At 48.6% G+C, this 106,706-nt stretch overlaps 2 protein-coding genes and 2 non-coding genes across 8 annotated transcripts; all 4 read left to right on the top strand.

The window, feature by feature from the left end:
- Positions 1–17,285: 17,285 nt before the first annotated feature.
- Positions 17,286–61,310, top strand: ATG16L1 (autophagy related 16 like 1). 5 transcript variants are annotated; one of them, XM_068966778.1, is made up of 19 exons: positions 17,286–17,528; positions 21,445–21,538; positions 26,596–26,701; positions 27,421–27,494; positions 28,307–28,558; positions 31,660–31,725; positions 34,257–34,343; positions 35,002–35,058; positions 35,286–35,333; positions 35,963–36,065; positions 38,656–38,761; positions 46,458–46,528; positions 47,172–47,243; positions 55,570–55,690; positions 55,960–56,065; positions 57,948–58,097; positions 58,196–58,243; positions 59,033–59,134; positions 59,864–61,310. In XM_068966778.1, the coding sequence occupies exons 1-19, from the start codon at positions 17,414–17,416 to the stop codon at positions 59,955–59,957; spliced, it is 1,872 nt and encodes a 623-aa protein (XP_068822879.1). In that variant the 5' UTR covers positions 17,286–17,413; the 3' UTR covers positions 59,958–61,310. The 5 variants fall into 5 exon arrangements, 4 of the variants coding, with proteins under 4 accessions (XP_068822879.1, XP_068822880.1, XP_068822881.1 ...); XM_068966779.1 differs by lacking the exon at positions 35,286–35,333; XM_068966780.1 differs by lacking the exons at positions 35,002–35,058; positions 35,286–35,333.
- Positions 36,991–37,268, top strand: LOC138074763 (small Cajal body-specific RNA 6). Its single transcript, XR_011144575.1, has one exon. It is a non-coding gene; the product is annotated as a small Cajal body-specific RNA 6 (non-coding RNA).
- LOC138074765 (small Cajal body-specific RNA 6) lies at positions 53,753–54,006 on the top strand. The gene has a single exon (XR_011144576.1). It is a non-coding gene; the product is annotated as a small Cajal body-specific RNA 6 (non-coding RNA).
- Positions 61,311–73,042: 11,732 nt separating the features above from the next.
- Positions 73,043–102,955, top strand: SAG (S-antigen visual arrestin). The gene is made up of 15 exons (XM_068964939.1): positions 73,043–73,108; positions 77,512–77,572; positions 79,975–80,019; positions 82,196–82,389; positions 83,655–83,714; positions 85,383–85,459; positions 86,514–86,649; positions 87,579–87,663; positions 89,820–89,892; positions 92,246–92,383; positions 94,464–94,541; positions 97,271–97,294; positions 99,134–99,189; positions 101,807–101,822; positions 102,847–102,955. The coding sequence occupies exons 1-15, from the start codon at positions 73,046–73,048 to the stop codon at positions 102,953–102,955; spliced, it is 1,215 nt and encodes a 404-aa protein (XP_068821040.1). The 5' UTR covers positions 73,043–73,045.
- Positions 102,956–106,706: the final 3,751 nt, after the last annotated feature.

Consider the following 106,706-nt stretch of genomic DNA (forward strand, 5'->3'; position numbering starts at 1 on the left):
TGAATACTGCTTGTTATGGGGAATAAATTTAAGCTGCAAATTGCTCTAAGCAAGCCATTCAAAACATTTGTTTGTCACTTAGGTGAAGAATCTACAGTCACCTGTTAATGACTGTAAAATCTGATGTAGTTCTACTGGACGTTCAAACTCAGGTGTGCATAAGAATCATCTGAGGTGCTGTTTAAAAATACAGATTCTGTTACGGTTGCAGGGGCTGTGGCGGGGTGGGGGGGAGGATGGATAGAAAGGATAGTTAGGGAGTTTGGGATGGACATGTGCATACTGCTATATTTCAAATGGATAACCACCAAGGACCTCCTGTAGAGCACAGGGAACTCTGCTCAACGTTATGTGGCAGCCTGGAGGGGAGCGGGGTTTAGGGGAGAAGGGATACGTGGATATGTATGGCTGGGTCCATTTATTTGCTGGTCCATGTATTTGCTGTCCACCTGTAACTATCACAACATTATTAACTGGCTATACCCCAACACAAAATGAAAAAGTTTCTAAAAAATAAACATACAGGTTCTGGGGCCACCTACAGAGAAGTTGCCTCTATAGCTCTGAGGATAGGGGAGAGGTAAGCCCAGGAATGTGCATTTAAAACATCTCTTGCCCAGGTAAGGCTGGTGTAGCTAGTTGGGAACTAAAGCAAAGTAAAGTAGTCGCTCAGTCATGTTCGACTCTTGGCAACCCCATGGACTGTAGCCTACCAGGCTCCTCTGTCCATGGGATTTCCCAGGCAAGGGACTGGAACTAACTAGTCCATTTTTCCTAAAGACCCTCCTCCCTCCTCTGTTCCTGCCCAGGGCCACTCCCAACCCAGGTATCCTTTTCAGCACTGGCCTGGAGGCAGGTGTATATCTAGGATCATGGACTGTTCTTTCAGAGCTCCAACTCTTGGCTTGCCTGCATGACACTCTAATCACTAACAAGGTAAATTCACACAGATCCAGCAGGTTACCCACGGAGAATGCTCAAAGAAGTTCTAATACTGGATGCCTTCTGGCCAAAGGAAAAAATGCAGTATCACATGCGTTCATTTTTTGATCCTCATTACTCTGCAGGGTGGGTCTTATTTGTACTTTACAGAGGAAGAAATTGAGGTTCAGAGAGGTTCAGGGTACTTGGCAAAGCTCACACAAGAAAAGTGGAGAATCATGAGCCATGCGGCAGGCTCCAAATTGGTGCTTACCTTGTCAAGAGCTTGGTTATGTTGCCAGGATATGTGGAGGTGGGTTAAGCACTTTACATCAAAAAATAAACCAATTACCTCTCAGAATTAATTTTCTGTACAAGAGGAGATTACTGTGTATTTACAGAACAGCAGCTACACAGGAAATTATTAAAATTCTAAGAAATGTCTCCCTCAGTCTCTAGCTTCAGACCTTTTACAATGCTTCCATCTTATGGTTAGGTGTGAAAATAGAAAATTAAGTCCTGGTTTGCCTCCCATTTGTAAACCCTCCATCAGTGGCCCAAGGACATCCTGGCTTGGGGGAGGGGCATTGCAGGAACTGTCTCCCAACAGGATCACAAAAGTGATCTTCACAAACGTAAGGCTGGAGTTTTCAAAGCTGATGTTTGTGGTGCTGATGGTTTTGCAGTTTGGATGGTCTGCTCAGACTCCATAACAAAATACCATATTATTTAGCTGCTGGTGAGAGACTCCTTCCTGGTTCACCTGGTTCACAGATGGCTATTTTCTCAGAGTCTTCACAGCAGAGAGAAAGAGAATTCTCTGTCCCTTCTTCTTATAAAGCCATTGATCTTATTGGATTAGGGCCCCACCCTTACGACCTCATCAAGCTTTATCTCCTGAAAGCTCTTTGTCCACCTTGAGTTTAGGGATTCAAAATATGAATTTTGTGGGGGATACCATTCAGTTCATAGCAGATGGATTCTGTAATCTTCTAGGAAAGCAACTTTGGAAAGATGCAAATAGGCAGCTTCTCCTAACTGAAGACAGAAAGTTCTGTCTGAGAAGGTACCCTTCCCAAACTTAGGTGAAGGAATGGATGGTATAAAGGGGCTTCCCCCATGGCTCAGCAGGTGAAGAAGCCGTGTGTGATGAAGGAGCCGTGTGTGATGAAGGAGATCCCTGGGTTGGAAAGATGCCCTGGAGGAGGAAATGGCTACCCACTCCAGTGTTCTTGCCTGAGAAATCCCATGGACAGAGGAGCCTGGAGGGCTACAGTCTGAAGGGTCGCAAAGGGTCAAACATGGCTGAGTGACTAATCATGCATGCACGGACGGTGTATCAGGAAGTCAACCTGTGGGGCTACCAGCCCTCAGGCAGGAACCCTGAAAGATGCCTTGACTGCTGAATCCAGTTCCATAGTGTCCAAGGCAGAATTGTATGCAAATGTGTTTGAATGCGTACATTCCTCTGGGAGGTGTGTTCTAGCTCCAGTGGCTTCCCTGCTGGTTTTTGGACATTTGAGACATGCTCTGGTTTTGGGGTTGTCTTAGGCCAGACTCCCTAGAAGCAGAGCGTGAGACTGGGCTTCTTGTGCCTGGCAATTTATCAACAAAATACTCTCACTCCAGGCAGCAGGACAGGCACTGAGGGAAGCAAGATAGATCAGGGGAAGAAGTTAGGCAGAATTTAGAGAAGTCTATCTTCAGTCTGTCCTTGGCGCGCTCCGGAACACACACTGCATCTCAGAGGCAAGGACACCGGGCACCTGTGCCCGCTCCCATCGGCTAGTCACTGACCACCGCTCAGGCATCTCATGGAGGGCAGATGGCTCTGGTCAGCCAAGGGCAGCCCTCCAGGGACGGGGACAGCCTTCAGCTTAACACTCACTTCAACACAAGGCGGAGTGCACTGGCTGCTGCGGAGGACCAGGCGGGCTCCTGACGCGCCTGCTACCGAGCCTGGTCTAGCTGAGCCCTCTGCCTGGCTGCTCTTCCCCCAGATAACCTCTTACCTGATTCCCTCCCCTCTTTGGGGTCTTTACTAAAACCTCACCTTCTCGATGAACTCCACCACGCTGGCCATCCTGGCCACTCTACTGATGGACAAACTGCGCCCCCACCCCTCACCATCGCCCACACTCTGCTCCACCCTCTCTTTTTGTCCACAGCTCTCATCACCCTCAGACATACATAACTTACTCCATTAATATGTTCAGTTTTCACATCTCCCATTAGAATGGAAGCTCTTTAAGGGCAGAAATTACTGCTCTAGCCTTAGTCCCGAGAGTAGTGTTTCACATACACGAGGAACTTAATAAGTGTTTGTTGAGTTCATTATTTAAGTCACAAAGGGACCCAGACCCAAAGAAGAAAAGAGATCAAGACTCTAAAGAAAAGATAGTCTAAAAAGCACACCAGCCAATCCAGTAGGTCCTACAGGAGAGGCACCACCACCTCCATCCTTGGGTCCAAATGAATCCAAAGCAGCCATCATCGTGTCCTCTGTGGACCACTCAGAGCTGTCTCCCCAACACGGCTGCCACGGTGGAGGACTTACTAGACTATTGCATGTCCTTAAATGGATTTGTCTAATTCTCCCTCAGAAGACCACCCTGATAATACCACCTTAGCAGAAATTATCATCCAAAGATCCAGAAATGCTGTGCTGTGCTTAGTCACTCAGTCTTGTCTGACTCTTTGCAACCTCCTCTTGTCCATGGGGATTCTCCAGGCAAGAATACTGGAGTGGGTTGCCATGCCCTCCTCCAGGGGATCTTCCCGACCCAAGGATCAAACCCAGGTGTTTTGCATTACAGGAAGATTCTTTACCATCTGAGCCACCAGGTGCCGCGGCCAGCACAAGCAAGAGTCGCACCTGCAAGGGGAGAGAAACGGAGCGTCCCCGCGTGGAAAAATAAGAGAGAAAGAAAAGATGGGGTTGAGAGGATCAGACCCACTATGTCTGATGCCTTCCTTTATTAGGCCACGGTATTTATAGGGTAAAGTACGTGACTTAAGACATGTATAGGAATATTCTTTAATCTCAAAATACAATCACCAGACCCCTATAAGTAATCTATCTTTTAAGACATGTTGCAAGAGCTAGACCTCCTGGAGCAAGACGGCCTGGAGCCTTAAGGGCTGTAAAAATTCCTGAGGGTGGCGGGACAGGGAGCTTAGGTCAACGCCTAAGGCTCCGCATACCTGCGGAGCAGCTCCCAGGATTTAACCCTTCACGGGTCGTCCCCCGCACCAGGGAAGCCCAAGAATACTGGAGTGGGTAGCCTATCCCTTCTCCAGGGGATCTTCCTGACTCAGGAATAGAACTGGGGTCTCCTGCATTGCAGGCGGATTCTTTACCTGCTGAGCTACCAGGGAGGCCCACAGAAATGCTAAGCTATGGAAACACTCAGATATGACAACACTTCAAAAAAATTAAATTCCAAGTGAGGAACTTTCACAACTTCCTTAGAAGATGTTTGTTAATGTGCACACTCTCATTGGTTCAGCAACCAGTTTGACCACATCCTATCTGCCTTATAAAGAAAGGATCTGGACAAATTGTGAAAAAAAAATTATCTTATTGATCATGTCTTCCTGGCCTTCCCCCCAAGCAATTCACAGGAAATTGTCTATTTCTTGACTAGACAAAATGAGCAAAAGATTCAGATAGAGATCACCCCAAAGAGAATGAATGATGAATAAACTAATAGATGGGAAAATGTTCAGTTTTACCAAATTAAAGCGATAGTCAGGTACAATTGTCATCTGTCAAACAGCAAAGATTTTTTTTTGTTAATTGTACTACCAAAACTGGCAAAGAAGTGATTCTACACATGGATGGAAGTTTAAAGTGGTAAAAATGTTTGGAAAGTTACATGGCCAGATGTATTTAGACTTCTCTGTTTTTATAACCGACTCGAGTCAGAACCTTGGTGGAACCCAGTCCTACCAAAATGATCAGATATTCAGGGAGAGAAGAGCCTTTTAAAACCAGCCTTAGAGGGACCTCCCTGGTAGTCCAATGGTTAAGACTTTGCCTTCCAACGCAGGGGGTGTGTGTTTGACCCCTGGTCAGTGAGTTAAAATCCTACATACATCGAGGCCAAAAAAACCCAAAACATAAAGCAGAAGCATATTGCAACAAATTCAATAAAGACTTTAAAAATGGTTCGCATCAAAAATCAATAAATAAACGAAACCAGCCGTAAGTGTTTTCATCGGGACTAAAATACCAGCAAGAGAGAAGGCGAGAAGTAAAAAGCGCTGACAGATTCCTTCAACATTTCTCTTGGTTTAACTTTCCATCGCTAGGACACATGTTTCAAAAAACAAATCTGTCAATAAAAAGTGCTTCTGATCACAAGTGTGTTTCCAGGTCCCTAAGACATTTTATAAATCCCCAGATAATTGTGTGATGAAAGGTCATTTGCTCTGTCAAAAACAAATCCTATTAACTCAGGCTGAAATGTCACTTGTTTGCATTTTCTGCATTTAACTTGACTCTGCCCATGAGTTGGATAATGGATCTGAAGCCAGCGTCAGAATACGCAAATCACTCCACCTGGGATACAGATGTCAAATACGCAGAGACAGACTCCAGAAAACATCTCGCGTGTGTGTGTGTGTGTGTGTGTGTGTGTGTGTGTGCTCAAGGACAGCTTTTGGCACATTTACCCTGTGGCCCAGCAAGTACACCACTGATACTTAGTTTCAGAGTTGGATCGCTGCTCTTACATGCTCTTGACAGCTGCACATTTCCAACAGTCCCCAAAACCTCCCCTGCGAGTGACTCTTACTAACCTGGCGCCATGTCGACAACTTTTTTCAAAATTCAAAAATTTAGAATTCAAAACAGCCACTTAAAAAAATTCTGAATTTTCTTGATATTTTCTCTTTGAACCTCACTTACTAAATATCAGCCGAAATTATAGAGGTAGGTTTGTTTATTTGTTTGTTTAATCTCAGCCAGAATAGACTCAACAATGGATATTTTATCTTTCAGTAAAGGAAGTCATTTTTTGTTTTTGTTTTTTTAAGTAGCATCAGCCCATAAAACAAGCGCTCACCCACAATGGGATTTAAGTTTTTGTTTCTTAATTTTTAGCAGAAAAGCTGCTTGAAAAGTTCCTAACAGGTCCCGGTTTCTGGACGTGGAACCTCTGTAGCAGAGGCATTCCCTGATTTTTTTTCCTTTAAAAGATCTGCCCAGACTGCATTTACTTTGGAAGAACTCAGAGAAATGGGCTATTTAGTTATCCAGAGGTAAAGCAAATTCACATCCCTGGATCTTAGAGATGCTGTGACTCCTGACAGACCAGAAGTGCAGGATTGCTGGGGAGGAGTGGAGGAGACCCCATTCGCCCCCTTCTTGCCCTGCAGGGGACTGCCTTCTTAGCCCTCATCTGAGAGGTCACTCTGGGACCTGGCAGGCAGGGTAGCAGGACCCCCCGCAAGTGGTAGCATGAGAAGCTGTCACCTCCCCAATTATGAACTCGGACCTGGGAAAGGACTCCGTGAGGCCATCCTCCCCTGCTAGGAGCCCCCTACTCCAGACCCAGGAGCTGAAGCTGCACTTGGTTCATTTCCTCTGATCCTGGCAAAGGAAGGCCGGACAGGGAGGGAACTCCCTGCTTTGAGTCTCTGCCATAAAGCTATGTTTAAGGGGCTTTCCAGCTGCAAAGTTCTAGATTTCCATTTTAGTCAAGGCTCTCTGCTTACAAGGAAGAGAAATGAACTACAGGTGGAGATGTGGCAGCGAGAGGTGGGGAAGTGCTGACTCGCAGGCTCCAGCACGTGGCAAGGAGAGCGGGGCTCCTCCCTGACCCTGGTCTTCCCTGGACTTTTCCTCTGCCCGTGTTCCTTGCTCTTGTTCACAGTCGGCTCCCCTCTCACTCCTGGTCTCTCTGGCTTTGCCCTGGCTCCACCTAGCTGCTCCAACCCTGAAGTCCAGCTCCCCATGCCTGGATCCCTGGAGGAATCTGGCCCATCTTGGGTCAAGAGTCCATGGCTGCTCCAAAGAGCAATGGGTCAGAAAGGTCTAGTCCTGCCTGTGATGGAAACATAGGCCCCCAGACCCATGATGTTGTTAGAGGGAAAGAGAATGGACTTGGGAGGCACGACCCCCAAAAATGTCTATAGCAGGGCTGGCAGCTCCTTCCTCTCCCATGGTACTTGGGTTTCATCACCATCTCCTCTGCTTCCCTGAGAAGCACATGTCAAGGCAGGATTAGATGCAACAGATTTGCACAGGGAGACGCCTGGGAGGAAAGCAGGGAGACGGGGGTCACCGGATGAGGCTGGGGGAGCTGTCAGGCCACTTGCGGGCCAGACCCCAGGAGGGAGAGAAGGAGGATCGGAAGTTACAGAGGAAGGCTCGCAGCCCGCACCGAGTTCTAGTGACGCTTCAGCCAGATGACATCATGCGAGCATCTAGCACCAAACACGGCCGGGGCGTCTGTCTTCATCAGCTCTGGCTGCTCAAAGAGGACACCACAGCCCGAGGGGTTAAATAAAGATATTTATTTTTCACAGTCTGGAGGTCAGGAAGTCCAAGATACAGGTGCCAGAAGTTTTTATATCCAAAGAGTGCTCTCTTCCAGGTTTGCAAACAGCCCCGAAGAGAGAGGTCATCTGTCAGATGGTCTCTTCCTAGGGGGCACTCATCCCAGGCAGGGCACTAGTTCCATTCAGTGGGGCTCCACCCTCCTGATCTAATCACCTCCCAAAGGCCCCGCCTCCTTGGTTGAGCTTCCATCAGAAGCATATGTATGTATGTTAGTTGCTCAGTCATGTCCGATTCTTTGCAATCCTATGGACTATAACCCCAGGCTCCTCTGTCCATGGGGTTCTCCAGGCAAGAATACTGGAGTGGGTTGCCATTTCCTTCTCCAGGGGATCTTCCTGACCTAGGGATCAAACCCTGTCTCCTGTATTGCAGGCAGATTCTTTACTGTCTAAGCCACCAGGGAAGCCCAAGGAAGGGAAGTCCAGGGAAGGCTTATTGCCCATGGTGGAGTCAGAGAGAAGCATGAAGGGCTGTCAGTCAATTTGACTGCCCAGTAGGAGATCTAAGGGACATAAGCTCAAGGCCAATACTCAGACCTTCTTTATTTTAAAAATGCAAAAACTCTCCTTAGTCTGAAGCCTACACAAAAGCAAATGGACTGGATTTGAGCTATTGACTGTATTTTGCTAACCCCCTGGTTTAAATTACAAGTTAAAGATTTCTGTTTGCAGCTGAAATCCTCCTAACTTCCACAAGGGGTGAGTACTGCTAACATTAGGAATGCTGACTTCAGTCTGCTCGCCATTCTAATTCCCCTAGTAAATTAGTCCACCCACACTCAGACTTACCACATCTTACTTAAGTTCTTGCTTGAGTGAGACAATGAGTGGTTTTTCTTTTTCTCCTGTCCACTCCTCACACCTCTTGAAGCAGGAAATGTTTAAAGTTTCGGTAATGGGTGTGGGGTAGGTGCAGGGTTTCCGTAAACAGAAGTCAAGACCTGAGAAGAGAAAAATGATCTTAGGCTTTTTTTTTTCCATTTTGGCCATGATGCCTGACACACAGGATCTTAGCTCTCTGACCAGGGATCAAACCTGTGCCCCCTGCAGGGGTCCTAACCACTGGATTCCTAACCACTGGCCCACCAGGGAAGTCCCATTAAGCTTACAGTTTAATAAGGCACTAGAGAGCCACTAGCAGGAATCCAAGATCTGATTGTCTTCTAGATACATCCTACCACCCCCCTTCCCAACCAGAGCAGAAAAGTCATTCACCCTTGCCTCCCTGGCTGGCCAGCTCCACTTCCCTTTCTCCGCATCTTCTCTGCCAGTTTTTAAAAATAGCTACACACTAACATTCTGGGATTGAGAGGAACATTTTTTTTTTTTTAACATTTGGTAACTAAAATAGGCTATCAGTTCTATATTGTTAGTATTTCTTGAGGCATATATTTAATTTTCTTAAACTCCCTTTAAACTTAGTTTTATGTTTTTATTTCTGGTTATAAACATTAATATCTGCAGCAGCAAGTTCTGTTTTGCCAGTTGTTTTACTTTCATGTAATCAACTAACATTGTCTATGGGTTTCAACGTGAAGTATGCATTTTACTTTATGTGTGTTTAATCATGAAATTTAATTTTGCACACTTTTTGTAATTTTTTTTAAACAAAAGGGACTAATTTTGTTGGAAACAAACACACATACAAATACACACACACACACACACACACACACACACACATCCCTAACTGGGATGCATCAGAGAATAGCTGAAAAACTTCCAGGTGGCAGTCGTGGTAAAGAACACACCCGCCAATGCAGGAGATGCAAAAGATGCAGGTTCCATCCCCGGGTGAGGAGGGTCCCCTGGAGGAGGCATGGCAGCCCACTCCAGCATTCTTGCCTGGAGAATCCCATGCAGAGGTGCCTGGAGGGCTACAAAATAGGGTTGCAAAGAGTCAGACATGACTGAAGCGACTGAGGCATCTGGATTTGTAGAGACAGTTCAACACATTGCTGCCTCCGTTGTTGGCCTTCTGAAAGACAAAATGTCAACTTGTTATCTTGACAAAGAACCCCATCTCCTGATAGGCAATATTTATTTAGTTTGTTGTTTAATCAAACACCTATTCTGAGGCTGGGTGCTTTCTATTAATCAGGATTCTTGGGTGGCAAGAGAAAATCAAAGCCCAGAGTAAAGAAGCCTTAGTGAAACACGGGGACACACCAGCTCGGGTAGCCAGACTGGGAAGATGGGGCTGGGCTGCCCTCAGGAATGGTGGAACCTGGAACTCTAATGCCGTCAGGGTCTTGGTTTCTTGTCTCCTCTTCTCCCCATGTGCTTACTCCATTTTTTTCAGGCTAACCTTTCCATGAGATCTGGGAGGGGACATGGCCACTAGCAGGTCCCCAAGCATAGCCTCACTTCCTAACCAAAGGAGAAAAAGTGCTCTCTCGCAGATCCAGTTTCAAACTTCCTGTGGAGGACAGTGACAGGCAAGGACTCCTGTGCTTACCCCTGGGACCAGTTTGTTGCTTGAAAGGTCAGGGGGAAAACAGGACTATAGCCAGGAGCCTGCGTGCATGCTTGGTCGTGTCTGACTCTTTGTGGCCCCATGGACTGTAGCCCGCCAGGCTTCTCTGTCCACAGGATTTTCCAGGTGTCATGGGAGTATGTAATTTCCTCGGTTCTGTCTCATCACAACAAAAATTTGAGGCAACAGACCAACGTTAAAGCCCTTGGACAGACCATGTCACAGCTCTGGGACAGATCAGTGTTACAACTCCGTGTTACAGCTCAGTTTTATTTAGAAAATAAAGGAAAATATACCCTCGAGGCATGAGGGCATGCCGACCCAAAAGATGTGAAGAGAAGAGAGAGAGAGCGAGCAGAAGAGAGAGAGCAAGAGCGAGCCCCGGCCCTTTGGCCCCTCTTTTTGTATGTTTCTCCCCCTGGGCCTGCCCTATGTAAACTGGGCTAGCCAGGAGTGCTGTTTGCTCACTCCAGTCCTCAGACCTTCCTTTGTTCTATTTTCACGGGCTTTTCCCTTCCTTGTCTTTTAGCCACCGCCATTCTGGACTCCTTTTTCCTATTCTAAATACCTAACACAGGCAAGAATACTGGAGTGGGTTGCCATTTCTTTCTTCAGGGGATCTTCCCGACCCAAGCATCGAAACTGCACTAGCAGATGGATTCTTTCATCACTGAGCCCCCTGGGATGCCCGCAGCCAGGAGGGCGGATTGTTAATAAAAGAATGGGGGTGTGGAGCTGGGCAGTCTGAACAGTTGTGTCCTACACTTCCCTTCTCCTGGGAAATGTCCCTTCCCCGCCATCGGAGGGAAGACTGACCCTGCCTCTTTGCCACATGGATCGCTGGACAGGCACCGGCAAGTCCAGCAGCCTCTCCTCCCAGGAATTTAGACCTGGAACTCGGAGATGCCAACTTGGTCTACTGCTTGCTTGTACTGTGGAGATGCTGGAGGCACCATTACCCCACCACCAGGGAAACGAAAAGAGCTGGACCACAAGATGAAGGGTGCAGCAACTGACAGAGGGAGACAGAGGCAAGGAGGCAGGATCTGCCTCCAGGCTCCAGTCCAGCCACATCCCCCTGCCAGCCTGATGCTACACCCACACTTTCCCTTAAGGGAGTGCGAATCACTTGTCTGTTGCCTGCGATCTGAAGCATTCTCACTGATTCTCTATCTCATCCTGAAAAACCCCAGCCGGAACCCTGACGCCGACACACAGCACAGACACGTATGGTTAAACGGCTGGGTTCTGGCAGAGAGCTTCCTCCACTGAATCCAAGCTCTGCCTCTTAATGATGTAACATCAGACAAGCTATTTGACCTCTGCGTGTCAATTCCCTCACCTGGAAGAGGAAATACTGACAGTACCTACATGGTAGTGTTGTGAGCATCAGATAAGCTAATCCACGTACAACAAAGTGCCTGGCATGAAGTATCACTCAATTAGGTATTATTTACCTAATTTGCCAAACAATACTCAAGTTGGTATTATTTATATTGGGCTTCCCAGGTGGCTCAGATGGTACAGAATCTGCAACATGGGAGACCCAGGTTCAATCCAGTGGGAGAGGGCAGTAGTTCTGGGAGAAATTTTATCATGTCTTCAAAGCGTAAAGAGGCAAATCAAGCGGGAAAATTCCCAGAGACACACACCCTCTCTAGCCGTTGTCCCAGCTGGTTAGATGTGCCATCTTGAATCCTCCAGCCACCATTCCAGACACTTGGCTATTAATTTATGGAAGGGATAACAAGGACTTTCTCTTAAAAAGTTAAACTTTACTATAATGCTTGCACTGGGGTATAACAGTACCGCCTGTCAGATAACACCCATGTCAGATAGTCATTTTTAAACTATGAAATCTACATGTCAATATATATATGGAGTGGATGAGGAGGATGGCATGGGGTTTAGTCCATGGGCACCCAGAGTCTTTATAATGAAAATGTCCTGTAGTATTTACTTGTATGTAAATGCAAAGACAATAACAAACGCAATAACTCTAAGGAAAGGGAAACAAGGAAAAGCCAAGGGGCAAAAATGTTGAGCGACACATGCCTGAAAGGGAACATCATTATCATCCAGAAAGTGACATCTGGAGGAGTCATCAGCATGTCTGAACACCCATGTCAGCTGGAGTCTTGGCTATCCTTGGTTCACTCTGGCAATCACTAGGTTTACTAGGCTACAATGGACAGTTAACACAGGAACATGGTTAACTTACCTTGTGTGTGAGCGTGCTAAGTTGCTTCAGCTGTGTCCAACTCTTTGCGATCCCATGGACAGTAGCCTGCCAGACTCCTCTGTCCATGGGATTCTCCAGGCAGGAAGCTTGGAGTGGGATGCCATTTCCTTCTGCATTACTTGGCTTACTTTCACTTGAAGTGATCTACTTTTGAGAAGAGCTAAAAAGGAGTGGAAATAGAGAATAAAAATCAAGAGCCATAGTTTTTTAAAAACCAGGAAGTTATATTTTTAAAAAAGAATAAAAAAGAACAGAAGAGAATCAAAACCCCTGGTCACTGCCTTCCGGCTGGCTCTTTTTTTACTTTGTAAGTCCTTATATTTCTAATCACATTCAGATTCTCCTTCTTGCACAGTGAGCTCCTTGAGGTCAGGATCCAAGCCTGGACCATCTTTATTTCCAGGCAGAGCTAAACCTATGCCTGACCCACATTAGGACCCAACTGTTTGACCACTTGCTGACTGAAAGTTAAAGGAAAGCAAGAGGACCAAAAGGGAAAGGACTGGAGTCAATAGGCCTATCTTTGGAAGGTTGGACTTGAGTTCCTCAGAACCAGAGCATCATTTCACATTTATCATACATCCACTCCAGACTGTCAGAATCCATTTCATAGATATTGCTACTGCTAAGTCACGTCAGTCGTGTCTGACTCTGTGAGACCCCATAGACGGCAGCCCACCAGTCTCCTCCATCCCTGGGATTCTCCATGCAAGAGCACTGGAGTGGGTTGCCATTTCCTTCTCCAATGCATGAAAGTGGAAAGTGAAAGGGAAGTCGCTCAGTCGTGTCCGACTCCTAGCGACCCCATGGACTGCAGCCTACCAGGCTTCTCCGTCCATGGGATTTTCCAGGCAAAAGTACTGGATTGGGGTGCCATTGCCTTCTCCGCATGCTCTCCAAAAAGGCATGCTGAATCCTTTAGACACTATTTACCAGAAAAACAACACAAACCACTCTTAAGATCCATAATTTGTTTCTGGAATATTCAGACAAGCCACTTCCCCTCTCCCCTTCCTAATACTCATCCCCCTCCGGCCATTCCCCTCAGGGCCCTGGGAACACACCAGCTCCTCGCCAGGATACCCTCCCTTTTGGGCACTGATTTAAAATCATTTCAAATTATTCTTGGTTTTAAGTATTCTGGAGCCAAACTGCAATGTCAGCTGGCTCAGAGATTGCACAATGGAGTGCAGTAGTTTGGGCACAGAGGCTAAGGTCAAACTGCCTGCATTTGAACCCAGGTGTGCCCAGATCAGTGACTCAACTCCCGCATGCCTCAGATTCTTCATAAGTAAATAAGGCTAAAGATGCTAACAGTAGCCAATAACAACCTTACTGAGCATGATTGTTGAGAGAGTTAAAAGAATTACAATACATGAAATTTTCAGAAAAGTGCAAGGCCCATAATATTGTAGAAGGGTTCCTGCTTATTAGTTATCTCCCACAGAGCTGAAGAAATGATTTTATCAATAAATTTATGTTCATTTCTGATGCTAGGAAAGACCCTGATGCTAGGAAAGATTGAGGGCAACAAGGGAAGGGGGTGACAGAAGATGAGGTAGTTGGATGGTATCACCAACTCGATGAACATGAGCTTGAGCCAACTCTGGGAGATGGTGAAGGACAGGGAAGCCTGGCATGCTGCAGTCCATAGGGCCGCAAAGAGTGGGACAAGACTTGGTGATTGAACAATTGCAACGTTTGTTCCTATAACTTTTTCTTGCCTATTTAGTACATGTATGTTGTTCAGTCAATAAGTCATGTCCAACTCTTTGCAACCCCATGCAAAGGACAGGTGTCCCTGTCCTTCACTATCTCCCGGAGTTTGCTCAAGCTCATGTCCATTGAGTCAGTGATGCCATCCAACCATCTCATACTCTGCCGCCCCTATGTACATGTATAATGCACAACAATTAGGAAATGCATATAAAATATAGAAAATACACACAACAAAACACCAGCAATGCTATTGCCCAAATATTTTTTTATATTCCACTCATTGTTTAAACAACATTTACTGAGCACTTAATATATGAAAGGCTTCAAGGGAATTCCCTGGCAGTCCAACGGTTAAGACTCTGTGTTTTCACTGCCAAGGGTCCCAGTTTGATCCTTGGTGGGGGAGTTAAGATGCCACAAGCCATGCCGCAAGGCCAAGGTGGGAAAAAAAAAGAAACACTTCACACTCTCACTGGAGATAAAGTGATGAACAAGGACAGACGCAGCTCTTGCCATGGAGGTTACAGTCTGGTGGGGGTGGGGAGACACGCCTAAGCAAGGAATGAATGATCAAATACATGTAAAGCTGCAACTGTGTTAAGCGCTAGAATGGAGAGGCACATGTGTCATGGGGAGATCTGACCTAGATGTGAAGGTCTGTTTTTTGAAGGTTGTGAGGAAAAGACTACCGAGCTGAGAATTAACCCATAGGAATCAACTCAGAGAAGTCAGATGGGAAGAGTTTGCCCAACAGAGGCACAATAAATCCAAAGGTGATACAGCGAGAGGGAGCAGAAGAGAGGAGGCGCTGCCACTGAGGCTGCAGTGCGCACTAGACAGCTGGTTAGGGAGAGGGCAGACCTGCAGAACTTTATAACCTTAACTTAAACATTGCATTCTCTATTCATTCAACAGACGTTGCCTATGAGGATCCAGGGACATTTACATCAATTCGATTTATATCATACACCGTAAGTCCCCTACGTACAGACAAGTTCCATTTCAAGAGTGGGTTCGTGAGTCCAATTTGGTCGTAAGTCCAACAAAGTTATAATAACGCTATCAGCTATATAGTACTATACTGTAATAGCCTTATAATACACTTCACACAAATAGTACTTAAAAAACAAACACAAAAATAAATAAAATATTTTTAATCTTACAGTAACATAAAAAGTACGGTAGTACAGTACAACAGCTGGCATACGGGGGGTGGCATCGAGTGACCAGGCGAGAGTTACTGACTGGAGGAGGGAAGATGGTAGAACTGAAGGGTCACCAGCAACAGGAGGTGGAAGGCAAGCTGCAGCGTCACTCACGTCTGACGTTGATGGAACACACATTCGCATCTTTGAAAGTTCAAAATGTGGCGGTTTGTATGTAGGGAACTTATTAATGCTTTTATTATAAACTTTTTTTGAACAATAAATATACAGTAATTTTACTCTCATTGGTGGAAATTAGGACTTCCCTGGTGGCTCAGGTGGTAAAGCGTCTGCCTACAATGTGGGAGACCTGGGTTTGATTCCTGGGTTGGGAAGATTCCCTGGAGAAGGAAATGGCAACCCACTCCAGTACTCCTGCCTGGAAAATCCTATGGATGGAGGAGCGTGGTAGGCTACAGTCCACGGGGTCGCAAAGAGTTGGACACAACTGAGCAACTTCACTTTCTTTCTTTCTTTCTGGTGGAAATACAGGTTTTTTTCCCCCCAACTTTCCATTCTTATTAACAATGCTGATGGCTTCCTCTTTGTGGTCATTTGTCCAAGCATCTGTTGGATACATTCCTGTAAGGGGAATTGCTGTTCCTGCAAATTCGTTAACCTGTTTTAATCACAATCTTGTGTGTTGGGGGGTGGGGGCGGGGTGGAAATCAGCATACTCAGCTGTCTAGAGCTGAGACTAGGCTCTTTTGAGATTGGTACCACTGTTACACATAGAGGCATTTTCGGTGACTTTCAGAACCTGCTTCTTCATTTGCTTCAGTGTTAGGAAGTCCCTGCTATTTCTGATCCCCATGGGTTTTTCCCACTCAGTACTGGCTGCCAACGAAATATCTTTGTGGCTCTAGAACTTTAACTGCCCTACTCCTGAGCGCCACGGGAGATCAAAGGCTTTTTTATCTGCTTGTGAAGGATCTTCCTCTGAACTTTAGACAGAGAAAGAGAAGGCAGTTTCTGACATTCCTTTCCTCTCCGCTGCCTCCTACTTTGTCCAGTTCCAGTCCAGGCAATAAATTCACTGACTTGCTAAAGGCAGATGGAGCTCAGGTTTCTACTACAGACTAGGTATTCCATTCTACTTAGCTGACACATACCATATTCCCCTGAGACTTCCATCTCCCATTTTTGTCTAAAGGCAAATCGTCTTTTTTTCTTTCAAAATCCTGCTTGTATCCCCACCCTTAAAATACCTTCTAACGACCCATTTACTTTTAGGTCGCAGACAATTTCTAGGCTTCTAACGATTATTCACGTTTTCTTTACTTGTTCTTTGCAATCCATTTCTTCATTGCAAAAAAAAAAAAAGTCTTTTTCAAGACTAATGCGATGCTCTTGCTAAAGCAACCAAACTTTGATTAAGACTTAGAAAGAAACGGAGTATCTAGGTAAAGTTAAGCTTACCATGCACAGGCAGTGTGAACTGCATTATATCGGTACTACTTTTAATCCTCACGGCAATCCTGTGAGGTAGGTATCATTCCTTCCCCGTTTAGGGGCCGTCCCCATTTCACCTGGGCTTCTCACGTGGCGCTAGTGGTAAAGAACCCGCCTGCCAATGCAGCAGATTTAAGAGAGGCAGGTTTGATCCCTGGGTTGGGAAGATGCCCTGGAGGAGGAAATGGCAACCCACTCCAGTATTCTTGCCTGGAGAATCCCATCGACAGAGGAGCCTGGCGGGCTATAGTCCATAGGGTCGCCGAGACTGTAACGCAACTGAAGAGCTTTAGAGCGCGCGCAATTTTACAGATTAGGAAGCTGAGGCTTAGGAAGGTTGTCACTTATCCTTGATCACACAGTTACCATGTGGGGAGTTTACTTATGCTCAGTAAACTGACCTGAAGAAAACAGGAAAAGCAAGCAAAGGGGACAGCAGGTGGGCGGAAGCCGCCCTTTCACCGCTTCCTTCCCCAACCCCTGGACCAAACCTCCAAAGTGGCCCTCACGCCTCCCAGCGGCCACAATTCTGCCACAGGCACTTCCGGTATCGGGATGATGTCATCAGCCAGCGCCTCAAGTCGGCGCCAGACGCCGGCGTGCGCGTGGCGCGAGACGTCGGATGAGAAGGCGGGCTTTCCGGCTCAGTTCAAAGCTATTTCCGTCAGGAGCCGGAAGTCCGTCCCGGATGGCTTCGGGGGTAGCCTCTGCGTGGAGCTGATCGCAGGGGCCGCTGGCCTTCCCGCGCACGCTGGTTCCCTCATGGTGCGGGCCGCGGCCGCCAGTCTGCGTTCGGATCGGCGGCGCTGACGCGCCGGGGCAGCACGCGACATGTCGTCGGGCCTCCGCGCCGCCGTCTTCCCGCGTTGGAAGCGCCACATCTCGGAGGAGCTGCGGCGCCGGGACCGGCTGCAGAGGCAGGCGTTCGAGGAGATCATCCTGCAGTGTGAGCGGCGGGCGGGCCCGGAGGGCGGGCAGGCCCCGGGGGCGGGCGGGCGGACCCCGCCGAGGCACGCGGGGCCGCCAACAGGAACCCCAGGCCGAGCCCCGGCGCCTCTCGCGCGCCTCGCTGCCGCCCCGGGTTCCCAACGCCTGGCACAGCCCCATGCCTTTTGTATCTTTTCCTCTTTTCCGTTTATCCTTGGGTGTGACTGTGGAGGGTTTCCCTGCAAGCTTTGGATTTCCTTCATGGGCAGGCGCCGTGCACGTTTGTATGTGTAAATCCCAGCTGCTCCGCACACAATGCTTGTGTAATTAAATAGGCAGCTTCCAGAAACGGGCTATTTCGGGCATCGCGTTACTGACACGGGCACTGACTTGAAGCATTAGCGTAGTGTTCTGAGTATCACGAAGTGTTTGCCTTTCATTTCTCAAGACCTGTCCTCACACTCCGCCTTGGTGTTCTCTGTGACACATCCTGAGTCTTAACTCACTTTTTAGTTGGGACTTAGTAGGCTTTACTGTTACTGAAAACTTGGATATGAAAAAGGTGGCCCACACCCACCGCCACCGCAGCAATTTGAGTACAAAAATGTTTGTGCCCTTCAGTTCAGCTCATTCATGTCCTACTCTGTGACCCCATAGACTGCAGCTTCCCTGTCCATCACCATCTCGCGGAGCTTGCTCAAACTCATGTCCACTGAGTCAGTGATGCCATCCAACCATCTCATCCTCTCTCCTCCTTCTCCTGCCTTCAATCTTTCCCAGCATCAGGGTCTTTTCCAGTGAGTCAGTTCTTTGCATCAGGTGGCCAAAGTGGAGTTTCAGCTTCAGCATCAGCACTTCCAATGAATATTCAGGACTGATTTCCTTTAGGATGGACTGGTTGTGCCCTTAGATGCCTTCTAATGAGCATTTGCTTACCTCGCCCCCCATTTTACCCTAACTGATGACAAATCTGGGGGGAGAAACGGGCACTCTTGGAACCTCTGGTTCCAGGTCTGCCCCTTGAAATATGCCTTTTAGGTCTCAAATTCTGTTGATGACGAGATTCAATGTAGTAGTAGTTAATATCCTTCATTGAGTTCTGATCATGCTAAATTTGTGGTTCCTACACGTATGTGCAGGTTAGAATCAGATGGGGATCTTTTGAAAAATTAGAAAGTCCAGGCCATACCCCAGACCAACTAAACCACAGGAATGGGGTGGGACACAGGGGTCAGTATTTCTTGGTGCTCCCCAAGTAATTCTGATGTATAGACAAGCTTGAGTGCTGCAGTATTTGGCGTGTATTGTTTCACTTTCTTTCTGAAAATTCCCTGAAACAGGTCTTGTTGCCCTTTATACAAATGAGGAATCTGAGACCGAGAGAGGTTAGGTAATTTCTCCGGGTAGCACGGCAGAGTAGATAGGGTCTGGATTAGGACCCAGACTTGATGGCTCCTAACTTTTTTGCATTTTTTTGCTTTTCTCACATGGTTCCCCAAGAAATAGTCCTAGCTGAGCTCATCCTCTTAACTAAAATGGAAGGAAAGGGAGATGATGGGTGTGCCACTGTTGCGCTAATGCTTTACACTCTTAAGAGACTGGCAGCCTGGTGCTATTTCAGAAAGCCAGAAGCACAGGAAACTCCTTATTCAAACGTGACTCCTCACAGGTTACATAAATTCAAGTCACCAGGTATTTCATCACATGCTTATTCTTTAAAAGCTGATACACACCAAAAGTCACATTGAGTTGGCGGTCTCACCACAGTCCCCTTACCAGCCTCACCTACTTGCATCTATAAAATCGGGGTGAAGCTTGCCTTGCCTGCTTCATAAATGCAGTGCCGGGCATATAAGTGCTTTGAAAGCCATCTACGTAATTGCCTATAAATGGAAGGTGCTTGCTTGTCATCGCATTGACACAATTGAATGTTTTTCTGCACTTTGAAAATGGACATCTTGAAAGGGGGTGGAAGATGTCAAAGGCTAGTCAGAAAGTCAGGTCAGTCCTGTCTTAAGAGGGAACAGGTCTTAAAACAGCCTAGTGAGGAGTATAAGCCCAGGGCGGGGGAGCGGTCGGAGAGGAGACCAGGGTGAGGAGCAGTAGGGCGCAGCTTCCCTGGCCTGTGCAGATCTGCGGTTTAGGCAGGGGTTCACATTTGGGAGATCACCTCTGGTTTGACTATGAAACGGTCCCACTCTTCATTGCCCCGCTTCTCAAAGAGAGGGACAGAGTTTGCTGTCAGTCCTGCCTCTGGGCCTGAAGAGAAAGATGAGAAGAGGCCGTGGGGACTGTGGGCGACTCCCCTCCCTCTCCATCCTTCTCTTGAGTGAGAGGAGCTTTTAGGAAGGATCCCTCTTGAATACCTCCTCCTTTGAAAGACCCAATATCGCCAGGCATCCCTCTATAACATTTTTTAAGATCTTTACCAGGGCCCTTTGACACAGGGGAACATTCAAGGTTGGAATCCCTTCCCTCTTTTGAGCTAGTTTATTAAATTAATATTGATGAAGACAGTGTTTCTGTTTCTGCCCAGGCTTTCCGTCTTCAGAGATCAAAAAAGTGGGGCTCAACTCTTTCAGAGGAAAGACAAGCGCTTCTAACAGGAATGGTCACTGGCGTTAATCCTATGGCATTTTTGTCCTGAAGCAGCTGCCATCTCAGGCGTGTGGGGTCAGTGAAAGCCCACATCACGTGTGGGTTTTCTGTAAGTTTCCCAGGGTCACTTTCTTGTTCTGCTTAGTGCACCCCCTTGCACTTCTGATCTCACTGGCCCCCTGCGTGCATGTCATTTCTAGCCTTGATTTGACTTTCAACTTCCTTTATTGTGCTCCCTGTCACATTTATTATGGTTCGAGAACTCCCTTTTTTGAACTCTCTCCTCCTGTATTCTTCAGCATGTTAGGATCTTGCACCTAGTTGGTCAAGCAGGGAACCTCAGGATAACCTTTGACTTCTTACTGATTACTGTCTGTTAATGTCACTTGTTGAGTTGCTAAGTCATGTCCGACTCTTTGCAACCCACAGACTACAGCACACCAGACTTCCCTGTCCTTCACTATCTCCTGGAGTTTGCTCAAGTTCATGTCCATTGAGTCGGTGATGCTAGCCAACCATCTCATCCTCTGCCGCTCCCTTCTTTTGCCGTCAATCGTTGCCAGCATCAGGGTCTTTTCCAATGAGTTGGCTCTTCGCATCAGGTGGCCAAAGGATTGGAGCTTCAGCATCAGTCCTTCCAGTTACTACTTGCTTTTAAAATCTGTTGTTTTACCATTGCCAGTAAGAAGAGGTCTGAATTTTCTCATCCTGCTCTCTCATGTGTTGGAGTGACTTTTATTTCTAGCCACCTGCTAGGTACCTCTAGACCTTCTGCCTGGACTGTCTGTCTTTTTCTCCTGTGAAACCATCTGAGAAAATGAGTAAAAACTCACTTTTTCTCTTCCTTTTTATACTTGACCTTCCCCCCCCCCCGCCAATATATGTTTTAGCTCCTGGTGGTCAGGGACTCTGGTTTGTATTTGTATCCCTAGTGCCCTGATCTGAATTTAAGATAGAGTTCCCTCTTTCACTTAGTGGTGCATAGCACTTCATTTTCCCATTGTGTTTTGGTATGTCGTTTGTTTCTTCTTCCCCAGGTAGGAAGCTATGGGAGTAGAAAGAATGGAGAGGGGAATGTTTTTGGAGGGCGTTTTCAGATTCCTTTGTCAGGCTGCCGGTGCTTAGGCCAGGAAGCATCTAAGGTGTGTATGTTCCTGAAGTTTGGACGACTGCTACAGTTAGTGACAAAGTGCAGTATACCTAGTACTTTGATACCTCATAAAAGTGAAGCCAGCCCCGTCATCTTCTGATTATTTTTTTTTTGGTCCAGATCTTTATAAGACATTAAGTAGTAACTAAGTGTACATAGGTTATATTAACTTTTTTTTCTTTGATAGATAACAAGTTGCTGGAAAAGTCAGATCTTCATTCAGTGCTGGCCCATAAGCTACAAGCCGAAAAGCATGACGTACCAAACAGGCATGAGATAAGGTATTTGGAAACTATCCTCTGTTATTTATGTCCCCCTTTTAATTGAAATTTGTCTCAGTTCAATTGTCACTTCCCTAATTTTGAAGCAAACCGAGTCCTGTGTTTGTGCTCCAGTTTTGTTTGGGCCCCCTTGTCGCTCAGCTGGTAAAGAATCCACTTGGTGCGGGGAACCTGGGTTCCATTGCTGGGTTGGAAAGATTCCCTGGAGAAGGGAAAGGCTACCCACTCCAGTATCCTGGCCTGGAGAATTCCATGGACTGTATAGTCCATGCAGTCGCAAAGAGTCAGACACAGCTGAGCAACTTTCAGTTTACAGTTTTTCGTTTTTGTCAGTTCCTTTCAAATCGAAGCTTCTGAAGGCACATAGCTAAAATCTTTTTTTTTTTTTTGAAGGCATGTAGGTACTTCCCCACCTAGAAGGCTCATCATCCGTACGATGTGAGCTTGAGAAACTGCTTCAGACGAGCGGCCAGGCCAGCTTCTCCTCTAGCCTACGAAGCCTCACTTTTTCTAAATAATAAGGTATAAGTACTTTTGAACAGATTTGCATAGATCTTGCTGGTACAGGATTGAAAGGCCTGTAAACAGAAGCGATACAGGTCTGTTTAATCTTTTTTAGTTCAGTGTGTTGCAGTATGTTTTAGTATATGGCCATACTAGTGAGTTTCAAAAAGCCTCTTTTTTTTTTTTTTAAAGAAAGACTAGGGGGAAATCTGCATTTTAATAGGAAGGGTAAGTATTGCTTCGTTAAATGTGTGAGTGTATGTTCATGTTAGGGAGTTTGATATGTTTACTTGGGTTATTCACTCTCTCTTTCTGAGGATCCTAAGTAGCTTAAATGGAATCATTCTAGAGTCTTACTGTCCTCCTTTTCCATTTGTTCATCATGTTTGCTCGATAGCTCAGTGGGTGAAGAATTCAACTGCAGTGTAGGAGATGCAGATTGAATCCCTGGGTTGGGAAGATCCCCGGAGGAGGAAATGGCACCCACTTCTTGCCTAACCAATGACATGCACAGAGTAGCTTGTCAGGCTACAGTCCAAAGGGTTGCAAAGGGTCAGATATGACTATGCATGCATACAACTAAATGGTAACCATACCCATTCTTGCTCTAAAATCCACATGTTTTTTGGTATGTCAGTTACATTTTACCCATTGTTAAAGCAAAGTTGATGGTAACTTGGGGTTTTAGAAGAAAAACAGAAATGCTTGGTGTAGCTTATTTCCTTTATTCCGGTCACCATATCTGCTCAGTACCTGCCATCCATGTTTCCTTATCTGGCGAGATGGTCTCCGGATGGACTAGCGTGGAGAGAGGGACGGATGGCCCAGCCTCTGCTCCGTTTCTACCTAAGAACAATTCAGGAGATGGTGCCTAAGCTGTGGCCCTGGGAGGCCTTCTCAGTATTTAAAATAGTAGTTGCTGTGTTCTGATCAGTTTAGGTGTAGAGAAGCCACGTGACCTTTTTTCATCTAAATTCAGTCAGGTGAAATCCTGAAACATTTTATTTCTATTTGGTTAGACTCTTGGTGGCCAAGGTAATGGAGCTTCAGCATTAGTCCTTCAAATGAATATTCAGGCCCCTATACTTGATGCAAAGATCCAACTCACTGAAAAAGACCCTGATGCTCGGGAAAATTGAAGGCAGGAGGAGAAGGGGGTGGCAGAAGATGAGATGGTTGGGTGGCATCACTGACTCAATGAACATGAGTTTGAACAAGCTCCGGGAGATAGTGAACAATAGGGAAGCCTGGTGTGCTGCAGTCCATGGGATCGAAAAGAGTCAGACACGACTGAGCAACTGAACAGCAAGACTCTTGGTGACTACAGTCCTGCTTCTTTTATCTATCAGCCAAACTCATTTGCTTGGAAAGGTACTATAAATAAATATACAACATTCTTTTAACTGAGTATCACTGGGCTGGTTGGGCTTCCCGGATAGCTCAGCTGGTAAAGAATCTGCCTGCAATGCAGGAGACCCCGGTTTGATTCCTGGGTCAGGATGTTCCCCTGGAGAAGAGATAGGCTACCCACTCCAGTATTCTTGTCTGGGAAATCCATGGACAGAGGAGCCTGGCGGGCTACAGTCCATGGGGTTGCAAAAGAGTCAGGCACGACTGAGCGGTTAAGCACAGCACTGGGGGGTAATGTAAATGGAGGTCCTTGCTTTCCTGCAAACTTGTGTTCCTAACCAGGCCTCCTCCTGACTGCCTCATTCCTATCCTTATTTTCCACAAGTCAGCTATGGTTCCTTTTTCCCTCAGTGTCCCGCCCCTCCCCCTCTGCAGTCGCCAGGCCAGTTGATCTTTGCCCACAGCATCCTTTGCGGCTGTCCCTTGGTTTGCACTTGTGTGCCGCCCCCTTCCTTGCTTACCTGTGCTTCCGTTCCTGAACTGTGGCAGGGGTCTCGTTCACTGAGACACCTTGTGACTGCAGTGTGGGTCAGGCGCTGGGATATGAAGATGAACAAGCCAGAGTCCTTGTTCTCAGGGACCTGAGCCAAGTAGGGAAACCAACTCAAAGAGGTGTGTGCTGGCAGGTGTTCCCATAGACGGGGTCTGATTGGTTGCGTTCTCTGTTTTCCCGGCTGTCCTTAAGTCCTGCCCTGCTCATCCCATTCTAGTTAATTCTAAAACACACTGTGCTTAAAAAGCTTTCTCTCATCAATTATCTGGCTCCCCTCTTCAGTGTTCTAATCCCTTTGCTAACAGAAGAGATTAAAGTGAAACTCTTACCTGGGATGTAATTGACTCCAACCGTTTTCTCAGTACGCTCCCTGGACTGCAGCCTCAGAAATTTGTTAGAAATGCGGAATGTTGGGCCTCACCCCAGACCTCCTGTTTGAGAAACTCTCAGGGTGGGGCCCAGTAGTCTTGTTTCAGGAAACCTTTTAGGTGATTCTGATGGCCTCTAACATTTAGGAACCAGTGGCCGCTCAGTCCTTGTGAGCCATCCGAAGGTCCCGAGAGCGTGTTAGGGACACAGACTGTCAACACAGGTTATCAGCCCTTTTCTTGGACCTGATGAGTCCATCTGGGATGAGGCCCAAGAATCTCTTAAAACCTGCTGTCTGGATGATTTCTTTCTCTCTGCCTAGTGGAGCCCTGGGCTTTTATGAGAAGTTTGACTGTTTTGGTGAGTAAAGTTGGAAGCAGTGAGAAGGCTTTGAACAGAGGAACGAGTGCCCTGGGTCCTTGCCTTTGTCTCAGGGGTCTTTTCTCTACAATACCGGATTTTTGGAAGGAGAGACTAGTTTGATGCTTTGCATATTTCGCTTTGCTTTGTGTTACAATGAGAATTTGCAGCAGTTATTTCTTATCTTCCTAATTCTCATACAGAGTCAGTTACCCAGGCCTGTGGCTTCTATTGCCTCATTTAGGGTGGTTTCTTATAAGGCATGTGCCACTTTCTAGTTTCCAGACTTTGACCTCTTGGGCCAAGATTGAGGAAGTACTGTTGCTCAGAGAACGCAGCATTAAGGTATCTTAGCACCTGTTATAAAAACACTTCTAGAGACGGAGGGAGCATCACTCTGCTCCCCTTTCCCTCTTTATCTCTTTCTAGTCACTGGGAGGAGATGGTCCCCCCATGCACCTTTCAGGTGGGGATACCCTAGGTTGCCAGCCGTCTTTCCCCTGGGTGGTGGTTTCAGCTGCTCACTACGGTCTGATGATTTTCATCTGTAGCTCCAGCCGAGACCCATTTCCTGAATCACCCATCCACAGTCTGGTCACCTACTTCTGGTTCTGAGGTAGTGTGCGCACACCTGCAGACTCCCAAACTCTCGAGGTGGCCTGAGCTCAGTCTGTAGCTTCAGATGCATTTGTCTGCTGACAGCGTCTCTGTGTCAGCCTCCAGCTGGGACCTTTTTACTTGAATTCAGGCTCTAATAAATGTGCCGTTTCCACTCGGCGTGACGTCATAGGTGTCTGAGGTGACCTCGTTCTTCAGCCACACCCCCCAGCCCCTACAGCCCTTTCTCCTGAGGTGGTGACCTCTGCCTGTGATCAGCCACTCAGGCCAAAAGCCTTGAAGTCATCCCCAACTTTGTTGTTCCCCACATCCAGTTCAGAGGCACATCCTGCAGTCTCTGTCTGCAGTGGACCTAGCTCGGATCTGACCTCGTTTTACCACATCCCCTGCTGCTGCCCTGTCCTGATCTGCACTTCCTCGAGTCCAGACTGTAAAATAACTTGCTAACCGATCTCCCTGTTTCTGCCCTTGCCCCACTGCAGTCCGCTCTGCACCCAGCCGCTATAGCGATCCTTTGAAACGTAAGTCATTCCTCTGCTCAACACCCTCAGTGGCTTCCTGTCACGCAGAGGAAAAGCCACAGCCCTCGGGGGTCTGGGAGACTCTGCATGGCCTCCCTGCTCCTCCCTGACCCCCTGAACCCTTGCCCTGGGGGTGCAGGCACACTTAGCCCTGCGAAGCCCGCCTCCAGCCTCTGCGACACTTGCTGTTCCCTCCGCTCACAGAGCCCCGTCCCCAGGCCGCATGACTAGTTCTTCACTGCTGTCGCGTCTCCAGTCTTGCGTCACCTCTCGGGCTGCCTTTGGTTACTCCACGTGGCACAGGAGCCCTATCGTCCTGTTCCCCTTCTTTATTTACACTGCTAAGTTTTTCTTCACAGTACATCTGACCGCCAGCCTCCGTCCATCCTCTCACTTGTGGTCTGTGCTCTTGGCCGGCTCAGAGCTGGCTCTCAGATACTTGTCGACTGAGGGCATTGCGTGGTCTGCTCCCCGTCCACCTGAACTTCATCCCAGAAGCCGTCTTTTACTCCTGGCACGGCTGGTGGTTTGGGCTGTGACTGGTTGGTTTCACCTGTGTCTCAGGGGCCCTACCTCCTGCTTTGGGTTTGTGGTGACTTACGACCCCACTGGCCTGGAGAGCTGAGCTGCTCTATTGGCTGTGTTGCCATGCACAGGCTTCAGGTTCCACAGTGACTATCCCAGTGTCTGATTGAAGGAGAATAAAGTCTGATTTTTTCTTTTTTTTCTTTTTCTCCCTCTTTTTTGCATGTTCTCTTCGTCTGCCTGGTTGGGGCATTTAGTCCCGGACATGATGGTTCGTGGAATGATAGTCAGCTGCAAGAAATGGCCCAGCTGAGAATTAAACACCAAGAAGAACTGACTGAATTGCACAAGAAACGTGGGGAGGTAAAGAAAGATAGCCCTTCTCATCTCTCCCTGAGGGTGGGGGCGGCGGGGGACAGGCACTTCCACTGGCATTTGCAGCCATCCAGACTACACACAGCATTGCCAGCTCTATCTGGGAATGAAACAACAGGAAAGGTGAGGCCCACCCCCCCCGCCGCCCCACATCAGCAGCCCTCGAGAAAACTCCCAGGTGTCATGGAAGGTACAAGTGGAGAAAATGTAGAAAGAACCCTGCTCCTCAGTCGACTGAATGTTTTACTGATAACCATCATGAAGTGTGAACCCTGCAGTTTCAGAAAAATTCATTAGGACAAAGCACCTTCTGGGCTCTGTTTGCCCTGGATGGTGGTCTAATGGCAAGTTATAAAGATCTTCAGCTGCGTTGATGGTTTCATCAGCTAAAGAATCCGGAAAGGTAGCCGGGGTGGAGGAGTAGACAGATGCTCTCAGCAGGAGCCTGGCCGGCAACCTGGAGCATCACGGGTCTGTCCCAGGCTGCCTGCAACAGGGGAGGCACACACTGAGCTTGCAAGCCTTCCCATCGGCCCTTCTCTCTTCCACCAGCTTGTTTCTTATTCCTGCCTTGGCCCAACCCCACAAGCACAGGCACCTGGGTTTTTTTTTTGTTTTGTTTCCTTTAAAATAAGTTACTATTACTAATTTCCAACTGAGGTCCTAAACTCTCTTGTTAATGATGAACATGTTCTTTACCCCCCCAGTTAGCCCAGTTGGTGATTGACCTGAATAACCAAATGCAGCAGAAGGACAAGGAGATGCAGATGAACGAAGCCAAGTGAGTAGAGACCAGGCCTCCTTCAGGACCGGGCGTGGGGTCTCACTTGCTGTTCTGCCGCCCTCTTGTGCGTGGGGCCCGCAGCCCCCACACTGGACTCAGCGCCAGCTTCATTTCTGTGCACTCATAGCACCGGGTCCTTTTCTCCCCTCTGAGATGTGAAAGGCAAGAACAGTGCCCCCAGGCCTCTGGCATCCCAGCACCCACACACCCCCCTGAGATGTAAGCCTGCCTCTGGGAAGCAAACACGAGGCAGTGCCAGCTCTCCCCACGGCCACTGCTGCCTGTGGGAGTGGCGTCTCCTGTGGTGGGCGCGGGACCGAGAAGGGGCTTGGGAACAGGGGTGCGCTTATGAACAGGTTATCCTGCATCTGGGAGAAGCCTGCCAGATGAAATAAACAGAGCCTCCAGAGCTGGGACCTTCGAGCTGGAGGGGAGCCTGGGTTTCCTCTGGGCCTGTTCTCCGAGTCTGCTGCAAGGGCTCTCTGGAGGCTTAGAGAGAAAGGTGGGAAGCTTGCTCAGCCTCAGTGAGGGAGCACGGATCCTTGGCCTCCTGCTGAGCTCCCATCATCACTCTTGTTCAGCATCAGAAGCTCCCTCTTTCTTCCCACCCTGTTTCTCTGAACAGTGCCTTAGCTTGTCATTCAGAGTCTGGTGAACTTTGCCCGAGGTGTTGCCTCTGCTAATGGGATTGTCCCTAAGCCACCAGGGCTGGGTTTGGCCGGGTGAGGCGCCCACGCTGGTGGCTGAGGTCACTGCAGGGCCCAGGCTCACGCAGCTCTATGGTTTCGCTCCTCTCCTCGTGCTTTCAGAATTGCAGAATACCTGCAGACCATCTCTGACCTGGAGACTGAGTGTCAGGAGCTGCGCACTAAGCTTCAGGACCTTGAAAGAGCCAACCAGACCCTGAAGGATGAATACGACGCCCTGCAGATCACTTTCACCGCCCTCGAGGAGAAGCTGCGGAAAACTTCCGAGGAGAACCAGGAGCTGGTCACCCGGTGGATGGCGGAGAAAGCGCAGGAGGCCAACCGCCTAAACGCGGAGAATGAAAAGGACTCAAGGTGGGAGATGAACCCGCAGTCAGTGAGTCTCAGTGTTGGTACAGTAACCTAGCAAAACAAGGTACACCTGGCAGCTCTGACCACAGGGAGGGGGCGTCAGGGCACACCGCCGGAAGGAGCGGGGGCGGTAGAGGGCATAAAAGAGACTTGCGTTTATGAGGACACTTTTATAGCTGAGCCAAGGATTACCTCCCTGAAGGGCTTTGGCACATTACTGTATTTGCCAGTGAATTCTTTCCATGTTTCAAGAAGAAAAGCTAATTCTTGAACATTATAAATTAAACCAGAATTAGAAAAAGATTAAAATACTCCCCCTCATTTTATAAAATTGATCCAACCAAAAATTCTGATCTTGCCAGTGTACAGAATGACTATGGGCCAACGTCACTAGTAATAAGAGTCTAAAAGATTTAGAACATTTGATTTTAAATCCGCACGTCAATGATTTAGAATTTGAAAAGATTATCATAGTTAAAATCTAAAAGAAGGAATACATGGAATAGGAAAGAACCTTAATAACGATGAGCCCTAGTCCTACCAAATAGTATACGCAGAAAGATTTTGAAATCTGTGTGAAAACAGAAAGCAAAAGGTAAAAGGAAGAAATGTTATTCTCTGTTGTTTTGTGAAAAGTTCCTATATAGGAGTATTGGGAGACTTTATAGACATGAAAGGTAATGGTAATAAAAAATGAACTGTATAAAAATCGTAGGTTTCTTAACATTGAAGAACACTGTAAACCAACCGAGGGTATGCAGCTATAAAGTGTATGTCCTTAGTATAGTCTGTTAAGAAACAGGTGAGCGTTCAGACGGATGGATGTAAAGCAGAGATGTAAAAGAAGCGGATGGGCTCCGTGGATTTGGTTAGAAGGGTTGTTGGGAGGAAGGAAGGTGGGACGTTTCTGATTTGGGGCAGGCTGTTTTTCCAACCCCCTGGAGGGCTCTGGAGATGGCGGGCGTCTGCAAAGCGTTCTTCTTGTTGGAATTTATCCTGCGTCATGAGACTGGCTCACAAATACGATTCCGTGATCATCCGGTTTTCACAGAAGTGGTCTCTACTTTGTGAGGAAAAGAAACTGTAATATTTTCGTACAGTGGGATTTTATGAAGTCATTTAAAAACAGACATACTTAAGTTAATATTAAGAAAAAGTGAGCTATCCTTTTCATATTCTTTCTGTCTCAGGTTTACAAGTTAAATTGTGTGGCTTGTAAGGGCTTCCCTGGTAGCTCAGCTGGGAAAGAATCCTCCTGCAACGCAGGAGACCCCAGTGTGATTCCTGGGTCGGGAAGATCCGCTGGAGAAGGGAACAGCTGCCCCCTCCAGTGCTCTTGGGCTTCCCCATGTGGCTCATATGTGGAGCTCTTAGGCAGCTGGGGAGTGGAGAGGACGCGGGGGTTTCCCTGGACGTTGGTGCGCTGCGGGTGAGAACCTGCCTGACGTCAGAGAGGCTGGCATGCAGCTATGCAGAGGGAGAGAGCTGGAACGTCGGGCGGACGAGAACAGCCCGGGCTTTCTGGTGACAGCGGGGCGTGAGGCGGGTGGCACACCAGCCCCAGGTGCGCCCCGTGAAACGTTTTCCTGGGAGTGTGCCCTTGCGCGAATCACCCTCTGGCTGCGCCTGTGGGGCCTGGCCGTTCTTTTCATCACATGATACAGCTAGTTCCTCCTTCTCAGAAGCCTCTCCCCTCCCTCTCTTCCTACCAGTTTCCCAGATTATACCTAATAATATACCTTCCCCTTCTAGCAGCTTCTGTTTACCTGGGTCGCAGTGGCGCGCTCTTTTGAAATAGCTACTCGTCTCCCTTGCTCATCTGGGTGTGTCCCTGCAGGCTGGCACAGTGGCCGCTGTGTGGGACGCTCCTGGGGAAGCTGTCAGCTCTCAGAAGGTTTCCTGTTGGCCTTTCTGATGAAAGCCGGGCTGTGGCCGTTTTCTTCTCCCCGTGCCTCGAGCTGTGTGCTATACCCGCCCCTGCCAGGCGGCTGCCTCTCCTGTAGGGGAGCGTTACACACCCCACGCTGAGACTGCTTTTCCCTTAGAGATGGTTTAGAGGTCACCTCTTAATTCCACCTATGAAAAATCTGTTGTGTTTTTTGTCACTTATCCTGTAAACTAAAACTGACTTTTCATATTCCAGGTCAGGCATGGGATTGAGAGTGTAAAGCATTTTCTTAAGCGACAGCCTTGTCCTGTCCCAAATTCTGCTGTGTCGTGTGCAGGACCTTGCCCTATTTGAAAGTTCCCACTATGGTAGAAGCATTTTACAAAAAAATTTCCGGCAGAGTTCTTGACCTGAGTTCAGGAGCAGAGCTGGAGTTGTAGGTTGGGGGGTCCCTCCACCTCAAAGGTAAAACCACAGATAGAAGTGAAATTGCCATGGAAATGCAAGGGAAGCCAAGGCTTAAAGGCTAAGAAGCTCCTGAATTTAGGACTTGGGAAGGAAAGCCAAAAATGGTTCTGAGAGGTGGAAGAGAGTGGAAGCAACTGCGGACCGTGTGAAACTTCTGCCACAGCCCAGACTTGGGTGTTCAGCCCTAGTAAGTCGAAGCTGCATACATTTTGACAGCTGAAGAATCTCACTCTACCTCAGCTTCCACGTCTGTAAAATGAGAATCATAGTATTCACCTTCAAAGCTTGTTATAAGTGTTAAATGAGTTAAAAACCTATAAAATAATAAAACCGTGCCAGGGATACGTACATTTTTATGATTATCTGTGCTCTTGGTAAGTTAGTGTGAGACTGTTTACTGCAGAAAACTACGTCTCCGTCATAACTAACCCTGGATGAACCTGGTGCACGCTTCTGTCCTGAGAGGCCCTGGGTCCCAATGGACAGGCTTCTCTGCTGGTTCATTGCTTTCTCTAGTCGCATAATCCCTCCTGGGGCTCTGTTCTGAAATCCATTATAATGGGGTCTTTTCTGATGCTAAAAGTGTGGGTTTGGGCCTCTGGGTATGTTTGCCAAGGGCAGTAGTTACTTGAATATTCAGTGCACTTAAAATATATTATTAAAGCCAGTAGTTGTGAGAGCCAAAACCCCTTGTTTGCTTTAAGTAGACATAAATAGTGGGCTTTTTTTTTTTTTTTTTTTTTAATAGGAGGCGGCAAGCCCGGCTGCAGAAGGAGCTCGCAGAAGCCGCGAAGGAGCCTCTGCCAGTTGAGCAGTGAGTAGAGAAGCGCACATTAAAACTGTGCTCTTAGCCATTTGGTTTGCTTTTCTGAAATAGCTTTACAGTGTTTTATTTCTGTGAAACCAGTTTATAGATTGTAGAAAGAAAAGTAAAAGACTTAGAGAAAATAAAAAACACTCATTACTTTCCAGGAAGTTGTTGGCTTCCAGGAAGGGTGAGTTCTGACTCCCTTCGCCCTTAACCAGCGACAGCCTCGCTGTCTTCCTGTTGACACCCTGACCCATTTTCTACCTCTAGTTGGAGCCGTGGCAGTGTGACACTGGGCTCGGGTTGCGTCTCCTGCTCTCTGCTTGGTTTGTGACTTCATATGGAGTTTGGGCAAACCTTTGAAGCCTGAGTAAAAACGGATCTCCTGGAACACAAGGAATTGAATCAAGATGGAGTTTTTCCTAATCTGGAGTCAGGTGGAGGCTCTTCCCTGAGATTTGAGGCTTTGTTTTGAGAGTGGTGGATATTTTAGTGACTAAATTCCCTTTGCTCTGGTTCAGGATTTGTTTCCCACCCCCTGCCCATTGAAATAGATCATGAAATACAGTATTATGGTTATGAGCCTTTCTTTTAAAATGTTGGTTGCTTCCTGATAAAGGGAGGGGAGTGGTTTCATTTCATCTAGGAGTCATCGGCCAGAGGTCTTGATCTGTGAGATAACAAACCTCACGCCAAGGCCTTTTAGATGGAGCATATGTGTCTGTCTGCTGCTTTCCCACATGGGGAAGGTGAATGTCAGGCATTTTTGCCGAGAGCTGCAAAGTAGATAGTTGATCTAGAAATGAGATTTGGTTCTCCTTAAAAGTAACAGCTGATGAAAGCATCATTTGTCTTGCCTGCTATTGGCCAATGTGAGGTGAGTAGGTGTAGAAAGGTCAAGTGTCCTGCCCCAAACACAGAGCAGGTGGCAGGGGCAGGCTGGAAACCTCAGGGTGTCTGACTGTAAAGGCCTGTTCTTACTCTCCTGTGCTTCCCTAATTGTAGGGTTTCTTCCATCTTTGAAGGGTTTCGATAAGTTACCAGATGCTGGTATTTTCTCGTGGTTCTAGGTCTTTGTGCAGTTTCAAGCCTGCAGCTATACAGTTCTGTCTTAAACCATTTACGTAGGTTCGGCTCGTGTGTATCACTCTTGCCATCTCTGCTGTTCTGTTGTTACCCTCTGTGAACACAGATGACTCTCCCAAACCACCAGTGAGAGGAGAAGAAAGCCCAGCCTGTTCTCTGTCTTCAGGCCCGCCTTTGTTCTCCTCTCAGCCCTGGCTAAGATGGGGGTCAGTTACACGGGATCCTGGAATCAGTAGCCAAGGAAAATAAATATACTTGAACTTGGTTTGACTTGCTTGGTAACAGGTTCTGAAGTATAGATTATATTTACATAATCCAGATAGTTAATCACGGGAGAATCTCTTCTAAGTTCCTGTGAATCCAAACATTTGATAATAAAGTCTTAGGTTATTAGCTTTTATCAGTTTACTTCTCCATGAAGATTGCAACTTAGTAGGAGGTCGTTAAGACCAAACTAATTACTTGCCTTTCCTCCAACCAGGAAAATGGGGAGGAAGGGGAATTCCAGAGGGGCTTTGCATCCGGTGGGATAAACAGCAGAGGAGCACTTTTTTTTTTCTTTTAAATTTGGCCGTGTCAAGTTGCGGCATGCAAGATCTTTGTCCTTTGCTGTGGCCTGTGGGATCTTTAGTTGAGAAACTCTTAACTGCAGCACACGAGATCAAGTTCCCTGTCCAGGGATCAAACCCAGGCTCCCAACATTGGGAACACAGAGTTTTAGCCACTGACCCACCAGGGGAGGCCCCAGGAGCACATTCTTGTGACTTATTTCACATGTAATGTGATGAACTCACCAAATGTCAGAAACACTAGGTACTTAAACATAAGCATCGAACAGCCAGAGTCAAAGATGACATGTGTTTAGATCCCGCTTTCCTGTCTTTTATTCTTAAAGTGGTGCTCAGAGCCGGGTTGTTTACACGCCCGTTGATCTCCCTGCCCTTTTAGCAGTCCATTTTCTTACCGCCCTGGGCGGCCCCCTTGTCCTGGCCTTCTCCTGCACACCGCAGCTGCCCCTTGCTGTCCTCCACATGTTGCTGAGCCCTGGGAACTGTTTCTTGCTGAGTGCTGCAGTCTGGTGGTTGGCGTGCAGGAGACTTCTGAAGAGAAAAGTCTTTCTTGCTCCTGGTTATGTGGTTAGGGACTTAATAAGCCATTATTTCAGTACTTTTCAAGTGGGAGCTGTCTTTAGACTTGAAGAGATCCAAAGCTCCCTTCTTGGGTTATTTTCAGCTGGAGCTCTGGATCCGACTTAGATTGTTTCTTTTCATGTTGCTCTGATGGCAGTTCCTTTTTCTCCAGAGAAGCTGAAACCGGCTCTGTCCCAGCCAAGACTCCTGGGCCGTGTGTGATTAGGAAGTGGTGTTGCCTGTTGGCCTTAGCAGAGCAGGCCCATCACAGAGCTTCTGTTCAGCAGAAGCAAAGACTCGGCCTCTCGCCCTTCTTTCCAGGGATGATGACATTGAAGTCCTCGCGGATGAAACCTCTGAGCACCCTGAGGAGACCTCTCCCGTGCGAGCCATCAGCAGAGCGGCCACGTAAGTAGACGGGTTGTGCCAGGAATGGGGCGCTTGGGGGGCACCCTGGCAGCCACCGTGGGCAGGACCAGAGAGCAGTGCAGGGCCCCCGGCTGAGCGTGCAGCCTCCCTCACTCGACCGTGGCGGGTATGGGCTCCAGAGCGTCCCCATCTTTCTCCGGTTGTGCCTCCTTAACTAGGAGGGAGCCATCCCTCAGTGGTGCCTCCAGCCGTGAAGAGAAGCAGAAAGAAGTGGTAGTGACTTCCTGAAAGAGGGACCTTGTTAGGCTGGGTGATTGTTTAGAGCATACTGTTTAATTCTTAGCAGGCTCCAGGATTTTTTTTTTTTTTAACTTGCCAGAGCAGGACCAAAAGGATGGGGTTTGTCCTTAACCATACTAGAAGTTGTTAGGTCAGTTAGTTTATTGTCCAAAGCATCATTTCTAGGGAAGTTAATTTAAGGCTAGGGAATCTTACTCCTTTTGAGATTTCAAGGCTGGGTGTTCCCATTTATCTTCCCTCTGTTTTCTGGTGGTTCAGTCCCTAGAGGGTTTTCTCTGCTGGAGTTTGGGCACTTGGTGGGAAACATACTCCCAGGAACTTACTATTTTGGAGACTGTTTTTGATTGTTTGGGTAGAATGTTTCTAAGGTTTAAACCTATCCTCCCCTCCTCTTTAGTAAGCGACTCTCGCAGCCTGCTGGAGGCCTTCTGGATTCTATCACTAATATCTTTGGGTAGGTTAGAAAACCTTCACCTTTCCTTGTGTGTATATATATGTGTGTATAAATATACCTAAGTACATGTATAGGATTTGTTAGTGTTTTTTAAACGTGCACCAAAATCTCAGTGCAGAGTATATGCAGATGCCTTAATTTCAGCTTTTCATTTAGCTTCTTCCTTTTTCCCCCAACTTCCTCTCTCTCAATCCCGCTGCGTGCTGACCTCTGGCCTTACCCTTTAGTCTGTCCGAGTCTCCCCTTTTGGGACATCACTCTTCTGATGCTGCCAGGTGAAAACATTATCCTCTCCTAGCCCAGCATGCAAGTGTGGGTCGCTGATAACCACATTCATCACCGCTTCACTGCCCCAGCCATCACACCTCTGTGTGCCAGTAACCGGGACGCTTTGCATGCGCCTAGGCACGCCGTCTGCCCTCTGAGCGGGGCAGATAGGTTGAGCTCTTTGTACCGTTAACTCAAGCTCTGGCCGCTCTTCCTTTTGGCATGTGTTCAGCTCCACCCTGACCACAAGTGTACCCCGAGGATGATGGTAACCAGGCATAGGATCATCTTGAGATAGTTTTGTGAAAATACCCACGCGCCCCTCAGAGCTCGTGGTCACTTTAAGCTGAGGATGTGTCTAGCGGTTTACTTGACGGGGGCAGCAGTTGTTCAGGCTTGCTTTTCAGTGTTGTGTTTTGGAGTACGTGAGTTAGCGAGAAGGAGAGTGAAGGTAAGTGCTGTCTTTCCAGTTGTTACTGCGTCAGGGGGCTTCTGATTCGGGGGGCTCATTCTTTGGTTTGGAGGGTCTTGAAGGGAAAAGAAGCTACTGATAAAAGGCGTCTTTGAGTCCCTGCTGAGAGGTGGGCGGACAGTGAGCCCACACGGTCCTAATACTGTCCTTTATGTTACTTCTTAGGAGGCGCTCTGTCTCTTCCTTTCCAGTTCCCCAGGATAACGTGGATCCTCTTCCCAGTGCTGGTAAAGAAGTGCGAGTGCCGACGACTGCAGTGTCTGTCTTTGTAAGTGTGGTTTACTATCCCCAAGCCTCGCCAAGCTTCTCACAGAAACAGAGCCTGACCACTGAAGGATCCTTTTTCCTGCTGCAGCTAAGCTTTCTATTCTTGTTTTATTTACATGAAGCTTTTACAGCTGTTGGTTCTCTGATAGAAAGGATTGATAATATTTTGATAAAGCAAGATTGCTTTGTTAAAATAAGCAAAATACATTAATTTTCCTCCTCTTCCGAGAACAGAATTGATGTCCAGCCACCCTCTGTGATGTATAGGACTGGCTGGGAGAAAGGATGGGGTGGATGAGACACGGGAACACTGACTTGGGACAGTAAGACCTGAGAGAATGACTCTTGTCATTTGTTGTCATCGGTTGGCTTCAGCGTAGAGTCTTTAGTCAGCGATCTGTTCTGAAGGTTGGTTGGGCGGCTCTTGGCTTCGTTAATTATGCCCACGTCCATATGACTTCTAACCATCAGGAGCACCTGGTTGGAAGCAGGAGACAGGCCTGGGCGCAGCTGCTGTGATGCCACGGCCGACACTGGTGTCCGAAGCTGGGTCCTAGAACTAAAGGCTGATCCAGGTCCCTGCTGGTGTGGCTGAGCAGGCGTGAGACTCGCCCAGGGAAACAGTCCCTGGCTCCGGGCCAGCAGAGGGAGTCGGGGGTCGGGGGGAGCAGAGCCCACTTAGTCGGGCTGATGCTTGGATCACACAAGGAGAGCCAGCTTTGGGGAGAGAGACGTGCTGGTAAAGTGGGGTGGAGTCTACATGGCAGGAGCTTTCAGTTTCAGGCATAATGGGGAACTGGCTGACTGAGCGGCCACCTTGGTCACTGTGAAGAGAGACCTGCTGTGGGGGAGGAGCTGGAGCGGGCACTAGCACAGCCCCTCCCACTCTGCTCCTGTGATTCTCTTACCGGGCCGGGCCCCTCGGAGGTCAGTGATGATTGGTAAAAGGTCTGATTGCACGTAAGGTCGCAGTCCCTGCCCTGCCCTCCGCTCCCAGCAGCCCATTTTTTTCCCTCCCATCACATTTAAGTCATGTGTATGGGGTAATGGAGCAGCTGACAACATGGGATTCTGTCAGTGTGTGTTTCTGAAGAGTCAACAGTGCACAGCAGACCAGTATCCAACAAAACCAGCTACGCAGGAGCTTGATGAGCGGCAGCCATGGGTGTGATGGTGCATGATCTCAAGTTTTCAATCTGAGACCTCCAAGGTGAAAGGGAGCACTGGAAAGAGAACGGAGTCGTATGGAGGTGGGAGTTGGAGCGCCTGTCAGATGGCTTTTCAGCACTGGGACTCGAGAGGATGGCGAGAAGGCAAAGCAATCATAAGTGCTGTTTATATTCCAGTCAGCTTTACGAGTCACATTCTCAGCAGTTGAGGCACCTTTTTCAGTGCCAAGCAAAGGCGAAGATGAGATTTTGTGTTCCTAAAGTGACCTTTTTAGGCAAGTGATTGACCTGTTTAGTGATTTAATATTTATGATCCATGTGTTGCAGCCTTCCCCTCCCCCTGCCTTGTTATAATGAAAATTTTCAAATATAAGCAGAAATAGAGATTAAAAACTGCTGTTGGGCAGCTTCAGTTAGTCACATTAGCCAATCTTATGACCACATACATACACAAACATTTGCTGCAGTAATTAAAAGCAGATCTCATAGTGTTTTTACTCATGAATATTTTGAAATCCATAGTCTTTTCAGAGAGGAGATGATAGTGGCGTCCACTATTCTCTCACCCCATTCTAGGCTGGGGAGCTTCCTGTCTGGTTTCCCTTCTCAGCTTGAACACAGATGCCATCTTTTCAGACGTGTCCCGTGCGGATGCCAGTCTCAAGACATTTCTCCTGTGAAGAATTAAGTTCTCCCAAAATAACACCTGTTACTTTTATTGAAGGCCTAGTCATGGTCGGATGCAGTCTGAGCTCACAGGACCTGCAGAAGTCTTTATTTTATAGATGAGCAGTCTAAGGCTCCAGGAAGTTAAGAAACTTGGCAGAGGTGCCGCTGCTGCCGACAGTGCACGTTGGTGCCGTATAGTCTGCAGCGTGAGCTCCGGAGCCCCTCTGATACTGGCTTGTCAGAGGGCAGGACCGGCACCTGCTCTTGTTAGGACTCTGCGTGGTAGGGTGCACTTTCACTGGGACAACCAAAATGAAAGGCTTTTTTAAAAGGAAAAGGATTTTTTTCACTAATTTGATATGTAGTTTCATACGTGTTACTAATGCAGTCTGGACCAGAAGAGAGGCAGTTAATCACAGACTGACTTTTAAGCTGTGAAGACCATAGTATAGATTGACATTACTTTATTCTTAGAAGAAATAAAATTAACTCAAAGGCAAACTTTAGGCAGTTAGTCTCTACAGGTTTTGAATGCTTTTCAAGAAGATTGCACAGTATTTAAATAAATGGAAAAAGAACTGTGAGAGTTTAATGATAATAGAATCTTTGGAGACTCTGGGCTAGAAACCCAAGATTATGACTTTAATGACCAGTGTTTAACGTGTGGTTAAGCGTCCAGAGTGTTCATCTGTATTAGCCCCGTTCTTGGGAGTGACAGTTAACCCAGGTTGAAACTGGGCATTTGTCTTGCAGGACGCACATGACGGGGAGGTCAACGCTGTGCAGTTCAGCCCAGGTTCCCGGCTCCTGGCCACAGGAGGCATGGATCGGAGGGTGAAGCTCTGGGAAGTGTTCGGAGGTAAGGTCTCGCCAGAGTGAGGAACAGAAAGAAGCGTGTTGGGGATGTCTGGTTGGCAGTCTGAACTGTTCATCTTCTTGAAACATGCAGTATTTTGTGTCAGGAATCATCTGACCAGAGCATTGTTGCTCTCAGTTACCCTTTACAGCTGACACAACCGAGTCTGTTTCTGCTCTGGGTTTCCAAGTAGGGACCAGAGAATGCTCTAAATTCCAGATACTTTAGCGTTTGTGTTTTCTCAAGTGTATACCAATGAGAGCATCTTCTAAGATAGGGCAGGTTTAAAAGTCTTAGTCACGGACTAGTAAAATTGCACATAAAAATAAATAATAAAATTACACGTCAAGCTGTGTATTTAATGCCAATGGCCATTGCCTAGGAAAAAAATGACATTGTATCTAAGCTTGAGACTAAAGAGACAAGTATGGAACTTGCCTGGTTGTCCAGTGGTTAAAGATCTGGCCAGTGCAGGTGACATAGGTTCGATCCTTGGTCCAGGAAGATCCCACAGGCCGAGGAGCAGCTAAGCCTGTGCGCTGCAGCTGCTGAAGCCTGCTCACCCTCGAGCCCGTGCTTGACAACTAGAGAAAGTCTGAGCACTGCAGTGAAGACCCAGCACAACCATTAATTAATTTAAAAGGAGGGTGTATCATCTTGCTGCTGTTGTTGTTCAGTGGCTAAGTCACGTCCGACTCTTTGCGACCCCATGGATTGCAGCACACCAGGCTCCTCTGTCCTTACTGTCTCCCAGATTTTGCTCAAGTTCACGTCTGCTGGAGTTGGTGATGCCATCCAGCCATCTCAGCTTCTGCTGCCCTTTCTCCTTTGGCCCCCGTCAGTGGTGGTGGTTTAGTTGCTAAGTTGTGTCCAGCTCTTATGACCCCGTGGACTGTAGTCTGCCAGGTTCCTCTGTTGATGGGATTCTCCAGGCATGAAAACTGCAGTGGGTTGCCATTTCCTTCTCCAGCCTTCATCAGGGACATTTCCAAATGAGCAGGCTCTTTGCATCAAGTGGCCAAAGTATTGAAGCTTCAGCATCAGTCCTCTCAGTGAATATTCAGGGTTAATTTCCTTTAGGATGGACTGGTTTGGTCTCCTTGCTGTCCCAGGGACTCTCAGGAGTTTTCCAGCACCATAATTCAAAAGCATCAATTCTTCAGTGTTAGCCTTCTTTCTGATCCAGCTCTCACATCCATATATGACTAGAAGAACCATAGTTTAGAGCAGACAGACCTTTGTCAGCAAAGTGATGTCTCTGCTTTTTAATGTGCTGTCTAGGTTTGTCATAGTTTTCCTTCCAAGGAGCAAGTGTCTTTTAATTTCATGACTGCAGTCGCCATCCACAGTGATTTTGGAACCCAAGAAAATAAAATCTGTCACTATTTCCACTTTTCCCCTCATCTGTTTGCTGTGAAGTGATGGGACTGGATGCCATGATCTTAGCTTTCTGAATGTTGATTTTTAAGCCATCCTCTTTCACCCTCATCAAGAGGCTCTTGTTCCTCTTCACCTTCTGCCAGTAGAGTGGTATCATCTGCATATCTGCGGTTGTTTATATTTCTCCTGGCAATCTTGATTTCAGCTTGTGATTCATCCAGCCCAGCATTTTGCATGATGTACTTACTCTGCATAGAAATTAAATAAGCAAAGTAACAATATACAGCCTTGTATTACTCCTTTCCCAGTTTTGAACCAGTCAGTTGTTCCATGTCTAGTTCTAACTATTGCTTCTTGGCCTGCATAAAGATTTCTCAGGAGGCATGTAAGTATTCCCATCTCTTTAAAGGTCTTTAGTGGTCTGGTATTCCCCTCTCTTTACAATTTTCCACAGTTTTTTGTGATCCAGACAAAGACTTTCACGTAGTCGATGAAGCAGAAGTAGATGTTTTTCTGGAATTCCTTTGCCTTCTCTAGGATCCAGTAAATTGTCAATTTGATCTCTGGTTCCTCTGCCTTTTCTAAATCCAGCTTGTACATCTGGAAATTCTCGGTTCACATACTGCTGAAACCTAGTTTGAAGGATTTTGAGCATTACCTTGCTAACGTGTGAGATGAGTGCAAATGTCTGGTAGTTTGAACAGTCTTTGGCATTGTCCTTCTTTGGAATTGGAATGAAAACTGACCTTTTCCAATCCTGTGGCCACTGCTGAGTTTCCCACATTTCCTGACACATTGAGTGCAGCACTTTAGTAGCATCATCTTTTAGGATTTGAAATAGCTCAGCTGAAATTCCATCACCTCCACTAGCTTTGTTTGTAGTAATGCTTCCTAAGACCCACTTGACTTCACACTCCAGGGCTGTCTGGCTCTAGGTGAGTGACCACACCATCATGGGTTTGGTCATTAGGACCTTCTTTGTATTCTTGCCACCTCTTCTTAATCTCTTCTGCTTCTCTTAGGTTGTTACTGTTTCTGTCCTTTATCGTCCCCATCCTCACACAAAACGTTCTCTTCATGTCTCCAGTTTTCTTGAAGAGATCTCTGTCTTTCTCATTCTGTGGTTTTCCTTTGTTTCTTTGCAGTGTTTACTTAGGAAGGCCTCATGTCTCCTTGCTATTCCCTGGAACTTTACGTTCATTTGGATATATCTTTCCTTTTCTCCCTTGCCTTTTGCTTCTCTTTTCTCAGCTATTTGAAAGGCCTCCTCAGACAATCACTGTGCCTTCTTGCATTTCTTTTTGGGATGATTTTGGTCATTGCCTCCTGTAGAGTGTTGCAAACCTCTGTCCATAGTTCTTCAGGCACTCTGTCTACCAGATCTAATCCCTTGAATCTGTTCATCACCTCCACTGTAAATTCATAAGGAATTTGATTTAGGTCATATCTGAACGACCTAGTGGTTTTCCCTACTTTCTTCAATTTAAGCCTGAGTTTTGCAATGAGGAGTTCATGATCTGAGCCACAGTCAGGTCCCAGTCTTGTTTTTGCTGACTGTATAGAGATTGTCTATCTTTGGCTGCAGAGAATATAATCAGTCTGATTTCGGTATTGACCATCTGGTGATGTCCGCGTGTAGTCTTCTCATGTTGTTGGAAAGAGGGTGTTTGCTATGACCAGTGCGTTCCCTTGGCAAAACCCTGTTAGCCTTTGTCCTGCCTCATTTTATACTCCAAGGTCATCTTGCCTGTTACTCCAGGTATCCTCTTGACTTCCTTCTTTTGCATCCTAGTCCCCTATGATGAAAAGAACATCTCTTTTTGGTGTTAGTTCTAGAAGGTCTTGGAGGTCTTTGTAGAACCATTCAACTTCAGGTTCTTTGGCATACGGTTGGGAGATAGACTTGGATTACTGTGATACTGAATGGTTTGCCTTGGAAATGAACTTGAGTTCATTCTGTCGTTTTTGAGATTGCACCCAAGTATTGCATTTCAGACTCTTGTTGACTATCGGGCTATTGCATTTCTTCTAACATATTCTTGCCCACAGTAGTAGATATAATGGTCATCTGAATTAAATTCACCCATTCCCATCCATTTTAGTTCACTGATTCATAAAAATGTTGATGTTCACTCTTGCCATCTCCTGCTTGACGACTTCCAATTGACCTTGGTTCATTGACCTGACATTCCAGGTTCCTATGCAATGATGTTCTTTAGAACATCGGACTTTACTTTCACCACCAGACCCATCCAGAACTGAGCGTCATTTCCACTTTGGTCCAGCCACGTCATTCTTTCTGGAGCTATTGGTAATTGCCCTCTACTCTTCTGCAGTAGCATATTGGACACCTTCCTACCTGGGAGACTCATTCTTCTAAGATCAAGACTGAGTCTCTTTGATTTCATTTTATTTTAGGAATGACCTCAGAGTACTCAAAATGGGATGGCATTGAAACAGGAGAGGGGAGTTGGTGAACCCTCTCCCAGATGTCTGAACTGAGGCATAGCCCACTCTCCACATTTTGATACTCAGTTCAGTATACATGTACTTTTAACAAGACATGGTCAGAGAACAGGCTGTAGGGCTCTGTAGGGAGCACGTTGCCAGGCTTCCTGAGTTGGGGCCCTGTGTGCTCGTTGCCCAGCAGAGGCAGCACTGTCCCACCGTGTCTGCTTCATTTCCGCTGAGCTGCGCCACAGCCCTGTGCTGTTAGGCAGCCAGGCATCACCCCTGTTTGAGAGATGGAAACTCAAAGACGCTTCTTGATCTGTGTGGCTGATTTACGTGGACAGAGTGGTGATCTAGGACCTGAGCTTGGGTGAATTGCTGAAACTTAACAGTAAATGATAAGGATAGAGATTTGGTGATTTAAAAAAAGTATCTACACAGATACTCTATTTCGATTATACCTTGCAAATAAATACAAATAGCTCTAGAAATACTTTTGTTTTACTCCTTGGTCAGTAAAAATACCTATAAGAAAATTAGAGATACCAGCCACTAGTAGAAAGAAGTATTACCTCTTTGCTGTCGAAGAGGAAGTGAACACTAATCAGAATTAATACTGACATAATTTGTGCCGGAGCATAAATTGTGTTAGTAAAATGAAAAGTTTCTACTAAATCTACAGAAATAACATAGAGTATCTGGCAGCATTTTTTTTTTTAATAGTTTTCAGTAACAAATGTCAGTCATGTTCTAACTAATTATAAGACCTTTCCTCCACAGATAGCTTACTTGGTGTATAATTTTCTCCCTCTTGGCTAATATTTACTGAATCTTGGAAGAGACCAAGTCCAAAACACCTTTCATGAAATAAGACGATCTTTGGTCTTTTGAGTTCCATCTCTTGTGTAGACTAACACTTAGTGATCATTTCTGAGGTTTTGGCTCTTTGTCACCCGCCAGACAGAGCAATGTTTTAGGCATGAGCCACGGAGATGTTTTTTAGAATTTGCAGTAATATTTTTGTCTGTAAAGTTCTAATCTAAATAAAGTCTTTAATTAGTGGGTGTTGACCTTTTTTAGACTCATGAAAATCTAATGAAACCTAGGATCCAGGAAAAGGCATTAAATGTGCTATATTTTGCAAATTAATTCAGGGATTTACTCACCAGCTTAATAGTGCTGGCTCTAAATGTATTTGACAGCTCCAAATCCACATTTATATCATTTTTATTAGCATTCAGAAGTCCTGAAAGAAAAGGCTGTCCATTGAAACGTATACTATTCTGTGCTCCTGTCTTATGAATTTGATTTGAATGGTTCCCTAACTATTTCCCTAACTTCTCTATCTAGGTTATCCTTCAGTTCAGTTCAGTTCAGTCTCTCAGTCGTGTCCGACTCTTTGCCACCCCATGAATTGCAGCACGCCAGGCCTCCCTGTCCATCACCAACTCCCGGAGTTCACTCAGACTCACATCCATCGAGTTGGTGATGCCATCCAGCCATCTCATCCTCTGTCGTCCCCTTCTCCTCCTGCCCCCAATCCCTCCCAGCATCAGAGTCTTTTCCAATGAGTTAACTCTTCGCATAAGGTGGCCAAAGTATTGGAGTTTCAGCTTTAGCATCATTCCTTCCAAAGAAATCCCAGGGATGATCGCCTTCAGAATGGATTGGTTGGATCTCCTTGCAGTCCAAGGGACTCTCAAAAGTCTTCTCCAACACCATAGTTCAGAAGCATCAATTCTTTGGTGCTCAGCCTTCTTCACAGTCCAACTCTCACATCCATACATGACCACAGGACAAACCATAGCCTTGACTAGACGGACCTTAGTCTGCAAAGTAATATCTCTGCTTTTGAATATGCTATCTAGGTTGGTCATAACTTTTCTTCCAAGGAATAAGTGTCTTTTAATTTCATGGCTGCAATCACCATCTGCAGTGATTTTGGAGCCCCCCAAAATAAAGTCTGACACTGTTTCCACTGTTTCCCCATCTATTTCCCATGCAGTGATGGGATTGGATGCCATAATCTTCGTTTTCTGAATGTTGAGCTTTAAGCCAACTTTTTCACTCTCCACTTTCACTTTCATCAAGAGGCTTTTTAGTTCCTCTTCACTTTCTGCCATAAGGGTGGTGTCATCTGCATATCTGAGGTTATTGATCTTTCTCCTGGCAATCTTGATTCCAGCTTGTGTTTCTTCCAGTCCAGCGTTTCTCATGATGTACTCTGCACGTAAGTTAAATTAGCAGGGTGACAATATACAGCCTTGACGTACTCCTTTTCCTATTTGGAACCAGTCTGTTGTTCCATGTCCAGTTCTTTTTTTTTTTTTTCCATGTCCAGTTCTAACTGTTGCATCCTGACCTGCATACAGATTTCTCATAGAGGCAGGTCAGGTGGTCTGGTATTCCCATCTCTTTCAGGATTTTCCAGTTTATTGTGATCCACACAGTCAAAGGCTTTGGCATAGTCAATAAAGCAGAAATAGATGTTTTTCTGGACCTCTCTTGCTTTTTCGATGATCCAGCGGATGTTGGCAATTTGATCTCTGGTTCCTCTGCCTTTTCTAAAACCAGCTTGAACATCAGGGAGTTCACGGTTCATGTATTGCTGAAGCCTGGCTTGAAGAATTTTGATCATTACTTTACTAGCATGTGAGATGAGTGCAGTTGTGTGGTAATTTGAGCATTCTTTGGCATTGCCTTTCTTTGGGATTAGAATGAAAACTGACTTTTTCCAGTCCTGTGGCCACTAAGTTTTCCAAATTTCCTGACATATTGAGTGCAGCTCTTTCACAGCATCATCTTTCAGGGTTTGAAATGGCTCAACTGGAATTCCATCACCTCCACTAGCTTTGTTCGTAGTGATGCTTTCTAAGGCCCACTTGACTTCACATTCCAGGATGTCTGGTTCTAGATGAGTGATCACACCATCGTGATTATCTGGGTCATGAAGATTTTTTTGTACAGTTCTTCTGTACAGTTCCACTGGAGAAGAGAATGGCAAGCCACTTCAGTATTCTTGCCTTGAGAACCCCATGAACAGTATAAAAAGGCGAAATGATAGGATACTGAAAGAGGAACTTCCCAGGTCAGTAGGTGCCCAACTTGCTACTGGAGATCAGTGGAGAAATAACTCCAGAAAGATTGAAGGGATGGCGCCAAAGCAAAAAGAATACCCAGGTTATCCTTGAGATACCCTTTAAAGAAGGAATTTAATCACAGCATCATTGAGATTTATCCTTTTATCTGTTAAGTTGCCCTCAGGGTGGCCAGAGTCTGAAAGCACAGTCCAGGGATGAATGGCTGGTCCTGGGGGTGAGGTAGGCTTCAGGAGAGCACTGGCAGGCGATTGGTTCACCAGAACCTTAGCTTCACATAGGTAGAGTGGACAGATAAATTCCAGAAACTCCAAACTAGCTTTACTGGAAATCTAATGACTAGCCAGTTTATATAACTACAAGTAAAACTATTTTTCGTACTTGGGTTCTCAAATTTTAATGGTCAGTTTCCATGAAAGTGATAGTTAAGTTGACAGAGATGTGTTTATGTAAATTAAATAGCTAAATAAACTCTAGGTCAGTTGACATGTTTTTAAATCCCTGCACTTTTGTAAAGGGAATTGATGACACTAAATTCCTTAAAAAGAGCTGTGTAAGAGCCAACCGGAAAATGCTGGGCTCCGCACCCTCTTGTGGGTCTGTTGCTTTGGGAACTGGTCAGCTGAACATTCCGGTCTCATTATGCTGTTTGTCCTGCTACTTGATTCTGTAAAGATGCGGGGAAGTTGTTTTTGACCATGTGATTAGCTTCCGTTGTGTTTCAAGTGCCTCGTTTTAATTGGTATGTTGGCATCTTTGTTTTTATGCAGACAAATGTGAATTCAAGGGCTCCCTGTCCGGCAGTAATGCAGGAATTACAAGCATTGAATTTGATAGTGCTGTAAGTACCTAATATCCATGGAAATGGGTGAGTTTAGAGGTGTTTAGAAACCATTTTTGACATCTGGTTCTTGAAATTTAAAAATAACCCACCTGGTTTCTCTGCTGTTTTTATCTTAATGTTAGAGAACGATGCCAATAGGTTAAAAATTCAGTGCTGATCATGAGTAGGTTGAAGATGGGTAGGGGAGACAGGTCTTGGTAACCCGGTTAGTCAGCATCTCTCCAGACTCGATAAGGCTCTGGTTTGGGCTGAGTCAGTGCAGGTGGAAAGGAGAGGGTCTACAGCTGGGGGACAGCTGGGAGGTGAGCCTGAGAAGTCTGTGCCTCTGGCTCGTGGACTTGGGCGGGTGTAGAGAATTAGTACTTGCTCTTACCGAAGTGGGGTGGAAGTGAGCACAGGGGGATGAGTTCCATTTTGAGCTGGAGGTGTAACATCTACCGCCTTCAGGTGAGGTTGAGCAGGCTCAGGAAAGAGGTCTGAAGTTAATGGGGACTGATTAGTTAACAGAATTCTGGTTATAACAGTATTCAGATCAGGTATATAGTTTTAGTCATCTAAACATTCTTGAGTTTGATATGAGGAAATTTATATCATGTGAACTGAAGTTCCCTGTTTTTCCTTCTTCCCTTCTTTCCTGTAGGGATCTTACCTCTTAGCAGCTTCTAATGATTTTGCAAGCCGCATCTGGACCGTGGATGACTACCGGTTACGGGTAAGACCCAGTTAAGAAAGCAAGTACAGCCTCCAGACTTCCTGTGGGTGGGTATCGGTCACAAATGTAGGAAATGGCAGGGTGACGCGTTAGGAGAATTGTGTGTTGTCCTGACCATCAGACTCGATTCCCCTGCCCTTTTCCTCGTTAGGGAAATTGATGTTTCCACTTCACGTTCTTTGTCCAATATTCAGCTCTGAAATATTTGTGATAGCAAACCATCACATTTCCATGAAAGACTTTGGATACTCCTGTTCATAAGAGCTCAGGGTTTTAGGTAGGTGTCAGTGTTAGCTTAACTTCAGCTGTTTTGGTACCAAAGTGTAAGCTGTGTTTCTTAAGGACCCCAAGACTTAATCGCCTCACAAAATAGAGCTGGAAAGTAGGCTATGGAGAAGTTTTTGAGGGTGAAGTTATGGTAGAGATAAAACATCTCACACGAAGCCAGGAGACAGATGTACAGGAAAGCAAGAACTGTGGGTTCAGATGTTGAAGAAATCTGCAGTCTGAACCCACAGTCACCAAGAAGTCTCTTGGATTCTAAGACAAAGACAGAAATTTAATGGTTATATCACTTTTGTTCTAGTTAGAAAGCATAGATTAATTTAAAGACACGTTTTTCTCCTTAAGCTTGAAGCAACCTTCGCATGAGCTTATTAAATAAAGGCTACTGAAAGATGAGGTGGAGGATTTACTTGACACTAATAGGCATTTTACCCCCCGAAAAAAACCTGACACAAACCTGTGCGTCAGCTCACAGGAAAAGCAGAGCGTGTGATGTGAAGATGAACTTTCTAGAGAGAATCTACAGGGAGGTGGGGCGCTGTGGTAGAGTGGTCTGTGGGGTCGTTTCCAGTGGCCTGAGGCAGCTGCAGGGCCGGAGCCGGAAGAGTGGCTAGAGGTGCACTGCTCGCTCACCCCCAGTCTTTCCACTTCCTTCAAGGAACTGTATGGAAGATAGCCAGTGTTAGGTGCTAGCTAGGAAGGTCCCCTGGAGGAGGGCACGGCAACCCATTCCGGTATTCCTGCCTGGAGAATCCCCGTGGGCAGAGGAGCTTGGTGGACTACAGTCCATGGGGTCGCAAAGAGTCGGACATGACTGAGCAGCTAAAGCATGGCATAGCGCAGGTGCTAGCTCACACATACAGGGTTGTAATTCCTGTCTTAGTTGAGAGACGATCCACGTGCAAAGCAGGAGATGTGAGGATGACAAAGATGGCTGTCTGATGGCAGCTGGAGGGCCTGTCCCTGTTCTTCCTGGAGGAACGGGGTTGGGGACTGCCGGACGCCTGTGGGCAGGGCTGGGCGCCTCTGAGGTCCCAGTGCACATCTGTTCAAAGGCTCAGATGCGTTTCCAGTTGAGGCCCGGCAGTCCCGCATCCTCAGCTGGGAAAGCTGGTCCAGCCTGTTGGCAGTGTCACGGTCCGTCCTGGGGCATGCCTTCTTTAGGTAACCATCAGTTACTTGGTGGAAACGTATGGTGGGGCTGGTTACTTCTGCAGGCACTAATTTGCCTGAAGGAGAGGGCGTCTGCCTGGGTGCCTTCTGTGTGTCAGACTGAGTAGTCAAGTGTGCTAGTGCATTGTTACTGTTCCGTCGTCCAGTCGTGTCTGACTCTGCAACCCCATGGACTGCAGCACGCCAGGCCTCCCTGTCCCTCATCACCTCCCAGAGTTTGCCCAAGTTCATGTTCATTTGATCGGTGTTGCTGTCTAGCTATCTCATCCTCTGATGCCCTCCTCTCCTTCTGCCCTCAAGTCTTTCCCAGCATCAGGGACTTTTCCAGTGAGTCATCTGTTTGCATCAGATGACCAAAATACTGGAGCTTCAGCTCCAGCATCAGTCCTTCCAGGGAATATTCAGGGTTCATCTCCCTTAAGATTGACTGGTTTGATCTCCTTGCTGTCCAAGGGACTCTCAGGAGTCTCCTCCAGCACCACAGTTTGAAGGCATCAATTCTCTGGTGTTCTGCCTTCTTTACAGTCCAGCTCTCAGAACCGTGCGTGACCACTGGGAAGACAATAGCCTTGACTATACGGACCTTTGTCGATAGAGTAGTGTCTCTGCTTTTCAGCACACTGTCTAGGTTTGTCATCGCTTTCCTGCCAGGAGGCAGGCTTCGGATTTCATGGCTGCAGTCACAGTCCTCAGTGATTCTGGAGCCTGAGAAGAGGAAATCTGTCACTACCTTTTCCCCTTCTATTTGTCATGCAGTAATGGGACTGGATGCGATGATCTTAAATTTTTTTAATATTTAGTCTTAAACCGGCTCCTTCACCCTGATCAAGAGGCTCTTTAGTTCCTCTTTGCTTTCTGCCATTAGAGTGCTATCATATACATATCTGAGGTTGATGTTTTTCCCGCCTGTCTTGATTCCAGCTTGTAACTCACCCAGCCCTGCATTTCTCGTGATGTGCTCAGCGTATAGGTTAAACAAACAGGGTGACAGCGAACAGCCCTGTCCTACTCCTTTCTCGATCTTGAACCAGTCAGTTGTTCCATACAGGGTTCTAACAGCTGCTTCTTGACTCACGTACGGGTTTCTCGGAAGACAGGTAAGATGGTCTGGTATTCCCATCTCTCTGAGAGCTTTCTATAGTTTGTCATGATCTTCACAGAGGCTTTAGCGTAGTCAATGAAACAGATAGATGTTTTTCTGAAATTTCCTTGCTTTCTGTATAATCCAGCGAATGTTGACAATTTGATCTCTAGTACCTGTTCCTTTTCTGTACCCAGCTTGGACGTCTGGCTGAAGCCTAGCATGCGAAAGTTTACTTACTAGCATGACCTTACTAGCGTGGGAGGCGAGTGCAGTTGTCCGGTGGTTAGCACATTCTTTGGTACTACCCTTCTTGGGAATTGGGCTGAGGATTGACCTTCTCTAGTCCTGTGGCCACTGCTGGGTCTTTGAGATTGGCTGACATAATGAGTGCAAAACCTTGATGGCATCATCCTTTAGGGATTTGAACAATTCTGGAATTTCATTGCATCCACTAGCTGTATTATGTTATGTATGTTACTGCTTTTAATTCTCAGAAATCCAGGGGAGGTAGATAGATGGGAAAACCGAGGCTCAGCTAAGCCCGCAGAATTGCCTGGGGTCACGCAGTGAACAGATGGAAAGATGGGACTCGGGAATGAGGCCTGTGCTGTTTCCTGTGTTCCGTTGGCCTGAATCATTTTCAGCTGAGACACAGCAAAACTTGTCTGAAGAGTGCAAAGGGAGAGAGTCTTCTTGCAGTTTAGGCCCTTAGATGAGTGAAGCAAGGAGTTGTGTGCAGGATGGTATTTGTAGCTGGTAGAAGAGTTCTGAACAGGTAGGTGTCAGTTTGTGGGTCTGAAATTAGGAGGAGAGCTGGAGGTAGAGTGAGCTGGTTCGCAGAGGTGGGCAAGTCTCGCTGGAGGAGCTGCTGGAGCCTCAAGCTGGGGGCTGGTGCCAGGGCTTGTAGCAGCCTGTGTTGGACCAGGGCTCACAGCCGTGCCTGCTCACTTGGTAAATGTGTGACGGCGGTCAGGAGGCCTTTTTAGCAGGTTCCCATGCCCACAGAAACCACATGAGACCCTTACCAGGGCCCAGAAAGTGAGTAGGCTCCCTGTCCAGGAGGCTCTGGCTTCTTTAGTTCGCAGAGGATGTTAGCGGGCTTGAATGGGCATCTGTGTTCTGAAACACGAGATCCAAGCCCTGGTCAGTGTCTCCTCACCTCGTATGCTGAGGGGTGGTGTTGGGTGAGACCAGAAGGCCGGGGTGGCTGGGCGAGTGCTCCCTTTAAATCCCCTCAGGAAAGGTGGCCTAGAAACAGCCTGGCGGTGAAGGAGTCCCTTGCAGAGAACACCTTTCAAGGCGGGGTGTTTGCAACTGCCAAAAAAATCTTAAAGTGAAGTCGCTCAGTTGTGTCCGACTCTGCGACCCCATGGCCTGTAGCCCACCAGGCTCTTCCGTCCACGGGGATTCTTCTGACAAGAATACTGGAGAGGGTTGCCATTTCCTACTCCAGGGGATCTTCCCAACCCAGGGATCAAACCTGGGTCTCCCGCATGCAGGCAAACGCTTTACCATCTGAGCCCCCAGGAAAGCCAGGAAAAAAAAAAAAAGATGAGTGTGAAACTGAGGAACCGGGTTGAAGAAGCTGCCCTGCCAACTTCTCTAACATTGATGTGGATAAAGGGCCTCAGTGTGGACTGACTCTCAGATGATGGTTTTTATTTCAGAAACCTCCTCATCAAGGTCTGCATTTCTCTGAGGTCACCTGTGTTGGTTGCCGCTGATGGTTACTGCCTGTGTGATGGGCAGCCCTGTAGCAAGCAGAGCCTGAGGGCAGAGAGCACTCCACTGGGACACTCGGGCTTCTCTGACTTCAGAGCCCATGTTGGCTCTGAAAGAGGAAGATAAAACCTTGAAGTAGTGTTAGAAGTTAAATGTTAACTTTTTTTTGGCTGTTCTGGGTCTTCATTGCTTTGCTCGCGCTTTCTCCAGTTGCAGCGAGCAAAGACAGCTCTTCCTTGTGTGTGGGCGTCTCCTTGTGGTGGATTCTCCTGGTGCGGAGCACAGGCTCTAGGGCGTGTGGGCTCAATAGTTGGGGAGCACAGCCTTAGTTGCTCTGCACCATGTGGGCTCTTCCCAGACCAAGGCTCGAACCCACGTCCCCTGCATTGGCAGGTGGAAAGTATCAAAAATACTGAATGGGTAAAAGAATAGGAAATAAATCTGATCCACTTAAATTAACTTAATAACTTCAGTTCAGTTCCATCGCTCAGTTGTGTCTAACTCTTTGTGACCCCATGGACTTCAGCACACCAGGCCTCCCTGTCCATCACCAACTCCTGGAGTTTAGTCAGACTCATGTCCATTGAGTCGGTGATGCCATCCAACCATCTCATTCTCTGTTGTTCCCTTCTCCTCCCGCCTTCAATCTTTCCCAGCATCAAGGTCTTTGCAAATGAGTGAGCTCTTCGCATCAGGTGGCCAAAGTATTGGAGTTTCAGCTTCAACATCAGTCCTTCTGATGAATATTCAGGACTGATTTCCTTTAGGATGGATTGGTTGGTTTTCCTTGCAGGAGCTACATTCCATACTATTGAGAGCATGGAGATGGAACTAGCTAGCTTCATTGAGGTTTTGTCCCACTGGACAAGAACAAGATAAGCAGGAATCCAGAGTTTTTAGAAGTAACACATGTGAAGAGCTAGGAAATAAGTCACAAGGAAGCCTTATATTCATAGATGTTCATTGCAGTATCATTTCTGACTGTGAAACGTTTAAAGGGATCTAGGTGCCTGCTGGCCAAGGAAGTTTCAATTAGATTATAATCTCGTTACTTGAAGACGGTTTACCTATTAGAGACTGTTTGCCTATATTAATTACATCACAAAAACTCTAGAGGGTCAACTGTGCCATGTGCATGGGTCACCCTTCTAAGCAGCATGAGGAAGAGATTAGTCTTTTTTAGACTTAGAGACCCAGAGTATTCTGGGCAAACAGTGGGACCCCCAAACTGTATATTTTCAGCTGTCACATGGAAAATTGCTTGTGCCGTGAAGTTAAAAGTGCATTCCCAGGCTACGCAGTTTTGAATGCTGTGGGTTACAAAACTAAAACAACATTGTAAAGCAGTTACACTCCAATGGAGGGAAAAAAATGTACAGAAACAAACAAAAATGTAGTGGATAAATATGTAGGGATATTTCCGTATTGACATGCAGTTAGGGTCAGCCCAATGAGTGCACTGGCATTGCTCACTTAACGAGCAGTGTCTTTTCCTCTGTGTGTGTGTGAAAAGCGATTTTAAATTTTTGGTGAAATAGTTTTTTACTAACAGCTTACATAGCGTGAGAAGTACCTGCACGAGTTTTTGGTCTTTCCCCAGGGTTTGTGCAGATTAGATGATTGCTACTGAGCATTGCTCAGTAGAACAGGTTAAATATACTGTATTTAACATAAGCTTTGTTGCTAGAGCTTTCTTGATCTTTTCAGAAGGATCAGTAGGGAGCTGTCACACAGCCTCAGCATGGCTGCCACCTGGCTGGCCGCGATTGTAGGATGCTGTTCCAGCTTCAGAAAGGTTTAAACGTGAGAGGAAGGAGTCTTGGAGTCCGGGCAGACTTCCCTTTCTAAAAGGGGAAGTACGTGCAGCCCTGAGCTTTCTGTTCCTGTGATGGTGTAGAGTTGTTCTTCTGGGCAGAGAGGGAAGGTTGGTATCTAAAATGTTAACTCTCAACTTTGAGATCTGAGCTCAGGGATTTGGAGTGAAACCCAGGAAGGTAGCAGTTATAGTAAGTATATTAGGGTCTTTCAGAAGCTGCTTTTTGGGGTGGTGAGGATGGTATTCCCTGGCGAACCAGTGGCTACTATGCCACACTTTCACTGCCAAGGGCCCAGGTTCAGTTCCAGGTTGGGGAACTAAAATCCATCATCAAGAAAAAAAAGCCCCTTTTAAAAAAAATTATAAGAAACACTGGTGAATACTTGAATGCCTTCTGAGCCTCTTGAGATTTCCACATGCAAATATGCTGATCCATGTTGAGAAATAGGACAGGGGCTGACCCCCCAAATCCTTTCCCTGCCACCCCCAGCCGGCTCTCCCCTCGGGCTCCAGTAGTGCGGTCATGGGTACAGGGCGGTGACCCTCAGTTACGACCCCGGGCTGCGTTCCTTGGCCACCCTGGGGAGACGCCGTGGCTGGCACCCCACAGCTGGTCACAAAAAGATGGGATTGTTGGGAAAGCTGGACTCTGTGGCTGCGGTCTGATGTTTCAAGCTGAGACCTCTGAAAAACCCCTGGAAGTCTTAATTGTTTATCTAAAGAGTCCTGATGTTTCCTTTTATAAATTATGCCTCCAGTGATCCTGCCTGGTCTGACTTTAAATAGGAAACTGACTTTTTATAATTCAGACTTCCAGAAAATGGCAAGAATAGTACAGACAGGTATCTGTAATAGTGCTTATTTCAAGAAGGTGCTCATCCCCTCCCCTCTTTTTTAAGTTGTGTAATCAGCCTCGATAGAGGATACAGATTCAGGAAGTTTCTATGTGTGTTTTTTTTAACGCTTGGAAGACAAATGTTATTTTTCTGTAACACACAAGATTAAAGAGGCAGCATAAATCTAATATTAGTAAATAGATACCATTTGTATATGTATTGTTCTTTTCCATTTCATTGGCTAATAAGACTAAATGCGGAGATCCTATTTTTATTTGCATTCTGTATGCTGTCTTTAGTAGAGCCTTTACTGAGTACTTGGTCATACTTTTTTTATACATCCTTTTTTTTTCAAATTGACCTACCACACTGTTAATCCCAGATGCACAAAATTGTGGTTCATTATTCCTACACATTGCCAAATTATCATCACCATACATCCAACTATCATCTGTCAGCAAAGACATTGCAGTGTTATTAATTGTACTCCCCGGCTGCAAACCCCATCCCTGTGAACCCTTTTGTAACTAGGAGTTTGTACTTCTCAATCTCTCTCATCTTTTTTCTCATACCCCCAACCCCCTCCCACAACCATCAGTATGTTCTCTATATCTGAGTCTGTTTCTGTTTTGTATGGTGTTAAATTTGGTTCTTAAATCCCACATATAAGTAAAATTGTATGGTATCCATCTCTGTCTGACTCATTTCCCTTAGCATAATACCATCTAGGTTCCTCCATGTTGTCACAGATGGCAAGATTTCATTCTTTTTTTATGACTTGATACTCCGTTGTATATATTTTCCGTGTCTTTATTCATTTGTCTGCCATCGGGCACTTAACTTGCTTCCATATCTTAACTGTTGTGATTAATGCTGCAGTGAAAATAGGGGTGCATATATCTTTTCAAATTAGTGGTTTTGTTTTCTTTGGGAAAAGTACCCAGAAATAGAATTGGTGGATCATACGGGGTTTCAGTTTTTTAATTTTTAGAGGGCTTGTTCTTACAGTTTTCTTAGTCGCTACACCAGCTTACATTTCTCACCTATCTGTTGGCCATCTGTGTATGTTTTTTTGAAAAAATGTCTGTTTGGGTCCTCTGTCTGCTCTTCCCTTATTCTGAGGATGTGGCCATGTGAAGTTCAAGTGGTGTTGGATTTTTCATTTTTCTATTACCTTTTTTTTCTAACTTTTATTTATGATGGGAGATTTATCCTCCTCTTCTTGATACCTCACCCATGGAAAGTACCCAGAGACAGGCTTTCTGGGTGTTTCCCTGAGCCGCTCACCCTTTTGCCTCACTTCTCCTGACTGAACCTCAGGGTGTCTGGAGGCCCTGGCCCCCAGGCAGGTGGCCCCTGACTCCCAGCGTTGCGCCCAGCGGCTCACCCTGGCTGTGTTCTGTCTCCTAGCACACGCTCACAGGACACAGCGGCAAAGTGCTGTCTGCCAAGTTCCTGCTGGACAACGCGCGTATCGTTTCTGGAAGTCACGACCGGACCCTCAAACTCTGGGATCTACGCAGCAAAGTCTGTGAGGAAATTCAGTCTCTGTCTGTGAACAATTTGATACTAACCGCGGAGCTGTTTGTTTCTGCGTTAAAGCCTGCATCTAGTGTGATACACTTTGAATTTCAAGCCTGGTCTCATGTCAGGTGGTGATGATGTAGGGACTGTTTTTCGGGTTTTGGAGCTTCGTTTACATAAACGGTTCCAATGGCTTAAGTGAGGGTGAGGGGCAGTGGTGCGCGGCGCGCCCCGGAGGGGCCTCTGCGTGACTGCTCGTGTTCGGCTTTCTTTCAGGCATAAAGACGGTATTTGCGGGATCCAGCTGCAATGACATCGTCTGCACAGAGCAGTGTGTGATGAGTGGGCATTTTGACAAGAAAATTCGTTTCTGGGACATCCGGTAAAACACCCGTGAGCCTGGAGGGAAGGCAGATGAGGGGGCAGTGAAACTGTGCTGGTGTCTCGTGCGTGGGCTGCGCTTCTGCCCTGGAAATGGCCGAGGCGGCTCCAGTCGGCGTCATCTTCCGTGTTGGATAGTCTTTGCCCTGGAGTAGAATGCCACAGTCGTCACCTCTGAGCGTGCCCTATGCCCTCACTAGTCGCTTTACTAGCTGCTAGGTCAACAGCTGAACAACTAGGTTGTCAGGTAGATTCAAGTGTAACTGGGGAGACCGACATACAAGTCTGCAGGGTGTGCTGAAGCGGGGCTGGGCACCAGTGTCCAAGGACACTAAAGACTGTCTCTCGAGACGAGTCTAGAGAAGAGCCCCGGAGGGCAGCTGGCAGGGCGAGTCAGCCGAGGGCAGCCGAGACTGACAGGGTAGGTGGGATCGGATTGCCGCAGGCTTCGGACGCCATTGATGACTGACTTGATCTTATAAGCTGCTGGGTGTTTAGCCAGAGATTCCTTCACGAGAGTCTGGTAGATTACACTGGCAGTTTTAGAGGGTGTCACCGGAGCCTTGAGGAGCTGAACTCAGGGCAGTAGAGGGCGATGTGGAGCCGGAGCCGGTTCCTGGGAGAGTTTGGACAGAGCTCATTACAAGCTGGATGTGGAGGGTGAGGAAGGGGAGAAAGGAGTAAAGCAAGATGGAGAATAAACGACACCTTCAGGGAGAGGATGCAGTGAACGTATTCAGAAAAGGGCATTAGTTGGCAGCTTCTGATAGAGTATTTGGGAAAACAGAATTTTTTGAGAAGTTGGATGGGAGAGAAATTGAGACATCCTCACAGGAGCACTTTGAGGACATGAGAGCTGATTTATTAGAGCTGGTGTGTGAAATGACAGGAGGGCAGGACCCAGGGAGCTGTCCTGAGGGCTGAGTGGCTGGAAATGGACAGAAAGCTGAGGTCTCGGAGGTGGGCCAGGTGTGGGGAGTGAAAGGGGAGGCGTCTAGTCAGGCTGAGACTGGGTTGGTTAGAAGTGGGTAACTGGTGGTTAGCTTCAGGTGTACTGGCTGGCTGACACTTGAACTGAAGTATGAAATTATAGAGCTAAACTGGATATTAGAAGGCTCCTGTTCCATCCCCTAATTTAACAGATGAAGACCCAAGTCCCAGGAGATGGAGCGACCGCAATAAAGTAAACTCTCTTCCTTCGTTATGGTTTGGGATAGGAAATCTTTTCACTGAAAGTTTACAACAGAATGACCTCAGAAGGGTTTGTAGCTCCTTTGGCTGTATCACCAGCAGGGCCCAGTCCAGGATTGCTGTTCACAGACCTGGCATGGACCACGGCCCAGAGGAGAACTGGGAGAAGAAAAGGAAGACGAGGTGGCCAAGTGTCCAGGCTCCGTGTCCAGAGTTTGCCAGGATGGGTTGGAAGGCCTGGGAGCTGAACTTTGTACGGCAGGATTCCCGGGAGAATCCACACTTGTCCATAGAAGGCAGCCCAGACCCGCTAAAGCAGATTTACGTCTCTTTGGATAAGCTGAAATGATAAAATTGAAGTAATACAAATTAAACAGTAGCCCTGCTTAGTTCATACTGATCAGAAGCTCTGATTGGCAATTACTATATTTCAGAAAAGAGCAAGGAAATTAATTCTTACCAGTTTCAGAGTTCTGATACTCACAACTACCTAATAGAATCTGTTGATGGCAAATTAAAGCTGAGGCTGAGGTGGTTTGTGTGGGGTTGGGAGCGCTTCCGCTGTCCTTGAAGAGCAGTGTGTTCTCGTTGAATTGCCTGCTCTTCCCGCTCCATGGCATGCCTCCCTGCTTGGAATGGGGAAGTTCTGACCTTTCTGTTACATTTTCGCAGATTTTCCATCTTTTTTGTAGATCAGAGAGTATTGTCCGAGAGATGGAGCTCTTGGGAAAGATCACTGCCCTGGACTTAAACCCAGAAAGAACTGAACTCCTCAGCTGCTCTCGAGATGACCTGCTGAAAATTATAGACCTACGAATAAATGCTGTCAGACAGACATTCAGGTAACTGAAGACACCCTGGTTGGGTCTCCAGAGGCCTGCCTGCACTTACGCCCTGAGTGGCGTGGACTCCGGGGTAACGGTGCCGTTGTCTCTTTCAGCGCACCAGGCTTCAAGTGCGGCTCCGACTGGACGAGAGCTGTGTTCAGGTTAGTGGGGAGGCGCGCCTCCTGCCCCAGCCTGCCCACCCCAGCCCGGCTCATCTCAGGTTAGAGCAGGGGCCTCCTCCCACTGGGAAATGAGCTGAATCTGTACAGCGTCTCCATGCGAGCAAGTGTCCGGGAGCGAACCTGCAAGTTCAGTCCTGGACGTTGCTGTCACTCCCTCTTTCTGAAGTGTCCCTTCGGTGACTGAGAATGTGTGCCATCCCGGAAGGTGTGATGATGGACTGGTTTGTTCTCTGTCTACTCATTACAGTAGAGCTCTGAGAGCTTTTGGGGAAGGGCGGGGAGTCTCCTGGAGCACAGCGGAATGGGCTCCCTCCCTTTCCTGTTCTCCTGTCTGAGTGTGGCCGTTCTCACAGACACACTGCCAGGCTCAGGGCTAGCACTGTGGGGAAGTTCCTCCACAGTCCGCACGTCGTTCCTTTTCTGTTTTCGCTGAACCGTGTGACCAGGCAGTCCACCAGCTCAGGGAAACCCTTCACCACTTGGGGTTGCCCTTGACCTCCTTGTGTGCTCGACATGACTGGGGACTTGTGCCCCGCAGAAGTACTGCAGTGGCACCATTTCTCAGTAGCTGGTGAGGCCAGATAACGGTCTAGCAGCTTTCAGCCGAAACGGCTGTGAATAGCATCTCGGGGTTCCTGGGTACTCAGGAGTGGTCATGAGTTTGACTTGTAAGCGAAGAGCAAACCTTGATTTCCTGGGGAGAGGTCCTTGTGAAGATGCTGACTTGAGAGTGGGTGACGGACGCCGTTTCTCTTGTGTGTCTTCCAGCCCTGACGGCAGTTATGTGGCAGCGGGCGCAGCCGAGGGCTCGCTGTACATCTGGAACGTGCTGTCCGGGAAAGTGGAGAAGATCCTCTCAAAGCATCACAGGTGAGACAGCAGCCCTTCTGAGGCGCCGAGCAGGCCTGTGGCTCCATCCCAGGGGCCGATGTTCTCCCGGGCATGGGCCCAGGTCGACCCCACGAGGGCCGTGTCCGCTCAGGTGCTCTGCTGCGGGTGAGGTCAGTGGAGAGAAGCTGGGGCCGTTCTCAGTGAACCACAGACTGCTGGGTCCTGCTCATTTACGTTCCAGGACACGTTAGGGCGGCCACTGGAGAAAGGCTTGCGTTCTGCCTCTTTGATCGTGTGCGCACTCCCGCTTCCTCCCGCCCCTTCACTACTCTCCTCCCCCTCTGCGGCCCTGTCTCCCTTCTAGTCCCTTTCCTCAGGAAATTGACTGCTTGTGACCACTGGTTTTCACATACTTTCCCCCAGGCCCCTTTCTCTTTCAGCTTCGGCCTGTCCCCACAAGCTCAGCTGCTGCTGAGAAGGCAGGCCGCTCACTGCCCGCCCTGAGGTGCTCCTCTTAATTCTCTCAGAGCTACTCCCTGAGGGCAAACGTGATAAGGCCTGGCTCCCTTTCTTCCTAAACTGCCTCCTGGAATCACAGCGGGCTTCTTTTGTTCTGTGAGCGCCTGCCTGTGCATGGGGGGCCACACTGGCGTTAAACCGGGTGCTGGGACAGGCCTGACTGACTCCCTGCTGGCGAGAGAGCCTTGGAGGGAGCCTGGCGCTCAGCTCACTGAGGTCTCACCCGTGTCCCCACCTCTCCCTTTGAAGCTCGTCTATCAACGCGGTGGCCTGGTCCCCCGCCGGCTCCCACGTGGTCACTGTGGACAAAGGAAGTAAAGCCGTGCTGTGGTCGGAGTATTGACAGCCCCTCATCGGGAGAGAGCGGTCTGGAGCTGGAGGAGCAGGCGGGCCCCACAGCTCTGTCCCGGCAGGTGGCGTGTTGGGTGTGGCTTTGACCTCCCGAGAAAAGCTCCAGCCGGGGCCCCGGGGCCTGCCTGCGAGCAGGGTTCCTGAGGGTCGTGGCTGAGGCCCCTCCCAGCCTGAAAGAGTTAACACTGAGAACACTGACGATGCGGTCCCTCAGCCAGGGGCTCAGGGTCCTGCCCTGATTCAAGGGGGGAAACGACACTACTGGCGCCCGTCTCGCATACCTCAGTATGGGGCGCGCGGGCGCCCGCGCTCTCCTGGGCGGCAGTGCCAAAGGCGCCCCCACGCTGGGGCGTTGGTTCTCCCCCGTGCTTTCTCCCGTCCTCCAGGGTCGGTCCTGGCCTGATGCATGTCCTGTCACCTTGGGTCGTTTTCCCAGGGAACCTGCTTTAATCATTGGATCAACAGAAACCCGAACAGGAACCCCCCGCCCCACCCTCAGCCCGTGGGGCTGCCCTGGTCTCTGAGGAGACATGGGCCTGCGGTCCTCCCTGCTGCTCTGTGTCTGTATTAGAGGCTCTTACTCTGGTCTCATCTGATCACTGTTGGAATTTCCCTAGCTCTCCCGAAGTGTTCTTGGAAAGCAACTCTTCTTCAAAACTGCCTCTCCCCACCCCTGCTGCCAACAGTTCTACATATCTGTTTGTTGACTAAGAAATAAATCTGTTTCATTAAAAAAAAAAAAAAAATAGGGGCGGGGGTAGCAGAGGAAGCGCAAAACACTTTTTCCAGAGGAGCGGGTGTGCTGTCAGCGAAGACTGATTTCCCGAATCACCTGGAACGTCCCAGCCACCAGCCCGCCTCCGTCTTCCCGCCACGCTGGGGTGAGGGTGGCTGGCGGGTGGGATCGGAGGCCTCGGGTGTGTTATCCCCGAGCCAGCAGTTCCAGGTCGTGCCCCTTTGCCAGGCCTACGTGCAATACCCCATCGGTGCTTTAGTGCAGGAAGCCCATTCCAGGAAGCGTGGGAATGCCATCTTTAGATTTCAGGACGTGTGACAAGGCCAGGGAAAAACTGGCCTGTGCAGGTTTTTTAAAAAAAAAAAAAAATGTATCTTTACCACCTTAGTTGTTTGTAAAATTTTAGTTTCTTGAGCGGCTGAAACACCATTATTTTTTATCACTTACTCATTGCACTTTATTTTTTTTTCCTTCCATACTTGTTCTCCAGACAGTTGTTGGGGGCGAGTGCTAGGGCAGGGCAAGTGGGGGTGATTCATGCGCCCCATTTTCCCCTGCCCTCGCCTCCCTCATTTGCTGTCCAGAGGACTTGCGTTGAGAGGAGTTGAAGTTCACAGGCCAGGGCACATCTTTTATTTATTTAATTATGTTGCCCAACAGAACTTGATTGTAAATAAAAGAAATCTGTTATATACTTTTCAAAACTCCATGCCTCTTGGTGGTTATTTTATTTTTCTTCATCCTAAGGGCAAAAAGCTGTTTCTTTCATTTATTTTCCTGGTACTCATTCGTTTGTAAATAACGGTTCATACTTTCCCAGTGCCTTTCCTCGTGGTTCGTTGTTACTGCTGCCTGTAAACGTCAGTGTTTCAGTTCCGCGTTACTCGCAGATCTTAACTGAATCTAGAAAAGGCTGTCTTCAGGATTTTGGTAGCTGTGTGGTATGCTCCACACCGTGGCCGTAGGAGCCCCGGTCCCCACACTGGAGACGCTGTCCATAGGACAGATCGTGAACTGTGAGTCTCCCAGCCTTCAGGCTTCTTCTGTGCTGACGGGGCATAAATTTCCTAACTGGGGAGCGATTTATTCAGAGCAGCTCAAGATATCTAGAAGCAGCCTTGTGCCATAACAAATGAGAGTCTCCCTGGAGTATCCCCCCCCGTTCCCGAGGACCTCTGTCCAGCCCATCACCACACAGTCGCCCAGCAGCTCAAGTTGGGGTTCCATCATGACCTGAAGTCTCAGGGGCTGCCAGACAGTGCAAAGGGGAGCCCATGGCAGTCACCTTCAAGGAGGTAAGTCGTTCTTCAGAAAGGCTGAAAGCAAGCAGGCCAGCAACCTGATGGTCCTGTTTTTCTTGACTGCAGGGGAGCACGTCTGCTCTCCAGCTCACCCAGCCGTCAAGGCTGGGGTACAGGGTGGGCTCCCGCCGTGGTGGTGCTTCCCTCCACCTCATGGTCTGTTCTCTGTCGCTCAGGCCCTCTGGGCCCCTCCCCCAGTGCTCCTGGTTCCATTGGTCAGGGCAGGAGTGGGCATGGGAGTTTTCGAAAATTGCCCTGAGCGAATCCTGGCTGGTTGGAGCTGGGGTGAGCTTTGATCCAGACATTAGCCTGTCTCAGGTTGACAGTTCAAGACTTAAAATCTATATTCCCAGGAAGTCCCTGTCCGGTGGTTAGGACTCAGCACTTCTCTGCAAGGGGCATGGGTTCAGTCCGTGGTCGGGGAACTGAGATCCTGTGTGCCACCTGACACAGGCAGAAATAGAGTTTATGTTCCCGCAGCCCTCGCCCAGAGTCGTGTGAGGTATCGAGTTCTGTGTCTGTCTTGTAAGGCACCTGCTGTGGCACACTCTCCTTCATCTACGAATCTAGTAAAGCCCTGGTGTGTCTTCACATCGTGGCACACGGGAAGTTTCGTGTGGACCCTGGGCAATGGAGAGGCCCGACCCGGCCCCAGGAGCACATGTGCTGGGAAAGGCCACGGTTTGCAGGTGTGCCAAGCTACCTGTGTGCCTTCACACCTATGGCATGTCCTCGGTCAACCGTGATTTGGGGGGACGAGACCATGGATTTGAAGCTCACGGCCTGGGCAGAGCCCTGAGCGAGGACGGGGGCAGTGAGGAAAGCTGTTGCAAGTCGTGCCTGTTCTCATAAGGGGTCCCGGGTGGTAAGACAAAAGCTGCGGCTCTCGGGTTCTGTCAGAGCTGAAGAGTCTCCTGTCACGATTGAGGGAGAGTTTCCCGGCTAAGCAAGAAGCTGTTCTGGAGTCCTGGCCCGCAGGCAGGCACTGGTGCCCGGGGACCTCCACCTCGCCCGCTCACAGTGTGCGGCGACAGGAGGCGCCTCTTAGAAATCCTGTTTCCAAGCCAGTTAACTTTGGAAACCTTGTGTAAAGTGAAGCGTACCTGTATTCACATAGATTCTGTGGAAACACGTCAGATGTTGTGGTGCGTGCCGGTAAGAGCGGGCTTGGATCCACAAGCTGATTCTTGCCTCCTGGAGCTGTTTTCCACCTGTGCCTCTGAACTTCCCTGCGTCCCCGCCAGACGCTCCTCCATTCTCTCAATGGTCTGGTCCACGGTGGGGCCTTCAGCTGCTCCCAGCTCTCCTTCATGGATCCTGCTGGGGGCCGAGCTGCCCTCTTCCATCCCTGAGTGGAGGGCATGATGGGAGCATCCACGTCTGGAGGATTCAGAACCCACAAGAGTGGAGGAAACGCCAGTGTCAGAGCCCCCTTCCTGCCTCTCAGCAATTTTGCCAGAGTATTTTACAGCAAACCTCAAGTATGACATATTTCCCATAGATCAGCATGCAACCTAATAAGGACACCGTGCCATAATTACACCTCAGAATTAACAGAGTCCCAGTGTCATCCACCCCTGGGTCAGGAAGATCCCCTGGAAAAGGAAATGGCAACCCACTCCAGTATTGTTGCTTGGAAAGTCCCATGGACAGAGGAGCCTGGTGGGCCACAGTCCATGAGGTCACAAAAGAGTCGGACACGACTGAGTGAGTAAACAATAGTGTCATCCACGATCCAGTCCATGTTCGAATTCTGATGGTGCCAGTGCTTCTTATGACTGCCTGGCTGAAGTCAAGATCCAGTTAGTTTTTGCTGCATAACAAAGTGCCAAAACGTAATGGTTCCAAATGAGCATCGTTTGTGTGAGCGGGCATAGCCAGCTGGGTTCAGGGAGACTGGTAGAGGGTGGCCTCCCACTTATCTGGCCGTTCATTTGCCAACAGCCGGGGAAACAGGGTGATGCAATAAGGCAGGCGTCTGTGGGATCACTTGCAGCTCTGCCTGGTCATCTTTGTTACCCACTGGCTGGAGCAGACGGCATGAGCAGTGCTGCCTGCCTCTGAGGGGCATTGCCCAGCAGCATGGGGACATGGAGGAGAATCTCCACAGCAGTTCTGGCACCTGAGGTCCCAGCTGGATTTGGTTGACTTTCCTCACATAAGTGATATTTGTGTCCCACATGGGAACATTGTGGACTTCCCTGGTGGCTCAGTGGTAAAGAATCTGCCTACAGTGCAGGGGACCTGGGTTCGATCCCTGGGGCAGGAAGACCCCTGGAGGAGGAAATGGCAACCCACTCCAGTATTCTTAGCTGGAAAATCTCATGGACAGAGGAGAGCCTCATGGGCTACACAGTCCATGAAGTCAGAAAGAATCGGACACGACTGCACCCCTAAACCACCACCACCACCACCACAAGGAACATTCACCCTGGTGGTTGCTGTGTGCCAGGCCCTGTGGTTTGCTCCCACCCTAGGACCTGGGGAAGAGAGCAGGGGAAGTCAGGCTTTGGGCTTCATCTATCCAGAGAAACAGACTTAAACAGTAGATAGGTATGCTTGTGAGCCAGGCCCGTAAGAAGATAGGCTGTACGCAGTCCAGTTTCTAACTAACCATACAAGGAACTTCCCTAGTGGTCCAGTGGCCAAGAGTCTGAGCTCCCAATACAAGGAGCCCAAGTTTGATCCCTGGTAGGGAACTAGACCCTGCAACTCGGTTCTCATGCCACAACTAAAGATCCTGCAGGCTGTAGCTAAGACCCAGCACAGCCAAACTGAAAAAAAGCCATAGGTTCTGCTACTCCCTGAAGGGGCAGTGGAGGTTCTAAGAGGTCACAAGCCAGAAGTCTCAGAATCAACCATATCTTTGACTTTCAGGTAATGCTAAGCACAGAGTGGATACTCTATTAAAGTTTTTATTTAATAGAATTGAATCAGCAAAAAGAAAAGACAGGCTTCCCTGGAGGTCCAGTGGTTAAGAGTCTGCCTTGAAATGCAGGAGACATGGGTTCGATCCCTGGACTGTGAAAATCCCGCATGCCACGGAGCAGCTAAGCATGCATGCCTAGAGCCTGTGCTCCAGGAGGCCGCTGCAATGAGAAGCCCATACACCACAACTAGAGAAAGCCCGAGTGTGGCGATGAAGACCCAGCACAGCCGAAATAAGTAATTTCCTTAATGGTGACCCACTCCAGTGTTCTTGCCTGGAAGATCCCATAGACAGGAACTTGGCGGGCTACAGTCCATAGGCTCGCAGAGTCGGACACCTCTGCAGTGAGTTAGCATGCAGACACACACTGGGTCACGAGGTAAAAATAAATGAGTTTCTTTTTCTACTATTTTTAAATGTGTTAAGTTGAAATTAACATAAAATTAGTCGTTTTAAACTGAACAGTGGCATGTAGTGCATTCACAGTGTTGTATGAGCACCACGCTGAGTTTCAAGAAGAAAGGCTATTTCTTAAGCTCAATGAACGTCCTTTTTCTTTTTTCCTAAACTTCTGATCTCTCCGTAGAGAAGCGTGGGCCGTCGTCTTGCTCAGCGTGGGCTGCAAGGGTGAAGTTCTGCAGCCTGCGTGGCTTAAACAACAGAAGCGTCTCACACCTGGAAACCGGAGTCCTGGCTGAAGATGCTGGCGGGGGTCCTTCATCCTGAGGCCTCGCTGCTGCTGAGCTGTGTGTTCACGGGACTGTGTGCAAGGAGGGCCGTGCTGATGATCTCACTCAACGGCCCCACCTCTGAATACCATCACGCGGAGGGGTAAACAGGCTACAACACGGGAGTCTGGGGAGACACGCTGTAACAGACTTCTCCAGAAGGCTCTGCCTAGTTTTGCTCAGCTACAGGAGTACACATCTCAGTGTGTTGTTATTCAATTGTAAATTGTTTCCGATTCTTTGCAACCCCATGGACTGCAGCACGCCAGGCTTCCCTGTCCTTTGCCATCTCCCAGAGTTTGCTCAAATTCATGTCATTGAGTCAGTGATGTCATCCAACCATCTCATCCTCTGCTGCCCCCTTCTCCTCTTGCCCTCTATCTTTTCCAGTGAGTCAGCTCTTTGCATATCAGGTGGCCAGAATATTGGAGCTTCAGCTTCAGCTCAGTTTCAGGAGGAAGCACCTCAATGGTGTCAACTCCAAGCTCATTAGCATTGAAGCCCACTCCAGCGTTGGGATCCATGTGGCAGGACCAGAAAGGAAGAAGTGCTCACCTCAGGGTGAAGGAAAGTGAATCAGGAGCTTTTCAAGGTTTTCCCTGTACGTTTGATGCCTTTCCTTGAGTCCTCCTGCAGATGGAGCAGAGAATACAGTGAGGCGGATCTAGTTTCTCAGGGTCGGAGTGGACTCATCAGTGAGCCATGACCAGATTCTAGGACTCTAGTCTGGGGCTGTTTGTACAACTTGCTTCCCGCACACAGAAACCTGGAGTGTTAGGCACCCTTGTCAGTGTGATGCCTCAGGAGGGATATTTGACATCTGTCTTGGGGGAGGACCCCAGTGGTGAGAGAGTTTCAGTGCCCATGAGGATTGAGCACCTATATTCTAACAACAACAAACATTCTCATCAGGAAAGACTGACGTGGAAGAGATTGGATTAACTTAGACCCATGCAAAGAGGTAGAAGGGAGGCTGATTTCCATCCTTACAGAAAATTTCCTCACGCTTCCTGTTGTTTCAAAGAAAAGTGGTAGTGATTCCCCCGTCCCTGGAAGCATCCAACAGCTTCCTATGGATATTGTAGAGGAGCTCGACACAAGGGATGGCATGTAGACTAGATGTTTTTCAAGGATCTCTGCCCACGGGGTTCCACTTGGGATTTCAGACATTAGCCAGCCCAACCCATAACAACAGCCCTCTATTCTTATGGCCAGTTGACTAAGAGGTACATGTTGGAATTGAGGTAGTTCTGGTTCCCTGGCACTCTTCATAAATAACAGTAACCTCAGACTTGTCCAGTGCTCTCTGCTTCCGTAAAACTAAGGCAGTGAGGACACAGGCTTTCATTTTGCAGCTGATGGGTTAGCAGGCTGGACCAGTGTCCCTCATGCATGTGCCCTAATAACCCCCTAAGATGATCACCTAGCCCCAAAGCCTCTAAGCTGCTTAGCTGCGCCTCCCACCCTCCACCCCCTCGGGCTGGCACTGCGTTTGGTGTTGGGAAATGAAACGCGGGGCTTGTAGCTGCTTCTCACTGGATTTGACGCAAGAAACAAGTAATGCATAGCCAGGGAGTGGTTCCTAGACTCTGAGAATTAATAGACCAGTAAATTTCCAGAAGAACTGTAGCAAGAGTTGGAAAACTTTTCATTTTGGTCAAGTAAGGATTTTCTTTTCCCCTAAACTGCCATCTACGCTCATCTCTATTTTATAAAAGGAAGAACACTTTGTCTCCTATGCTTAGCAGCTGCATTCTGAAATATTTATGGGTAAAGTGTGTGTCTGCTACTTTCAAATGGTTCAAAAGGAAAAAAGCAATAGAGAGATGAGCACATGCAGTGAAATGCTGAGTCTCCGTGTTGACTATGGGGGTGTTTATTATTACACTATTCCGGCTTTTCACTGTTTAAATTCATAATCAATTCTAGAAAATGCCAAACAAATGACTGAAGCCAAATCAGTGGTCACCTGGGATGGGGAGTCAACTGAAATGTATGCCAGGGAAACTTCAGGGGCAACGGAAATGTTGTGTCTTTATCAAACTGCCCTGAAGATGGGTAGATTTGGTTGCACGTAAAGCATGTATCTAAAGATTAGAAGAAGAAGAAGGAATTTATATGGAAGAAAAAAAAAAAAATGAGAACTCCGTAACCTTACTGAAAGCATTTGGGTCTGAAGAAACTGGCAACAGTGTCCTTGTTTTCCTCAACTCTTCACCAAGCGGAGAAAAATGCATTGCAGACCAGGGGCTGGGAGCCACTACCAGAGACTCCGATTTCCAGAAAGAGCGAGGTCTGGCGTGCAGTGCGTCCCAGATTCTCCTACCTGTCCCAGGGCTGGCCAGCCAGTGGCTGAGACCTCCACCCTGGGGACCTGGGGCTAACACAGCCACAGGAGGATGGACGTCCCGGGGGCATCCACGGCTCAGGGCGGCTCATTTGATGGAGGCACTAGAAGGGCCCCAGTCATGTTTCTTCCTCTTCTTTTTTTTAAAAAAAACTGCACCTCACAGCTTGTGGGATCTTAGTTTCCCAACAGGGATTGATCCTGGGCCCCCAGCAGTGAGAGCTCGGAGTCTTAACTACTGGACCAGCAGGAAATTCCCTTCTTTCTTTCTTTTTTTTTTTTTAAGGGAAAAGAGAAGATTTCTTAAAAACAAAGCCTAGCATTCCCTTCACACAGACCACCAATGTCAGCTCCTTGGTTCCTATCCCAGAGACTGTGCATATAATGGGTATGGAAACACACGTGTCCACATCTATCCACACATAGACTTGTGTGTTTGCAAAATGCCATCGTACTACACACACCTGTGACCTTTGCTCAGTCACGGTCTCTACCTTCCTCGCCCAGTAATTTCCATGCTACCTATCTGAGGTCAAATAACAAACATATTCCAGGGGCTCTTCCCAACCCAGGGATTCAGATTCTTTACCGTCTGAGCCACTAGAAAAGCCCTAACGAACATATTACTGACACGTTATTAGATTATATTAAGATTTTCCCAGTGGGCCCCAAATGTCTCTACATCCTGTTAATTCAGTGGGGACCACACAGTACATCTGGATGTTGAGTCCCTTAACTGTCTTTTAATCCAATGCATCTCTTTTCTAAGACATTGACTTATGAAAGATATCAGCCACTTTCTACATTCATCTGGTAGCTTTCTTGTGGTCTCATCTAGCTATTCTTTGTATGTCCTACAAATGAGAAGTGATGTCTAAAGGCTTGATGGATTCCAGCTGTCTTAAGATCATACATCACAGTGGTTGACACTTTGGAGATGCTAAGATTGACTTCAGACCATGCCTGGTCCCCCTGTTATGTCGTTGCAAAAGGCTTGCACCTTGTGAAGTCTTGATCCATATGGCATCACTTTGGTGTCATAGAAACAGACATTTCCCCTTCAACTCTTCACATAATGGTTTTGACACCAGTAAAGAATCCTCATCTGAGTCAATAATGTCATCAGTGTTTTACAATGTGAAGTTTTACTGCTATTCAGCTCTGGTGAGATCAGTGGCTCAGAAGACATTGTTATTGAAAAGATAGGTTATTACTTACAGTTCCTCAAAGTGGGGCAGGCCGCCCATGGAAGCACCAGGGGCCAGTTGGGCGGTAGAAGGATCAAGGAGAAAACACGGGCAAGAGGTTTTTTGTGGTTTCCTTGAGAAAGAACTGGTGAGACAAGATAAGCGGACTTAAGGTGGGCTCTGGGGTGCAGGGGCTGTCTCTAGTTGTCTGACACCTGGCCCTAGGATGAGTGACGGGGGCAAGGCAGTAATGGTTCAGAGTGTGAGACCCCCCAGCAAAGCAGGAAAGGAGGCCTTTGGTGTGTTCACATCCTGGGTGGGCTGATACAGATGTGAAAAACAGTCACTCTGGGAAAAAACTAGCCTGGGATGGCAGTCTCTTCAGGGTCAGCAAAACCTCAGATGTCAAAGCATCAAAATTATAGAAAATAAAAAGGCACAATTAATACAGTCAGAGTTTGTCAAGTGGTGTTTTTCTAATTCTATCACTCTCTTTACATTTCTTAGCTGACATTCCTCCATTAAAGTTTTTAAAAGTTGGGACTTCCCTGGTGGTCCAATGGTTAAGACTCCCTGCTCCCAGGCAATCCTGGTTTGAGCCCTGGTTAAGGAGCTGATCTATTTATACATCAAGATATATTTTTAAAATGTTATTCTCATAGAAATGAAATTTTGTCCCAGCTTCAGCTGTTGCCAGCCAGCATACTGTTGCAATCCAGTGACTCACTGATTTTCTCCAAGCTTATTGAGGCCCCTATTCTAGACACTGGAGATGGGAGAGGAGCTAAACAGTCAAGAGTCCCTTCAGTCCTGGACCCTACAATCTAACAGTGGTCGGAGGGGGACAGACGATACACAAGAAATGAGTCAGTTGTCCTCTCTGTTAGATGGTGGCAGGTGCTACAGAGGAACGGAATGCTGAGGAGGAGGACAGAAGTGTTGGATGGGGTGGCACACCAGGATACAGATGGACTGGGTGACAGTGACGTCAAGACTCAAAGGAGTAAAGGGAAGGAGCCGAGTGACTGTCTGTGGGAAAAGAGTTCCAGAAGAAGAAACGGTAGGTACCAAGGCCCTGAGGCAGGTTTGAAGAAAAGCAAAGAGGCCAGCTGACTGGAGCAAAGTGAACCAAGTTATGAAAAGGGGACCCAGATCATGCAGGGGTTAGGCGGGAAGCCACTGGGGTGTCTCAGTAGATACTAACACCCCAAACATCAGAACTGGCTTTCTGCTTCGACTGGCTTCATTTCGAGACACCAGCTCAAGTCCAAAACACATGCATGTCAGTGAGCACACCATCCCTGCATTCATTCCCTGAATATTCTATTCCAGACACTGGAATATAAACAAGATAAACAAAACAGCGTGGAGTCCCTGACCTCGTGGAGCCCAGAGTCAGATATGAGATCAGTTCAGTTCAGTCGCTCAGTCGTGTCCGACTCTTTGCGACCCCATGAATCGCAGCACGCCAGGCCTCCCTGTCCATCACCAACTCCCGGAGTTCACTCAGACTCACGTCCATTGAGTCGGTGATGCCATCCAGCCATCTCATCCTCTGTCATCCCCTTTTTTTCCTGCCCCTAATCCCTCCCAGCATCAGGGTCTTTTCCAATGAGTCAACTCTTCGCATGAGGTGGCCAAAGTACTGGAGCTTCAGCTTTAGCATCATTCCTTCCAAAGAACACCCAGGGCTGATCTCCTTTAGAATGGATTGGTTGGATCTCCTTGCAGTCCAAGGGTCTCTCAAGAGTCTTCTCCAACACCACAGTTCAAAAGCATCAATTCTTCGGCACTCAGCCTTCTTCACGGTCCAATTCACATCCATACTTGACCACTGGAAAAACCACAGCCTTGACTGAGATGAGAGACCATGAAATTATCTTGCAGACAAGCATCAGATGCAGAAGAGCCTCCAACCTAGTCTGGAGGTGGGGGAAGTCTCCCCTGAGGAAGTGACTCTTGAGCCAGAGTCTGAAGGGTGGAAAGAATCAAGGAGTGTAGGAGAAGAGGGTGGTTCCAGACAGAAGCAATGATGGGTGTGCATTGCAGGGAGATGGGGAAGGGTGGGCAGAGGCTGGACTGCGTGACTTTAAAGTTCTGTGCCTAGGACTCCCGTGGGGGTCCAGTGGCTAAGACTCCACCTCCCAATGTAGGGGCCCAGGTTCGATCCCTGGTCAGGGAACTAGATCCCATGTGCTGCAACTAAGGCTGAAGATCTCACAACTAAGACCCAGTGCAGCCAAATAAACAAATAATTTTTTCAAAAATAAAGTTCTGTGCCTGTAGCTGAGAGCAAGGTGAGATGCTAAGCCGGAGCGTGGCTACTCAGGGCTTGGAAGGATGTGCTTAGACAGCAGGAGACACTAAAGTCTAGGAAAGCCAAGGGGCTGGTGTGGACCCTGCGGGGGTGGGAGGACTAGAAGGATTCAGAGGACACTGGGGGCAAAACTGACAGGACTCATGACCTAATGGATAGGACACGGGGACGAGGAGAAGGACAGCACCCGTTTGGCTTGCGTAACACCAGGATTCATCTTGAGGTTGACATTTCTCCTTGACCTTTTTGTCTCTATCCCCACCCCCAGGGTTGCATTAGCTGCCTGCTGAGTTTAATCAAGTTGGTTGAGCTCTGGAAAATCCCTTCTCCTGGTGATAGCAGGAGGAAGGGATAATCAGTCTATTTCCAGAACCCAAAGTGGGTTAAGATAGAAAGTAGCTTTAGTCTACTAGCTGTCATCCCTCTCCCCCGCCACCCTTCCCCGCTCAAGCCAGTTGGCTCCCGCGAGCCCACCGTGAGCCCCTCTGGAGGGAGACCGAGAGGCCCTTGCCTAATGCTGAGAACTGCTGAAGCTACCATTTCGTCCGCCTCAGCACTAATCCAGTTACCACTCTGCTCCTTCAATGGGATTTGGCTTCTAGGCACTGAGACGTGGGTGTGGGGCACACTCTCCCAGTTCCCTACAAATCCCCCTGAGCGGTCAGCCAGGGCCCGTGTGGAGTTGTCTGGGTAGACGGAACAGGGGTTGGCCGTCTGCTCACCCCGGAGGGCACACACACCTTCTCCCCACCTCCTGGGCCCTCCCGGCTGGTCGCACAAGGTACGTGACCATCCTCCAGCAAAGCCTTCTCAGAACCTCGGGGCAGGCCAGGAAAGAGCCAGGACCGGGGAGACCGGCATCTTCATGCAGTCAGTCTGACCCAGTTACTTTCCATGGACATTACTTGTTAGGGAAACTCAGAAGGCGTTTTGAATTTCAGACAGCCTCTTTGTTGTGGGTAGAGCTGGGGATAGTGAGAGAGAACTCTGCTTAGTGTGAATTGCTGAGCAGGACTTTTAGGGGATTTAACGGATTTTTCAAATGATATTCATGAAGTGGTTAGGTTGTGGTTTGCAGGAACTTTTTCTACCTTAATTGCCATGATAGATCATCAAGATAGAATTTTAAAATCAATCTGGCTTACTGTGACGATACCAAGGCTTAGTCTCAAAGTAAAACCTTCTCGTGGGAATCTATCTGAAGTGAGGTTTACTAAGAAGTGAGGTTTGCTGGTGAGGCTTACTAAGAAGTGTTTGACGCTTATCAGGAAAAAATAAATACCTAAAAAAAAAAAAAAAAAAGCAGCTCACTGTAGTGAAATACAAACCAGACAAAGGCCTTTTTGAGTCAAACGTGGATATCGAGGTAGAAGGAAATGTCTAATGGAGGCACAGTATCTCACGAGTAGGTATAATTCCGAGGATGTTCTAGATGTTATATTTAGGACGGCTTTACCTTTCCGCAGCCCTGTAACACCTGACGTACACCCTTAAGGTGGAAGGAACCGCCAGGGACAGTTAACACAGCAGCCAACATGCAGACCAATAAGCCTGCACCAAACCACGTTATCTACAAGAAGATCTCCCGTGATAAATCGGTAAGTGGGGCAGATGTGAGGGGCTTGAGTGATGATTTTTTTTAAGGAGCTTTTCGAATAGATGGGTTCAATATCAAAACCCTGTGAGGTCAGTGGAAGCGATGTGAGTGTCATCCATCTCTGTCTGCTGGGATGATAGATGAGATATAAAGGGATGACTTGCCGAAATAAAACTTCTCTTCAATCTCAACAAGACTTCAGCCCCAGGACCTTTCATTTTCTCCTGCTCTCTCGGTGCCCAATCCCTCTCTCCAATTTTACTTCTTTTTCTAGCCTTGAACCCTTGACTTACATTTCAGACGTTGCTTTGGTAACGCCTATAATTTACTTGGGCCTTTTTCCATCGTCTTGCCTACCTGCCTGGGGAGAGCACTGATGCTGGGTCATGCAATTCACTACCGTCTGGCACCCACCCCAGGCGCCAAGCTCAGGGCTTCCAGGACCACTGGATGAGGGCGCATCTCCCGAGGCTCCACAGTGCTCACTGTGGCTGCACGGCCGATACCCTGGCACCCTGCATACCCGGCAGAGGTGATGCCACTGTTGGCTTCATCAGGGGGACGGTAGGTGGGCTAGACGTGCCTGTGAACTTCCTGGCCTGGGAGATGCAATCAAGGGCCTGCCCCACAGCTTCTGTGGATGGTGTCTCCTTGCACGGCTTGATGGCTTCTCAGGGGCTGACAGTCTAGTTCTGTGCCGTCCATTGCAAGCTGCACTTCTAATTTTAAAATTTTCTATTAGCCATGTTAAAATGGTAAGAAGAAACAGGGAATTCATTTTAATACTACATTTTATTTAACCCAATATAACAAAAAAAACTATCATCTCAACATGTAAATGGTATAAGAAGCATTGCTAACACTTGTTTGTTGTTTGTTCAGTCACCAAGCCGTGTCTGACTCTTTGCAGCCCCGTGGACTGCAGCATGCCAGGCTTCCCTGTCCTCCACTATCTCCCAGAGTTTGCTCAGTCCCATGTCCATTGAGTCAGTGATGCCATCCAACCATCTCATCCTCTGTCACCCCCTTTTCCTTTTGCATTCAATCTTTCCCAGCATCAGGATCTTTACCAGTGAGTCGGCTCTTCTCATCAGGTGGCTGAAGTACTGGAGCTTCAGCTTCAGCATCAGTCCTTCCAATGAAGATTGATGACATATGCTAAATTTGTTTTCTGTTGTTGAGACGTGGTGTGCGTTCTACATTCACAGCACATGGCGGTTTGGCGTGGCCATATTTCAAGTGCTGGTGGCCACCAGTAGATAAATAGTGGAGGATGTGGACCTAGGTCATTCTTCTGGTTGACTCCTGAAGCCTACACTGGGCCTGAAAGAAACTCTCTGAAGCTTCTCATGCCTCACGGGCTCTGCACAGACCCTCTCCCCTTCCCCTCTCCTCTCCTCCCTGAAGATCTCCATTCTTCCATCCAGTCCTCTGATTCTTCAGGGTGACAAGTCAGGTACCCTGCAATCTTTCATCCTCCCAGCTCTCTTCCAACTTGTGTCTCTCCAGTGAACTTTATCTTGACTTCCGGCAAAAGAAGAGAGAAACCGCTCCTGCTGGGCATCATCACTGTCTCACTTTTTCCTTCCTCCCACCTAGCTAGACCTCCACTGACCTGGAAAACTTAGAATTCTTGTATTTAGGAAGAAAGTATAATTCATCCACGACTCTGTCCGTATTAGGATCATTCCCACTGCAAGTCTTTGTCTGGCCCCGGGCGTGTTGTGCCAGGGCCCTGGGTCAGTTTCTCTCCAAATCTCGCCACTCCTCCGTCTTCTGCCATCTTCACCCTCTGGCTGGTGGCAAGACGGCTGCCCCAGCTTCAGGGGGCTCACCTTCACTTCCTTCTAGAAGGAAAAGGCTGTTGATTCCTGGGGTCTCTTAAGGGTGAGGAGGTATTTCTCCAGCAGACTCGTCTTTACCTCATTGGTCAAAACTGATTGCATGCCCACCTTCTGCCCATCCTGAGCCAAAAGAATAGGAGCAGGCCATTCAAGAGTCATCCTTCATGATGAATGGTAACTAAATTTATTGTGGCTATTCAGTTCAGTTCAGTTCAGTCACTCAATCGTGTCCGACTCTTTGCGACCCCGTGGACTGCAGCACACCAGGGCTCCCTGTCCATCACCAATTCCCGGAGCTTGCTCAAACCCATGTCCATTGAGTCGGTGATGCCATCCAACCATCTCATCCTCTGTCGTCCCCTTCTCCTCTTGCCTTCAATCTTTCCCAGCATCAGGGTCTTTTCAAATGAGTCAGCTCTTCGCATCAGGTGGCCAAAGGATTGGAGTTTCAGTTTCGGCTTATAGCTTTGTGGCTATAGCTTTGTGATTTACACATACGTCATTATATTGTACACCTTAAACTTAAACAATATGTCAATTATATCTCAGTATAACTGGGGGGAAAAAAGAACGATCCTCTGGGGTGGCCTTCTTAACACAACCGCTTGGGGATGGTGGGCCCTGGATGCGATGGTTGTTGACTGTTATCCAAGAAGATGGTGCGCGTGGCTGTCAGATGGGCAGGCAGCAGACCGGCTGGAGCCTCGCCTCGTCCACCCCACTTTCCCCACCTGCTCCTGTCTCTTCCCATCGCTTGCAGTTGCAGCAGAGGACACGCTGTTGCTTCCACTGAGGTTCATGCTGCTTACAGCCTGGGTCGTGGCCCACCACCTCCTCTGGGTCCTGGCCCACCACCTCCTCTGGGTCCTATCCCAAAGCCTCCTCCCTCTGGGGATATCTCTCTTTCTCTACCAGTACCAGCTTAAGCATAACAACAAGGACCGACCTCATGCATCTTAAACACAAGAAAAAGAACAGCAAATGTCCCTTGACCCCGTCTCCTTTCTAGCTCTCCTTCCTTCACAGCCAAAGCTTGAAAAAGAGGAAGACATTCTCTGTCCCCCTATCTTCTCCCTTCCTGCTCATTCCTTAGTTCGCCCTCCTCCCGACCGCTTTCAGCTGCCTACCTGGCTTTCCTCTCGCCAACCCCTTCTCCACTTTGCTGCCAATGCAACCAGAGCCTCAGTGTTCTCCTCCATAAAACGGGCTTAATCCCTAGCTCATAAGGTAGTCGTGAGGATTAAATGAAATAATGTGCCCCATGCACTTAGCTTGGCGCCTGGTACAGGACAAGCACGACATAGCCCTTAATTGCAGGCCTTTCATCCTGTTTCAAATGCTTCCACATCCTCCTGGAATCTTTAGAGTCTGGTCCTGTAAGACTCTTTCTGGCTGTTTGCATCCCCATTTGGTGGCTACGCACCTGCAGGTGAAACCATAGGCAGTTCCAGGAGCATTTTCTTGGCTCTGGACTTTTTACACGCTGAGGTTTTTACCCAGAAAGCATGCTTTCACCATAACCCACCCCTAGCACCTGGTCAGGTGCTTCAACATCAATCACACAAATAACCTGGAAGCCACAGAGATACACTCCTGGATAACTGCTACAAGGGAGCAGATATAGGAGATGATTTAATGCCAACAGAAATTATTTTGAGTGTCCACGGAAAGAGACATACGAATTTCAGAGGCTTGGGGAAGAGGGAGCGAGCCAGGATCCATGCATTCACTCACTGATGCACTTAGCAAATGTTGATTAAATTCCTGCCTGTGCCAGACACTGCACTAGACACGGTGGTGGCTGAAAGATGCGTGAGAGAATTCTTACCACCATGGCCACAGTGCCACGGCTTAAGGCGGTGAGTGGCGGTGAATCCAACCGATGCTCTCCCACAAACGGGGGTGGTAAAGGGACCTTTGCTGCCAGGGGCGTTGAAACAGACAGGACAAGGGCTGGGACATGGTTAGCCCTCCCCAGCCAAGACGCCTTCCCCGCTTCTTCAGGTGTATCTGTATAGATGCTCACCCGATAGGATTTCAGGGATGCCAGAACATCTGCCTCTTGCTGAGTCCAGAAATTCTTCTAACAAGGAGGAGAAACCTTTTGATCACAGCAAGAAATGAAAGGTTCAACATGCAAACAGCTGACAGGAGCCTCATGCACCTAAGCGTTACTTTCCACCGAAGTATCAGCCAGGAATCCACCAAGTTTGCCTGGTTGACAGGAGACCTGGGCTCGGTGGGAAAAGGCAGGGAGAACAGGGTCTTCCCGAAGAGATGGGAAGAATTCCTTGGAGCCATTTAGGAGGCTGAGAAAAGACCACACCTTTCCCGCAGTCCATCGTCTCTGCCTACAGCCTTGCCTACAGCCAAGCAGGGCGAGAGGAGGACAGGGAGGCCGAGGACAGGGAGGCCGAGCAGCAGCGCCAGGCGCCTCCTCTTCCCAAATGAGAGCAAACATTTCTGTTGTTGCTGTTTTTTCCTCTTTGGTTGTTGCTGATTTTTAACATGAATACCTTTGTGTACTTTGACCATTGAGAACCCATCTCTGTTCTCACAGGTGACCATCTACCTGGGGAAGAGAGACTACATAGACCACGTTGAAAGAGTAGAGCCTGTGGGTAAGTCGAGTTTGGGGTGAGATTCTTTTTAATCTATTTATTTATTTATCTTGCCTGCCCCGGGTCTTTGTTGCTTTGCACAGACTTTCTCTAGTTGCTGCGAGCAGGACTCCCCTCTAGCTGCTTCTCATCTCGGTCCTTCTCTGGTTGTGGAGCGCGGGCTCCAGGCACGCTGGCCTTGGTAGCTGCAGCCCTCGGGCTCAGTAGCTGTGGCACACAGGCTTCGGCTGCTCCCCGGCGTGCGGGAACCTTCCCAGACCAGGGATTGGATCAGGGTCCCCTGCGCTGGCAGGCAGATTCTCATCCACTGAACCACCAGAGAAGGTCTGGGGTGAGATTTTAATGCTGGTTTTCCTTTAAGTCACCAGACACCTACTAGTTTTGTGTTTTTTTTAAAAAAATCTGACTTTGTTAATAATCTAATCAAAGAAATGTAAATTAAAACATCATCCAGGCGCCACTGGCTGATTGGAGACAATTTTAAAGAGTGTGAGAGAGACAAAGGATGCATCTCTGGAGTATATAAAGAAAGCTCAAAACTCACCAGTTTAAAGAGAAAACAAGATCCATTTAGGAAATAGACAAACAAAGGAAAAGACATTTCATTGAAGAAAATATATGAGTGGCACTGAGCACACAGAAAAATATTCAACAACAACAGAAAAAGAAACATGTTCAACAGCATTAGTCGTTAGGGAAATACAAATTAAAACCACAATGAAATATCATTATACGCCTGTCAAAACGGCTAAAATCGAAAACAGTGACAATGCCAAATGCTGGCGAGAAAGTGGAGACACTGGATCACTCAGGCATTGCTGCTGGGGATGTAAATGGGACAGCCACTCTGGAAAACAGGTTGGCAGTTACTTTAAAAGCTAAACATATACTTATTATATGACCCAGCAATTTGCATTCCTGCACATTTATCTCGGAGAAATGAAAGATTATGTTCACACAAAAACCTGTACGTGATTGTTCACAGCAGCTTTATTTGTCACGGCTCCAAACTAGAAAGAGCCCAAATGTCTCTCAATAGGGGAACGAGGTTAAACACGCTGGGGCGCGTCCATGCCTTGGGATACTGCTCGACAGTGGAAAAGAGCGAATTCCAGGGACTTCCCTGGCGGTCCAGTGGCTAAAACTCCGGGCTTCCACCGCAGGGAGCATGGTTTCCATCCCTGCTCAGAGAATTAAGATCCCACGTGCGGCAATACACCGTCAAATTTTTTTTTTAATTTTTAACTTAATTTTAAGTTAAAATTAAGTTAAATACCAAGTTAAGTTTTAATAAAAACCCATGCTAAAGCTCGTAAGTGTCAAGGGCGCTATGATGAGTGGAAAGCCAATCTCAAGAGCCCATATGCTTTACGATTCCATTTATATAACATCTTAGAGATGACAACACTATAGAAAAGGAAAACTGAACAGTGGTTTCAGGGGGCTAAGGTTGGTGGGGGGAGGTAGTTGGGTGTGACTACAAAGGCTCAGCCCCGGAGGGAGATCATTATGGTGAGAGGACAGTTCTGTGTCTGGACTGCAGTGGTGCTAACACAAAATCTCCATTTGATAAAACGACTTAGAGCTATACACACACTGTATCCATGTTGACTTCCTGGTTTTGAGATTGTATGCAATTATCTAAGGTGTAATCATTGGAAGAAACTGGATAAGGGATACATGGGGACCTCTCTGTGCTATCTTTGCAGCTTCCTGTGAATCTATAATTACTTCAACTCAAATTGTTCTTTTTTTCTTTTTTTTTTTTTAATGTGTAAAAGACTGGCAATTTAGGCAGTAAGTTGAGCATGTCCTTCAGTAATGTCCTTTCTAGAAGGTCATTTGGCAGTTATATTATCAAAAGCCACATTCAATGCTACCATGGATAGAGATTTATCTATAAGGATGTTCATTGCGATTTAATTATAATGGGGAAAATCAGAAACATCCTAAATGCCCTAACAAGAGAAGGTTGATTAAATAATTTATAATACATCTGTTCATTGGAGCAAATGTGTGGCCATTTGTTCCAGTTTAAGTGATTAATACATACTATGTGAGTGTGTATGTATGTGTGTGTACAGATGTTTGCAATATACGGTTGAGTGAGGAAAGCTGTGAACTGAACAGTATAGTAGGATCTCATTTTTTTTTTTTTTAGTGAAAACTTTTCCATAAATGCATCTAATCTGGAGAAATCGTTCTGGATCAGTATCTCAACAACGGGTGTCTCTGGGTAGTGGAAACGGGGTGACTTTTTTCCCTTTGTTTACTTCCGTTTCTAAGGTTCCCGTAACGAGTATGGATTCCGTGTGGTATGCACACACACACACACGCACACTTCAGGAAGCCTGCAGCCTCCTCCACGTCCTCCACCCTCACTGTTCTCTCTCTTGGTTTAGACGGCGTCGTGCTGGTGGATCCTGAGCTCGTGAAGGGCAAGAGAGGTGAGGGTGCTCCTCCGTCCTCCAGGCAGTGGGGGTCTGCTCTCGGCCCGCTGCCGGAAGGGGATGTGTGTGTGTGTGCGCAGGGAGAGGCGGGGAAGCCCTTGCACACCCATTCTCGCTGCCAGGGCCTCGGGCCTCTCACCCACACTCCCTCGTACGATCCTCGGGACACGGGCTCTGTCCACAGCAGAGCCCACTGTCCACATCTCCCAGAAGGAGGTGGAAACTCAGGGAATCCACTTGCTCGAGCCGACCGGATAAGGGACGACAGACGGAGCCCGGAGCCCAGGGCTGCCCCTCCGCAGACCGCGTGCTCACGCCCCTCTGCACCATGTCCTGTGGTTCCATGTCCAGGCAGACTCAGGAGGGCTTCTTTCTGAGTTTACCTGAAAAGCGAGGAATGGAGGCTGCTGGAAGGCAGAGTTTTTTTTAAGCTGACTCGGGTGGTTCTTGGCTTCCCAGGTGACACTCGTGGTGAAGAACCCGCCTGCCATTGCAGGAGATGTCAGAGACCTGGGTTCCCTCCCTGGGTCGGGAAGATCCTCTGGAGAAGGGCGTGGCAACCCACTCCAGTACCCTTGGCTGGAGAAACAGGGACAGAGGAGACTGGGGGGGGGGCTGCAGTCCATGGGGTCGCAAGGAGTGACAGCACATGCTGGTGGCTGTGGACCGCGGCAGCACAGCACGCTCAGTGATCTCTGGATGCTGTGAAGTGTGTGGCGAGCAATTAGATGCTGATAACGGTTATGTAAATTAAATGAGAGCCCATCTGAGTTATCACTCAGTTCCATTCAAAGCATGCCTCTTAGAGTCGTTGCTATCGGCAACCCGCAAGGATTGCTCATACCCCTGGATGTGCTCTGGAGTATGTCAGTTGTAGGGCCCTCAGCATCCCGGGGACAGGGCAGAAACAGGCTGACAACTGCCCTGCTCTGCTGTCTCTGGCTTTCTCCGGAGCGCCCTGCTCCTCTCTTACACCAGGAGGAGCCCAGTTCCAGCCCTGAAAGCCCACGCCCTTGGCCAGAAAAGCATTTCCCGGAGAGGCAGGCATAAATCCAGGTCATCTCTGGGCACCTTGTTCCTACAAATGTCGGCTGAAGGATAAGCAAGTGATCAGTGACTCTTCTGAGCTTAGCGCCGAGGGGCACTTATCCTTGAGGCGGACACAGACAAAATCCTCAGCCCACGGCTCCCGAGGACGTGGGTGGACGTGCTTTCCGTTCAAGCACAGGGCACCTCGTGTGGTTTTATTTACCACATTAACGACAGCTGTAAACAGTCCATCCTCAAAACACATGTCGTTGTTCAGTCGCCAAGTCATGTCTGACTCTGAGACCCCATGGACTGCAGCATGCCAGATTGTCCCTCACTATCTCCTGGGGTTTGCTCAAGTTCATGTTCACTGAATCACTGATGCCATCCAGCCATCTCATCCTCTGTCGCCCTCTTCTCCTCCTACACAAGACGTGTAGTCTCATATAATTTCTCTGGTCCGCCGGGGGCCCCAGGGACAGGGGAGCCTGGTGGGCTACCATCTATGGGGTCGCACAGAGTCAGACACAACTGAAGCGACGTAGCAGCAGCAGCAGCAGCAGCAACCACAGTGAATTTTCATAAGTGCCAATGATTTAGAGAAAGCTCAATGAAGTTTCCGAGCCATGTGAAAAGACGGATTTCATCTGGGACTTGGTTTCACCTCTCCACCTGGTCCCTGAGTGCCAGCTCACTCCCCTTGTGGCCACGTCCAGATCAGGCAGTCCTTAGCTTTGAGTTGTACTCCCTAGAGCTGTTTCCCCTCTGCCTCTCACCTTCGCTCTCAACTCTAGACAGACCTCCCGCCCTCAGACCCCGAGTGACCTCACCCTGTTGAAAAGCCTCCTGAGGCCCCTGAGCTGGTGGATCAAGAGGGAAAGTGGGGAGACTGTGGAAAACAGTGGAGTCAGGAGACAAAACCTGGCCCCTCCGAGGGGCCTCCTCGCCCTCCGAGCCAGCCCTTTGGAGTAATTAACGCAAGCCAGAGGGAGGGAAGGGCCAGCTGGGTGGTGAGGTCCCCAGGTCCCATCCCCTTGGGATGCTGAAGGTTGAATGCCGAGACCCGCAGGCAGGCGGTGTCAGCGCAGGCAGGGGCGCCAGGCTGACCGACTGGCCAAGCCCACCCTTCTTGTCTCTCTCCCAGTGTACGTGTCTCTGACGTGTGCCTTCCGCTACGGCCAGGAAGACATCGACGTGATCGGCCTGAGCTTCCGCAGGGACCTCTACTTCTCCCAGATCCAAGTGTTTCCTCCCGTGGGGGCCTCGGGCGCCACCACGAAGCTGCAGGAGAGCCTGATCAAGAAGCTGGGGGCCAACACCTACCCCTTCCTGCTTACGGTGGGTGACGTCGCACCCCGCCCCCACCGCTGCACAGGTTCCTTCCACCCCCAGCGCCTTGTGACATGACCGGTGGCCAAGGAACGGGGCCAGAGAGATGGCTTCACAAGCACGGGCCTTCAAATTGCACCCTTCTAGCACGGAGGAAATTCTAGATTGCCTGGGCTGTCATCGTCTTTTTTTTTAAGTCCTTGAAAATAGCCTCCTAGCCTTTGAAGGCACTGTTTCAACCTACAGTTTAAATATTTAAACTGCATCCGACCACCTAATTATACGTGCGTGTCACGCCTTCACTTGCTCGTCTATAAAAAGAAAGAAGTGCCCCTCAGTTGGCCTTGAGGAGTTTCTAAGCAGGCAAGAGTTCCCTGTGAGCCAGGAGATCTTAGTGAAATGAGATCCTGTCTGTAGCCTTGAGCACAGCCTGGGGGGTCACGGAAGAGAAATCCCTGGTGGAACAGAGGGACCCTGGGGCCAGAGTGCCTGCCTCTGATGACTCCACCCTGGACTTGCTGTGGGGGTAGCTACCCTCTTCACTAGCATGTTTATGGGTCTTAAGATTACATATTCCTCCAAAGTTATATGATTCAGGCTTAAAACGGCAGGAGATTCTGACACAAGCTACAACGAGAAAGAACCTTAACAACGTAATGCTAGGTGAAAGAAACCAGTCGCCTAAGGACAAATGCTGTGTGATTCCACTTACATGAGGGATCTGGAGGAGTTAAATTCATGGAGACAGAAAGTAGAGGGGTGGTCTCCAGGGCATGGGAGAGGAGGGAATCAGGGAATTGATGTTTAATGGGTACAGAGCTTCTGCTTGGGATGACGGAAAAGTTCTCGAAATGGATGATGGGGACCATTGCAGGACAATGTGAATGTCCTTAATGCTGCTGAACTGTATGCTTAAAATAGTAAGGTTTATGTTCTGTGTATATATATATTATATATATACACATTAATATATAATACACACATATATATATGTATATATGGGCTTCCTAGGTGGCACTAGTGGTGAAGAATCTGCCTGCCAATGCAGGAGACACAGGAGACCCAAGTTCAAGCCCAGGCTCAAGAAGGTCCCCTGGAGGAGGAAATGGCAACCCACTCCAGTATTCTTGCCTGGAGAATCCCTTCTTCAGAAGAGCCCGGTGGTGCAGTCCACGGGGTCACAAAGAGTCGGACATGACTGAGTGTGCACGCATGGTGGAAAACACGTGGAATAACATTCTCTGAAAGAAATGATCTGTTGTTTCTTTCCACAGTTTCCTGACTACTTGCCCTGTTCGGTGATGCTGCAGCCAGCTCCGCAAGATGTGGGCAAGGTTGGTTCCAGAATGAATCCCAGGGACTCATTCATTCCTTCAAAGGACTTTTAAAAATAGCCTTTCTCTCTCTCTCTTTTTTTAAAAAAGAGGCTTTTTAAAATAGCCTCTCTCTCTTTTTTTAAACAATCTGTTTTATTTATTTATTCTTTAATTTTAAACGTTTTATTTTGTATTGAGCTATAGCCAATTAACAAGCAAGGTTGTAATACTGTAGCTTTTTGTTGTGGAAGAGTTCAGACATACCCAAAAGTAGAGAGAACCTATAATGAATGAGCCTATCACTTGCCTTGGGCATTTCCTAACCATGAGCAGCCCTGTGAGTGAAACAGACGGTCTCTCTCCTCCCTGAGAAGGCTTGTGAGCTGGTCTACGAGCAAGCATAGGAGCTGGTCAGTGTGAACAGAGACAGAGAAGCGCTAAGCGTTTCACAAGGAGGGAACAGCGCGTGCCCCAGGTGGACAGGTGGGAGAGCTCGGCTTGGGCGGGAAGCGGCATGGGGTGGGCGTGGAGCGGCGCAGCGAGAACACAGGGCTAAGAACTCCAAGTGCTGGTGGGTACGGATGCGCATTTATTTTCAAGCCAGGTTTTAGTGTTGTTGAGATTCCACAGTTTCACAAGACCAGTAGGACTGTGACTGACGTGCTAGCTGGTGGAGGGCCCATCCCCACGCTGGTGCCCCCATGCCCACCCCGTCATGTTAACACAAGAAAGAAGGAGGTTAACGCACGGTGGGGGATCATGCTGGGGCCAGGTAGGGGGCAGGCAGAGGGGCCGGCAGATGCATCTGTTCCACCCGTGCAAGGTTTTTTAATTTCGTTGATTTAAAATTCAGGAGCCTTCGCTCCAATTTCCATTTCCAGCTTCTCTTCAGAAGTTGGGAGAGCTGCCAGCGCCAGGTCCCCTGGCAGCCTGGCCACGCTTGACTGCAGCTACAGTGCAGCTGCCCGCCGGGGTCGGGCGTTGGAGCCCCAGCACGGGTGTCCATGGGCCCCCGCGGGGCCTGGGAGCACTGCGCCTGTCCCCCGGCTGCAGGCAGTGGACCGTCAGCAACAGACACGCACAGCCACTTACGAGGACAGCTGACCGAGGGTGGGCTGGACGCCATGAGAGGCGGAGGGAGGCGAGGACCAGTCAGGACGCCTGACTCACCCTCTGCAGCTGCTGGTGGGGCACGTCCTGCAGGCTGGTGGCCTTTGCTGGGGCCTCGGGGCCCATGGCATTCTCCTTGCACTAATGCCATTATTTCATCATGAGCACACTTCCAGATCTAGTCTTTATTTTTTAAGGATTTTTGTTTTTTAATGTGGGCCATTTTTAAACTCTTTATTAAATCTGTTACAATAGTTTAAAAAAAATTTTTTTTATTTTTCGGCTGTACTGGGTCTTCGTTATGGCCTGTGCGCTTACTTGCCCCGTGGCATGTGGGATCCTAGCTCCCCGCTCAGGGATTGAACCCTTACCCCCTGCAATGGAAGGCGAAGTCTTAACCACTGGACCACCAGGGATGTCTCCAGATCTAGTCTTACTGGTGCAGCTCTGAAAAGCAGATGGCTGATGTAGAAAAAGAAAGTGCCACGAAACCTCCCCCAAGTGAGCTGTGACCCCATCCAGCTCTGGAAGGCAGGTGCAGACCGCAGCTCTGTCTCATCTCTTGTCCCCTTGCAGAGCTGTGGGGTCGACTTTGAGATCAAAGCATTCGCCACGCACAGCGCAGATGTGGAAGAGGACAAAATTCCCAAGAAGTAAGAGTGTGGCTGTGGGAATAGGGGAGGGGTCTGGGGTCAAGGGGTGGGGGTAAGAAACCTCCCCTCACTTTATGTCTGCGAGATGGACTCCTCCCCCTAGGCTGGTGTAGTGGGTCATGGAGCCTCCCCAGGTCAGGACCATCAGGAGGGACCGTCTACACATAGGGTGGGCGTCCGTGGCTGACCATCCAGGGGCAACGCAGCAGAAAATGACAGGAGCGTAACCAACCTCAAGGGTTTGTGTAAGCTCCTGAAGGCCTCCACAGTCCCTTGAGTTTCCTTCTTCTTTTGCATTTTGTTGTGGTAGTGGTAAAATACACATAACACGAAGCTGACCATTTTAACCATTTTCAAGGGTACAGCTCAGCGGCATTAAACATAGTCATTACCTTGTATAGCCACTTGTACACTGTCTGCTACCTATATATAGCATTTGCGATATATATGATAATACATATGGGATATATATATATATATATATATATATATACATGATATATCTATCCTGAATGCTATATAAATGATGATAGCATTTCTGAAATACCCCCAAACTATCTGTATCCTAAATGCTATCATCACCCCAAACAGAAACTCTGCCCACTAGGCAGTGACTCCTGTCCTCCCGGGCCCTGATGCTCATTTTTCTTGTTCCTGAATGAGGTTTCCAACTGTGCCCTCAACGCTTGCCCCCTCATACTCAGCATTCACACTCAGAGGACACCTGTGCCGAATGGCAATGACAAGGCATCAGATTTGTAGAGTTCTGAAACGTAATGTAGGCACACATTCTTACCGCAGCTTCACCCCAGAGGAGTCCGAGCCGGTGTCCTCACAGAGGGTGAGAGGGACCCTCAGAGGGCGGACGGGTCCACACCACCCGCCAGGTGCCGGCCCCCAGACCTGACCCGGCTACCAGTCCTGCATCCATCGGGAGCATCCCCGAGGGATCCCAGTCTGGGGATGAGGCAGGGGGTAGGGGGGTGACCTGGTGGGCTGTCCTGAGGAGGCCCAGGTGCTGATCCCGGGACTGTCCATGATGTCTCATCCACAGGAGCTCTGTGCGTTTGCTGATCCGGAAGGTACAGCACGCACCGCGTGAGATGGGTCCCCAGCCCCGAGCCGAGGCCTCCTGGCAGTTCTTCATGTCGGACAAGCCCCTGCGCCTCACCGTCTCGCTCAGCAAAGAGGTGACTGTGGAGCCGGCCTGCGGGGAGCCCGCACAGGCCCTCAGCTGGGGGTGGGCTGCAGGCAGTCTTGGGTGTAGTGGTAAACACCAACCTATGAGGTCAGTGAAGGTGACCCTGAGACTAGGGCCAAACTGGCTTGCATTCTACTCATCATGGGTCCCAGCAACCTGGGGGAGGTTTGCCCCCCCACCCCCCATCTCTGCCTCAGGGAGCCTCTTAGTGCAGCGTCAATCGGTGTTACAAATTGTTTGCTTCCCTCAAACTGACGTTGGGCAGTAACGGCGAGGGGGTGGCTGTGTCACGTGAGAATGTCATGGCCAAGAGGTGAAGAGCCGCTGGCCAGGGCTGTCTCTGGTCCCTCTGGTCAACAAGAGTCACGCACACATTGGCACAGCCCAGCAGACCATATGTGTGCGTGTGTGTGTGTGTGTACATGTGTGTGTGTCTATGTGTGCATGAGTGTGCATGTGTGGGTATGCTCGCTTGTGTGTGCACGGATGTCTGCACGTGCATGCATGCGTGTGTGTGCATGCACGTGTATGTGTGTGTGCAACAACATGCCCGTCTGGTGTAACACGGAGTCACCACGGGACGAGCTCCACCTCTGCCCCTCACCACATTCTCCTCTCTTTTCACTCATTCTGCCCCAAATAACTTCCTGATCCCGCTCAAGCGCCCTGGGCCAGCTCTGCGTGACACTCAGGACTCGGGCGTCGTGGCTGGAGCCCATGCCGTTGCCTCAGCCTCCCACACACGGGGCAGAGCCTGCTCCAGACACATCCCCACAGGAGCCACGATGCCCTCACCTTGCCTTCCTCACAAGCGTGGGAATTCAGCCACTCTGCCTCCAGTTAAAGGACTGGGATGAGTTCAGAACGACATGACCAGGCTCTCTTCCCCTTTTCTGTCCCATCTGCTAACTTCTTCAGATCTATTACCACGGGGAACCCATTCCTGTGACCGTGGCCGTGACCAACAGCACAGAGAAGACAGTGAAGAAGATTAAAGTGCTAGGTAGGACCTCCCGCTCCAGGCTGGACGGCAGAGCCCTCCAAGCCCCAGTGGCCGTGTTTCCCAGGCCTCTCCTCTGGTCTCTCGGGACCTCCTGGGTCCTTGGAACCTCCCGTTTATCTCTGTTGTCAGGGCAGCAGGACCTTAGAGGAGGAGGTCCCTTAAGTGTCCTCTCTGTAGCCTCCTGCCCAGCTTAGAGCCGTCTTCCATCCTAGGACAACATCCCCAACAGGACGTCTTCCCGTCCTTCCTTGTCCCACCTTCCTGGAGGGTCCAGGTCTTGGGGGGGAGGGAGGAGAGGGAGGGGTTTCCTTTCTGCACAGAGTAGTGGGAGGGACCTGGCCTTCTGCTGTGGGCTCGTGCTGTGCCCATCCTCTCAGAATCTAGCAGGCAGTCACAGCAGGGCTTCCTGGTCTACCTTCCCTGGTTTCGTGATCTGTTGATTGAGCGCACTGGACATGCTTTGTAAATGGTCATCCCCACTGTCACGGCTGCTGTTGTGTCACTGTGTAATGGCCTGGCCTCCCATATATTCGGGAGAGGGGCCTCTGACTTACTGGTCCACTGGTCCAGCACACTGCCTCAGGTCAAAGGGCGTCAAAGTGAGGGGGGATGCTCTGCGATCTCAGTCTCATGTGGGTGAAGTAAAAAGACGTTATAGAATGACCTGGAAAGGAAAACTGTCCATCCACTTCTTCCTCAGGCCCTTGATGACTGAGCTAGAGTTAGGGTAACCACCTGTCCTGGGTTAACCAGGACCAAGGACTTCCAGTGCTAAAACGGGCCAGTCCCAGGCAGACCAGGACAGCTGGTCACCTAAGTGTCATCCACTACATTCTTCTCTCCCTCTTATCCATCATAGATAAGGCTCAGGAATCGGATGCACTCATACTGAAATATTCTAGATTTTTCTTAATGCTAATATACACATTTACATTAAAGCTTTGTTTTTGTGTGAGTTTAGTTTCTATGCTTTTAAGTCTCTGTAGGACCTGGCATGATTATTTAGCATGTTGTATGTAGTGTCCTGGAGAAGGCAATGGCAACCCACTCCAGTACTCTTGCCTGGAAAATCCCATGGACGGAGGAGCCTGGTAGGCTGCAGTCCATGGGGTCGCTAAGAGTTGGACATGACTGAGCAACTTCACCTTCACTTTTCACTTTCCTGCATTGGAGAAGGAAATGGCAACCCACTCCAGTGTTCTTGCCTAGAGAATCCCAGGGATTGGGGAGCCTCGTGGGCTGCTGTCTGTGGGGTCACACAGAGTCGGACACGACTGAAGCGACTTAGCATGTAGTGTTCCATATGGTATTTCACAAAGCAGCAGGACGGAGAAAGTACCATTTGATAATTATTTTTTAAGTTGTTTCTCCAAATTTTATGAACACTAACATCTGAACCCCTAATGTTTGAAAGAAGCTGTTGAATTTCTGAAGCCAGATATTGAGAACTTTGTATAGGCCGAGCGCTGTGTTGATCAGTTCACACAAATTATTTCTTTTGATTCTCAAATTTTATTTTCATGGAAATTAAAAACCATCTCTTTGAGGGTGTCCCTGGTGGTCCAGGAAGCTCCATGCTTCTACTGCAGGAGGTGTGGGTTCAATCCCGGGTTGGAGAAATTATTCATGCTACAGGTGGGGCCAAAAAAAATTAAATTAAAAATCACCTTTGTAATCATCACAACAACTATATAAGTTAGATGCAATTATCACCCTCATTTTGCTGATGGGGAAATTGAGGCTCAGGGAAGCTCAGTAACTATCCCAGTGCTGATGGCTAGGCGGGGATTTGAGCCCAGGTAGTCTGGCCCCAGAGCCCACCTTCCTGTTCACCACACCACACCCACAAACAATCGTGTGCTGCACGATTCTCCAGGCAAGAATACTGGAGTGGGTTGCCCTGCTCTCCTCCAGGGGACCTTCCCGACCCAGAGATGGAACCCGCCTCTGGTATGTCTCCTGCATTGGCAGGCAGGGCCTTTACCACTAGCGTTGCCTGGGAAGCCTGGCCTAGGCCAGGACAGGAATCTCAGCCTTGAAGCTGAGCCTGAGAGGTGCACTCAGATGGCCATTAGAGAGGGAAGGCCAACCAGGTCCCCGGAAGGCAGCACGCAGGACCTCACCCCGAGCCTCCCTACGCTGTCTTCCCTTTGCAGTGGAACAAGTGGCCAACGTGGTTCTCTACTCGAGCGATTATTACATCAAGCCGGTGGCTGCGGAGGAAACACAGTGAGTAGCGGCTTGGGTTTCTATTTCCTGGGCGGTTCCGGCTTCTTTGTCAAGTTCCCCTTTTCAGTCATTGCTGAAGAAGGAAGTAGAGTGGTCAGCCAGCTCCCCAGCTTGCCACGTCCTTCCCCTTTCCTCACGTCAAGGGCTGCAAAGTCACAGGAGTTCTGAGAGCTGGGTCGAGCTAGCAAATGATGGGGAGCAGAAAAATGAAGCCTGAATCGTCACAAGCGGGAAGGGCTAGAGCTTTCTATTGATCCTTAAATAAGTGGGTAGGAATCTGATACTGTTTCTGACCCCCAGAGCAGGTCATCAAATAACCTGTCAGCCCACATGAGGGGTCTCTATCTTTTGATCTCCACAATTTGAAAATCTGGTACCCATGACGAGGAGATTAGAATGCTCTCTCAGTACTCCACCACTAGTCATGAGTGACTTTTCTCCCTCCATTAGAATAAAAATCAAATGGAAAACAAACAAACAATAAAACCCAAGTGAGAATCCTGTGATGGCTTCTTCGTGGTGCAGCAGGAGACCTGGCCGGTTTTGCTTCGTGCTAGGCACTCAGGTTCATTTAACACACAGCTTTCGGGGGGTTACCACCCCCCCACCCAGGAAGGGTCATTTGGGAAGGTGTTTTCCTGTTTTCCAAGCCCCATTGTATGACAAAAATACTCTCATCATTGGAGGAAGGCGGTGGGGTGAGGAAAGACAGCAGATTCAGCAAGAAAACATTACATAATACTTAAAAGGCCACTTCGGGATAAAGTGTTACTTAAAGCAGAACCTGGCCTGAGTTTACATCTCAGGGGAGAGAGGCAGGAAATGAGCCGCTGACTGCCACTGCCAGGCCAGGCCCAGGGTCAGTTCCACTTTCAGATGGCATCCTTGCCCACACCGGTGCCTGGGAGTCTTCCCGGCTCACCTGTTGGCATGTGCCCAATAGCAATAGGAGGAAATGGTCCCCAGCTGAGGTTTCCCCTAATATACCCCATTATCTGGTCCTCCTTTCAGCTCATTTTGCATCAAAGAGTCCCAGAAAACTGGACAGCATCTTCGGTACCCTCAAAAATGTGGGAGTGAAAGTGAGGCTTTAGGGGCTCTGGTGGGTGGGCCACCTGGGAACCAGGTCAGCCCTGATGCCCAAGCTGTTACCTACCATCCAGTCCCAGATCCCAAAGGTGCTGGGAAGTGGCCAGGTGGGGCTTTGGTCCAGGGTCTTTGGTCCAGGCCATGGTCCAAGTGCAGCCCGGGGGTCTCTTTCTACTGTAGTTATCTTGACAAGGTAATTTCTGCTTCTGTCATTCTGCTGCCCAAACCAAGCTTATTAAGAGAAGATTCCCCCTGGTCCCAAATGCAAGGATGTGGGCCACCTTGTCTCAAGCAGGATTCTGTAAAGGGTGTGCCCAGGAGCCTCTTGTGTGCACTTGGAGGCTGGAGAAGCCACAGCCAACTTCAGCTCTCCAGGGAGACTGAGGAGGCTGGCCGTGGGGCTGTCTGGAGGCAGGCTGAGAAAAGGGCCCGAGGCTGGCTCCCTGGGCAGGGCTTCCGGGGCCCTGCCTTCTCCTGGCCGGGCACAAAGATGAAGGTTATGCCAGGAACATGGCTAGAGCCCACCTGGGCTCTGCGATTGGAGAGCCCGAGAGGCTGCGTGGTGGCTGTTGGCACAGGCCTGGGGGCAGCCTGTGGACGGGCGGCAGAGCTGACTCTCCAGCCTCCGATGCTGCTCTGTGAGCCGGGGATGCTGCCCGACCTGGGGAAACCACGCTGTGGTGCCCTCCGCTGCACCCAGGCGCATGGTTTGGCAGGGGGTCCCTGTGTCTATCAGATGCTGGGGAACGTCCCGCCCGGCTGTTGATGGAGGTGATCTGGGGGAGAAAGAGCCTGTGCTGCTATGAACTCCAAACCTTCCAGTCTGTCCAGTTCACGTGGGAGACTCCCGGGCACTCCCGTCCCCCTCCTGGCTGGGACAACGCCCAGCCTGGGCTCTCTGCTGGCACTGACCAGTCGCCCTGCAGCCCATCAAGTGCTTCATGCAGTCTCGGGAGGAAACTGGGTGTGGTCCCTGACCCTTGGGCCAGTCAGTCCCACTTCACCTCACAGAACATTCCAGAAATTCAGCCCTGGGAGCAGGCTGAGAAACGCTCCAAGGTTGCTGCCAGCCTGTTGTGAGACGTCGCTCATGCTCTCCTCCTCCTCATAAGACATGCACGGCCCCTCCGGGCTGCCTTTCCCACGAGTCGTGGGGAACGTGGATTCTGGGAATTGTGTGAGCGTAGACGAGGCCTCCTGGGGGTCCTGGTGGCCTTAAGCCTGTGAGAGCAACTGGCTAAATCCACCATGTTTCTTCCTGCAGGGAAAGAGTGCCACCAAACAGCTCGCTGACCAAGACGCTGACGCTGGTGCCCTTGCTGGCCAACAACCGTGAGAGAAGGGGCATCGCCCTGGACGGGAAGATCAAGCATGAGGACACGAACCTGGCCTCCAGCACCATGTGAGCCCCCGAGACTCAGTGCTGGGGGAGGTGGGGGGAAGGGGTCTGTGCCCCTTCTCATCCCAGTCCTGGGCTCACAGCTGGCATGTGGTGTGGTGGCCGGCGATGCAAACCCAGCGCTCAGTGGCCCAAGTAGGGATCCCTCGCCTGTGCCTGCTATGACGTAGCAACTACAGCTCTGGGCTCTGGAGACAGCCTTGGCCGAACCCCGCTCCCTTGCTGACCGTCTGGGCTACTGCATCAGCTGTCTGAGCGAGGACCTCAGTTTCCCCATCCGTAGGGTATGAGAGCTGACATGGATTACAGGAGAAAGGCCACATCAAATGTGGGGCCCAGCACACAGTGAGTGCTCCAGAAAAGTCAGCTAGTACCTCTAAGAAATAGCATCAGCTAGCATTGAACTGAGTGCCTCACGAAGGATGGAAACATCATTTATTCATTTCCATCTGGAACGGTAAGGAACAGGGGGTCCTGAGGGCTACGGACGTCAGCTCAATTTAAATGAAACTAAGCACTGATCTGCTGACCCAGCGCAGAATGTTGGGCTGAATTGAGCCAGCGGATCCAGTAGAAACTAGATCAAAGCTTCTAAGTCAAATACCCCTGCTACTCCTCACCGCCCTCTGGGGCTTCTGCTCCCGGCAGCGTGTGTGCGGATGAGCCTGAGGATTGGGGGTAGGCGCTGTGACCAGGCTCGGGGCTTACTGCCAGCTCCCCATACCACCCCACCCCCATCCTGTGTGACCCACGGCCCCAGCGATCGCCTCCAGGTGATGCTGCCAGGAAAAGCTCTGAGATGAACAGTTGGGGCAGTGAACGTCAAGCAAAAAACAGGATCGTGGGAATCAAAGGGTTTCTGAGGACGATTTTCCAGCTGGCGTGTTAGATTCTAAGCATGTCTGTGATGCTCTGGGAGATAGGCAAACAGGGAGACAACACCCTAGATCCAGGAACTCAAGGGTGAGGAATCACAAAGGTCAAAATGACATGTGTGTTTGTAAAGATCTTCTGAGATTCGTGGAGTGTTATGTAAACACGCCCGTCTCTCCATGCTTTCTTTGGTAAGGAAGGTGAATTTCTACTCATTTCATGGATGAGGAAATTGAAGTTTCACCAGATGAGAGGCTCAGCCAGGGACACTGGGTCAGTCAGTGGTAGAGCAAAGCCCACCCCTAGTCCCCAGCCTCGAGTTGATGCTTTCAAATTGTGATGCTGTGGAGAAGATTCTTGAGAGCCCCTTGGACAGCAAAGAGATCCAACCAGTCCATCCTGAAGCAAATCAGTCCTGAATATTCATTGGAAGGACTGATGCTGAAGCTCCAATACTTTGGCCACCTGATGAGAAGAGCTGACTGATTGGAAAAGATTCTGATGCTGGGAGAGCCTGAGGGCAGGGGGGAAAGAGGGTGACAGATGATGAAATGTTTGGATGGTGTCACCGACTCAACTGACATGAATGTGAAAGTCGCTCAGTCGTGTCTGACTCTTTGTGACCCCATGGACTATACTGTCCATGGAATTCTCCAGGCCAGAATACTGGAGTGGGTAGCCTTTCCCTTCTCCAAGGAACTTGCCAACCCAGGCATCAAACCCAGGTCCCCTGTATTGCAGACGGATGGATTCTTTACCAGCTGAGCCACCAAGGGATCCCAAGCATACTGGAGTGGGTAGCCTATCCATTCTTCAGCAGATCTTCTCGACCTGGGAATTGAACAGGGTCTCCTGCATTGCAGGTGGATTCTTTACCAACTGAGCTACCTGGGAAGCCCATGAGTTTGAGCAAACTCCAGGAGATAGCGAAGGACAGGGAAGCCTAGCACGCTGCAGTCTATGGGGCTGCAAAGCGTCGGATACAAAACAACTTAATGAGTGAATGATGATAAATCCAGAGCCCCCGATCCACCCAGTGTCAGGGCTGCCTTCCAGCTCCCCAGTGAGGACACAGCAGAACACGAATGATCTGGTCTCTTGGAGAGGGTGGTCCCCCACCTGGGGAGCCTAGGGAGAAGGGTTGCTCCATCGGGTCTCTGCTTCCTACTGCTCCTCTGCATTCTTCCATTTTTCTTTTCTGTTTCAACAGCATAAAGGAGGGAATAGACAAGACCGTCATGGGGATCCTGGTGTCTTACCAGATCAAGGTGAAGCTCACGGTGTCAGGGTGAGTGTCCACGCCCCAACATGCCACCTGCTCTGTCTGGCCATCAGCCATCTGAATGGTTTTGTTCCCCAGCGATTGGGAGACAGAAAGCAAGAAAGGTCCACAAATTCTACCCATTACATGGTAGGGTTTGAGAAAGACTCTCTTTGTCTAGTTTCACAACTCTGCCTGATGTAACATTACAGAGAAAAAGATAGAAAAGCAGACTGCAAAACACATACACTACGGGTACCTCCTTGCAGTCCAAGGGACTCTCAAGAGTCTTCTCCAATACCACAAAAGCATCAATTCTTCAGTGCTCAGCCTTCTTTATAGTCCAACTCTCACATCCATACATACCACTGGAAAAACCATAGCCTTGACTAGACGAACCTTTGTTTGCAAAGTAATGTCTCTGTTTTTTAATATGTTGTCTAGGTTGGTCATAGCTTTTCTTCCAAGGAGTGTCTTTTAATTTCATGACTGCAGTCACCATTTGCAGTGATTTTGGAGCCCAAGAAAATAAAGTCTGTCACTGTTCCCATTGTTTCCCCTTCTATTTGCCATGGAGTGATGGATCAGATGCCATGATCTTAGTTTCTTGAATGTTCAGCTTTTTCACTCTCCTCTTTCACTTTCATCCAGAGTCTCTTTAGTTCTTCTTTGCTTTCTGCCATAAGGGCGGTGTCATCTGCATATCTGAGGTTACTGATATTTCTCCCAGCAATCTTGATTCCGGCTTGTGCTTCATCCAGCCCAACATTTCGCCTGATGTACTCTGCATATAAGTTAAATAAGCAGGGTGACAATCTACAGCCTTCATGTACTCCTTTCCCAATTTGGAACAAGTCTGCTGTTCCATGTCCAGTTCTGACTTGCTTCTTGACCTGCATACAGATTTCTCAGGAGTCAGGTAAGATGGTCTGGTATTCCCAACTCTTGAAGAATTTTCCAGTTTGTTGTGATCTCCCCAGTCAAAGGGTTTGACGTTATCAATAAAGCAGAAGTAGATGTTTTTCTGGAACTCTTGCTTTTTCTAAGATCCAACAGATGTTGGAAATTTGCTCTCTGGTTCCTCTGCCTTTTCTAAATCCAGCTTGAATATCTGGAAGTTCATGGTTCACGTACTGTCAAAGCCTGGCTTGGAGAATTTTGAGCATTACTTTGCTAGCGTGTGAGATGAGTGCAATTGTGTGGTAGTTTGAGCATTCTTTGGCATTGCCCTTCTTTGGAATTGGAGTGAAAAATGACCTTTTCCAGTCTTGTGGCCACTGCTGAGTTTTCCAGATTTGCTGGCATATTGACTTCAGCACTTTCACAGCATTATCTTTTAGGATTTAAAATAGCTCAACTGGAGTTCCACCTCCTCCACTAGCTTTGTTCATAGTGATGCTTCCTGAGGCCCACTTAACTTTGCATTTCTGGATGTCTGGCTCTAGGTGAGTGATCACGCCATCACGCTTATCTGGCTCATGAAGATCTTTTTTGTACAGTTCTTCTGTGTATTCTTGCCACCTCTTCTTAATATCTTTTGTTTCTGTTGGGTCCCTGCCATTTCTGTCCTTTATTGAGACCATGCATGAAATGTTCCCTTGGCATCTCTAATTTCCTTGAAGAGTTCTCTAGTTCTCTTCAGAAAAGCATGGCAGCTGGGAAATGAGGTCACAGTGCATCTCAGGAGGCTCCATCCATGATGGGGGGCCTTCTTGCCCCCCAAGTCATTACAGGACTGGGGAGTCTCCTTTTCACACTACAGCACAGATATCTCATAGTTCTGAGGAAATGGTTTTCCATCTTTTTTTGAATTCAATTTCTTTCAATTTAAAAATCTCATCAAGGGACTTCCCTGGCGGTCCTATGATTAAAATTGTGTGCTTCCAACTCAATGGGTGTGGTTCAATTCCTAGTTGGAGAACTAAGATCCCACATACCACGTGGCATGGTCCAAAAAAAAAGGAAAGAAATCTCATCAAAAGGGAAAAACTCAACTTCTCATTTTCCTTTTGAAATTCCATTGCCAAAGGCTCTGGCATTTTACCTTAATGAGTCCTGGGTAGTTCAGCCATCAAGGCAAATCTATGTGTTTATTCTATAAGTCTCAGTGGACAAAGAGTTCCTCAAATTTTGGTTGGGACCACAAAGTAGAACATGGGTTGATTTTGCAGATTTTGTTAACACAACATTGTAGTTGTCCTGTTTTACAAAGCGTATAGTGTTGAGACTTCCCTGGCAGTCCCATGGTTAAGACTCTGTGTTTCCAATGCCAGGGACCCAGGTTCGATTCCTGGCTATGGAATTAAGATCCAAAATGCCCTGCAGCAAGGACAAGATATATATGAAATGATATATATATATGATATAGTATCTATATCTATAAAGTATATAGTGCTTTCTTTCACTTTCTCTGAGAGGCTCTAAAACAGAGGCGAATGTAGCAGTCAAGCTAAGCGTTTAGCAGGTATTTCATGGTGACCATTGTGGCCACGAGAGAAATTCTGGACTGGGGTTTATTCTTGAACTTTAGGGCTTAAACCTAAGTGATTCCTCTTTTTAACTAATCCGCTTGAGAAAGACATGAAGTCACAAGCAGAGAGGAATAGCGGAGTGCACCGTGAGGAGCACGAAGATCCTGAAAGTTGTGGGTGATGAAGGGCCCGAGGGGGACGCATCCATTTCTGAATAGCGGCAAGGAGGGCCGTGTTAACACCGTGGACAGTCTCCATAGCCCTGTTTGTGTTTTTGTTTCCTAGCCTTCTGGGAGAGCTCACTTCCAGGTAAGCCTCGTCACTGTCCTTCTCTGCTTGATTCCAGGGTCTGAAGGGGACAAACCTGGGGTTTAAAACAGGACAGTGAAATCCGGTTTCCCAGTGCCATGCTCAGCGACGTAGGGAAACTTGCCCGCTCACACTGTGCAAACCTTGGCTGACAGGTGTGAGGCTGGGACGTTTCGTGGAGACTGTAGCTAGGTCTGCCCCTGGATGAAGACACACACATAGATTAGACACACTCAGAAAACAGGCACAATCCATGCAGTTGCCCCTGTGTGTACGCTCGTGTGTTCAGGGGTGAAATATACATAACCATTTTAACCTTTTAAACCCGTGCAGTTCAGGAACTTCCCTGGTGGTCCACTGGTTAAGATTTTGTGCTTCCAATGCAGGGGGCACAGGTTCAATCCCTGGTCGGGAAGCTAAGACTCACACGCTGCTTGGTGCAACCAAAACAGAAAAAAACACCAAACGATAGAGTTCAGTGGCGTCAAGGACACTCGCTGAGTTGCGTGACTGTCAAGATTCTCCAGTTCTTGTACCCTCTGCCCGTCCGAGAAGGACACCCCGTGCCTGTGGAGCCATCTCTCCCACTCTCCCCACTCACTGCTCGGCAACTGCTAATCTGCCTTCACTGTAGACTCGCCTCATTTGGACATTTCACAAGAACGGGATCAGGCAACACTTGTCCCCGCGGGACCAGCTTCCGCTCGGCGCGTTTACAGTGCCCCTGTCGTCAGTGCTTCTCTCCCGTTTGTGGCTGAGATTCAGTCCACGGTGCGAGTGGACCACATTGTGTTCATCCATTCATTGTGGGTGGACCCTTGGCTTGTCTCCACCTTCGGGCCTTTGTGAATAGCGACGGCGGGCTTCTAAATCAGGCACACAGAGGCAGCAGGCAGACGCGTCTGAGGCAGGCGCTGGCCTTACATGCTCCGTCACTGACTCCTGTGGCCCCCCCTCCCGTGGAGCCAGGGCAACCTCTCTCCGAGGCCCCGGCCACACGGGCACCCACCAGGGCACCTTAGCAACAGATGAGATTTGACCAAAGCGGTGACCCCAGGGTGGGAGGCGGTGGGTCCTGGGTGAAACAGGGAGTAACCCTTGTCCCCTCCCCGACCCCCCGACCCCTTTCCATTCTTCCTGTGTCCAGATTTTCCTTCTGTCCCTTCCTGACTCCCTGCCCTCCTTTTTCTGTATAAATTCCAAGCTACCTCAAAGTCCTGTAGCTTCTGGAATTGGCTGGACTCTGCTCATCACAAGGGACTGCTCTCCATAAGACCCAGGTCTCCAGCATTGCAGGCAGATTCTTTACCTTCTGAGCCACGAGGGGAGCCCAGGTGGCACTAGTGGTAAAGAAATCGTCTGCCATTGCAAGAGACGTACGTTTGATCCCCGAGTTGGGAAGATCCCCTGGAGAAGGGCATGGCAACCCACTCCAGTATTCTTGCCTGGAGAATCCCATGGACAGAGGAGCCTGGGGAGGCTACAGTCCACAGGGTCTCAAAGAGTCAGACATAACTGAATTGACTTAGCATACATTATGTCCCTAGACGTCCCACTACTTAGCATGTCCCTGAAACTAATAACCAGGAGGAAGGGGGACCCCAAAATCCTGGCCGCCTCAGCCTCGTGCAAGTGGAGTTTCCGGACCACATTCCAGGGAATACATTTAAAAATCCCTTCCTGACCACTTCCTGATTTCTGGTTTGTTTTGTTTTGGACCTCGCTGAGTCCTCCTTCAGCTGAGGCCTGGGGATCTTTCTCGAAGCTCTGCAACCACAGCTCTCAGCTGTGCATTTACAACCGTGTGCATCCTGACCGCTCTGCCTCCTTTGTTTCTAGTGAAGTGGCCACTGAGGTGCCGTTCCGCCTCATGCATCCTCAGCCAGAGGACCCAGGTCAGTCACGCCTTGTCTTGGCTTTCTCTAGTCCTTCGCCACCCGCGGATTTCTTACTTAGCCTCTGCTAGTTCTTCCTTGACCACATCTCTGGGCATGGACAGGGCCAGGCATGCGAGGTTGCTGGCCACATTCAAGTGCCCTGGGCCCTCCCAGAAACCAGGGCTCAGCGACTATGTCAGGGCGCTCGTCCAGTGGTCCAGGCGGTTTGTCCAGCTCCAGTGAGTGCCCGGAGGACGTAGCATCCTTGCTTGGATGCGGGCTATCTCATTAGGTTTTGTTAGGAATGATTTAAAAGCAGACGCTTTGCTGTAAATAGACTTGGGTTGAGATTTAAGGAAAACTCAGGCAAAAGATAAATTTGACAGCCTGAGGCTTTCGTGTTTCATTTGGGAGCATTAACAGGAATTTAGAAAGTGAGTGTTTTTGAGAGTGGCAGTTGTGATGAGAATACAGAAGTTACTAGAAACGAGGATCAGGCTGGTATCCTAATGCCTGGGCTCCTTTGAATGTCAATCCATTGGCTCTTGCATGGATGTTAAAACCAAATGAAGCCGTGGTTGTGCAGCTCTGTGAGCAAGCTAAAAACCAGAGGGCTTTAGCTTGTAAAGCTATGCATGTAAATAGGTGAATTGTATGATACGTGGGTTGGACTTCTCCAGTGGCTCAGATGGTAGGGAATCTGCCTGTGATGCAGGAGACCCAAGTCTGATCCTTGGGTCGGGAAGGTCCCTTGGAGAAGGAAATGGCAACCCACTCCAGTATTCTTGCCTGGAGAATCCCAGGGACAGAGGAGCCTGGCGGGCTACAGTCCATGGGGTCACAAAGAGCGACTAAGCACAGCGCAGCACAGCTCTTTCGAAAGAGATAAGTGAACCAGCAAAATTAATATCGACGCAATCTCAGAAATTCTGAGGAAGAATTCTCCACTGTGTGTTAAGGTGGCTTAGTTGGCAGGAAAGAAAAATGGACCTGTCTGGATGAGAACCCTCCAGAGTTATAGTAATTAAGAACATTTTAAGTAAAAGTGGTGTAAACAAGTGGGGTTTATTTTTCTTATATTTTATAAAAAGCCTTTCTACACTGATAGTGAGACAGCATTTAAACATCAGAATGAGCCCCCATAATCATTTTGGCTTTGTCTCAAAACTATTTTGTCTCAAAGTATGTCTTCCAAATATTTTGGATTCAAATACTCAATGTGCTTTGGCAAAAACTTCCCTTGGGGGAAAAACACACAGCCTAACCATATTTATTATTATTATTCATTTATGCTTGTGTCATTAAAGCACTATTTTAAACTCTGTGAGATTGAGATGCATTCTGGTCCCTTTCAAGGACATTTTAAAAGGCCGTTTTAAAACTATGACCGGAGGAGATGTCATCGCTGGTGTCAGATCCTTTTCTGGCCCTGTGAACAGACTTTAGGACTTCTCTTGGGGGAAGTGGGGTTATTCCTTTCCTGGGTATGACGTCTTCATGTTCCAGTCATTATGGCCCTTACAATGAACATATTACCACATCAAGGCTAAGACAATGATCTTTCATACTGTCAGATTTCAGGGAGAAAGAACAAATTACCCCCACGGACTAGGGGTTCTGATTCCCTGAGGTTTATGCGTCCCAAGTTTAATTTGCAGATGCACACTCATATCTCTCTCACTAGCCTGGTCCCTGACTCCCTGAGTCTAGACGAGGAGATGCTAAATAGAGGAAGCATAAACTAGAAGAAGGCCTGCCAGGGCTAGACGCCAAGTGATTTGTATGCAGTAAGTGCTAGAGAAATGCTACTGAGTTTTTACTGTCCTCTGTTTAGAGCATTCTTACAGAATTCAGGTGTTGACTCTCTTCAAGGCTGATGGTCGCACTTAGTATAATTTTATGCTCAGCACCGAAGGGGGGCGTCCAGGATGGTTCTTGCCCGGGGTTGCTTTGACGCATCAGCCTCTTGGTAGGTCCCCTCACCCTCCAACAGCCACTGGGGTGCAGGTTCGCTGTCAAGTCCCAGGACTCACCCCTAGAGAGCAGGATGTGGAAGGTGGCCCCGGTGTACTTCCACATGGGAAGTGGGCTGTTAACAGCTCCCGGGGGCTCTGACCTGGACAGGGTCCAAAGGACATGTTGTAGGGAGAAAGGCTTTGAAAAGAGAAGCCCAGCCTTGGAGGGGGTGAGGTTAAGCAGGGAGAGGGTCTAGAGGTGAGGTTGTGGCTGTTCCGTCTGGGGAGGTGCAGGTTGCGGGGGCAACTTTTGGAGGAAACGATGGTTAAAAATGCAGGGAAAGGGATGTCCCTGGTGGCCCAGGGGCTAAGACTCTGTGTTCCCAATGCAGGGGGCCCAAGTTCGATCCCTGGTCAGGGAACCAGATCCCACATGCTGCAACTAAGACTCTGAGCAGCCAAATCAATAAATGACTATTTTAACAAAAACAACAAAAATGCAGGGAGAAAGGCCCTCTGAGGGGGACCTGGCCAAGAAGCAGGAATGACATGCACTTTTTATGAAATGCGTTTCTGGACCTTTTATTGCTCCACCTGTAAAGTGACCTATTGAAGGAAGAAGAGTTCTGCTAGACAGGACAGATGCTAACAGATGTCTCTCCTCTCTTCCACGCTCGCAGATAGCGCCATGGAAAGGTGAGCACTGCCCGGCATTATCCCCGTTCTGTGACCTCCTCCTCCGCAACCCTAGAGCGAGCCTTCACACTTGCGTGTGTTTCTTCTTCTTCTTTTTTTTGAAATGCAAGTGCCTGACTTAGGCTTTGATTGCCGAGGCATCCACTTCAAAGAGGCATCCACTCCAGCGACGGCTGTCTTGAATAGACACATTGCCAGCCCCAGGACTAGATCCCAGCCAGGCTGGCTCTCCCCACTGAGGCACCTCTGTTGTAGAGATTTCGGTTGATTTCAGTAGCAGATCCTTCGAGCCACTTGTTCTTTTGTCTTGGTACGCTTTAAATTCTCCTCTCTTCTGTTTTAAAACTCACCAATAAAGAGTGAGCCCTCGAAACTCTAGAGCCCCCCTGCCTCAACCCCAATAAAGGCAGAACACCCCAGGCCCGTGTCCCTGAGCTCTCTTTATCCATGACTTTGCTGTGTGGTCCAAGGTGTGCTGTGTACCTTCCAGGTCCTGTAAGTAATAAACCTTTATTTTCTCAAAGTTTCTGGATGGTTATTGCTGAAAGGCGTCTTGCAATCCTAACAGGAACCACGAGGGCCGGGCCAGCCATAACAGTGGTTATTGATAGGCTAAGACCTGCACAAAAACACACCCCTTTGGCGGGGGAGGGGGGGGTTTCTTTCTGTAGACGCCCCACGCTCTCAACACTGGCGCACGCCCTGGCTTTCCTTTTGCTCCCTACTATCCGGGCATGCACACATGTGGACACACGCACACATGTGCACGCATGCACACACACAGTTATCCCAAGCATGTATGTGTGCTGTGTGGGTTCCTTCATTGTTTCATATTTTTGTTTGCTAAAGCGATTTTACACGGAAAGCTAGGAGGAGGACGGCCTTGTCCCCCGTCGCATCAGTGGGAGAATCTTGATGGGTTCCTCTTGCAAAAGGAAGATCAAGAACCTTGTTTTTCCTCCAGATTTCATCACAAGCTCCAAAGAACATGCCTTGATCAAAATGTTCTTTGTTTTTATTTTAGTTTTCAGGATGAAAATTTTGTTTTTGAGGAGTTTGCTCGCCAAAATCTGAAAGATGCAGGAGAATATAAGGAAGAGAAGACAGACCAGGAGGCGGCTATGGATGAGTGAAGAGGCCGGCTCAGGACGTGGGATGCGGGGTTGCTAGCCACATGGTAGCTAGGGCTCCAAGTTAGCCCTTTAGTGATGCTAAATTCCAAAATGTGGGTCTTTTTCACAGAAATAAAGTTTGTTCTGCCCTGACTGTGAGTCAAGCTGACTTGTTGGGGAGGCTGAGTGAGTTAGTAATGCGCAAGGGGCAGCCTGGAGCCTGGGGGTGCGGGGGCATGGGAGAGTGGGTTGGGGGAGAAGAACCCGTTAAGGTTAGAAGGCACCCTAAAACCATGTGCTCGCCCCACGGGGGGCTGGTGTGTCCCAGGCTTTCTCTAGGGCCTCTGGGGTAGGCTGTTTCCCTGGAAACTTGGGGAAGGGGGTGGTGCGGGGCAGTGTGTCTAGTGACCTGAGCTATCCTAGCTCCAGGGCACCCACAGAGCCTCCCGAGAAGGGCAGTGGACAAATGTGGGCAAAATCACTCTTCATCTCTGATTCAACTTTGGTGAAGAATCCACCTGCAATGCGGGAGACCTGGGTTCGATCCCTGGGTAGGGAAGATCCCCTGGAGAAGGGAAAGGCTACCCACTCCAGTATTCTGGCCTGGAGAGTTCCATGGTCTATACAGTCCATGGAGTTGCAAAGTCGGACACGACTGGGCACCTTTTCCACTTTCACTTTCACTGCACTTTGGATCCAAGTCCTGCTTGAGCTCTGGGTTGTTGGGTGTTTCTATTGAATGCAAGCAATGAAATTCGAGTTGTCTGGTATAAAGGGGAAAAAAGGAATGCATTGGAAGGACTCAGAGTGGCTCAGAGAACTGACTTAAAGGAAAAATCTGAGCTGCCACATCTGGGGTGGGTGGAAATCAGAGAAGCCCCAGGGGTCATGGCCCAGGAGCTCCGGGTCCTGCCCTCTGGGTTGGCCATTCACCCCTGGTGGCCTAGCACCAAATGCTCCTAGTCTCTGAGTCTCTGGTTCCAGTGTGCTATTCCTGGGAAGGCGACTCTGGCCTGACTTCGGCCAGGGGATCAATGCCTCGGGGCCAGCGATGGCAGAGCCCAGCCCTGGGAATGGGTTGTCCTAGAAGAGGGGGTTCTCCGTGAGTCCCATGGGCTTCTTGGTTAGACTGCCTTCACTGGGTTTGGGCATTGAAGGGGTCAGGGAAAGGAAAGCTCGTGTCCAGGAGGAAAGTGAAGCTGAAGAAGAAGATGTAACAGAGGTGATGCCGGGGCCCTGTCTTTCCAGAGTCCTCTTCTTGGCCCGTGGTACCCCAGCCTTGGGGTCTGCTGCTGATGGCAGAGAGACTGAATGGCTCTCTTGGTGCACACGGAGGGCCTGGGGGATGTGTGGACCCCCTGGTCCATGCCTCAAGGAAATAGGATGAAAGGGGATTGGGGCGTTCTACACAGTGTGTAACCCACTCACAGGAAGGGTGAGGGTGGACAGGAGGGGGCCATTGTGGGCTGGACACTCAGGGTCAGGTCTCCAGGACCAAGAGCAGAGGCAGAGGACCAGAGTGGGAAGGCCCCTCACCTGGGTTTGTTCGGGACGATTCCAGGCTGTCTGTGTCCTGGGGACTGGGATTTAGATTGGAGGCTCTCCTCAGGAACCTAGGATGGGATCTCATACTCACAAATCAAAGTCTGAACTTGAGCGTTGAATAGGAGGCTTTCCGATATTGACAGCAATGAGGAATCATTTCTGGAGAAGAGCTAATTACAATACAGGCAGAAAACTGGGCCTTTGGCCTGTGGGTGAGCAGGGTTGGACCCAACCTCCCTGTCATTTTTTTCTGCCTTGCTAAGGGAACAGTAAGCAGGCTGCCATTCCAGCCACGCCCCTGTCTCAGGACACAGGGTTGGAGGCACGCTCCTCTGGGGATCGGAGCCCTTCCGCTGCCTGCCCACCGCCCAAGCCCACAAGTCGGCTGTGGTTGGCTCCTGCCGGAGATCCTGGGCAAGACGGCGACCTGGGGCTGTGCCCGGCGGGGATGGTGAGAGGATCAGTCACTCGGTTCCTGCATTGCTCGACCCCAGGATATCCTAAGTCAGCGTGGACAGTAATAGGCCGGACCTTTGAAAGCATGTGGGTGTGAGAGCCAGAGAGGAAGGCCAATCTCCGGAGAACAAAGGTCAGAACAGCCCTGGCCCTTCAGGTTATTTTGGTAACAAAACGCCTGACTTTCGCGTGCTGGCTAGTTTACCATCTGCGGCTGGCCACCCCCGTGAGAATTCTGGGGTGGGAGCAGGAAGTGAGCCACTGCTGCCTGACCAGGATAAGGAATCTTGCCTGGCTGAGCCTGTGCACCAGGGATGTGTCTGCTTGCCGTGCAGACCCCTGGCATTGAGAGGCAGGATGTCCGTGTGCAGGTTGGATGGGCGGCCCAGGGCTTTCTAGGTACGTGCGGTGGGAGACACAGGGTGCCAGGGAGCTGAGGGTGTTGCAGGGAGAAAGTGGGGTCTGAGAACTTGGGGCAAAGTTTGCAACCTGCAACCAAAGGGCTGGAGAAGTAGGGATCGCTGCTGTTTTTTGGGTACCAACCATGCCTCCCACTCATTAGATGAGAAAACTGCAGTTCAGAGAGGTTATGTCCCTTACCCAAGGTCACAAAGCTAGTGAGAGTTGGAGTCAAGACTTAAACTCTGGTTTCCTGGAGTCGATAAGAATCAGAACTCTCCTCACAACAATTTTTTTTTTTTGGCTGCACCACATGGCATACGAGACTTTAGCTCCCTGACTTGGGATCCAACTTGTGCCCCTAGAGTGGAAGTATAGAGTTTTAACCACTGGACTGCCAGGCAGTTCCCTTCACTCGTCTTTTGATGCTGAATCTGTATATGAGAGTTTGAGGGGGAGGAAGGGGAAGATTGGCATTTATGATTCAACAAATGGCTGCCCTGAAGTTTTTTTTTAAGTTGAAAATATTAATATTATTGAGGTAGTTATAGATTCACACGCAGTAGTAGGGAGCAATACAGAGGGATTCCCCAAAGGTAACATCTTGCAAAACTATAGCTGATACCATGACCAGGAAATTGACACTCACACAGTCCATCCGTCTTTTTCATATTTCCCCCATTTTAGTTTGTACTTGCATTCATGTGTGTGTGTGTGTCTTTTATCATGTGTAGATAACTTCTTTTTAGAGCATCTGTTTTCCTATTCCTCTAAGATTTTTCACTGCTTGCTTCCCAGTCTAACCTCATGGCCCTAAGGGTCTAGTTTACTGATCCTCGGCAGGTGGGCAGGGCGGGGGCTGGAGGTGGCCGCATTTGGAAATGTATGGGGGGCAGCATTTGGTGACATGGGTCCCCCGGGGCCAGGGAAAGTTTATGTCACATGCAGCGAAGAAATCTCCTGCTCCAGATGTCAGTCATCACCCTAGTTCAGGGTAAAACAATTCCCATGTGTTCAAGTGCACCGTTTTATCCATTCTAACGTGAAGCGGTTCTTTCTGACAGGAGGTGCACTTCTGCACTGACAGGTCAAGAAAAGAAAGATTAGGTTGGATGTGAAGTGTGTTATTACTGCCACCTCGAATATGCCCTTAAGGTGGGGTAGACTCGGGGAGCAGCGTATTGTTAGCGATGATTCATAACGTGACTCACTCCATCAGGAGGCGCCCGGTGACTGCGCGCTTACAGGCACCACCTCGGGGGAGGTCTCCAAGGGAACAGCTCAGCAGCCACCCGGGAACACAAAGGCTTCTTCGATCATCAGAGAAAATATGCCAGTTATGTGCCTCTGATTGCAGAACAGAATACAGTTC

Source organism: Capricornis sumatraensis, chromosome 2 (genome assembly GCF_032405125.1).
Source record: "Capricornis sumatraensis isolate serow.1 chromosome 2, serow.2, whole genome shotgun sequence".
In the NCBI taxonomy this organism is placed as follows: domain Eukaryota; kingdom Metazoa; phylum Chordata; class Mammalia; order Artiodactyla; family Bovidae; genus Capricornis; species Capricornis sumatraensis.

Bases quoted from the DNA above. Each gene is read 5' to 3' on its own strand.
- ATG16L1 (XM_068966778.1), top strand. From the start codon at position 17,414: ATGTCGTCGGGCCTCCGCGCCGCCGTCTTCCCGCGTTGGAAGCGCCAC. The intron at 17,529-21,444 runs GTGAGCGGCGGG...TTTCTTTGATAG, and splicing joins CGAGGAGATCATCCTGCAGT to ATAACAAGTTGCTGGAAAAG. The intron at 38,762-46,457 runs GTAAGGTCTCGC...GTTTTTATGCAG, and splicing joins GCTCTGGGAAGTGTTCGGAG to ACAAATGTGAATTCAAGGGC.
- SAG (XM_068964939.1), top strand. From the start codon at position 73,046: ATGCAGACCAATAAGCCTGCACCAAACCACGTTATCTACAAGAAGATC. The intron at 86,650-87,578 runs GTGACTGTGGAG...TAACTTCTTCAG, and splicing joins CCGTCTCGCTCAGCAAAGAG to ATCTATTACCACGGGGAACC. The intron at 92,384-94,463 runs GTGAGCCCCCGA...CTGTTTCAACAG, and splicing joins AACCTGGCCTCCAGCACCAT to CATAAAGGAGGGAATAGACA.